This window comes from Labrus bergylta, chromosome 15 (assembly GCF_963930695.1).
Source record: "Labrus bergylta chromosome 15, fLabBer1.1, whole genome shotgun sequence".
Lineage (NCBI taxonomy): Eukaryota > Metazoa > Chordata > Actinopteri > Labriformes > Labridae > Labrus > Labrus bergylta.
In genome coordinates, this window is record NC_089209.1 from 9493783 (window position 1) to 9636234 (window position 142452).

General features: G+C 39.9%; 9 protein-coding genes across 17 annotated transcripts in view; 4 read left to right on the plus strand and 5 right to left on the minus strand.

Annotated features, from left to right (window-relative positions):
* slc35b2 (solute carrier family 35 member B2) overlaps window positions 1-3337 on the minus strand; it is a 5817-nt gene extending 2480 nt beyond the window's left edge. Inside the window, exons 1-3 of the mRNA XM_065963443.1 lie at window positions 3063-3337; window positions 804-991; window positions 526-686 (exon numbers count right to left, since the gene is read on the minus strand). Coding sequence (XP_065819515.1) covers window positions 526-686; window positions 804-991; window positions 3063-3082 — 369 coding nt within the window. The 5' untranslated portion in view covers window positions 3083-3337. The remainder of the gene's footprint in view (window positions 1-525; window positions 687-803; window positions 992-3062) is intronic.
* A 1479-nt stretch (window positions 3338-4816) lies between these two features.
* Window positions 4817-14058, minus strand: nfkbie (nuclear factor of kappa light polypeptide gene enhancer in B-cells inhibitor, epsilon). Its single transcript, XM_020628350.3, has 6 exons — window positions 13358-14058; window positions 9933-10035; window positions 8108-8318; window positions 7716-7804; window positions 6666-6914; window positions 4817-5755 (listed from the first exon to the last, which is right to left on the minus strand). The coding sequence occupies exons 1-6, from the start codon at window positions 13672-13674 to the stop codon at window positions 5687-5689; spliced, it is 1038 nt and encodes a 345-aa protein (XP_020484006.1). The 5' UTR covers window positions 13675-14058; the 3' UTR covers window positions 4817-5686.
* tmem151ba (transmembrane protein 151Ba) lies at window positions 14049-26333 on the plus strand. Its single transcript, XM_020628493.3, has 2 exons — window positions 14049-18458; window positions 21512-26333. The coding sequence occupies exons 1-2, from the start codon at window positions 18372-18374 to the stop codon at window positions 22952-22954; spliced, it is 1530 nt and encodes a 509-aa protein (XP_020484149.2). The 5' UTR covers window positions 14049-18371; the 3' UTR covers window positions 22955-26333.
* Window positions 26334-27412: 1079 nt separating this feature from the next.
* tcte1 (t-complex-associated-testis-expressed 1) lies at window positions 27413-33369 on the minus strand. The gene is made up of 5 exons (XM_065963485.1): window positions 31316-33369; window positions 30784-30960; window positions 30131-30693; window positions 28920-29375; window positions 27413-27583 (listed from the first exon to the last, which is right to left on the minus strand). The coding sequence occupies exons 2-5, from the start codon at window positions 30938-30940 to the stop codon at window positions 27413-27415; spliced, it is 1347 nt and encodes a 448-aa protein (XP_065819557.1). The 5' UTR covers window positions 30941-30960; window positions 31316-33369.
* A 3142-nt stretch (window positions 33370-36511) lies between these two features.
* Window positions 36512-43208, minus strand: rnf8 (ring finger protein 8, E3 ubiquitin protein ligase). Of its 4 annotated transcripts, none has more exons than XM_020628324.3 (9): window positions 42977-43207; window positions 42515-42643; window positions 40862-41310; window positions 39907-40114; window positions 39640-39702; window positions 39385-39474; window positions 39188-39295; window positions 38401-38605; window positions 36512-36941 (listed from the first exon to the last, which is right to left on the minus strand). In XM_020628324.3, the coding sequence occupies exons 1-9, from the start codon at window positions 43097-43099 to the stop codon at window positions 36742-36744; spliced, it is 1575 nt and encodes a 524-aa protein (XP_020483980.1). In that variant the 5' UTR covers window positions 43100-43207; the 3' UTR covers window positions 36512-36741. The 4 variants fall into 4 exon arrangements, with proteins under 4 accessions (XP_020483980.1, XP_020483975.1, XP_020483990.1 ...); XM_020628319.3 differs by having other exon boundaries at window positions 36512-36944; XM_020628334.3 differs by having other exon boundaries at window positions 36804-36941; window positions 38394-38605; window positions 42977-43208.
* Window positions 43209-44679: 1471 nt separating this feature from the next.
* aida (axin interactor, dorsalization associated) lies at window positions 44680-53225 on the plus strand. Its single transcript, XM_020628401.3, has 10 exons — window positions 44680-44999; window positions 45792-45858; window positions 45953-46006; window positions 47362-47416; window positions 47502-47565; window positions 48478-48581; window positions 49151-49273; window positions 49520-49642; window positions 50334-50451; window positions 50549-53225. The coding sequence occupies exons 1-10, from the start codon at window positions 44893-44895 to the stop codon at window positions 50646-50648; spliced, it is 915 nt and encodes a 304-aa protein (XP_020484057.1). The 5' UTR covers window positions 44680-44892; the 3' UTR covers window positions 50649-53225.
* An 894-nt stretch (window positions 53226-54119) lies between these two features.
* Window positions 54120-71049, minus strand: mia3 (MIA SH3 domain ER export factor 3). Of its 5 annotated transcripts, none has more exons than XM_065963410.1 (28): window positions 70889-71048; window positions 69342-69475; window positions 69159-69245; window positions 66166-69004; window positions 65113-65445; window positions 64749-64876; window positions 61567-61698; window positions 61291-61312; window positions 61108-61196; window positions 60948-61025; window positions 60712-60822; window positions 60558-60629; window positions 60368-60472; window positions 60136-60258; window positions 59741-59789; window positions 59442-59494; window positions 59247-59337; window positions 58970-59108; window positions 58612-58774; window positions 58487-58522; window positions 58291-58358; window positions 57829-57914; window positions 57432-57545; window positions 56714-56776; window positions 56580-56626; window positions 56373-56441; window positions 55542-55959; window positions 54120-55203 (listed from the first exon to the last, which is right to left on the minus strand). In XM_065963410.1, exons 1-28 carry the CDS (start codon window positions 71007-71009, stop codon window positions 54944-54946), a joined length of 6030 nt encoding a protein of 2009 aa, XP_065819482.1. In that variant the 5' UTR covers window positions 71010-71048; the 3' UTR covers window positions 54120-54943. The 5 variants fall into 5 exon arrangements, with proteins under 5 accessions (XP_065819482.1, XP_065819481.1, XP_065819484.1 ...); XM_065963409.1 differs by having other exon boundaries at window positions 59702-59789; XM_065963412.1 differs by lacking the exon at window positions 57432-57545 and having other exon boundaries at window positions 59702-59789; window positions 70889-71049.
* A 1710-nt stretch (window positions 71050-72759) lies between these two features.
* taf1a (TATA box binding protein (TBP)-associated factor, RNA polymerase I, A) lies at window positions 72760-78710 on the plus strand. Of its 2 annotated transcripts, none has more exons than XM_065964111.1 (11): window positions 72760-72949; window positions 73378-73598; window positions 73756-73919; window positions 74793-74906; window positions 74993-75191; window positions 75450-75556; window positions 75928-76089; window positions 76265-76331; window positions 76510-76633; window positions 76750-76904; window positions 77768-78710. In XM_065964111.1, exons 2-11 carry the CDS (start codon window positions 73466-73468, stop codon window positions 77800-77802), a joined length of 1260 nt encoding a protein of 419 aa, XP_065820183.1. In that variant the 5' UTR covers window positions 72760-72949; window positions 73378-73465; the 3' UTR covers window positions 77803-78710. The 2 variants fall into 2 exon arrangements, with proteins under 2 accessions (XP_065820183.1, XP_065820184.1); XM_065964112.1 differs by having other exon boundaries at window positions 73400-73598.
* A 21045-nt stretch (window positions 78711-99755) lies between these two features.
* Window positions 99756-112751, plus strand: dusp10 (dual specificity phosphatase 10). The gene is made up of 4 exons (XM_020628289.3): window positions 99756-99966; window positions 101166-101986; window positions 107151-107519; window positions 108050-112751. The coding sequence occupies exons 2-4, from the start codon at window positions 101212-101214 to the stop codon at window positions 108313-108315; spliced, it is 1410 nt and encodes a 469-aa protein (XP_020483945.1). The 5' UTR covers window positions 99756-99966; window positions 101166-101211; the 3' UTR covers window positions 108316-112751.
* The last annotated feature ends 29701 nt before the right edge of the window (window positions 112752-142452 follow it).

A 142452-nucleotide genomic window follows, 5' to 3' on the forward strand; every position in this document is an offset into this window, starting at 1 on the left:
GCCTCAGATGAACTTAAAAAAATATAAAAGTAATCTCAAAAAGTAATGCCATTGCGATGAGTCATTTTTAAGTCAGCAGAAAGCAGGTGAACGATTAAGAGTAAAAACATTTTTTTTGTATGCATGTCATGTGAGTATAGTATTGGTGAACATGATAAACAGTTCAAGAGACACAGAGCAACATTATCATTAATACGGCGGTTGTGTTCCTGCCCCTCCTGACGCCCTGCTATGAGCTTCATCTCTTATCTGTCCCTTTAATGGAGCCGCTAAATGTTCCAAAAAGTGTGTTACTTATTTAAAAGCATTGTGTGTGTTTGTTGCGGGGTATGTATGCAGCACGTCTCTTTAAACAAGCTTTCATTCAATTACTGAACTAATGAGCTAATGGCAGATCAAACTGAGAATAATGGAACTTCCACAAATCAAACACTGTCAGTAAAGCTGTACAAACATTATGGGCGTTGTTATAGAAAGTAGATCCCACATAGCTTTATGTACACTATGTAATGTCTGTGTCCCCACCTGAAGTCCGGCAGCACAGAAGATTAATTTGATGACCTGTCTGACTGACGAGCCTGAATGTCCCTCGTTCCTGGATCCAACTGACACGTCATCCAACAGACCTGACTTGGCCTCACTGCCAAACACACAGGACTTTATGACAGGGAAGCAAATCCCACTGCCTGGAAAGAAAATACAAATATTTAAAAAGTAATGAACTTGATCTGAGAGTTGGTCATGGAAGGACAAAAGCCTTTAACTGGCATGTGTTCCAAATGGTACGTCTCACATGCACAAACCTGTGTCTAGGTAATTGGTACGCTTGAAGTAGCTAATGAGGAAGTAGCCAGGGATGATGATGGTGGAGTATCCCAGGATGTTGACAAGGAAGCGAAAGAACCAGACGTCGTGCCAGCCTTCCAGTAGTGACGACTCGTCGGCAGCCGCTGTCGAAGGAAAGAGGAGCAACACAAGTGCGAGCCAAACCCTGCAATGCAAACAAATGATTAAAAGATCATCCTCCATCCGGCAGCGATATAATTAGGGCAAACAAGTGCATAGTGTGTCTAGTGATAAATACAATGCCAATATTCTAATGCAAACAGAAAAAAAATGGAAAGGTCCGCAAACTGTTCTGCCTCGAATTGGCAATTTTATTTTAAACATGGTTTCTATCTCCAAGATATTCCTTAGGCGACGATCGAAACATGGCCCTGTATAAATAACATTGCCATTGGGGAGCTGAACAGTACAGACCTTTCTCTTTTTTCTGCAGTTAGTACCTTTTTTGTCCTGCACCTGTATACATTTTGTGCTCACACTAGTTATTTTTGATATAATCTAATGCAAATCATACACTGCGCCCGTTGGAAACGACATGCGGGAAAGGAGCAGCAGGACAAATTTGAACACAAGGCCGCCCGTTCTCGAGGACTTAATCCTCAGTACATGGGGCGCGCTCTAACCACTAGGCAAGCGGCGCCCCAACCAACATTTATCTTTATCTAATTATTTAACCAGGAAGACTTCATTGAGATGTTCAAGCATACCTGGCCAAGTCAGACACATCGCAGTTAACGAAGTTTCTGTCAAACAACGAGCGGCCATACAAATATAACACAAGATGCATTACTCTGCTTTTTAGCCTGTTTCTTCGGCTGGGTTGTCACAAACTGAGTCAAAGCTACCCAAACCTAAACACATGGTTTATGCAGGCTACAGTAGAATTTAGAGAAGCATGAAGAACACATCACGCACAAAAACACAACCCGTCGAGAAATGAGAGGCGTATCATTGCCCAACATCCCAAAACCAACACTGATGACAAAAGCACAATTGTGGTGAAACCCTAGCTTCCAATTAAAAAGGTGTGCTGTCTTGCTGTCGTGGCACAGTGTGTATCCATTTCGAAGTGAGTTTGGGCGTTCTCCCAGGGGGCCTGACTCACATAGAGCCTCTTTGTGTGGGACTCCGGCCTTGGCCTGGTCTGCCACTGTAGCCCACTGCAGAGAGAGACCTGGGCTCTGAACAAGCAGTGTATTAAACGCAGGAATGCACTGCACAGGGCAAAGCAGGCAGCCCACACTGAGCTCTACACCAGGCACTGAGAGAAATAACCGTGCCTGAGGAGAGAACGCTTGTAGCTTGTCAAGAGTGTTTTAACACAAATTAAAAAATGAAACTACACAGCATCTCCTGGGTTCTGAAGGGAAATTAGATGGCTAAGTCTCACATCAGAACTTGTTTACTGCTACTCTGTGGTGGAATATGTTATCAAACTCCATTTGATCTGCCCGGTCCCCCCCCCCCCCCACTTAATAAAAAGCTGAAGACCCAGCTCTTTCATTAACACATAAGATGCTGCTGATGATAGTGATGACGATTAATGATGATATATAAAAAATAAAAAAAAGTATTCCATACACTTTGGTCATTGCCTCTGTGCACTGACGTGTTTCCTCCCTTTCTAGATCCGAGTGTGTCTGGTATATACTCTCAGATTAACACAGTAAACACATCAGTGCCAAAGGAAAAAAAAAAAAACCCAGACTGATGACAGATGTGAATTAATGTCAGCCACACTCCCACAGCTGATGGTGTCCTTATGCCTCATCATAATGACTATTTTTAAAGTATTACCAAAATCACAGACGCCCTCTAATTTTCTGTACTTATCTACAGTAATCTAAATGTGTTACTCTTTAGTTATGAAATATCACAAAGATTGCTTTGCAGCTATACGCCTTTTTTTTTTTTTTTTTTTCTTTTGACCCTTCAGGGACACCGTTTCTGTTTTTCAAGCCTGTGAAAACAAGGAAATCGATGCTTAGAATAGCAGCTACGAAAATATGAAAAACGCATTTAAGCAAGCTCAATCTTAGTTGAAAGATTATCCCTAAACCGCAAACAACAACAGACTGACAGTAACCTGTGTAACTGTATACACCTGTCTCCCAAGGTGACGTGTATGAGTCAGACTGTTTGAACACCTCTGTAACTTATCTTTAACATTCATGGATGTTGTTTTTGTTTTTTTTTCCTCTTGGTCTTAAACGTACCTCCATGAAAAAGATGGCATTTTCCCCACACTCAGTATCCCGACACACCTGGCGCAGCACACACGCCGACACACTCAAACGTCGTCGCTGTCACAGATCATAAGGACGCGCGCGCACCGAGCAGGCAGCGATGTTTTTATTTTTTACAAACAAAAGGGAGTGCCTCCTTCTTTTTTTTTTGTACGAGCCGCCTTTAGCTTTGATATCTCCAACTTATCCTCAATGGCCGATGTGTTCACTTGAGCAGGAAAGGCCCCCCTCCCCTCCTCCTCATCCTCATCCTCATCCTCCGCTTCGCTCAGCAAGCACCAAAAGGATGTCGGAGACACAACAGCGCTAATCTGCCGCGCCTGCCCCCTGTCGGTGTGGAAGAGTAACAGCACCGCGTACACACACACACACACACACACAGACGATTCAAAGCGATCACAGGACGTGTCGTAGTACTTGCACGCTGTTAATTAGACATAATTTGTTGCAATTTTTTTTGATTATTTTATCTGTTCAATTATAGTATTTCTGACCTTACCTTGCTGCTTCAGATTTCTAAAATTACCAAAGCATGTAATATATAGTTACAATTTTTGTATTTTTGTCTTCAGTTGTTGGCCAGCTCTCTGATCGCCTCCTCATTGAGTTGCATACCTGCAAAAAGAAAATTCTGACACAGTCGTCTAATTATGTTATATTCAACAATATTAAATTAAGCTTATGATCTTTAATGAAGCACAGAACAGCCATATTTTTTTTTATAGTGCCGTTTCTCAAGCTCATGAGTGAGATATTTGATTATTCATTGAAAAAAAACAACCTTTGTTAACCAAGATTATTTTTTCAAACTGTTATTAGTAGTAATAATAGTCATAATAATGTTGTTTTAACAAAATGGTTGCCAACTTGTGATCCAGGTCCCCCCCCTAGGAGAGTTGCCAAAGATCTCAGAGGGGGTGCAATGCTTTGTCTGTTCTGATGCTGGACTTAGCCTACAATCATAATATACTTACTGCATAGTTGATTCTGTATGGATTCATCAGTGAGAACTATTCTAATTGATGTAAAATGTATAAATCAATTTGTATGGGTCCTGGGTGGATCAGTTTTTCTTTATCAGATACAAGTAGGGTAGAACTTCTTGATAAGTAAAACTGGTTCCTCAACACATCTCTGTTTTTATCATAGCCTGTGGCAACACCAGAATGACCTGCACTTTGTATAACAAAAACAGCTTCATGCTATGGACTCGATGCGGAAGTAAGTCAAGTTTCACAACACCGTGTTCTGGTTTTTGTCCTTAAATGTCTTTTGTGAAAAGATGTTTTCCTCAGAAGTTCTGTCTGAACACATTACTAAGCCCAGAAGAAATATACAAATTTGAGCGTCTCGCTAAAACACTGACGTGATCATATGATGTGAGGGCTTTTTTCTTCCAGTGCATTATTCAATCCGTCTTGCTGCTGTTGGGTTGTGCTTATAAAAGAGAAACAGCTGAGTGGAATTTCCAGCCGCTACACAGTTATTGTTTTATTGGAGCCACCAGGAAGACGCCTTACAGAAAAAACAAAAGATGCACACAAACAGCTGACAGGAAACATAGAGAAGAACTCGTGCTTTGATGAAAGAGCCTTGTTTTTGACTGTAATTTATGATCGGCTGTCTATCCAGTAACTTCTGGCCACTCTTGCATATCTTATTTTTATGCATAATTAAAATGATTTCACTGATTTACCACGAAAAAGAGCACACAATGCAGCATGGTTATTTAATTCCTTTTTAATACAAAATAAACAACTTGCTTCTATTCACTAGAAAAGGCAGTGTAATGAAACACCAAAGAACAGTCAGATATGTCTGCAGATTAAGGAAAAGATTAGATAAATAGAGAATTCCTATTCATGACTTTAAGAAGCAAACAAACAGAAAAAGATCACAAAGATAAAGCTGCAATTATTGAGTTATATATTACATTCTGTTAAGGAAACTAATTTTATAAAACATTTATTTGTCAAAGATTGCAGGTCTCTTTGGGACACAGTAGGTTTGGTTACTAGTAAGTGGCGCTTCAATTTCCTTTTGCTATTGAGTCACTCTTAAAGAGTTTGTCTGTGGCTTCTATAAAAGGCCACCTCTTCAGGAGACATGAACATGTTACAATACAGATGCAAACATTTGCTGATGAAGTTTGAGAAACTGAAACAAAGCAATTTGAATGTTTAAAGGCCATTTGTAGCCATTAAAACAAGGTTAATGAAATGAAGAGGTAGAACTTTTCTTTATGGATCTTTAACATGTTGGTAGAAGATTTGGCACTCACATTGAGGTGGATTTTCTGCTACCCCTTCCTGAGGCAAGCAAAAACATCGACTTAAAAAAAAAAATCATAAACTATTTTTAACAGTGTTCAGTTGAGCAAACATTCTCTCATTGCCAGAGGACAGTAACAAATATATGGGGTGCATCTTTGACTAGATAAAATATAAAGACCATCAAATCAGAATGTACAACAAATAGAGGCACTATTCAAACTTCAGCCCTTTAAGCTTTTTTTTGTTTTTTGCGATCAAAAGTTCCATCTGTTGTGAGGCTCCAGACAATTTCGAGATTGTTTTTTCAGCCCATGAATCAGCTCAAAACTTCACACCGACCACTGACCTTCCAGAAATCTGGATGTCATCAAAAGGAAAGAGAGCCAGGATCTAAAAAGACAAGGACATAAAAGATCAAACTCCAAGTTTTAACACCAAGTTGTTGTAGTAAAAGTCATGGAAAGAAAAGGGACATGAAAAGCCAAAGATCAGAATAACAACTCAAATAGTAAAGCTCATTGTTTTAAAAGCAATTTTTGACAAGTTTTCTTTTGTCCATTAACATCCTCTGCACTGATGAGTTAGAACTACAGCTGTAAAAGGAGAGACTGCAAACTCGAGCTAATATAGTGTAGTTGTGAGGTAACGAGTAACACAATGCTGTGTTAAATGTTACAGTTAGTTAAAGAGGTTCATAAAGAGATGTCAAAACATATTATTTACATTACTCAAACTAATAGGTGTGAAACACTGCTAATGTAAATGATTTCGACATGAAGTGCTTTTATTCTGAAGTCAAAGGAAATGCAAAATGCAATGTTGTTGTTGCTAGCTTGATGTTATGAAGTGGAGACGACATGCAGAAGTCTGTGCAGCTTGTTCTTTTCTTTTGTAAACACTTTTTAAATACATCTGGATCTGCATCATTTGAAGCTTCCACTATACTACAGTAGTTGTCCAAGGCCACCAATTTGTTCAGCCTCGACAGGAAAAACATCAACAACTGCAGGAGTGCATTTTTTTTTTTTTTTACTAAAAAACGTATTTGAGGTAAGTTCTTAAACTAACAAACATTGTTTGAATCTTCATATAAACAAAATGGATCAAAGTATTTGTAAAAGAGCTGTAATATAGGGCAGACAAAATAAGCCTGGCCGTTGTTTATTGAGATAAAGGAACATGTGCTGAGACACAATGGACCTCTGCACGGCAGAATAATAATTTATCACTCATGTATGTTTGTCTTTGTCAGTAGTTTACATTGATTTGGCACCTTTATGTGTCATTTACAACAACTTACATCATCGTTGCCGTCAGCCAGATCTAGCGCCGTCTCATCCTCCATGTTCCGTAGCATTGTGTCAGCGCCAGACTGGCAGAGGAGGTCGGCGATGTCCGCGTCCTGTCTCCCAACGGCGAGATGTAGAGCCGTGCAGCCGTTAAACATTGCTACGTCCACGTTGGCTCCCCTGCTGAGCAGAAGCGTCACTGATTTCATGTCGTGCAGTTCAACAGCGAGATGAAGAGCAGTTTTGCCGCTGGTTCCTTCCTGTGAGGGGTGTAGATTGAAAACAGTATTGAGTAATTTCAGAGCAACACAATGGCCATGCAAAAGTTGATTTAATGTGAATTGTAACATTTTTCTCATGTATGCACATTTCTTTGATGTATCATTTTGCATTATACAAGCCTATAATACTAAAACAATTCAAATGGATGTGAGGCTAAGCTGTATGTTTGGTCGGTGATTTAAACTAAGAGGAATGTCTGGGGTAGTTTCGGGACTCGCTGCCATGATCTCTTCCATCATTAGAAAGTTAAGAGCGGCAGGCGAGGTCGGCCTAATCATATCTCATATCTAATTATGTCTCCCCGCAGAAAGCCCTGGGCTCGGCTCATATCACTATCAGTGTTGCACAGGTGCAGCAGATTTATAGTCAGGAACACAACATAAGGCCAGGCGCCATTAACAAAGTTTAAAAAGGAACAAGTGTGATAATAAATACGTTAACGTCACAGGATACTGAAGAGCAACCGGACTCAGAGAGAAATACATCTTGCTTACATCTAGAAAAGAACTGTGATGTTTTCCCATCCTTTAATCTTTAGTTTGGAAAACACATTGAAAAAGATGATGTTTGACGTGTAGCTCAAATCTTTTGATTGGCAGCTGGGAGTCAGGGTGATATGGCTGCAGGTAGAAATCTGGGAGATTTTAAAAATTACATAAGACTAAAAATCTTCTCCTTTTATCCCCTGAGATGACAGATCCAGTATACATTTTCTTTTTAAGTAGAATCTAAAAACTCACACTGAAGTGGAAAACTAAGGTTTCATTTCAGAGACTGACCTGTATGTTTAAATCTGCTCCCTTTTTCATCAGGAGATTCATTATGTGATGTTGTCTGTTCAGTGCAGCCAGGTGGAGACAGGCAAGACCTGCAAGGACACATCTTGTTTGTTTGTTTCATCAAAAACTGCATTGACTAAAAGTGTTTTTTCCAAATGACAAAATCAAACAAGGAAACAGATCAACAACAGATTGGTTTTGTGAACCCACCACATCTGTGCTACCTTTGCAAATGTAGACATTTGTAAACAAAGCTGTGGAACCAGAAAACAAAAACTTGATTCAACTGCTGAAACACGACACACAGATGATGTAGACATCCAGTTATGCTTCTAATCAACAAAGCATTGTTAGCTGGCGAGGCTGTACAGAAGTTAGTCTTTTGTCCTCACCTCTCCAGTTCTGGACTTCAAGGACCGGTGCCAATTTGCTCGAGGAAACCTCTCGGGTCATTTCAGTGACACACTCTGTCTGCCCGTGCTGGCAGGCCACATGGAGCGCCGTGTTCCCATCCTGGTCCTGTAGCTCCAGACTGGCCCCTTTCTCCAGCAGGCCCTTCACCACCTTGGTAAGGTTCAGGTATGTGGCCAGGTGCAGAGGGCTCTGAGGAACACCAAAGACAAAGATTTGTGATGCAATTAAATCATTATTTCCCTGGTTTAATCAAGCATCAATCCTTTAACTTATTAGTTAACTGGAACATTTTGAAATATATAATCGAAAACTCATCTATGATGCAAAACAAACACGTTTAAAAGCGCCTCTTAAAGCTCATCTAACTTTGCATCAACATGGCGTCCCTTGTGGACAAAGCATGATGATATCTTTGTGGATCAGGTCGTCGACATGCATAAGTAGTGTTGTTTATTGTAGAAAACTCTCCTCCTGTTGTGAACTGTATCATAAACTGTGAATCTTTACTGTGGTAAATGTCAACTAATACTGTTTCTGCAGCGTGCTGTCAATCGCCTCGTCTGACACCTGTGGCAGAGGTGTTAGGTTATTCAAATAAAATGTAGAATTTATCAATCTCGCTGTTGATAATCTTGCATACTTTTGAGGATCATATAAAGGCACAATTGTTCATTTCAGTCTGTTTCATAGCCAGCTAAAAGCTCCTCACTGGAGCATTAAATGTGAATATGCAGTTATCTTTTGATGTATTATATTCTAAACTGAATACTCCACATCTGACATGACTTTTCAAGTCTCTGGTTGTTTTAGAAATTACACACTCAATAAATATTCCTTACTCCCCCTAGGAAAGTCACTGTAGTGTGGACTTTATAGTGCACTCATTCAGCACAAAAAAACACAAACATGATGCATTCCCTATATAGTGAGTACTGTGTGATTTTGGACACAGCCTCTGTATTTCTACATTTCCCAGAATGCCTCACGTCACCCCCCTATGACAGTGTACCTGTGGCACTCAGCTGTCGGTTACTTGCATGAATAAAGACACTTACAGAGAACCAGTTGATAAAGTGAAAGTTTCCCTTTTTATCCAAAACAAGTCTTGTGGTTTCATAGCATTCTGATCTAATGAGGTCGATGTGGGTGCAGACTTCGAAACCTCTCCTTCTTTCTATGAAGGCATTCATTTTAAGATTTTATTCATCATAAGTCAGACTGCACTGACTCTCTGGAACACCATAACCCTGCAACATTGTCTACTTTTTGTAGAAGTGTGCAAATCTCCAAAATCTCCATAATTTTTCTTTGTAATTTATCCAAATGCGAGGTCTCAGAATGACTACGAAACGGAAATTAGGCAAATAAAGTGGTCGTAGGGTTAGCTGAGCTGAAGTGCTGAATCTTAACATCAATGTTGCATTTTGACAGATCTGACAGTTTTGTCTGTCTTTGCTCTAGTTTCTTGCACTAACAAGACTCTGGTCTGAAATTCTTGGAGCTCTGGATTGCTGCCTCCACCCACATCCACACAAGGATATACACACAGCTCCCTGTGGTTCTATTTCTACAGGAGGTAGAGGAGGGGAGTTTCCATTCAAAGTCCCTTGTGAGCTAACACTAGAACCACCCACAGTGACGTCCCTGAGATAGGACGGACTGCAAATAAAGAGGAACAACAGTTCTCTGGAAGAACAGAAATAAAATTAAAGCAGCAGTTTCCACAACAGAGACACAGATCAGGAGGAAGTCACTTAGGATAGAAAATTCCCCATACAAGCTGAAATGTGTTTGTGTACTCACCTGGTACAAGTTGTTTTGGATGTCGAGCACGTCTCTTGGGAATATTTCTATCAACTTTTGAGCAATGAATTCCTCTTCATGGATGATTGCTAAGTGCAGGATTCTACAGGAGTGGCAAAGAGAAATCAAAACGTGTATCCATTATTTCTTGCAAAAACTTGCAGGCTTACTTTATCTGCCATTGAGCAATCAACACCCAAAGAAAAAAAAAAAGGCAGCATTTCAACAAGAGAAGGAAAAAGTTGCATCACATTTTTTCTGGGTATTCATCTCAAGAGACTACCTAGTAATGTAACACTCAGTGGGCTGAAATGGCCAGATTTTGTGGTATTGTTATTGATCTTTCTAACATTTCTTGAGCGGATAGCTTTCTGAGATTTCTAAGTAAAATTAAAGCGGCCTTTTAAAAAAGCACACCCCCTCAGGCTTTAGTTTAAACCCATTGACAACACAAACCTCAAAACCTTAGTAGAACAATGTTGTAGCAAAGAAATGTGTGCAACAAGCAGGAAATGGAAGTGAGTATTTGTGCTTTATTTAGAGTAACCTGGAGCAACACAGACACGGCCTTATCTGAAAAATTGATTTAAACCGATTTAAAATAGCTTAGCATCACATTTCCAAGATGTCATAGTTTATACTGAAAGCTGTAACAGTTTTCTGGTTACAAAACAGCAGCATAGGAGTGTTTCATAAAATGTTTGTCGCTGTGGTTAGTTTGCGCTCTTAAAGACCAATGAGTGATTCGTCTTTCAGAATAAAGGTCAGTGAACTATTCAGAGACAGACAGAGTGGGATCAAAAGTTCCCACAAAATCTCCCTGCACAGACATTTGATTCAGCTTTGTGCTGTGAGTGAGTGAACTCCAAGTGTCAGCCTAACGATTAAACACTTTGATTAGGTCTGAAGATAATAAACACTTATTGTGTTATCTATTCATTGTGGTTGTCACTTGTGTTGGTATTCAAGTCTGCAGAAATTAATAGAGAAGTTATCGTTCACGTAATCATTTATAATGAACTGTGTGATTGATTTTACGGAGGCCTGTCTGCAGATAGAGATGTTACTGCCTTTTCAGTAACTGAATAGATTCAATATTTCATAAAGGTTACTCTTTAGAAAACACTGCAAATGTTAAACTTTTAAAGATGAACTTCTTGGGATTCAAATAGACTTTTTTATTAACAGTTTTTAGTCTCATCTTGACTGCGGTTTTGTTTGAAACATCTTATTCAGAGCTGTTGGGCAAAAGTTAACACAAACCAAAAGCTGAATATGAATATGAATGAATTCTTGGGAGCCTTAAGATTGTAGTGTCATTTTCTGGTGACACTTCTGGCAAAAAGCTGTAAATGCAGGATTGTAATAAGGATTCTGTGGGTTTTTCAAAGAAAATATGTCTCTATTGCCAGTTAGTAATACGATTTGTCATGACATTTTAATAAACTGGATTTTTGTTTGGGTTTTGTATAACTTTAGGACAACACAAACTAAACAAAGTGCTACTTTGACCTTGTGAAAAATGTTAGGGTTTTTTTTTTTTTTTACTGATATAATCAAACAATTGAGATGAAACAAGAAACGTATTCATCGAAAGTTGCAGCACTAAAAATAACTGAATAAGTGTGTGACCAAATAGGGGCATCACTTTTTAAATGAAAACATGTTTAAGGAGATTTATCCATCAATAACTGTCCTGACACAGTTATGAGTGTTCTCACAAGACACTTTAATGGTTTGCAACAGAAACAGTTTTAAGTCCTCCCAAAAATGTCATCACTGACTTAAGTGCCTGTGTATTAAACCCTTTGAGGAAATGTTTTGGTGTGAAAGGGACTTCCTGGTTTGAGTAAGACTTGAATGAACAAGAATTAAAAAATCCCACAAGGGGGGGGGGGGGGGGGAATTATGTTTGAATGACTCCCCTCTCACATGTTTCAGGTGTCTTTTCCTCCTCCCTGGGACCTTTTAGTTAAGGTGTGAGAATAAAACCATGTGGCCCCGACAACCAGCAAGCGGAAGTGAAAAGAGGTCATAGAAGCGGCAACACCTCTACAATGGAGTCTACAGAAATTGTTGGATCACTGTAGTAGTCATTAGCATGCCTGTTTTTCACGTCAAAACAGTTTTGATGACAGAGCAAGACCAGATGAGTGGATCACAAGAAGGTCTGCATGGGTTGCTCATGCTGTGTGTGCGTGTGTGTGGAGGTTGAGGTGTTTGTATTGTGCGCCAAAAGCAGCAGTTTCATTTAGTCAAACTGAGAACTGAACTGCAGAAAAACAGCCACCGTGGTAGAAAAAGAAGAAACGGACATTTTCAGAGTTAATGTCTTGTGAAAAAGAAAAGAACAGCAGCTCATGCATACTGGGATCCAACAACATAAATATGCACACACAGACACAAACTGACTGTACCATCCTGATCAACAAGTTTCTTGGATCAAAAGGCGTCCACAGTACTGCCTCACAGCATGTGCTTTGTCTATGCAGCATGGGGAAGTCCAAGCCTCTCTGTTTCACTTCTGTTTTCTGACTGAGAGACGACTCACAGAAGTCAGTGCGCATTAATGACAAGGACAAAGTTCATTTAAAAAAAAAAAAAGGAGCTGTAGTATCGCAACCCAATGAAATCCCCTTCAAAACCCAGCATCATGGGAATAACTGGGCCTCACGTTGAGCTCATTTACAGACTCTATATGCTGCCATTTATGGATGTTTTTTTGCAACAGAAACCTCCGAGTGAAACAACTCGGGAGGAAATAAAGTTAAGCTTGTGTTGCTTGCAAGGGTGTGAGTACTTAAACAGTGGATTAATCAATTATCAATGTGAGAGAAACAGCAACAGTGGTTTTCAATTACTCAGGGCTCATTTTTTAAAGCAATAAAAAGGCATATAAAAGGTCGATTATTCTCTTATTCAAGCTTTTCATATGTGAAGTTTTGCTGTGTTTTTTTTTTTTTTCCTTTCATGTTATTTTAATACCTTTTGGTTTTCGACTGCTGGTAGGACGAAAAAAATGGATTTGAAGGGTTTACTGTGATGGGCCTTTTTAAATATTGTATTACATAAACCAGGAATAAAATGATCATTACTTTAAAATAATTACAGGTAGAAGCTTTAGTCGCCAGTGAGATGTGAGATGGCGCTCGTTTTAATCAGCATACTTATCTATGCAAGGTAATAAGGGGATTTCAAGATAAATAGATTGTGAAAGATGTTAAACAGATGCAAACTGCCTCTCTGTCTGACGTGGTTCTGTGTGGGAATATTTTTGAAGCAAACCTTTTGAGTGAAAAAGTTAAAAAATTTTGACAAACATGCAAGTCAACGAGCTTGAACTTCACCAACCAGCATGCAACAGAAACGACAAATCAATAAAGCAAACTTTTGTTTAAATCTGATTAAATGAGCGAATCACGTACGTGTCTCCATCTTCAGTGATAGTTGTGAGCAGGTTCTCCTCCTGCTCAGACAGTTCAGAGATCTGTGCTTGATCCTTGGCGCTGGAAAGCGTGCAGTCCCCGACTATTTCCGTCAGACTCTCGACCGTGATGGACGAGGAGCCGTAGGCCGAATCCAGCCGCTCTTCTCCGGTGGAAAACTTGTCCCTCGGCCCGCTGAAGTCGCCGCTCGGCTCTCTGGGCTCCTCTGACTTCAGCATGGAGCGGTACGAGTCGATGCCGGAGTCCGTGCGGTTCTCCTCCAGCGAGTCTTCTTTCCTGCAGTCGCCGCTCGCCATCGTGGTGGTGGTGGTGGTGGACTCGCTGGATTTCCCCTCCCTCCCCTCCCCGCCTTCCCAGAGGAATTAACAGCTACTTACGGGTGTTGACGCCACCCGGTGCTCGGTGATGTGACCGGACTCCCGAGTCTAGCCGACGACAAGACACCTGAAGAAACCACCGCTCCTTTGTGAAACCGGAGGAGTGAGCCGCCGCGTTTCATGCCACAAACCCGACACACATAAAAAAAAAAAAAAAAACGTGACCTCACAGCGACAAGTCCGGCGGCGCCTTTGATCGAAAATGTGAAGCTTTTAAAAGTTTCAGAAATATTCTTCGAGACTTTTAAATTTAGTTACAAACTTGGGGGGGAGGGGGGGGGAAACAGGCGGAGTGTCGTCGTCTACATATCCGGTAACAACATGAGCTCCGGGCGTAGAGCTTGTGAGCAGTGAAATGCGATAAGGCCGGAGGAGAGCTGACATATGAAAGGCGAAGCTGTTGTTGTCACGAGGGGAATCCCCAGTGCGCGTGCACAAACACACACGCGCGCGCACACGAACCAGACTACGTGAGGAACGTTGCCCCAGTAACAGAGCACTGGGTTGCCCCAGTAACAGAGCACAGAGACAGTTAAACGATATTAAAAATAAAAACGGAATAAAATTACAATAACTGAAATTCGTTTCTATTATAGCTGTGAGCTTTTTGGGATATTTACATTAAAAAAAAAATGCTCATTTTATTCACACTTAACCATTTTACAATACATTTTGCAGCCATTCATTTCAACAATTTGGGTTATGTTTTCCATCATAATCCTTTTTTGAAAACCTTTTTTTTACGAAACTTTTAATGCAAAAAAAATAAATAAAAAAATAGAAGTGTTGTCATTGCATAGTTTCTCCAGTAGAGTGGGTTTTCTGACTGCATTGTTTACAATATGCCTGCAAAACACGAGTATCAAAGCAGACCAATAATAGGTATTAAATAGCCAAGGTAACAAAACGTAATAATTCTTATTATCAGATTGTTCACTTGATAAAACATTTCACCAAGTGTTTTTACAATGACCAGCCCAAGTAATTTTGATACACTTGCTTTACAATTAAAAAAAATCTACCTGTGAAGCCATGCAAACACTTTTTAATTTTGTTTCAATCTTTGTGAGATTCGAAAGAAAACTTGAGGCATGCTGTCAAGTCTCAAACATTAGTTTTTCCTTGCCAAATAACGCATCAAGTTTCTCTTTTATTTTCCCCCCCCAGTAAACACTTTTCGAAAACAACATTAATCAGTTTTTAAAGTCATAACAGGAAGTCCTTACTGTTATTGTTAAAGGTTTGACAAGCAGGAAACTAAAATGATCTTTCCCGACAAGCTGCCAAACCTGAACATGGTTCACGTAAATCTTGTTCAGTTTAATTTGACAGTGACTGAATACTAATTAGAGCAGGCTACAATGCTTGTTATGTCATGTCTGGAACAACTGAAATGTCAGTTTGCATTTTGACATACAGCATTACATAACAACACGCATATTGTTTTCCATACTGGTGCGGATGCTAGACTATTGATTGAGGCATTTACTATGATTTATCTCAGTCACCAGCAACAAGATTGCCTCTACTCTACTTTTCCTGCATTTTCAGTTTCAACAGTGATATTAAAGTCTGTTTGTTTTTTCTCCCATAAAATAAAGAATAAAGCCTCCAAAAAACAGCTAGTTTTACCACAAATAATGTTTTCAAGCAACAGTAACTGCAGCTGTCAAGCCACTTTTTGTGTATTCATGTAATCTACTGTCAACATACTACAGCACTGCTTTAATCCAGCAGTCCAGTCCAATGTCCATTCAGTGGGATGTAAACAAGGCCTTGCATGCCAGGATTTTTTTTAAGGAAAAGCTTCCTGATGTTTGGGAAGAAAGTGATCTGGAAAGGTCATCAGATCTACCCTTTAACTCTATTTTGGGGAGTCAGCTGCATTAAAATGAATATACCCCCAAGGACAATGCACCTATTTCAATTGTTCCCTATTTGTCCTCCATCTGTTTAAACCCTCAATAAAACATTTAGTAAAAGTACCAAGGTTTTTCATCTTTATGTGATTGTAACTTTGCCCCCTCCTGGACACAAATTGAAATGCATGACCTTGATGAAGAGGTGTGAAATGATTTCATTCATAAATGGAATCTAGAAATTATTTTAAGAAAAACCAAACATCCTTTCCCTGTCCATCTTATATGGCATGAGATTCAAACAATTACTGGAGTGAATAATAACCTATCACCTAAAACACCACACCATGATAGAGGAATATGGCTCCTTGAGAATTGTCCTTTGAGTAGTTTAAAGTGTTCAATCAAAAGTCTCCACTCAACCTGCATCACTATACCCGACCTTGCCACACCTGGTTAAGCCACAACCCCAACATTTCAAAAGCCATGCCTTCCGATCTGTCATTTCCTCTTCTCCATCCAAAACCGAGGCTAACCTGCTACTGCGGGTATATGGATCATTGAATATAACACTTGTTTAATATTCACTTTGTTAGATTCCCTTCCTATTTAGAGTCAAGTTAGTGGATTCATTAATGATGTATGCCTAAACACATAATATAGAAACTAACTTGACATTATTCTGATTTGTTTAATATTGTTTATTAAGATAAGATTTCAATTTTATTCATTGTTTGTACACACATAAAATCATCCACACCGTCTGAAAGAAGAAGAAAAAACACTGACACTCATCTGCATTGGATCCTGTGTTATGTGCACTCAACATATGATGTTCTATGAATTGGCAGCAATCGCATCTTATTTTTAAAGATAAATACTCATCAAATAAACATGTCTTTTGTCATCTGCCACTAAGAGCTTTTTTGAAAGAAAAAAGGAGGAAAGAATGAAATAACCTGAACTGACAAAGGTTGAAAAAGTCCTTTAAACGATCAAGACAGTTTATTGGCTGGATATAGTCATTTCTGATTAATACATATCCAAAACAAAATATACATCATTTGTGTATTTCTTTAGACGAAGACTTATGGTCTGATTTATGTCAAAACAGTAGGCTATGTCTACTATTGTAAATGCTATATGTTCAAACTACTTTTCTTCATCAGCTCTATCTTACCCCTCAGAAATTACACCGACATAATTCAAGAATCTTAAATCTGTGCTGATCATCTAGGAAGTAATGACTAAAATAATAGAAAACACTAATACCACCAGATCCAAAAATCTGCCTTTTTGGAAATATGAAGTCTGAATCTGAACAAAAGTTCTGAAAAATGCATTGATATAGCTCTCCCCCCCTCTCTATTTTAAAATAGGTATCAGAGATGACAAACTGAATGCCATTAGACAACAAACATGATGTATTATCTGGCAACCTTTTATTGATGACATGGAAACATTACCTGTACCCCACCTGGACCCTCTGTAACCCGCTTTGTTATAGATAAATACTCAATGCACTTTATGAATGAAAAAAAAGCATCTCTTTGGGGGTATTTTATGATATACTTGTGGGGCTTCCTTCTGATCAGAATTGAACTTCCCTTTCATTCCCTTACTATTTATTATAAGTTTTTGTTCACCTTTTTCTTTCCTGATTTATTTTGAACAGCTCTGTTAGGAAAGATACTGGTACAGTGAAGTTTGGAAGAGGACCAAATGGTAGAGGGGCAGTTAGGCAACAAACCACACAAACTCATTCTTTAAATGATTTCACTTCGCTATAATTCATGTCAACAAAACAAATGCTCGTAAAGGGATGTGCAGGGTCTGTTATTTCCTGTGCATTTCACTATCTGTGATTAATGATGTGCAATGTGAGGTAATGAAATACCTCAATGCTGTTTTGCACAAAAATACATAATTATGGTTTCAAAGGTTTAAATCTCCCAAAGCTTTGTTAAAACAGTCTCAGCGTAAACATGATCATCACATATTTCACACGTTTGAAATCTTGTGATTTCATCTGTAATTGAATTTTTTTTTAATGCATATTTAGCTGTATAGTTCTGGTGTAACCAACACTTAAAAAAAACTTCTACAGTTTTATGGTTGAGTGGATATTAACAACGTTATCATAATTGGTCCATGCAGGAAAGGTCCTGCATCTAATGGGATGCAGAGGGGTTGGTTCCTCTGTGCAGCCCCGCCTCTGTGTCCTGTTGGGATTTACTCGAACAGGGATGCGTGTGTGTGTGTGTGTGTGTGTGTGTGAGTGTGTGTGCGTGCGTGTGCGGGTTTGTGTGTGTTATTTACATTGTGGTGTCGGTGCTGGCTGCTCACACGTGCCGCTGTCCGTCGTCTTTGTCCTGCTTCACAGCTTCACTGGCTGCCATGAGCGCTGCCTAGGGAGAGGAGCTGACTGACTGACGCCTTTGCCTTTTCCTTATGAGTACTACAGCTCCCCTGCGGCTCTCCTCACCAACATCCTGTCATTGCATCGCGGGAGGAGTCCTATCTATTTTTTTCCGAGGCTCAGTGACTGGATTACTCTGAGCGATACCCAGCGACGTCTGCCCACCTGGAGGACCCGGGATGAAGGATCTCTTCAGGGCTTTAATTCGGGCTCCGGCCGGGCTGCTTTGTTTTGGATGACGCGCAGAGGGTTCCTCTTTGTCTTTATGTTGCGCCCTGATTTGGAAAACCCCCATCCCATCCTGAGATCCATGCCCCGGTTCCTGAACCGTTGTCATCATGTCCCCAGCATCGGCTGCCACCGCCAGTGAAAGCAGCACCACCACCGTGCCCGAGGAAGAGGAGCCGAGCAGCCCCAGGGAGGAGGTGAGGACACATTGTTTACAAGCTAATTTTCTGCATCCCTCTTTAATTGGTTGTGCCATATTTCACAGCGGAATCCTGATAATCTCACAGTAATAATCCGATTTTAGAGATTGGAGTTGGGAGAAAAAGGGTGGGAATTATTCTGGATTTGGACGAGATTACACCTGTGTTTATGGTCCCAATATGCAGAATAAATAAATGAAAGTGTGCGTCCAAGCGCGCACTCGAGAGTGTGAACGAGCATGGGTCTATTCCTGTTTGTCTCCCCTGTAGACAAGTGGTTCCCAAAATGGGGTTCAGGGACCTTTTGTGTGTCCGGGAGAGGTTCTTAACAGGTCCCAAGGATAAATTCAACTGTCTAATATTACTGTTACTGTAACAGTGAGAGCGTATGACAATAACAAGGCGATCTCTATATATGTGGCTTTGTTGCTCCAGACAGTGAATTCATCAGGGATCTTTTGTCTGAGTAAATTATGATAATTCATGATATGTTTTTTGTTCTCTTCTCTTCTACAAACATGTTGGACAAGTGGAATATCCATTACACAAGAGGGTTTTTATATAATCTTGCTGGTCTTATTATGTCAAGAGAAAGTGTCCTTGAGTGGCACTTAGTTCAAGGCGCCACATTTGTCTCATGAATTGTAAAGCTTCTCCAGCACTGGGGCTTCTGACTCAATCGTTTATTCAGTCAGTTTATTTTTCTCCTTCGTGAATAAAAAAAAATACTTTTCTTCCATTCTGTTTTTGTCCAGTAGTGATACAAGTCCATAAAGGTATAATGTAAAATCTCATTATAAACATGCAGGTTGGTATCCTGAAAATCCTAAATTTGATATAGAGATTTGTTCTCTTCTGATTTAGTTGACTTTGATTTTTTGGCATGCATAGAAACTGCTTGCACTTCTGTGTGAAGAGGCAGTATAATACAATAAGCACTGCTGCAACCAAGTATCAGAAATGGTAACGGAGACTCCAGGTGACTAATCCTCAGAAACCTCAGCCATCATTTTACACCACATGACGTGTCGAATGCAAATAAGAAAAGGGCCAAGTTAGATACAGTTTTTAAGTTAACAGCATGTACTGATTATAATTGTTTCTTCAACACTGCAACCAAAGACTTGGTTTGGTATAATGTTAGAGGAGCAGGGAATCATGGGATGTGTTGTCTTTCTAGTTATTATCATTATCAACATTCATTATGGCTGTTAGATATCTACATCTATATATTTGGTCACAAGGCAATCGAACAAACTGCACGACTAGCTTAAAAAGTATTTTTCATAACACTGTTGGAATCATTTGGGATACTATAGGTAAACAACGCAACAAAATATAAAACCTAGGTCAGGCCATTTTAGAGATTTAAATGCTACAATGTTAAATATTGTACTTTTATTCCACCATTTGACAAAACATGTTTTAGAACTAAAAGCTCAGTTAATATTTGTGTAACCTCTCGAACTTTTTTACATTCTTTTATTTTCTACTTGTTAACACGTTTTTTATTTTTTATTCTCTTACTTGTGATTCGGGTGTCCCTGCATGACAAATACATGAGGTGTTTTTTGCCCTGTATGCTTAATGAGAGCGAGGTCTTTTATGCCTATCAACACCGCCAGATACATTTCTTTTCTAATGAATCAAAGATGTGATCAAAACCACCTCTGTGTTCATGGTGAGTCACTTCCTCCTTCTTCTGCTGTGCTTAAACTGAATGAGCCGCTCAGTTTTCATCTCAAGATGGATTTTTATAAATTAAAATGCCACGTGTGTTGATGAAATAACTTTTCAGAAACACCATTTTATTTGCTCTGGATAAAAATGCAATTTTTAATAAACTGGATTTCAGCTATTTTTTTTTTCTACCTCTACCCAAATACTCAGATTTTGTTCCTACTGCTTTGACCAAAGCTGTAAAATGTAACATGTGGCACAAAGTATGTCATGTGGTATTGATTATAGTGGTAGTGCGTGTACAGGATGCATCTGAGTAAATAGTCCTTCTGCAGTGGGTTCACCTCAATGGAGAATTTCAATGTTAATCCCTTTTATCCCCCGCAGGGTGTAGTCTTGGGTTGGTGAGGGACTTGGGGACCATGTGACCAAGGTGCTGCAGATAATTATGGAGAGAAAACATCTATTATTTATGCTCATGTGTCAGTGGAGAAGCAGGGCTGACATATTGAAGTCAATACATCAATGCAGTGATGCTGGTGGTTTGAATGTTGTGGTCACTATGGAGGACTTATGGGCGGTGATGTAAGAGATAAACAGGAACACTATTTTTTTTTTTTAACTGAATCAGTGCTGCTAAATTACAATCTCAAATGTTTTATGTCTGTACACTGACAGCTCTACCCTGGTGCGATGTCTCATATGCTAATTTTTGAATGAATTTTGTTATAAGAAATGGTTTCGGGGGCTTTTGGATGTGTGCCAGGTTTGTGTGGCAGTGTTCCCAAAAGGCGTGACTTGCTTTTGATGCAGTCGCTCAGGCTCACTGTAGCCCATGGTGACAAAAGATGGCCCCATCTTTACGCTTGCCAGAGTCAAACGACTGCTTTTCTCTGGCTGGATTGACATTAAATGGGAAACCTAGCCCAAGCCATTGTGGACACCTACACAAACAGTCACACAGTCAGCTCTCAATGCTTCAATATGTGTGTGTATATAATCCCTCACCTTTGGTTTCAGTTGATCATTTACTGCATTTTGGTCACAACAGTGGCTGAGTCTTTTGATTATAACACGAACAGACCAGGACACATGAAATTGGCTCACAGCTCATGCATAAAGTATTCAAAAGCACTTACAACGCAGAAAATTTCCCTAAATATTTTATATGCATGAGCAAGTACTTTTTAAGTTTCTAACTTCAGAGATTTAGGTCAGACGTGCGTTCATCAATAAATCCTAGTTTTCTATTTTAGTTTGGTAATATAACACATTATATTTCCAGATTGTTCAAGGATTATGATTGAAATGTAAATTGAATGTACAGTATTATTTGCATTTTTTTGATTTCTGTATTCTCATCTTTGCAGCAGCGACCTCAGAAACAGTCCCTGACTAAATCCCTCTGTCAGGAGACTCACTGGAAATGTCTGCTGCTGACCCTGCTGATGTACGGCTGTGTTGGGGTGATGGCCTGGTGCCAGGTGACCAAGGTCACGCGCCTCTCCTTCGACAGCGCCTACAAGGGGAAGTCTATGATGTACCATGACAGCCCCTGCTCCAACGGCTACATCTACATCCCCTTGGCCTTCCTGGTCATGCTCTACGTGGTTTACCTGGTGGAGTGCTGGCACTGCTACACCAGGAACGAGCTGCAGTACAAGGTTGATGTGGAAAGTGTGGCAGAGCGAATCCAGCGCATGCAACAGGCTACACCCTGCATCTGGTGGAAGGCCATCAGCTACCATTATGTCAGGAGGACAAGGCAGGTGACGCGCTACCGTAATGGAGACGCCTACACTACCACGCAGGTGTACCACGAGCGAGTCAACACCCACGTGGCTGAGGCGGAGTTTGACTATGGGAACTGTGGGGCTAAAGACATCTCGAAGAGCTTGCAGGGCCTTGAGTGCTTCCCAATCACCCGGCTGAGGTTCACCAAGTGCTTTAGCTTTGCCAACATTGAGTCAGAGAACTCCTACCTGACGCAGAGAGCTCGGTTCTTCACGGAGAACGAGGGCCTGGATGACTACATGGAGGCTCGAGAGGGGATGCACCTAAAGAATGTGGACTTTAAGGAGCATATGATTGCCTTTTCTGACCCTGATCACCTCCCCTGGTATGGATTAAACTCCACTTTCTGGGCCGCAGCAGCTTTCACCATCTCCTGGCCTCTGCGTGTGCTGACGGAGTATCGCACTGCATGTGTTCACTTTCATGTGGAGAAGCTGTTCGGCTTCGATTATGTGCCAGCAACACCCTCCGAGGAGCGGCCATATTGCAGACACATCCCTCGAGTCAACACCATCGACAGCACAGAGCTGGAGTGGCACATTCGCTCCAACCAGCAGCTGGTGCCCAGCTACTCTGAGGCAGTGCTCATGGACCTGGCTCAGCTCTCTGGGAGCTGTAACAGCTACTCTGTTTGTGGAGGCTACGGAAGCTACAGGCAGAACTGTGAGCGCTGCCACCGTGCCATCAGCAGCTCCTCCATCTTCTCCCGTAGCGCCCTGAGCATCTGCAACACAGGGAGCCCTCGCATCCCCTTTAGTGCAAGCCGCTTCTCACTGAGTCGGCTGTACGGCTCCAGGCGGAGCTGCCTGTGGCGGAGCAGCGGGAGTTTGAACGAGCAGTCCTGCCCAACAGAGAGCACGCGCTGTCTGTCAGGAAATCCGAACAGTGAGGAGAACCCCCCGGCCTATCAGGACGCTCTGTACTTCCCTGTGCTCATTGTACACCGCAACGAAGGCTGCCTCAACCACGACCACCGCTCCCTGCACAGAAACGGCTCCTGTGTAGAGACCTCTCTATGACCCACAGCCGTACAGACTTATCGGAGCGAGGAGTAGAATGATACAGGGACAGATTGACCAGGGTTGGGCTGACCTTGACCTCTCCTTCCCCCTTTTTTCAACAGAAGTAACTCAGTCTCCAACCACAACCAGGACTGGATCATATCCCAGCATGTTGTTTAAAATATAATGCGCCTTTAAAGGAATAAATGACCAAAAACACATGCACTGTCGTGCAACATTCATAAGGACAAAGGTCACATAACTTAGATGAATCACATCCTACTGTAAAAGCCAGATTTGTAGATCTTAGTCACAGACCATTTACGAGGATATGAGTAACATTTTATAGTGTCTGATAGGGGGTTTGAATCAGCAGTAGTCCAAACGGAGAGTGAGTCATGTGAATTATGAGGGACAGCCTCCTTTTTGAAAGTATATATTTCACAAGACGTAGTTGTTTTTTGGGGTTTTTTTGGATCTTATGGCTCTAAGTGAAGAAGACGTAACAAACAATCAAAAACATCTGCATGAAAAAAAAAGACCGGCTGATTCACGTCCGTGTGTACAAAGTCAAAGCTCCTGGAAATTCATAAAAAAGGAATACAGTTCTATGGTTTAAAAATAAATGTCGGATGCAGACGCTGAAATATCAACTTAGTAGATATCGGTTTGGTTGCCGTGACATTATACTTCCTGGCTTACTAAAAATAGCTACACAGTTGATGAATAATTTAGTACCTGATGGGCTAAAGGACAGGAGAACTTCCAACTGAATCAACAATGAAGACCATGCATTTTGTATAATTGGCTTAAAAATAATAAACCTCACAGTTACTAGAACATTCAGTTTATATCTTGAGATGCATTTAACTTCATATTTGGCAATATTTGTAAGCAGCCTACCTCGTTATTGAAGTGCCTAGTGTTTTACTGTTACAGAAAAACATAAGCTATTTCTCACTGAAGTCATCTCGTCTCCCCATTAAAACAACGTTTATTTACACTTCCACTAGCCCGTGGTATACATAGGAAAATGATCTGATCCCATCATTGTTTAAAATACACATGGTTTAATGAATCAGGCCCCTTACTTTTTCTTCCTCATATTATAACACAGCTCATAAGTATAGCCGACTGAAGCGGCTGCTGATGCATATCAGAGAGACAGCCAGAGCTCGCCGTCCACGATGCTACAAATAGGCAGAGGCCTGGATTCACTACTGATAGTGTCACATTTAATAATATGTCAGGGTTACTTTAAAGAAGTTAAAAAAAAAAAAAGTACTTCCTCTCAAATCAGAACATGCAGTGTCTGTGGTGAATTTTATATAACAGTCAAGCCATGCGGGACAATACGGAGGCAGTGATGAGAATTAGGGTATGCAAGAAGTTTAAAAAAACATGATAGGCATTAACTTTTCTTATTAACTTACTAATGTGACTAATAGGCTATTTTAAGCTGTAAAATCTCACAACCCAACTTGTCACTTCACTAATGTGGATGGACTAAGACTTGACTGAATAAAACTCAGACTCAATTCAAGAAGGGTTACTCACGTACAAATCAGCCTTCATACATTAACGAAAGCTAAACTGGCATAGATAGTTTTTCCCACCATGAAACCATTCTGATGTGTTAGATTTGTGTCTGTTTCCACACTTTGTCTTTACAATAATGAGCCTTGTCCAGTACAATGGGACCGGTAAGCCATACTCATCACACTCCATTTATAGTGTTAAGTTTGGTGTTACAATGTCTTCACAGCAATACCAGAGAAATCACAGGTAATTGTCAAAGGGAGCATGATGAAAAACACAGATTCTATGAAACCTCAAATTTGATTTGAACTGTTTTTACAACACCTAGGTCGTCTATGCAAGCCGCCAGAACTCAGGATGGTATCCAGGAAGGATTGTAACAACAGACATGCAGACGTTTTGATTTACTGCTCAAAGGCTTCACCTGTTCATAACTTGTTTTAGAAAGAAAAACAAAGGCTGTTGAACCAAACTGACGTGACACCATTATTCACATTCCAGGTAACAAAGCAAGGCTAGGTATTTAACACTTGGCAGTAAGCTAATGATAATAATGTGATGATGAATAAACTCTACTTAGGTTCTTGTTTAGGGATGCAACCCATTTCTGTGTGCTATTTGTAGATCTGTATTTAGCAAACAAACCAACTGAGATCTCTCTATAAAGGTTAAATACATGGTTTACCTGTGATAAAAAAAACTCTTATTTGCGTTCCTCTCAAGAGTTTGAAGAGCTTTAAATCACTCAGATGTATGTGCAGTTATAAAGAAGCTACTGACAGCAGTGAACTGCAACAGGCTAGCTTGGCTTCATCTCTCGTTTATTAAAACATCTTTGGTTATTTGGAACAAAAGCAGAACAGTAAAAATGATGTATGGTCATACAGCTAATATGTTCCGCACGTATAAGTGCTCAGATAAAAGCTTTAATGGTAGGTGTACTTTCTTAAATCGTGTCTTACCATAGCCAACTAACAGCTGCTGGGTGTATGAGCTCTACATTTACTGGACGGTAACAGCCGGATGTTGGGCAAGAAGAACAATTGATTTCTTAGTAAGAAAACAAACAGGTGTACTTCCAATAACGTCAAAATATTTCTTTAATGGTTTACTGGTTGTGAACAACAAAACCTTTTTTTAACATAAGGGGTTTTCTTTTGTTTCCAAATGTATGAAACGAAATGAAACACAGGGATTTAAATGTTATGATTCATCTGATAGAGGCTGGATCATTTCCCAGCATGCATTAGTCAGAGGAAGAGCAAACTAGCGAGTAAATATCTACTTAAATGGCTATCTAGTGGGGAAAAAAAGTAAATTTTGCTCTCAGATTTTCACTGAAGTCGTCACATTCATTCATTCAATATAAGCCAACTGGCCTCTTAGATGGCTACACTGTGATATTCACAAATATTCATGTGTAGTAACAAATCAAAAAATGTGTTTACCAGTGCAATGTTTACGTAGCAGCAGCAGTGGCAAAAAAAAAAAAAAAAAAAAAAAGAAACCAATTTGTGTTAATCAAATCCAAATGATGACTGTTAGTGTAAAGGCTTTTGTCATGCAAAGCACTGAACCCTTTATTCATGTGTAGGACGTAGATTAGGATGTTATACTACGTACTCTTTCACGCTCTGGGGCTCGTCTTTTTGTATTCAGAGGATTTTGTTGATTTAAAGACTGTAGGGCAGAACAGGGTTTTTACTGTAAATAAAATAGAGATGAGAGGTTAGAATGACTGTCGCAGTGAGTCTTGTGCTTAGCTGAATATGTCACGCATACTTTAGAGGTAACTCATGCAGGGACGTTTTTTTTGATGTGAAGATGTTAAATGGTGAGTTTGTTAAGTCGGAAATGGCAATACAATCACAGCAGACAGCCTATTTGTGCTGCTTTTTATTTACTAGATTAAATTATTTTTTATTTCCCTAAAAGCCATTTTTACATTTTTTAAATACATTTTTGATATTTCACTAAAATCAGACTCTTGCCAACATGATTTGACTGATTTAGCATGGGGGTTAAACACATTCCCATCTTCTTTTTAAGGAAAAGAGTTGCTGGATTATTGCAAATTATTAAAGAATCTCTATATTTGATCAAATGTACACTACTTTTTTGTACTAGTTCACCATCCCTTTAAGAAAAACTCCTTCTCCTCTTAATGATTCTGGCAATCAACTCCTGAATTTGCAGGTTTTAAAATGTTGAAAATATAAGTTATTACATTCAAAAGGTTTTGTTACTGCACAGTGAAGGTATGACTGCTTTAACATTGGACTGTAGAAAGAGGTTAAAAAAATGCAAGTCTGTATGTATTCCAACACCACCACAACGTTGCCTTGATGTAACATAAGGACTTTAAACCAAATCTGTGTCTGGTGTAAACATGGAAAACGACTCCTCAATAAACTGAAATGCTCACTAAAATATGTGTGGATGGATAACTACTTTAAGACACATGTTCTCCTATCAAAGAAGTCATCATTTCATACTTCACATCATGGAAACTGGACGTATGGAGGACTACGTCTTAATTTGTGATAAATATGCTGGTGAGCGATACTGCACAATCTGCTTTTGTAGTTTTCTAACATTTTCATTTGAAAAGTGCAAAAACACAGGACTTCCTTATGTGAAATGATCTCATTAACTTTTTTTTGTGAACATCCGAAATTGACATCAAAAGTCAAAATAAGAATTACAATGGAAAGGTGACAAATGGAACGTTTTCAACGCATTTTCTGTCTTTTTAGGGCTACCATTTTTTCTTCTTTTTCCCGCTGTGAGATCAAATCTTAAATTTAATCTACTTTAGTTTGAAATGCAGAGCAAAGCATGTGCACTTTAAGACAGGATAATGCAGGGCGAGGAACGGGAATCCTCAATCAAACTTGATTAAGTTGGGTTTTTATTCAAAAATAAAGCTGTTTAGGTCTATTTGGATTTATTCTCTTGAGTTTTTTTCTTTTTTTCTGAACTCTTGTTTTTCCAAACCACCTGGTTTATGAAGGAAACACTCTGCTCATCCACCTCTGTCTGACGGATATCACACTCTGTTATATTGGTGTTGTAAGACATCGCCTCCTCCAGAGCTTTTCCTCCAGCCTACACACACCCACACACACACACCCACACAGGGAGAGAGAGAGAGAGAGAGAGGCACTGATGATGCATACATCCATGATGAACACTTCACAGAATGCTGTTCTAGGAAAGTCATGACAACCTTGGAAAAATCAGCGCTCTGCAACCTTTACTGTCAGGAACTGCCTACACTTTGTAAACTGCTCACTGTGAGTGTCAACAGTGTTACACTGTTGTGTCTATATATTTTTGTGAGGCGTACACCGAGGTCACAGATATTGACGGTACAGCACGTTGCATTTCTGCTATGTGGGTGATTTTTGATCCTCCACAGTTTATTCCGGTCAGACACAAACTGAACAACGAGAGAGGAAAAATCGGATACAGCTCTCACGGGGGAAACAAAACTCACTTACAATAGCTTTCCATTATTGCATGTTTTCCACATGCTGTATATCTATGAATAATTGAAAACCTGTGCACTTTCAAGCTTTTCTGTCTGCTACATTCACTGTACGCTGTGTACAGAGGCAGTAGCTTTGAGTGGTAGTAGTTCAGCGAAAGGAAATCCAGCGAATCAACGGAACTAACTTGATAAGATTTTCAACAGAGAAGTAACTGTCACATTTTTATGAAAAGCAAAAGTAGGTTGCTTCCATCCGACAGGGCCTTCATTCCTATAGTATTTACATAGGTTGGATTTCAGTGACTTTTTGGGGACCTTTTTTTCTTGGCAGTATTTCATAGCACTATTTGATTGTTGCACTATGACGCCAATACATTTTTAAAAAGAGTTTGGTTGTCTGTTTGCATTCTTTGTAAGATGCAATAGCCAATAAGTCTTATATTCAGTCTCTGGTTATTTACAGGTTTATGTGTTTTTTTGTGTTGTGTAATAAATGGTTTTACAGATTTTGTGGAGAGGTCAATGTCCTTTTTGTTAATGGATAGGGACACAGCTCCTGGGATTGCAATATCAGTGTAGTGTAGCGAGTGAGAGTGAAATATGTGGACATCTTTTGAATGTACAGGGCTTCTTTGACTGTTCGGTAATCTGACATTCTTTTTCTCATGAATTGCTTGGTCAATAAAGGTGAGAAGGTTTAGAGCTGATTTCACATCATGACAGGGTGTGTATGAAAAGGTTTCCTTCAGCTGCTGTTATACTGTAAGATTGAACACAGAGCCCAATTGCAATTGATTTAACGTTTAAACTTGTCACTCTCAGTCTCCAATGTTCTCAGCTCTTGCACAGCAACTTCTGGAATTTTTTTTAGCACACCACCCTCAGATAAAACTTTATAACGGAAAATATATCCCCACCCTGGTAGTCAGCACTGTGATAAGCACTACTTACCACACCCAGGTTGTTGCAGGAGAGATTGATGCCCTTTAAGGTTTTATTCTGAGCAATCACTTTGGCAAGTGCGATGGCAGTTGGTGCCGTCAACGTATTGCCTCCCAGGTGCAGGTGAAGAAGGGTGTTGTTGTCGTTGTTCAGCAAGGCCTTCCCAATAGCCTGACCCCCCTCGTCCCCCAAACGGTTCAGACGCAGGTTAAGAGACAAAAGGGTGGAGTTGTTGGACAAGGCATGAGCTATAGCTTTGGCTCCATGTTCTCTGATTTCATTGCAGCACATGTTCAGGGTCTCCAGTTTACTCCTGGCGAGTAGTTTAGCGACGGCTCTGGTTCCTCTGTCTCCGATCAGGTTGTAAGAAAAGTCCAGCTTCCTCAGGGACGGATGGTCCAAAAGGTGTTTCACCAGCAGGCGGCACTTTTTATCATCAATGTGACTTTCATGGAGCCTGAGAAGCTGCGGAAACAGTAGACAGAAAGGTGCGATAGAGAATATGGTGAGAAGCACATTGAAAGTTATTTAACACAAAGGGCAAACAAATGCCTTTGTTTAGAGATAGAATAGTGGATAGAGTCAGAAATTTGGGACGAGAGAGAGTGGGGAATGACATGCGGTAAAGGAGCTTCGGACTCGAACCAGGGCTGCTTGCCCAAAGGACCAAAGCCTCCATGCAACCACAAGGCCGACAACACACCAAACCTCGACTGTTTTTAGCATCTCAAATTTGCTTTTTGTCAGATTAATATAATTCTAAATCAAAAATATTTTGGTTTCAATAAGTTGCATTTGTTAACTGGGAAACCCAATTCGGTATATTTAATCATTTTCAGATATAATAAAAAATACACATATTGTTGCAGCCCTACTTTCAAATCCAATAATCTCTGGTATGGTTCCCATATCATGCACAGCGTCTGGCAGATACATTCAACGTTCTCATGCTGTAATAAATTAATATGACAAAAATGTTGTGTCATATAGTGACTTATTCAGGCTGCAGCCAGAGGCTCTGCTGTCTGTTCTGAGATCTAAATAGAGCATGAATTTTATGCTTGGGTAAAGTCAACAACAATTTCCTTGTTTCATGACATATGGGACTGTAAAACATCTGTAAGGGATGTTTCATAACTGGCAAGAAAGCCAGAATGGTTGAATCACAACAAAGAAAATTCTATTGTTGTTACAAACAGCTGGAAGTAATCGATATTCACCTTAAGAGTCATGCAGGACTTAAGGGCTGTTGCAAGGGACTCACAATCTCGGTCAGTCATCTCAAACATCTGCCATTCAAAGTTCATTCCACATTGCTTGACCCGATAAACCAAATGGAGCTCTTCCAGGTTTGTCAGCTTACTGAGCAGGATGTTAAAGTTAAAGTGGTCAATGGATGGTCCTTCATTATTGCCTAACAACTCCAAGCCATCTTCCTCTTCCTCTGTCTGTGGCTCCTTGATAGGTGGTAGGAGCTGGGTAATGTCGAGCCTTTTGACATAATTCTTACAAATTGGCACCAAATCCAGAACTTTATTTGTCTCTGTTACCTCTGGAATAAAAAGCTCAATAATGTTCTCCATGTGCCTCTCAAAAAACATTCGCTTCCAGCTGTTTCCATAATGGGAGACATCACAAAGGTCCCACCGCCCCTCACAGCATCGCTTCCAGTAAACTCCATCTGTGATCCAGTTGGCGGTCACATCCAGGGGCAGGGAAGTAGACAGTCCTTCTTGCACAAACTCTTTCTCGCTGGGTTTAAGCTCTTCGAACATCTGCCTCACTGTAACAGGTTCAAATTTTGCATTAAGCTGAATTCACAGTATAACTAATCATGCAAAAATGATGGCAGAAAAAAAACGAACTAGCAAACCTTCAAAGTTTTTAATGATGCTTTGCAGACACAGTTTTGATAAGCGAGGCACTAAAGTCAGGTACCAGTCTGGATCTTCAGCAATGATCCTTCTCCCCCTTCTGTAGTCCTTGGCTGGGTTTAGGTTAGCTCCTGGATGATAAGAAGACCTCGACATTTCTGCAGGGGTTTTGTGTTCTGCTTAAAGAAAAGACTCATTACTTATAAATGAAAAGTGTAACTAATTTCACTGTTGATGCATTCTTCATTATTTTCTTGTGTATTTACATTAGTTTGTTTTCATGACCTGTGATTCCTGAAATTGGCCCTACAGCCTCAAATAGGCCTACCTGCTGCAGAAAGACTCTCTGCGCTAGTGTTTGCTTCCAACTTGTATTTTTGAATTGTCCGAAAAACATCGTCTCTTGATAAAAACAATGGAAACTAATACCTTCATATATTCTTTCTGTAATTTAGATAGTTACATACCCTTAATTATAGTGTTAACCATTCATATTTAACGATTTAATTCAATTCATACATAAACGATTACCTGAGGAGTACTGGTCTCGACCTCGTCTGTCTCCTTGGTAACAGAATGCCCGTAGATCAGTTTCTGCCGCAACCTGGGAAATTTCAGAACCAAACGTTACCGTACGGTACCGCGCGGACTTCTAGTAGGCCTATAAACATTATTCTGCTTTCTAATGTTTTATTGATTTGCACTAGTTTCTGCTATATTGATAAGACATGACATTATGGAACGTTTTAAAATACAGAGATGAGATATCGTGAGTTTTATTTTCAAAATTGCGTGTCGATAGTATCAACGGCTGGAATATCCAACTTTCAGTGAATGCAACATAAGACTGAGGACGCATACCTGTGGTTGATGAAGTATTTGGTTTTTTTTATTCGAAAATAGGAACTAATACCTAATTCTAAAAATATATTAATGCAAGTAGAATTTTGCATTTCAAATGATATTTCATAAAACAATGATGACAGCAATATCGTGAAAATGGACCTAAACTACAAAAAATTGACTACAGACTGTAATAGTCTATTATCGTTTATCATATCATTAGGTTTAGGCCTATATTCATCACACAATCTGTGGCTTGCAGTGAGATAAGGCGGATTTCGTAGCCAATATGTAAATCTAATTTTTGTTTACTTGAACTCTGCAAATCATCAATTCTGTTACAATAAAAAACAAGAATAAAGAATAATACTTTACGCTATTTATGATTCAGTGCAGGCATTTAAAGAGTAGCCTGGGGAAAGCCACAAAGTAAAGACTTTTGTAAACAGCTGGACATGAGATAAATGCGTTATAGGCTGTTATTGAATGAGTGTCCCAGGTCTGTGACACCAGTGTTGCAGGAGGCTGTGTGCTAGGATCTGCTGCAGGGTTTGGCCTGATCATGCTGGGAAAAAATTGGATCTAAAGAGCCGACAGATGGACCAGGAATATGGACCATGAGCTTTTTGGATTGGAGTATGTTGGAGTGTATCCATCTTTCTTGCAAACAACAACACAAAGCAGGTGCACAGCTAAGGTAGATGAGGGAAGAAATTAGAAAAGAAAGAGAAATAATTATGGCTGTTAAATAGAAAAGTAGTTACAGTTAAAAACAATGTTTTCTACATCCTTGATGCACACATACATCCAATTTGCTTTACTGTAGATGGAAGCATTCGTTTGTTCTTAATTTTTCACGTCAAGTCTTTGCCGTGCTTGAATTTGAGCCACATTGTGGGAGTCTTATCATCACCTGCAGATAAAGATATACTGTATAAGTGGAGTGAGGTTGCTGTCGTTTTTTTCTTTTAATCCATCTTTCCTGGGATATAACGGCATCACACAGCTCTGAGTAATTTTCAACTTTCAATGTGACACAGTGAGGGGTGTGGTGGAATTTCTGTAGTTATTTAGATTATAATGTACAAATGTAATTAGGATTATTCACTGTTCTCTAATGTCAGTCAGACCTGACAGAGTTCAGTTGTTATTAGAACACCAAGTACAGCTTAGAGAGTGTCAACTGTTCTTCCTGATATCTGTAAGGATGTTTGGTAGACGTATTGTCTGCTCCAGTGTTATAGACATCACAGTTTAGTCTAGGTGGGTCAATGTGACACGACCCTGATAATGATAATGTCTTTTAGGATAAATGCGATGCCTTTCGAGAAGTTCGGCAGATGTGATTGAGCAAGACACGAGTACAGAAGTGTGATGCTGAATCATGTCTCCTCATGAGTATTCATCTGAATGAATAAACTGAGTCAACGTAAGCCATCTGAGTCAACTGAGTCTTATTGTATGGAGTCAAGTCTTAGTAATTTCTTCAACAAGGGGCACAACTATACTCAAGTTGATCTTTTTTTTATAAACGTATGAGCTGTTTAGAGAGGGAAGATATGACATTTTATTCTGACTCCTGGAGGAAGTATCTGTTCAGATTTTTTGATTAGTGTGCAAAGATATTACATTTTTAAAGATAGTGTACCACACCACAAAGGGCAGAGATTTATACCCCTGTTACTTTAGTTCAAGGCACTCAAGAACTGTTTCATCTGTGTGGATGTAGGAGGATAAACTTAAATGATATGATCAAAGACTTGATGACATAATTGAATAAAAATAATTTATGTAAAACACATTTTAGATTAAAAATAAATATCAGAAAATGATCAAGAATGTTAAAGTATTGTAATCAAGTTGCTCATTTTGACTTAAACCAATTTGGTTAACTATAATGTGACCAAAAAAAGCATAAAGTCAGCACTTTTTAAAAACCTAAATCTGATTCTACTTTTGGAATATTCGCAGTGACATAAAAAAAAAAAAACCTGGACAAAAACAATTAATTGATTTTTTGTTCAGTCATTAAGTTTTCATAAAGGTCAAGCGTGTCTTAAGAGCACACCAGAGCTGTGCGTTTAAATTCAGTGAATCTATACTTGAACTACTTTAAGAAATGTTATCAGGCGAGAACTTTGTGTTTTCTATGCAAGGCTGGAGAGAGAAGGCAAGAAAGAGAGAGGTAAGGTTGCTCCAAGTGAGGGGTGGAGGGTTGGATGGAGCAACGAGAGGCTCCAACTGTAGCCCCCGAGGGCAGTCCATCAGTGTCGTCCTCACGTAATACGGCCTGACAAACACACGCTTCCCTCGTACTCTGGCTTTAATGGACCGGCTTGACATCGGCACAGGAGGCAAACTCGCCTTGTGAGCTGCTTTCCCATGGCACTCTGGGTAGAGTCAGCATGGGATGAATCATGGGGGATTTTGGGGAGTCCCTGAATCTGCAACAAACAACAACCGCAGACATCCACTGATTGGGCTGAAAATCATCGTCTTGACATTAGGCAGTGTGATTCAGCTGTCTGACGCTATTAAGGACTGATGCATGTATGCAAAGGTAAATTCAAGAGGAGCTTCTTGAGCGAGACATCATCTTAAAAAAGACCATTGCCAAAATTGAAGAGTATTTTTTCACATAATATGTACATTCTCTTTTAACTCCATGTGAATAAACCCCAGTAGCATAAAAAGGTTGATAGCCTCATCAATTACTGGGGGTGAATCTTGGACTTCATTCATATTGACAGCATTAGAGTAGTCAAACTTGAATATATATATATATTGTTAGCACTGATAACACTACCAATTTTTATAATTGTATAACACCCTTAAGATAATCAGGAAAAAAATAAGTACATGAGCAATATGCCTCTAATATCTCCAGCTCACGGTATATGGATATCTAATTATGTATTACAGTAAAAACACCTGTTCCTGTGAATATCAACAGCTGCTAATTAACACAGCTAACGAGCAGGGGTGGGCGCTTCCTACAGGCGAGGTAGGTGGCTGACTAGGGTGCCAAAGAGGGGGGGGTTTTATGCAAAAAGAGCACTCCAAAATACTGCATTCTAATTAGCTTATATTTATCATATTTTGACAATAAGCTCTTTGTAAAGTTGCTCATATCTTTACAAAAAAATCCAAAAAGGAAAGGTGAGTGTGCGGAGCGGGCACCCACCTCTCGTCTGCCTGAAAAATATTTTTTTGTTGAAGTAAATTTGCACAAAGACTTTTATTAATGAAGTTGTTCATTTATGTTGTAAAAACCTGTAAAAATGTATGTTTGTAAAAGATATATTTGCACCACTCTCACAGTTGCCCTACGTTTCATTTTATAACTAACGTCATTTCTCTGGAAGGGGAGGCTGGTCGGCAACAAATGCCTGATGGATGATGACAAACGCCTATGGAGCTGTTGTACTAGTTGCTAAGCAAATACAGAACACATGTTATGACCAAAATGGAAATCTGTTTTTAAATTTCACATAAATTACAGTATTTCATAACCGTTTTCTTATTTTTTAAAGCAGCCATGACATTGACTTGACAGGCTACAATTAACAGGTATTTTAGAGCAGTGGCATGAATGAAAAACTGTATTGAGGAGGAGTACTTTATGGAACTGAATTTTGTCCTGCACAAAAAGTATTAAAGCTCCTGTGTAGAACCTGTACATCTTTCTACAGTGATCTTGTACTTTAAATTAATAGTGTTTGATTTTTCATACATAAAAAAAACTCTCATCCTGCTGTCTTAGACACTCAAATGCATCAGGAATAGAGAAATCTGCTGTGGAAATGTAAACAAAGGCTGATTCTGCGCTACGCTGTTAAAGACCTCATCTGAAGCCTATCCGGCAGCGGAGGTAACAGACATTAAAAAAAAAAAAGTATACAGAAATAACACATTTTCTCACTTATGGACTGGTTAGTTTTTATATTACAAGACAGGTATCAGTATTAACTTCAGTACATTATGTTAACTTCCAAAATAAGAAAGTTTAAGCACAGAATTTGCTCAGCTTTATTATCTCGCCGAGAATAATAAAAAGTTGGATGAAAACACGCCTGGTTCTGATTTTGTTTTGTAAAAAAAAAAATGTAACAATGACTGCATTAAGTCTCCTTTTTCTTCAAAAGCCACTGATCTTCCTCACCATTAGCTGCCTCAAAGTCATGTGCTGATAGACTTTAAAATGTCCCAAAATGTAGGTTGTATTAAAAAAAATTATAATTAAGCTTTTACTTATCAGTGATTTCCTGAGATGAAAACATTCAGTGGTTTATGTTAGTCAGGACGAGGGAGAGGAGATGTAAACTCTGAAGTGTTGCCAGAGGGAGTGTTTAATTCCAGGCTGGGTAACTCCCAAGAGGTCGTGAGGATGGATGAAAAGAAATCAGGCCATCGCTGAATGGAACGCAAACGATTACAATAAGTGTCAGGACGTGATGTCCCATTGTGGCTCGTTTTTCACCTACAGCTGGCTTAAATCATTGTTTCTATGCGATTGGAAGATGTTTTAACATCAGGAGGTTAACACACAAATGTTCGGCCTGCTTTAGTTCCTTTGTTTTACAGGTGATGACTTAATAGGCTCGCTTTCTTTTCTCTCGTTACTAGCTTTACTGATGTTAATGCTGTTGGATTCAGTTCATGTCATTTTAATGTTTGTCGTTTTTTATTTACTTTTTTAAGGATTAATCTGTAATCATTGCACTCAAGTTATAATAATGTGATGATAAATGCGCAAGTTGAGCTATGTTACTGTTGTGTGGTAACTGAGATGCAAATGAAGATCCCTTTTAGAAGTATGCGCTCCATGAAATAATCAGCACACTTGAATACAAAAATGGTGTTATTGACAGTCAGGAGTGTCTGTGAGAATGCTACCGAAGAAACTTTATTCTTTTTGATGTAAATAAAGACAATAAGACAACGTATATTTTAACAAAAAGAAAAACAAACCTCAAATGAATCTAGTAACTGGACTCTTCATGAGACCAAACTTTGTGCACCAGCTTTAATGTCCCGCTGTAATATTCTTCGGAAAACGCAAAACAACGGCGCCTGAGAGTCCGATTCACATTACCGCCCGCTGGCCACAGGAGCTAGTCCTCAGACTGATCGACACTATCATCAGAGTACCCGCTGTAAGGAGAACTGGAGTCCAAGTGGATGCTGCTGTCTGTGTCCACAGAGACCACAGAGCTCAGGATGCTGTCTATGGACACCATGCTGCCGCTGTCACTGTCGCTGCTCCTACTGCTGTCGTCGTCATGGATCACCTGAATCAGCTGAGCCGACTCAGCTGCTGGACAAAAAAAAAGAGAAAAGAATACAGTTAAAGTGTCTCTTAACACAAATTTGAAAGAGCAGCATCTTCCCTCTGTGTCACAATCAGGACACCAAGAGCTGCTGTGAGGAACCTTTGATGTTAGGGGATTTTGGCGCCCCCCTGTGGACATAGCAAAACCTTTATCTCTTTGATGTGTTTGTCCTGCTCATGTTCACTTGTTTGATACCTTGCAAAAAAAAACTCTTTAAAGAAGCTTTAGCATTCCATTAAAGAAACATACATTTTTCTAGATGTATCTTCTAGTCAAAAAAATAGTTTATACGACAAAAGACGAAGCAGCGGAGGCAACCTGGGATTAAGTGTCTAGCCCAAGGACACATCGGACATGTAGCTGCAGGAGCTGTGGATCAAACCCTTAACCTTGCGGTTGAGACACGACTGAATTTACTAACTGAGCCACAGTTGCCCCGTCACTTTTTGACTGTTTGTATCTCTATTACGATCATAAACGGTTGATATATTCCCCAGGTGCAGCAAATGCAAAGTGTTTCCACTTATGCAAACACAATTTTATCACCATGCCACCTGATAGTCATAATAAATATTTTTTATGCAACATCATACTGTTTTCAGTTTCACGATTGACAAGACATGAATTAGCCTGATTGTGCTGCCCCCTTGTGATCAAAATGTTAACTGTATTCCATCAGCTCCACACTGTACAAACATTTCTTCTCCTGCCTGAGAGCCTCTGAGCAGCTTCATCACACCAGCTGAAGGTCAAGCACTTTGCTCGAGGTCACCAGAAGAGTTTTGTTTACTGGGTTCGCCCCGAGGTGTCGAGGCTCTCCAGTTATTTGATGTCATGAAAAGTGACATCGCTAATCATTGCTAGTAAGTGCACTGTCGGGCAGATATTCATGCTGTACATGTGATCTATGTGAGAACTTGTGAATGAATGTGATCCTGACAGAAAAAGCTACATCAGTGTCACATAGTGCAGTTTGTTGTGTGATGGAGAATGAGAGGCAGGGGACTCCAGTAAACATATAATGGACTAAAGTCACTGCTGCAGGTATGTGTGTAGGTTAGGGTTAAAGATGTTGATCCAGTATACTTCAAATACTTCACTTTGACACAAGAAATGTAAACCAAGGTTAAATATATTATACAATATATAACTCTATGATCAGGTGATAAATAAACAAAGGGCATATGCAATAATTTTCCGTTTGAAGTACAAGAATGAGCCACAAGATCTGCGTTTGGATAAAACACCAGGCACCCAAAACATAGATGATGTGTTACAGATCTTCTTTTCTGTTACATGTTTGTAATTGTATCATTTCTCCCTCCTAAAGATGAAGTCTATTTTCTGCCTTTTAATAGATCATCATCTGTTCATGAAGCTCTTTCATCAAAAGGGTTTACTGTGGGATCCATTTGACACTGCTGATAACGCACCTCTCACCTTTCCTCTCAGAGACAAGGGTCTGCCGCCTGGCCTTCATGTCCAGGCTCAAGTTTTCAACCATGCTGTTGATGCAGTTGTCCAGGGCCAGACAGCGGGTCTGGGACTGGATGGCCTGTCTGCAGATCGGACACTCGTCTTTCTTTTTGCGCCACTGTTTGATGCAGAAACAACAGAAGCTGTGCGCGCAGTTCAGGATGACGGCCTGCAAAATGATAATACAAATTGAAACGTTTAAATTATCATGGAAGAGTTTTTGATTTCTATCTCTACTAAAGCACCTCAAACAGACAATACACATTTCAGACATCTGTATTATCTATCTTTTACATGTATTGAGCCTTTTTTTTTTACTCTTTGTACTCCTATGTAATGGCTTTCCTCTCTGTGTCAATAATTTGTATTTACAGAAGTCGAGAATAACTCTTAAAATCAACCCTGAAATGCAAGCTGTTCAAGTGCAAAAAAAAAAAGAAAAATAAAGTTCCTTGAGTGTCCACTTGAGGCTTGCTCAAAAAACCCCAGTAGTCACATTAACACCCATGTTAAAATACTAATTTTTACAGAAGAAATACAATTATTGACAGCCTGAAGGATAAGATCAGTCCCGCCTCAGCTCCACCTCTATGCTTGTTACAAGGTTGACTGAAGTTCATTTGAGACAGATTTTTGATATTGTTGGGCTTGAAAACTCCCCTTGAGTAACCCTTGGCTGACATCACTGAGACTACGTCCATGTTTTCTACAGTATCTGCCTAAACCGTGTTAAACGGACTCTTCCTCCTACCTCTATGAAGAGTTCAGAGCAGATGATGCACTGAAGCTCGTTCTCCAGAACTTCAGTCACTTGTGTAACTACTTCTTCCTTCTGGGCCCTCGCCTTTTCTTTCTCCTCCTGCAAAAAGAATTAAAAAAACTTTTGCTGATGTCTTGCTAAACCATTCAGAAAGTATTACAGATAGAATTACTTTGAAGTCACCGTACCTTTGTCACTTCCAGTTCTTTGTTTTTGGCCAAGAGAATCTCTTCAAAGCCTCGTCGAGAAAGGGCAAGTTCATCTATAACTTTTCTTTGCTGAGGATGATAAAAACAGAGTGACAATTAAAATAAAAACTACTTCAATGATGATTTAATTTTATGCAAAAAGAGCACTCCAAAATACTACATTCTAATTAGCTTATATTCATCATATTTTGACAATAAGCTGTTTGTAAAGTTGCTCATATTGATGCTACTCGCCTCTTGTAAGGCCTCTTCCAGCTGCTTCTTCATGAGCTCCTCTTGTTGCTGCGTTTTCTGAGCCTTAAAACATTTGAAATATAACATGGTTATAGAAAGTATGTTGAGTTTATGACTCAAGTACATAAAAAAGTATTTAACACAAACATAAAAGTATTTAAAAGTATTTAATCATTGTTATTGTGTTATTGTCAGGGTGATAACATACCGTTCTATAATATTTAACTTTTAAACAGAAACACAGAACGTTTTTGTAAAACCTCTCACCTCTAGCTGCCTCTTTGTCTCACTGAAGGACTTCTCTAACGTCTCCATGCAGTGCATCTTGGTTCGGAGCGTCTCCAGCTGACCCTGCAGCTCCTTCACCTGCTCCTCTCTCAGCGGATCAGTCTGCTGAGGCTCGCCACCCAGATAGGCGACCTGCCTCTCCGTGTCATCCACCTTCTCTTTCAGCAGCAGGATGTTCTGGCTGTACCTGCAACGAGAAATAAATGCAAAAATCAACGAAGGTAAATGAAGTTTAAAATGTCAAACTTCTTTCGCTTAGTGATTCAAAACGGTGAGGATTTTCTGTTTGTGTCTCTGGAATTTGCATCTGATTGTGTTTTTGATGTTCAGATAAAAAAGAAGCAGGTACTAAGGGTGGTTTCACACTATGGACCCGGGCCTGGATTTGAGTGACTGCTTGAACCGAACTTAATTTTAAACGGCTCCTGTCGCTTCAAAACCGTCATATTTGCGCAGCACAGGCCCGTTTAGTCCTCTGAGCTGCATGATAGATGTGTGTGTGTACAAAGAGTGTAGTTGTTAGCATCTTAGAAACAACAACATCCACATTAGGCAGGATGGACTCAGTTGCTTCTTCTTTTTTCTGCTTTTTGGCAGATTTGCAAACCAACTACAGCCACCTGCAGACCAGCGGGGGAGAGTGGAGGGGGGAGCAATCATAAATCAGGCAAGGTACGAAACTATCGTGCCTAATGTGAAAATGTCCTGACTTGTTTTGGGGCTTTCAGAACCTGTGTTGAACATTCTTTGTTACTATTTTCTGATATTTTTAGTCTAAATAAATATCATATAATGTAATGCAGAGCTCATTTAACAATGGTGAATGAATGAATATACTTGTTAGCCATAGCCGAGAAAGACTTTGCTATCCTGGCGAACAGAGAAGTGAGAAAAAAATATAAAAAGACCATAAGAGGCTCCAACTGGGGCTTACATTTGCAAGTTGTCCTGATCACAGGTGGAGCTGAAGTCATCTGAGGGCCTGTCTGTTTCCTGGACTTGTCCGCTGGTTCCGGTTTCCTCTGGCTGGGTGTGACTGAGCCTTCGGAGGGGGATCACTGGTGTTAGAGGGCACGGCTTTGCAAAGGACTTGTCCGAAGACGAGCAGCGGTACAGTTTTGGTTTGGAGGTAGATGGCTCAACTTCTTCCACAGCCAGCTTCCTTTTGGTCTTCTTTGTAACATGAGCTGCTTTGGCACCGTCTTTTTGTCCTTTTATCAGGTTGAGTTTGATGTCTTTGAGGGGCCGCTGGACGAGGATGTAGTCGAACTCCGCTGTGTTTCCAATTACAGGAACCCCAAGTTGAATGGAGTCGCCGAGCCTCAGCTGATGGGATTCTTCAGAAGGTATGCGGTTTCCATTCACCCACACACCATTGAGGCTCTAAAGGAAAAAAAAAAAAAGCAACAGCAACAAGTTTTTAATGACATTGACAAAAATGTATTTATCCATATATTTATTATTGAAATAATAGATAGCAGTTGTCCTGAGCTGGACACCATTAAAAATGTTTCAAATGAAAAGAAGAACTTTTGACATTAGTTTAAACTGTGTGGCAGCTAATAGAGAGGCAGACGAGGCTTTGGATGAAAATGAGGCTTAATGCAGTCATGATTGTGATATACAGTAATAAAAAAAAACAAAGAATTTTACAAATTCATGTGTATGTGATGTCTGGACGCCCTGTTTTCTTTTTTTCTTTTGTTTGTCTCGTCTCCCTTTTTGTTGGTATTTGTTGTTTTTGTACTGTCTGGCTAGAGTGGGTGTGTAATTGGTTGACCGGGAACTTATTGGGGAAGGTTTTGTTGTTGTTGTTTGAGATTCAAGATTCTGTTTATTTGTTGTTAAGGGAAAACAGGGAAAAATAAATCTGCAGACTGGGAGAAGAAACTCTTTGTGTCATGAATACATGCATGTTTTATATATAAAATTTTGCACGGACATGCTCCTCCTCCTTTGAAGGACTGTATAAAGCTGAAGTCTGCCAGTGGGATCGGCACCGGGGCCCGAGGAGACTGTGAGGTCCCACACAGACGCACCACATTCGGACAAACCGTTCTGTCAGTCAAAGGAACTAAAATACTGGAAAATTCTCCCACTCACAATAAAAGAGACTCAAACACGTGCAACCTTCAAAACACACCTCAAACAGCGGCCAAAAGAAAACCAAGTCTGTGACCACCTTTAACCTTTATTATTGTCTTGTGTCACTCGTGCTTTTGTATTTGCATTTTATTTGTCTTTCTGTTACCTGCCCAGGGACAACAGATGGAAACTAGCACTTCTGCTACAATCTGGCATTTTTACAGCTGTAATTGTTGCAGCTGTTCATTAATATGCACTGTCCCTAACAAACAAATAAACAAATAAATAAATACAACAACTGCTGTGATGTAACTACTGTTTGCATTTAAATGTGAGATATAAAATATGACAGAAATTAAAGGTTTGGGGTCTCTGTAATGCTATGTGTATGTACTATCAACATTTTTTTATGGAGAATATTTATAGGCTAAAATAAAACACCAACAATCATAAAATAAAAAGGCAAATGTTCCTTACTGCTAAAAATCAAAAACTTTGTTACCTTTCTATCTGTCACAGTCCACTGGCCATCATCCCTTTGTTTGAAAGTGCAGTGAAGTCTGGAGATCATCAGAGGACAGCTTGAAGACAGCAGCTGGTAGGTCACATCCACACCACGTCCGATGGAGATCTGCAGAGTCACAACACAACACAAACATCAACACCAGCCAGGTAAACACAACACAAACATCAACACCAGCCAGGTAAACACAACACAAACATCAACACCAGCCAGGTAAACACAACACAAACATCAACACCAGCCAGGTCGCTTCAAAGCTCCTGTGCAGCTCGTTTAGCTAATTAAACAGGTGTGTGCTCTTCGGTAACAACTTCCTGAAGAAAAACAGAAACGAGTTACGGTCGAAAAAATGTTTTTATGTGTAAAAATACAACTCCAGCGAGAACTTGAGAAAGTTAAAGGGTTTAATTAGCCACTTAGCTAGAACTAGCAAAACTGCACCTCAGTGTTTTCGAACAAGCGAAGCCAGTCTGAGTTTCTCCCGACTCTCATCAAACATAAGACCTCTGAGTCCGAGCACTCGTCCTCCTCGGCCGCACAAGAGTCCGTCGTGACGGTGTCCATCTTATCTCAATCTGTTGACGGCTAACACAACATGAAACATAGCTGAATATGTGGCTCCTCCGTCCATAGAAAAGACGGAGATAGCAACGGAGCGTCAAGCTCGCGACTGACAGGACGAGACCGGAAAGAGGCTGATTGAGTTTCAAAATAAAAGTAGTCAGAAACGCGGCTTTACTGTTGAAGAGAGCTTGATTTTAGTTATCTTTTCAGAAATGTATCCTGCGTTTTTGTAGTCCTTTCTACATAAAAATAATGTAAGTTTAATATTTAGTTGAGGGACATTGTTTTTACACGTAGTTTACTAATAGATAAGAATCATAATATCATAATGTTTTTAAGCAGTGGTGGTTTTAGTCCACTTTTACTGAGGGGGGCCAAACGGGGGCCAGTTGTTTTGTCAGAGGGGAACATTAAACCCAGGTGAAAAATAGACAAAGATGATTGCTTTAAAAAAATATATAAATATTATGACAAATAAAAGCACACATCATTAAATACCATGATTTATATTTGTTTCAGTAACAGTATTTAATACTAGATTGTGAGTCCGGTTGTTGAGTCAAATACTGTTGTAGTCGCAATCTAACAATAAAAAGTGCCACTGGAGGGAATTTCAAGTCATTTCCAACTCATGGTGGGTAAAAAAGGAAAAAAGGGAATGTTAATTACGTTATGTTAATTACGTTTGCAGTATTTATTTATCAACAATCTTAAAAAACACCAACAAAAAGACAGGTGTAGGCCTATTCTGCATCAGACGAAACTAGCTCGTAAACACAGATAAAGTCTAAACGCGCCGGACAACATCTTCACACACTTATGGTTGAAAAACTGTGTGGCTTCCACTAATTCCCTCTCCCCATTCACCTGTGTCTCCCCTTTCTACCTACCTGTAATTGCCAACTATGCTCAGATGCGCAGGTGATGTTTGCAGCAGAAAACGTCCACACAACCAACCACACACACAAACCACAACAACAAGCAACAACAACTGTGTATGTGTTATTAGGGGTGGCCACAGGGGGGGGACCAAGCTCAGTGTTACAGGGGCACTGGACCCCTGTTGGCCCCTGCCTAGAACCGCCCATGTTTTTGGGAACCAATAAAGCCTTACACGTGGGAAGGCTTTAAGTTTACACTTTGCCCATTTTATCCTCCCCCTTTCAAAGACACACTCCCAAATTTAAAGAGCAAGAGTATAGAAAAGAAATAGGCTACAAAAATTAATACAATTAACCGATTTTTTTGTACACTAAACCTGTTGAATATATATATTTTAAATGTCTTGCACAGAATCAAGTTTGTGCTTTTTTTTCAATTCCATGTTTTAAATGTTTCACAAATCCACCACACAGATTGTTACACAGGTCATTATCAGTCAAACACAGAGCTTGTTATATGTTATGATGGGCTATTTCTTAAGTTTGAAGATATATATTTTTTTTTTCAATGAAAAAAGTATTTAATAAAAAACAAAACATGATTAATCCCAACATTTACACTTTTACAATTCAACACTTCCGGTTGCCGCTCACTCGTGCGACTCCGCATCTCACATCGCGCGCTCCCCCCTGAGCTCCAGGCGGGACTTCCTCTGTGGTGCGGATGCGAAATACAGAGTGAGCAGGCAGAAAGGGCTTGGTCGGGGTGTCACTAGTGTATGTGCGGCTCTGGATAGCAGAAAACCGGGCTGACGAAGCCGCCGCCGCCGCTCCTGTTGCTGAAGCCCCGTAGATGAATCTCCAAGTCGGCTATGCTGCCCTGAGAGCTCCGCGTGTACCCGCCCTGCCAACATGTCTGATGTCAACAAGACTATTCAGAAATGGCACGCCAGTTTTAGGAAAGGCACGGACTTTGACTCGTGGGGACAATTAGTGGAGGCTATAGATGAGTACCATATGTAAGTTGCGTTCAACATGTGTGTCATTACATCTTTTTCACAAACACGGTTTTAATCCTGTGAGCAGCGAGTGGATCCTCTTCTCATTTTAAACCCATCTCTGCGTAAAGTCTGCAGGGCGCCTCTGTAGCGTACAGAGGCTGCACGGGGTGGGGGGTTGGGGGGGTTGGGGGGGCTTCACAAGAAGTTCACAGCCTGCCGAGCTGTCAGTCAGCTCCCACAGCAGTAAACAAACCCTACCCATCCATGACGTGATGTGGCAGTGGTTTGCAGAAGGGACCAGGCAGGCAGGCAGGCAAGGCTGCTGTGTGCATGTTTGCATCCCTGCTTCATCCAACAGGCATTTCGAGTTCAGGGAGAGTCAGTCATTTCATGTGTCATTTAAAAAATCCTCAGGAAATACGCGCAGTTTGTTTCATTATGTGTCATGCAGTGCAGAAACGGGCCAATATTCCTGGGAGTATTGAGAAATAGTCAGCCACACCCTCTCATTGTTATGGGTGGGTTTTCATCTGTGCACTGAGGAATGTTTCCTGCTTTCTCATAAAATCACTTACTTTGCACATTGTTTAGGATGTCATCTGCTTCTCAACTAATTCATTTAAAAAAAAAAAAAATCTGGAATTGCACTTATAATGTCAGATCTATACCGCGACAAGCTATTTTGTTGACCACAAGAGGGCGCTGAAATGCACAATTAGGCACTAATGTAATCCATACATAACAAGTGGTGCTGCAGAGCCTTAACGCACGTTGTTGTTGTTGTTGTTTTTTGTTGTTGTTGTTGTGTAGTTTAGCAAGACATCTGCAAAAAGAGGTCCAGTCACCAAATTCACCTGACTTCACAGAGGAGCAGAAGGTAATCATTACATCTCTGTTTAACCTTCTGGACTGAAAAGTTAATTATTCAGCATTAAACAACAAGTTTTTCTCTTCCTCTTCTTTTCTGTTAGAAAACGTTGGGAAAGATTGCAACATGCCTGGAGATGAGATGTGCCAGTTTGCAGGTTTGTGTCATATTGTACAATGTATTAAATGTTCACACGATTTGTGATCATTGCTATCATCTTTATTTTAAATAGTCAAAAGCTAACACATGAAAGGAATTTAATATCCATATTTTTCATGACTCTTAAGTCTAATTACACAAAAGTGGACATGACTACAAGGCAGAACATATAACAGGAAATGACCCGATGTTTACATCTTAAACAGGATGGTAAATTGGAGACTAAAAAAAGTATTATCTTAAATAAAATCAGAGGAATTTTTGGGAATAGTTTTTTGAATGATGATGATGTAATGAGTCCAAACCCCCTTAAATGTTTTGACTGTCCGCTGAAATAGCGATTTATCCCAAATTTTTAAAACATACTCTCCTGTACTCAAGTTTTTTTGTTTTGCTTAGTTTTTGTCTCGTTCCTTGATAGAGGCAGGGTGGGTTAAAAAAACAAACAAAGGAATCTGAAATGCTGTGTACATGTGAAGTGTTCCTTAACTTAAAGGTCCTTAAAGGGTGTTCATTTTCTTTTAAATGTTTCTATATTGATAGTTGTTATTAGTTTCTTCATGTTTTCTTTAAAGAAGAAACTCTTCCCTGTGTGATGGTTTAAATTGTAATCATCTTTTGATTAAGATTAAGATTTAAGATTTACTTTATTGATCCCTGCAAGGGGAAATTTCAGTTTTTACACTCTGTAAGTCATGAACACACACATGCAGAAACAGGATCCTATGGACATGCACTAAAAGGTGTGGAGATGCCGGGGGAATCAGACAACTGTAAGTAAAGAAGATATCATCAAACGGCTAAAAAATCTGGACTATATTTCTTATAAGTTCACTTTGATAAATAGGGGGGGAATAAAATATCAACAGGGCAATACATCGTTGTGTGATGTTGGATCGCTGGGGCCAAATATCGATATTTTAATACAAACATAAGTCGCTCTAGACTGATTTCCCTGGCAGTTTGATGAACCATGTCACCCATTACATGTATGAGGGCAGCGTGAAAGTTAGCTAATTGGTTAAAGAAGAGGCTGACAGGCAAATAAAGGGAGCAGAAGAAGACAGCAGGAAAAAGAAGTTAAAAGATGAAGCGTGATAAGAAGTGAAACTGAATTGAAGTTGCAGTGAATAAATACTTGAATCCTGCACTTGTGCGTTTAGTATTCTTGGGTTGATCAGATCATGTGATGTATCATTATGGGATCGTCTTACAGTACTTAAATGATCACAGAATCACTGCGTCCTGATATTATCGTTATTGTTGGACCATCTTGTGAGTGACCAAGCGATCCTCACTCCTATTTCTAGATGTGTAAAACGTTAACTGTGTCATGTTTCTGTCCCTCTGCAGTGCACACAGTCAACAGAGGAGTTCAAGTTAGAGGAACTGAAGAGACTGGAAACCAGTAAGTGGAGTGAATTGGGGGTTAAAGTGTAATCCTGTTGTCATGACGGCACAATCTCATTTGAACTTGCTCTTTTTGTCAACAGTAATTCAAAATACTCTGACCTACAACAAAGAATTCCCCTTTGACGTGCAGCCTGTGCCCTTAAGGTAAACATCCATCATGAAACATCTCACTGTTTGAAGGATGTGGTTTACACTGTTTCCTGCTTCTGCTTTAAAGTTCATTTATTAACTTTGGATTAATGTGACAGAAACATCTCGGGGCAAAGTTCTCTAACTACCTTTCATGAAACTAGTAACTGTTTGAAATCGTCTTGTCATACCATTTATCCTCCTTTTTTGGAGTTAAAACTGAAAGGGTGTGTATTTTTTTTTAACGCATATCTTTTCTTCCTCTGTACGCTTGGAAAGTTTACACTGAACCTTTTTTTGTTTTAGCAGATATTTGACATTTCTTGTCATGTGAAAAGCTAATCGTGTTTGATCTTTTTACTCTGTCTATCCTCTTAGTATACAGAAGATAAATAACATGATGCCACACGAGGAGACATCGGACAGTCAAACAATGATGAACACCTAACGACACATTGGGCACATATTGTCAAAGAGGAGAATCTGTAGAATAATAAACCAACAGCACAAGTGACATAAAGAAAGTTAGCAATGTTTCCTAAATGAAACGTCTTTCTTTGTTTACATTGCTTTCAAACATAATAAGATTGACTGTGATTGATATAAATGTTATGAGACGCTAGTGAAGAAGAATACATTCTACTGCATGGATGGACTTTTAATTACATATTCAATATTTCTTTTTTGGATTTATTTTGGGGCTCGATTTTGACTGTAATTTATTATTTGATTTAAACCCTCGTGGTTAAAATACATATTAACAAGGACTTCAATCTAAAGCGAGCACAAGCTAAAAGAAGGTTAACTCTCTCTTGCTCTCTCGTGTCATGTGGATTAATTTCACATTTATATTATTTTCATTTTTATTCTTCTCCAAATAAGAAGTGACTAAAGAAGCTGTTTTTTTTTTTTCTTTCTCCGTGTCAGGAAAATTCTAGCTCCAGGTGAGGAGGAGAACCTGGAGCTGGAGGAGGAGGACGATGCTGCAGCAGGAGCAGGTTCTACAGAAGCGTTCCCCCCGCGAGCCCCCGGTAACGTTCAACAACTAAATCTCAGGCGAACTAATGCCGTTTTGGTTTGTGATGTTGTGCGTCCTGTTTCTGTTGTGGAGGGCTGTTTGATTGTGTGTCTCATTGTGTTCTCTCTGTCGGTGCCGTGCATGGCTTCATCCGCTCATTCCTGCTTCATTTGCAGCTTCACAAGGTACGGCTTTTATCACCTGACGGCGTCTCAACCTGTTCTCTGCTGCATGACAGGCGTGTGTTTTTTTTTTGTGTGTTTTTTTTCACATGCACTGTATTTAGCTAACAGGTTTGACTTCACCCATTTAAGGCTATTTTATGTCGATCTTGTGACTTGGAAAAAAAATAATACTGCTTCAATTTAAAGATAAGACGCCTAAATGTTAAAAGTCATCAATAGTTGAAAGCTACCTAAACAGAAGCTCAAACCATCAATAGTTACTTCACACTAAATACTGGATTGAGATGGTAAAAAAAAATATTCTACTTAAATTGTTTTCTGCCTCTGGTTTATGTTGAGCCATCGTGATGTCACCACCTATCGTTATGGTTACTGATTAAACCTTTGTCCCCTCCAGGTACCTTGTTGCCACGGTTACCCTCAGAGCCAGGGATGACACTACTTACACTAAAGATTGAAAAGATTGGGTTGAAGGATGCCGGGCAGTGCATCGATCCTTACATGACCATCAGTGTCAAAGGTAATGATCCCATCTCATTGTGCATATTTCATAAGATATGATGTCAGGCTTAAAGTGGTGAGACCAGCGCAGCTCTCAGATCACAGCCTCACCCTTTGTCGCTACCCTCCTGTCTTCTTTTAAATAAAACCACTTGAGTGCTTTAGAAAGGTTGTTGAAAGGCAGAAGAATATCTGCCAGAGCAGTCCTTACAGAGTTTGTCTGTCAGCTGTTATGAGATAATACTGTTCTGTGTTTATCCTGCAGATGTGAACGGTGTAGACCTGAACCCGGTGCAGGACACCCCTGTGGCCTCCAGGAAGGAAGACACCTACATCCACTTCTCTGTGGACGTGGAGATCCAGAGACATGTGGAGAAAATACCGAAAGGTAACACACGGACAATTCATCTAAAGTGACATACTGTTAATATAATAACATCATTTTTTTTTTTTTTACATTTTCCACAGAGAGAGATTCACAATTAGTGACATGTTTCACTGTAGAATGACAACAGTATGAGATTTTTCATCAGAAGGCTCTACCTTAGAACAGAACTGGTCAGCAAAAATAAAGGATGCACCACTTTGTCCACAGGGGGCGCCAAAATCGACATGTTCTGGAAGTTTCTCAGGCAGGTTCAATATCATTGGTTAAAACTGAAATGCACTCAAATGTAAGGAAAGTACGACTTAAGATCCATTCATCCATCCATTATCTATACCACTTTTTCCCATTCTGGGTCACAGGGGTGGTGGGGGGTGGGGGGGTGCACACTGAATATACAAACTCTACACAGAGAGGTACTGATTTAAACCAGGAGCCTCGTCTCTGTGAGGCAACAGCCCACCACCAGAAGTTGATTTTTTTTTCTTTCTGGGATGAGCAAACACATTTCTGTGGGATTTGTTTGAGCTTAAGAAAATGTACGATAAGGCCGATGTTATCCTTTGAAGCTGTGAGGATCTTGACGTGCATGTGTGCAGAATTTTTTTTCCTCAACAAAGAGCACTCTGTAGTTTCAAAGAGATAACACCACTGATGATGTTATGCCTTCTTGTCATGCTTCACATTCCTCCAGGAGCAGCTATCTTCTTTGAGTTCAAGCACTACAAACCTAAAAAGAGGTTCACCAGCACTAAATGCTTTGCCTTCATGGAAATGGACGAGATCAAGCCGGGCCCCATCGTAATCGAACTGTAAGTCAACCAAAACTACTACTTCTTTTTTTTTTTAATTCAAGGATTCCTTTTTACATCTTTTTACACATTAAATATACAAATTCTTCAACTGCAGGTATAAGAAGCCCACGGACTACAAGAGGAAGAAACTGCAGCTCTTAACAAAGAAACAACTCTATCTTCATCTTCACCAGACGTTACACAAAGACAGTTAAGTCCCAGCACGTCTGGATTTTTGAACCACGTCTGTAAGTCTCTCTCTTACATCCACACGGTGCAAAATGTGGTGGTCCGCCTCCTCACATCCAGCAATACTAAATCAACCTCATAGTCTCTCTTTTTTTTTTTTAACAAGTATATGAAGAAAGCAAAGGGAGATGAGCTCAGACCACCATATTACTTTAGCTTTTTTATTCTCTTGTTACTTTTTCATATCCCTCCTGTTGTTAGAAAACTGTCTTCATAAACAAAAAATAAAACAAAACTGACTCTAAAGCAGGTTTATGTTCGAACAGCCAAAACCACATCTTCACCAGTCTTCCTCAACTCGCAGCTTTTTTTTTTTTTTTAGGAAACAGGACAAAAAGTGAGTTATTGCAGGTGCTTCACCCGAGTGTGTTTTCAATTTGACTTACTCACTCGGTGTTGGTGCTGTTGGACTCTTGACTCTTAAGTTTTTTTTTTAGTTTTTTTTTTTAAAGCAAAACATTAAAATACAACTAATATGTGGACTTGTCTGGGAAGTCATGGGAGAGTTTGCAAAGAAACACTGAATGATATCTCGTCAGAGCAACATGGAGTGCTCTGTGGAGCCCCAAGAAGAAAAAGAATCCTGTCAAAATCCACTCATGGCTTCAAGAGTTTGAACGTGCCATAATTAAAGACTTTCATGGTGTGCTATTATTATTATTATTATTATTAATGAGATCAATTTAACAAACTGACCCACAAAATGAGTCATAAGAATCTATGTAAAAGAAGAAAATTGTATTCAATAACCATATTCATCTTCTTGCTTAACTGACTGATTTAAATTTTAACATTTTATAACAAAGTTCATTTTTAAAGTGTTAAATAAAACGTGTTAATCCATTTACTGCTGTCTGACTTCCATGAGCAGAGTATTTTTTAAACATTTAGTCTCCGTTTTGTGCTTTCTGTTGTAAACTCCAAATCAACACGTTTTTTTTTACCACAGTAGTGCAGAAAATCGTTACTTTTAAAGATAGTCATGAGCATCGTGTTTAAACATCCAGCAGACATGGAGCAACATCAGCGAGGCGTTTTTTTGTGTGTGTGCCAATTTTCACTCTTTTTGTTCTACTTTGGTCTCCACCACCGTTTTGAAGGAATTATCTGGCTTGTTGCTGACCAACTAGCTGCGAGCTTTTTGTGGATGCTGTGGCAGGAAAGTGTGCAGCGATCCACTAAACTACGGTGGCCAATGAGGGCAAACAATTAGCAACAGCTACAACGATTTGACATGAGAAAAGACTTGCAGCAAACTCGTCCACCATCTCGGTGGCCTGGAGCACTTCCGTTGACGACTCAGCGGATATCGTTTTTTACTTTGCAACTATGGTGCAGTTTCAGCTTATGGCAGCATGTTTTTTTTTTTCATTTGCGGCACCTTTACATACCGGTAGTTGGATTTTGTGGACTTGAGCACGTTTATGAATTTGTATCGTTGTATCGAATTTGCTGCATGATTTTCATAATGTAAGTCGACTCGGCCACTGCAGATCGTTTGTCCTCGTCAGCTAAGTTCTTAACATGAATTCTGATCATATATAAAAATAATATTCAACATTAAAAGTCAGATTATTCCTGTTGGCACACACAGACTGCATAGTGGGCTTTTGTTTAGTCACAGACTGTATTTAATTCAGCATTAACTTTTTGAAATGTTAGAAATGAAAATACATGTTTGTCTGTTTCGTTTATGGTTTTAAAAAGTTTTGTTTACTTTGTCATAATAATAGATCACAAAAATGATAAAAGGCCAGAGTTACGCACTCAGCGACCCTGTAGCTTTTAAAGCATAAATAATTAAAGTCCCCATGTCAGTGTGTTATTACATCATAGTTTAAGAGTGTTTGAATTCTGATTTTTTTTTTTTCCATTCTTTTGTTTAAATGAATTCAGAGTACATTAGATGTGGCATGATGTGGATGTGTCTGCATTCAGTGTGAGGATTTAGTTATTTGTTTTTATTCGGGTTTTTCCTAAACAAACAGAAATGAAGTGATCAACTGAAGATTATTCAGGTGTTTTTTTTTGTTACTTTGCAGTTCAGTTGTGTTATGTCGTTTGATTCAACCAGTTCATGTGTTTAGTTTTTGAAGGGACAAGAATTTTGCACTCTGACATCTTTCTCTCAAGTTGCAGATCAGAAAAAAAAAAAAAGCCTCGAACATTTTGACTTTTACATGCCACCCTTTTATAAAGCGCTTAAGAAAAAGAAAAGAGAAAGAAGTGTTACTTTCTGTTTCCATTCCGACTTTGCAGACGTTCTCCCTCACTGAAACGTCTCCATTGTGGTATTTGTTTTTCAGATTTTATTTTTGTAACGTCACACTTTTCAGGACTGTAAATTAACTCGGATACACTAACTGATGAATATAACAAGTGTATGTATGAAGCGCTATGATTTGGTTGGACTGAGATCTGTGGAGTGTTTTGAGTTCGGTTGAAACTGACGGGAATTGTATCAAAACATTTACAATGCTTTTCATTTTTAATAAACTACAACTGAAGCCGTTTGGTGGATGATTTCATTCAGAAAACCAAAACATGTTTCTCATTTATTTGGCGGAAAGTATCTGTTAGAGCCGGACCGATTCATCGCCCAGCCGATAATATCGGCTGATATTAGCATATCAAGTGACTCTATCGGCTAATTTTATCTCAGATATGTGACGATATTACTAGATTTATTCACCAGTTAATTAGCATTTGATTTGAGTATAGTTAAATAACACTAGCAGTCCCCTTCTGGCTGTCACCAGCAGTGTGCTTTAGGCATTATCACTCTTCAGAGTGTCAAGCGGTGATGCACGTACATTTCCTGTTGAGTTACCTTCTGGTCTACGTTCTATCTTTTTGACCAGTGTGTGATAACTGCATTTGAGAAATCGACACAATAAATGTTTATATCTATATCGATCCATCTCTCCAGATCAAAACAGAGCGAAGAAAGGTATCGGTATCACATTTTCTTTCCTCACCAATATCGATATCGGCCCCTAAAAACTCATATCAGTTGGGCCCTAGGAACAATGGAGGCAATAGTTTCCTGTGTTTTAGTCAAAGCTGGGAAGGACTGAATCTGCCAAAATAAAGAAATGAAGTACTCTCGTAAGTATCATATCAACCAAAAAGAATGTTTTCAATGTAAGAGGGAAAATTTGATTTTTTTGGCAAGAGGTCCACGGGTTGGTGGGGGTTGTGAAGAGTTGGGGTGGGATGTGATTTCAGTATAAAAAGGGGCACATGGTTAAAATGTTTGTAAAAGGAAAACACTGACTACATCTCGTGTAATGTATACCATGGACTTGCATCAATAAAAATGAAGAGTCATTTAATAAAAAGTAAACAAAATGGATTTTTGCTGAAATCGACTTCATCTCCATGAATTTCTGTATTTATACCCACTCCTATCAATATCAACATTTAATGTTTGGTGGTTCAGTCAAAGGCATTTTAATTTATTTATCAAGTTGTAGTTTTGCAGAAATCGTTCCCAATAAAAAGTGAACACACAAAACCAAAAAGTCAAACAGATGGACAGAAGTGATTGATGTCTGTAGATATTTCTGAGAAGCTAAGCAGCATGCAGGTTTTGGATGAATTAACAAATCAACTTTGAATAACAGAACTGATTGTTAAGGTTTCAGCTAGGGAGCAGATGTATGCCTTATTTTTTTCCAAGTAAAGCAAAGGCGTTTAGACATATTGGAAAGTACACAGAGCTTTTGTGTAACCAGCTGATAATATAACACTGACATTTTTTACATTCTTTATTATTAAAATTTCTACCAACATAGTAAAATAAGTTATACATCTGGCCATCAAATCACACATTTGCTTTACAGTCTGTTCAAAAAGCAACCGCTTTGGGAAAATGATGGTATTCCTGAAATGCTAGAAGCTCCTTCCTTTTTTTAAATAATTTCCACAGGAAATGACATTTAAAAAATTGCCCCTTAAAAATCATTGCTATATATTCTTTTAAGATCAACAAAACAGAAATTCCTCTGGCGTAAAATTAATTATTATTGCACAATAAGCTGTTTAAAAAAGTGGCAACCCTTTTAAATTCACATCGATTTCCGACACATAATGATTGATGATGCTTTAATTGAAGGACCATGTTTCTTTTTCAACAAACATCATTGCAGTTTTATTTTTAGAACTGAATCATGATCTACGTGTTTGGACTGGATCTGGGTTGTTAATGAGTTTGGGGGTAAATTCAAGTTCAAGTCCTCTGCCGCAGCTGGTGGCATTTTTAAGGCTTGACCATTGCTGGCCTCCCTGAGTCCTGAGGGGCCTCCTGCCTCCCATGTTGGCCCTGTCCGGGGCCACTGTGGGCTAGCGCTGAGTTCTGGAGGGCATCGGGTGGAGCCTGACCGTAGGCGTCACCAGGATGTGCAGGATGGGGAGGGACACCTGGAGGGAGGTTCATTGGTGGGCTGGTGTGGTCACGCAGGCCTGGGAAGCGCATGTCTGGAGGCATGGGTAGACGCGGTCCCATGGGTCCACGGATACCTAGACAAGAGGGTTAAATATGAATGATAACGTAGAGATAGAAAGGCTGAAAAACATCCTAATACTCAAGAAAACAACCAACAAACTGAAGCACCTCATGGCTTTGTTTCAATAATGTTCAGCTACTTGCTGCTGATGCTGTGCTGAACTCATATTCCCTACAATTTAACATTTTGCTAAAATAACGACTATTTCTTAACTTCCAATCACACCCAGTAAGTAAGCTCTGCCCTCAAAAAGGTACAAAAGAATCCCTGAAACTCAATCATCCCCAAACACTAAAGTTCAATGTGTTTCTTAAAACCACGTTGAAAATAACTCCAACAGGCTGAACGCACCATGAGGAGGCATCGGTCCAAAGTGATGAGATGGTGGGGGACGGAAGTGTGGGGGAGGTGGACCCCGAGGATCAATGACATGTCCAGGGCCCGGCCTGGGTAGGAATGTGTGTCCATTGGCGGGCCAAGGTCCAAACTCTCCTCCCATTGGTCCAGACAAAGGCATGCCTGGGTGCCCATTGGCTGGTAGTGAAGGTCCATGAAGAGGAGGAGGTGCATTAGGAGGAAGAGGACCATGAGGTCCTGGTGGGAGGTGGTAGGGTCCCGATCTTGGAGGTCTGTAAGCCCCAGGAGGAGGCAGTCGCCCATGGGGTCCAGGAGGGAGGATCTGGTCATGGGGTCCAGGGCCAGGAGGAGGTCCCTGACCCATTGGGCCTGGCGAGTCCCTGATCGGAGATGCTAAGAAGGATCCAGGGCCCTGAAGAACAGACAGATTGTGAGAACGAGTCCTGTGCTGGATTTTCAAATACAACACCTAGAATGAGTCTGTCCTGACACCAAGAAGAGATGGAAACTCGTTAGTCATGCTGTAAGAAATCCACAAACCACAATTTCAATCCCAACAAAAAGTGCTCAATCACATGACCAGTAACCACACACTTTGATTATTTGGATGAAAAAAAAAAAAAAACAACCCAAGTATCCAACAAACTTTTAATCTAATGTTTCAATAGTTGCTGCGTCTGATGAAACCACACACATAGCCAAAAAGTTTAAGTCAGCCCCAGTGTTACAAAATGCCAGGAATCTCTCTTCACAACTCCAGATCCAGCTTTAGAGAAAAAGGGGTTGGACACCGTCACACCTGGACTGAACAGCCTCTATACTCACAGGCTCTGGACTGTCTGTGGAGGCATCAGTCACTGTCTCGGCTTTTATTTGTGGATCTACTTCCTGTGTCTGTTTTAGAGCAAGGACAGACACAACGGACACTTGTATAGGAGGGTCTATGCCTTCACAATATGGAGGGGAGGAGGGTAACATCAAAAAAAAAAAAAAAAGACGAAAGAAAAGTGTTCTGATTTGAAAAAGACTTACAGATCCGTCCATGTTGGCAGGCGAGGAGCTTCGGGGGCCCATCATGTCTGAATGAGGAGACACAGCACAGTGTTACAGGAAGGTTTTCAAAGTGAAGGTGAACTCTTGAAATTCAGAGACTGAGGACGACATACCCATCCCAGAGATGTGTCTGTTTTCAGCGTAGCGACCGTGTGGGTCTGATGGAGGTCGTGGACCTGAGGGGGGGGGAAGAAAACGAGACCAATCTAAGAATGAAATCCATCAAGACTCTGCCGTCCACTTACCGAGGGGATGAAGAGAAAACCAACTTTTAACAAGTGTAAAGATTGGTCATCTTAGTCTGTGAGACAAAAGACAGAGGGACAACGTATTCTGGATGACTTAAAAGCCCCTGAAAACTTGGTTTCAAATTGAATTCCTTTTTTCTCTTATACATTACTAAATACAAACCAATTATTAAATCATGAGGGAAAATTGTTTGGTATTATTCATGAATACATTCTAATGATCACGCTTTACACGACTGCGTGGATTTATAGATGGACGCTGTTTTAGAAAACATGTTTTTAGGGGCTTTGAGGAACAAAAGGTGAAGAAAATTCAACAGAAACACAAAACTTCAAAATAAAGGAAATGTCTTAATGATTCGATTAAACAAAACAAGAGCATGAAAAGGGAGTTGAAGGCAGAGGACCAGAAGGTTGCAGGATGTAATACAGACTGAGAAGCAATAAAAAGAAGAACACAAGCAGGTGAAGGAGCTGAAAAGAATAGTGAAGTCAGGTGCACAGGAAGGTGAAGATTTCAGAAGACGGTAAAAGAGGGATGATGCCCAGCTGTAGAAGTGGACAGTAATCCATCAGAACTCACCATACGGGTCAATCCTTCGCCCCACTGGGGCTGAGGGAGGGCGCCTGGGGCCCTCTATCATTATCGGAGGGGACGGTGCACCCCCACTCACAGGAGAGGGGCCATATGAATCACCTGTTTTGATCAAACCATCCGTTTACCAAAAGGAAAAGAAAGCACTAAGAATACCCAACAGTCTTTGCAAAGATGTAGTCCTCGCTCCAGGCTCAGAGAAAGTCAACATGTACAACCACACAAAAGAACTGGAATCCTTTTACCCATTCAGCATAAAATAAGGCATAAAAGGGCATGCAGGATTTCATCAGAGAAGAGCCTCCTCCGTCTTCTCAAAGCTACGTAGGACGATGAATATACCAGTGGAGAAAAAAACAACAGTCAAGCTGTGAGGACTGCTTACCTTGGCGAGGGCCTGCAGGCTGTCCAGAGTTTGGTCTGAAGAGAGGAGCACGGCGCTCATTCAGCTGCGAGGTCAAGACAGCAAGTCTGCAAATGGGGGAAAAAAACGATGTAAATGTTTACCATGGGTGGGCAAGCTTTTATTTTTATTATTGAGTAATCAGCTCAGTATATCGGAAGATCTCCCAGGGGGCTTCAGCAAGTTGTTCCTACTGTCCAACCAACAATCTCCAAGAAAATACTTATATATGTATATAAAATTGACGACTATATTAAACAGAGAAGAATAGCAAAGTGTTACGATTGAGGAGATGAACTAAGTGTATTTTTTGTCATTTTAGCTTTAAAAAATAATTTTCTAATAAATGTTTCCACGCTGGACACTAAGAATTTAGACTTGCCTCCAGAAATGTAACACACCAAACAAACAAACAATATCTAAACTAAGTTTGCAAACACTTACTTTTCCCGGAGCTTTGAAGTTTCAAGCTTCTCTTGATTCAGAGCTCGCTCTGCGTTACGAGCATTTACCTGCAAACCGGACGGGAGAATTAGAGTTCTGACACAACTTGAATGTCTCAACAAATTGTTAATAATATAAAAACCCTTATAGTTCATTTTTATGATGTTTGTATATAGAAGTAAATTGTGCAACCTACCCAGTTGGAATGAGTTTTGTTTTCCTGTTCTTTAATCTAGAAAAGAAAGAAATAGACATTCAGTCAGGGGGTCGGGTGTCAGGAAATTGTTTTCCCTGTACTTGCTCATTTCACAAGAAGTCTACCTGATCTTTATAAACTTCCTCCGTCTTCTTCATCTGCTCCTCCATCTCATTAATGCGCTGCCGTAAGACTTTAACCTGCTCTTCAGCCTCCACGGCTTTTCCTCCCACCTCGGACAGCATGCTCTCTTTGCTGCGTCGCTCCAGCTCCTCCTTCGTCAATCTCCTGTGAAACCACAAAAACACACTTCTTCCAATAACAGTCACACAGCTTTTTACACTGGAGGCACTGTCGTCATACTTTTGACTGGGTTATGATGACAACGGAATAACGTACTCATAGTTAGGATAAAATGTGCAGATTTGAATGTGTAACAGCAGCTAATAAAAGCTGCTGATTGATGGTCACGGCTTCACTTACTGCTGCAAAGCGTTTTCCTTCTGCTGATACATTTCCACCATGATTTCATTTTTCTGCTGCAGGATCTTGAACTGGTTTTCCACATGGCTCTTCTCACTTTTTAGGGATGCAATTGCGTGCTCCAGCTCCTGGTGTTGTTCTGTTTGCCAAAAACAACAAGAGCGTGTTTGTTTAGAGGGAGGCAGAAAGAAAGATGTATTCAAAGGTTAAATGTTTATGCAATTTTTCTTTTACCGCTTTTTTTTTTTTTTTTAATCAAAACAAACACGACACTCACCTTCCATTGACTTTCTACTCTTTTCTTCATTGAGTAGTTTGTTCATGAAGCGATCACGCTCTTCTTCAACTACAGAGAGGGTGGTCTGGACCTGGAATCAAACATGTGGAAAACAAAAAAAAAAACCCCACATTTAGAAACTGGAATATGTGTTTACAAGTATGGTGAGCTTTAATTAACATCTTGACATCTTACCCGAGAAACGTCCATCATCTGTTTGATCCTGTTCTTTATGGCTGTCTGCTTGTCTGAAAAGGTCAATAAACGACTTTGCATAAATCTGAACACATCAGCATTTCTTCTGCGACTGACAAACAGAATGTGTGATGTCTTACTGGTCTTATTTTAGATTATACACTTTAAAAATAGTAAACTACCAAAATCTATGTACACATGCTCAATCTATGTCAGAGCTTTACTCATTTCCGTAAATCAGAGAAAAATTTCCGACTGACCAGGTGCAACTTCTCCATTGGCTAAAGCTTTGGTGTCACCTTTTTGTGAATCACAAGCCTCCAGGTCTGCCAGAAGATCAGACAGCACCTGCAAAGAGACAATTTGATGTGGAGAGAGTTAATGTCAAGTAAGTTAAGAAGTAGAGTTAATGTGTAAAGCTGATATCTAAGACAAATTATAACAGCATTAAAAACACAATTCTGTCAGAGCCAGTAGCCTAGCAGTTAGTGCCTACGCATCATGTACAGAGGCCAAAGTCCTTGAGAGCAAGTGGCCAGGGTTCAAATCACACTTGCGGCTCCTTTCCGCCTGTCGATCCCCACTCTCTCTCTCTCTCCCCCCGGTTTCTGACTCTATCCACTGTCCTGTCTCTAAAATATAGGCATAAAAAGCCCAAAAATAAATCTTAAAAATAAATAAATACAATTCTGACCTCAACGTTGTGATCTTTCAGCACCACAGAGTCCTCCAGCTCTTTCTGGGACTTTTGGTAGACTTTAATTTTCTCATTCAGCTCCTTGTGTTTTTCCTCCCAGACCTTAATGTTCGCCTTGAGCTGTAGGAATAGAAGAGTGCGTCAGTAAAACAATATCTATCGATGTAGGCATCGCTTAACAGACTTCAGTGACGGCAGTGAAAACATACAAGTTTGCATGTTGTCTCACCGTTTTATTTTCTTCTTTTAGTGCTGCAAAATCTTTCTCCAGACATTTTTGATGAACGCTTCGGGCATCTTCGCGGATCTTGGCCTCGTCCAGGAGCACAGTGGTCTGTTGCAAACACACAGGTTAACACACACGCGGTTGAACTTCATGCAATATTGCAATGTGTAGAAAATGATGTGAGGACAGGTACCTTAGAGAGCGCATCCTGAACCTTTTTCCTGCTGAGCTGCAGCTTCTCGTTTGACTTTTCTAGTTTTTCAATCTGTTAAAGAAATGATTAAGCATCACATATCTGAGATGACGGGCAGAGATTTAAAGCGGAGGTCAAATCGTGAAGCACTTACCCTTGTTTCATTCTGCAGAGATTTTGCCCTCTCGTCTTGGAGGAGTTTGGTGTATTTATTCTTTTCCTCTGCTATTTTTCTATTTCTTGTTTCGGCCTCCATAGCCTTACTCTGCACAAAGGTAACGACGGAAGCATCACTGAATGTTCATTTACAAAAAAGGAGCACACTCAACTCAAATACACCGGAATGAAAACAATTAACACAGAACAATCAAAACATTTCTATGTTCTTACCTCCAGGTCTTGCATTCTTTTCACTGTACAACTAACTGCTTCCTTGGACTGTTTTTCTTTTTCTTTAAGCTGTTCCGTCTTCAGAAGAAAGACAACACTTTAGAGAAAGTTTCAAAAGTAGCTTGAAGATTTTTCGTTCACGTTTCATTTTGTGGCTCACCTGCTTCTGGAGCTCAGACATCTTTGCGAGGGCATCTTCCCGCTCTTTTCTGAGTGCATGCATTTGCTCTGATAGCTTCTTTTCATCCACTGTATGCAACAAATATGATGCAAGGAGTTAAATTTTGCACTTTAACATTTTGTAAAGCAATGTGGTATGCAATATATATATGTGAAGACTTACCAAGGTATTGTCTCTTCTTCACCTGAGAAAGGGTTTAGAAAAGTTACAAGGTTAAGATCACTTCGATATAATTTGCAGTGACTCAGATAAAAACACTACATTGATCGTGAACTATTGGTAGGTTATTTTCCTCTTACGTAAGCAGATCAAAAGCAGCGCGCATGTACAGAGTCAATAAATGGAAGCGTACACAAAACCAATATTTTCCCTGTGCTGTTGTCAAATCCTGACACACAATTGAAGCAGAGATGAGAGAAACTGTAGTACAACACTTACTGCCAACACAGTCCTCCAGAAGAAGAGGGTGAAGGTCACGACTCCAATCAATGCAGTGATGACAACAGCTTGCCAAGGACAGCCATACAAAGTGTCGCCTGGCTTCCACTCTTCTGGTAGTAGTGAAATCATCTAAAAAAGGTCACATAAACACAAGCACAGTATTGAAGAATGATCGTAGACTACACTCAGGAATTATGCAATTCAGTTGGTTATCTATAACTCTATAAGTATAAATAATAAATAAAGGCTGTTAATTAAGTTGTCATTCCTATTGTGATTTGACTGTAAGTAACAGCTTGACTGAAAGAAGATACAATCCAGTAAGTAACAAACCATCTTCTTACACTAATTGACACATCTGATGAAGAAAAGTGTGAGTAATCTGTTACTCTATTCCCACCCCTGAGACAAAAGCTAATCAGCACATTACCATACAATAATAGTAGCAAGAGAGTAAGAGTAACACAGGCATACAGCTGCAAACCTCGTCAGCTCTTTCACATATCACCTGCTGCTAACACATTCAATCGGACATCAATATCCTGTCCTAGCGTCCCTCCATTGGCTCCCAATAAGATTCAGAATCGATTTTAAGACTGTGTTGTTTGTTTTTAAAAGCCCTGAATGGCCTGGCCCCTCTTTTTATTACCCTACACCTCATCTAGGCGCCTGAGATCATCAGGCATGGGGCCTCCTGGCTGTTCCCCCGCTCACGGCTCAAGCTAAAAGGGAGATCGGGCCTTTTCAGTAATCAGTAAAGACTCTTTTAAGTCCCGTCTCAAGACATACTTTTATATTTCAGCATTTGAGTCCCCTGGTCCTGAATAGACCGTTTCTTTCAGGTTCCTTTGTTGCTTTCTTCATATGTGTACATGTATATATTTCTCTCTTGTGGACGTTGTGATCTGAAGTTGTTTTTTTCTTTTTTAATGTATTGCACAGCACTTTGGTCAGCTGTAGCTGTTTTTAAATGTCTTGACTTAACCAATAAGGACATAACTAAGCATTGCTTTATACAACTGAATTATTACATTGCAATAGGGTTACTACATTTATGTGTGCATTTAAATCAATCAAGGATTACATGTTGCCAAAAGGCTGCAGCAAATAAGCATCACGACAACAAATAGACGACAACACTACCGCGGCTTAAATGTCCAGTCATGCCAGAGTAACCTTTGACCTGGCCATGAGGCGATTCAGACAGGAGCACACACACTCTTATGTTCAATTAAATACGGGGATTTAAAATTATTAACACCTCAAGTCTGGAAGGATTAACACGCTTTATTCAGCCTCTATTTCAAAAACTGTACTTTAAAAAAGGCCCACATTAAAAACATGTTTCAGGACTTTTGAATGCTATGTTTATGGATAATCAAACTATAATCAACAAGGAAACACAATATAGATAAACACCCATGTAACATATCTTCAGTGAACATGTAAGAAGCAGAATGATCTTCATCAATAAAAGACACACAGGTGAGTATCCTGAGGAGAAGTGTGTCTGCTTATTAACACGTCAGCAGGCCACGATAGCATAACAAATACGAGACGTGAGACAGGATCTGCTGTGCTGGACTCCAAAAATGTACACTCACATGCTGCAGCTGCTTCAGAAACAACAAGTAAACATGTTCCGGTTCCATTACAGGTCGGGGTAACGTGTCGGTCTCCATGCCTTAAGTCTTTTTGAAACAAAAGCGGAACTAGTCTGAGGGATGCTGGTTTGACAGATATTAGCTTTGTTAGCACGTCCGCGTTAGAAACCGAGCAAGTAAACGCTGATACGTTAGGCGAGCTAGACGTACACAGATGGGTGAAAATGTTACTACAAAAAAAAAAAAAGGCGTTTTGGAAGGTAAGTTGGCTTGACAGCAGGTTACAACTCCGTCTTGCGATATTTATCTGCCTTTTCCATGCCAAAAATGAGGCCCACTGCTTGAGCGAGTAGACAGCTCAACACCGGCTGTGCTGAACTTCAGCCTTCACCGCGACAGTCAACAAGACAGGGGGGAGGGCCGAGGTACGTTCAGGGAAAATCGGACATTTGAATACTGTCACTCATACAGAGGTTCCCCATGTGAAACTTGACAACTCATATTCAAATTGACGAGCACTTGAGGTGTGCTGTGTGTTCAAGAGTGCTACAAATACTCACTGAACAATTTTGGGGGATAATGTTACCTGTTAAAAGTGTATAACAGAGATGTGACATGTTGTGTCAATGGGAATCAAAACTTTCTATTTTTTTTTCTTCTCTCCATCATACCTTTGCATAATAAACAAATATCCCATGTGGTCAAATCTTTGAGGGAGTACATTGAGACTGGTCCAGATTTTTTTTTCAGTGTAGTATAGATTCTGTAACATTGTCTTTCTGTGGGGATTGTTTTATTTTAGGCATCGTAAGTAGTCTTAGGTATTTGTGTTGTGGACCTGTCAGAATATAAATGGGCAAAGAGTTAGGGAAAAATCGGAAATTTGAGTACTGTCACTCATACAGAGGTTCCCCATGTGAAACTTGACAACTCATATTCAAATGGACAAGCACTTGCGTGTGCTGTGTGTTCAAGAGTGCTACAAATACTCACTGAACAATGTTGGGGAATAATGTTTCCTGTTAAAAGTGTATAACAGAGGCAGAATATATTTGCATGACATGTTGTGTCAATGGGAATCAAAACTTTCTCTTTTCTTCTCTCCATCATACCTTTGCATAATAAACAAATATCCCATGTGGCCAAATCTTTGAGGGACTACATTGAGACTGGTCCAGATTTTTTTCAGTGTAGTATAGATTCTGTAACATTGTCTTTCTGTGGGGATTATTTTTATTTCAGGTATTGCAAATATTCTAATGTATTTGTGTTGTGGACCTGTCAGAATATAATGGGCAAAGAGTTTATTGCATAACTGGCCCTTGGTGTGCAAATTACGGTATCATCCTATCTTTCATAAAATCGCATTGTTTGCTTATGCCATTGATAGCAAATTCAAGTCCTGGGTGTGTTTCACAGCCTAGTGCTCTAGGTAACAGTTCAAGTCTGAGTAAAGTCAAATGAAGTAACATAAAATTTGCATTACGATTTAATAGAATCAAACGATTCACTTGTGACATGCACAGCTTGGATAGCAAACTAAGCGAACAAAGCTTGTGTAGACAGTAGACTTACCACTGAAGTCCACTCTGTCATTTTGGTCTTCATCAATGAAAGGATGAAGCCCATGTAAACCATTCCAGTTGAGAATAATCCCACTTCTTCATCAGTATCAGAAACTGGGTCCATGGAGTCCAAAGATCCTAGTGGAAGAAAACATACCAGTTAGTCAGTTTATGTGTGTTATGGTAAAATGAAGTTAGCCAAGACAAAACAAAACAAAACTTCTCAATAACTTTAAAATAATAAAGTTTCAGGGAACTTAACATGTTATGGACTATGCTGTTTATCACAAGTACCACTTGAATACTGACGATAATTGAACAGAAATTTAAAATTTAGTGTGAGGGCTTGGCAATGATCTCTGGCATTGTATTACCTGAGGAACCAGAGGATGAGTGTTCAACCTCTACACCAAGGCCCATGTCTAGGGGATTTTCCAGGGTGTCTTGAGGGACTCTCTGCATCTCTTCCGATGCACTGAAGCTCGGCAGATTGTCTTTGTTTTTATTAAAGTGTCCACCATCTTCCTGCATGTTGACATCTCGCCCGTTGTGGCGCTCATCCCAAACTGCCTGCTCTACTTTCGTTTCAGCTGGCCTTTTGTCATGGTCGGTTACTGTGAGGTTGTTATCGCTCTCAACCACAGGGACGCTGCTTGTCCTGTCTTCTTCAACAGTATGGGGCACGACGTGGTTTACGTCAGGTTCACCTGGAACACAAACATTGAAGTCCAAAACAAATGAGGTCAGTTTCCAGATTCATGCAAAAAAGAAAGTTAAAAATGATTATAGTTGTCATTAGCAGGGGTCTCCAACCACCACTGATTAGGTCATGTGGGAGCGTTCACTTTCAGTCTGTAAGCTAGTGAAGAAAGCATGAAGAAACAGGCGGCATGAACACGTTTTTTTTCTGGGGCTGCTAAATAAAGGCTCATGGACAGAGAGGATAGTGGAAACACTATCCATTCATTCAGCTGTTGACTGCCACCAAACAAAGCTCTGCATCAGACTGGATGTTAGAAACACGCTGTGCCTGTCACATAGCGCCACTGAGTTAAGTTTGAATTTTTAAAGTGTTTTCTACAGTAGTTGGGGTTGCATTATGCCTTTACTGTACTTCATATATACCGTATTAGCATGACATTAGTAGAGGATTACCATGAGGTGATTGACATGAGGTGGACCAGTGCCTAAAAGGACAATTCAAGGCTTCATGTCTGCAGTGTTGAATATCGAAATCTGCTTTCACTTTATCTGAAGATTTTTAAGCAAATGGACTAAACCAGTCTTTTCTGTGATGGCCCTATCTCAGTGGTTAAAACAAAAAATGAAGTGGTATGCGGAAGTGACTCTACCAATCGAGGAGCCATCCTACAACCATTATTAAAACAGAAAAGTCCAATTGACAGTAAGAGGAAAATAAATCTTACCTTGGACAGATTCTGATGCTTTTTCTTTTGCTAAGGGAGTGCTGTCACTGGCTGTCGAATACTTCTGGCGAAGGCTGAATGCAAGTTCCTGGAAGTCATCAAGTATTTCCGTCCCTTCATCTGAACTACTTGTATCTTTATGTTGCTCATAGTTCTGTTTTGTCTCCCAACTATCCAGCATCTTCTCGACCTCATCCAGGATGGTGTTCTCAGAGGCTTCCAGGATGCCCTCAAGTGAACTCTCGATATCTTGCATAGTTCCAGTGGTTGAGAGGCGCGTCGCCTTCATCTCTGTGTCCAAGTCGGAGAACATGGCCTCCATTTTGAAGAGATTCTTGAGACCCAGAAGCTTTTGGATCTTCTCCATTTTCTCCTCCGTGAAGTGGTTTCGAATTAGAGTCAGTCTCATCACGCTATCGCTGTACTCTGGCTCTGAAGCAGACGCACTGGGATCAGCTTCTTCAGGTGAAAGTTTGTCAGATTGTGAAAAAGAAAGTGCATTTTCATCGTCAAGTAATTCTTCTTTCACCCCTGCTATCTCTGTGTTGTGCTCTTCTTCCAACTTCTCTTGGAGTGGTTCCTCTTGAATCTCTGGTTGTAAAAAAGGCCAAAACTCTGCTTGGCTGTTATTACTCTCTAAATCTGTCCCCAAATGTTTGCGTTTCTGATTACGTGTGCTGTCATATACTTTATTTTCATCATCTTTGATGTCAGAATTCTTTGAGTGAATTTCTTCTATGGCTGGTTGCAGATTCCTTCCAGTTTCAGTACTGGCTAGTTCCTCATCTGCCATTATTTTGTTTTCAGTCAATCCCTTTTCCAAATCTTCACTTCTCTCTGTTGGAACATGATCCTGTACACCCGCATTCTCATTATTGACCTCCTCTTGCTCTGTGGCTTCAAAGATGTGCTGTTCATCTATTGTTCTAATATCCAATTCCTGAGCCTTAGGAATGGCATCTTGAGGTTCCAGATCATCTGACGTCATACTTTTCTCTGCTTGATGGTGTATTTGCTCATCGGTTGGTTGAAAGGTTTCCTCTGGTCCTACCACTTCTTCTTCATCATCATCATCATCATCATCATTTGACTGTACAGCATCTGTATTAGAAGGATCTGCAAAAACCTCATCTTCGTCCTCTGGGTCCTTTGATGCTTCTTCTGATGGTGGTTCTTTAATGTTTTCCTTTGCTTCTTTAAACATCGTAGGGGGTTCTGAAGCAGCTTCTTCTATCTCATCTTCATCATCATCATCATCATCATCGTCTTCCTCTGAACCAAAATCTTGAGCCGTCCTTTCTCCCCCAGTGACAACTGAAAAAACAGCATCTCCAAATGTTGTCCATATGTTCTTCTCCTCTTTGGGGGAATCCGATGATGGAGTGTCCAAGGCTTCCTCAGAGAAAGACAGCAGTGGAGTTTCTTCTTTAACTTCTACGTTATCCATTTGAGGACTATCTACATTCTCGCTTTCCTCTTCTTCATAAGGAGTAGTTTTCTTGGTTGTTTCCACGTTAGAAACTATGGCATCAAAAGTTGTTCCAATGCTCGTTTTTAACTTGGGGATTTGCACTCCTTCAGAAATGTTGTCTGTATAAGGTGGAGGGTCTTCTGTTTCTTCAGTGAAAGAGATCAAAGGAGTATCTTCTTGAACATTAAAGTCATCTTTAGGAGGCCTTTCTGTGCCTTTAATTTCCTCCTCTTCATATGGGGTAACTCTCTTTGTGATTTCATCATCAGAGATGACGGCATCAAAAGTTGCTCCCAAGGTAGTTTTTAAATCAGGGATTTGAACTCCTTCAGATATTTTGTCTGAATAAGGTTCTGGAGTTTCTTCAGAAAAAGACAGAAGTGGAGTTTCTTCTTTAACATCAATGTCCTCTTCTGATGGGTGTGCTACTGTTTCGCTTTCCTCCTCCTCAAAGGGAGAAACTCTCCTAGTGATTTCTTCGTTAGAGACGACAGCATCAAAAGTTGTTCCAATTGTAGTTTTTAATTTGGGGATTTGCTTGCCTTCAGATATTTTCGCTGACTCAGATGCTGCAGTGTTTACTTCCTCTTCAGAGTAAGACAACAGCGGAGTTTCTTCATTCAGCTTGATATCATCTTTTGGTGGTATCTCTTCATCTTCACTTTCCTCATATGGGGTGACTTTTTTGGTGATTTCTTCATCAGAGACGACAGCATCAAAAGTTGTTCCAAGGGTAGTTTTTAATGGAGGGATTTGCACACCTTTAGAAACTTCCACTAAATGATCTGCTGGAGTGTTTTTAGTCTCTTCAGAATAAGACAAAAGTGGAGTTTCTTCGATTAGAGCAAAGTCATCATCTGGAGCACTTTCCACATCTGGGCTTTCCTCCTTGTCATCATATGGTGTAACTTTCTTGGTAACTTCTTCATCAGAGATGACAGCATCAAATGTAGTTCCAAGTGTGGTTTTTAACTCAGGGATCTGACTTCCTTCTGATATCGAGACTTTTTCTGTAACAACCACTACAGTTTCTGTAGCTGTGTCTTTGGTGTCACTCATTTTTGGGACTTCAGTTTCAAGAGCCCCGTTCTCTTCTGTGCTATCTTCACCTCTTTCAGTAGCATGCGGTGTATCCGTCGGTTCTACTTCTGTAGGTGATTCAGATGTCCTGTCAAGTTTGTGTGAAGAGGCACTTTCATCATCTGGGACTTCATCATGGAGGTGCCCAGGGTTATCACGATGCTCTGTTTGGTCTGACGATCCCTTATTATCACCATCATCCTCCGCCACTGAAGATCCTAACAGTAAATCTACGTCATAACTATTAAACTTATCAAATCCAGTGTCAAAACAGACAAAATCTGTTTCCTGCAAAAAAAAGAACAAAAAAAACAAAACATTCAGGCACGGTAATTGCAGAAGAATTTGTAAGTGCTGCAGTGATGATATTTGAAAGCTGCATTTTATTTCAGATGCATTTTTACTCAATCAACAATGTATTTATTTATTTATTTTTCTTTACCTCTGCTGGAATTTCAATTTCTTTGTCAGTATAAATGTGGTTTACTGCAAGAAGACCCATCGGGAAATAGCCAAAGCTACTTCCGACCTATTGATAAAAAGAAAAACAAGAAAGTTTTGAGGATTATACCTACATAGAAAAAGCTCAATATTAATGGAGTTTTATTTGACATATTGCACTTACACTTCCTGCCCATAAGTCAGCCCTTCTTCCGGATAATTTATAGTAAACATAGATCGTTTCTGAAGTCTTAACTGTCAGGAACCGACAGTCTGGTCCAGAGAAGTCCTGTACAGCTTTCCCTCGAACCAGGAGCACTGTGAAAGCAAAATATGAAGCATTATCAAAAAGATATGGTTTAACAATCTTTTTTCAAAGCTCATTCCAAGAACGCAAAAGACCGGCTGCCAAGTGGCCTAGGGGCTAAAATCTGCACCCCACGTACAGAGGCTTTAGTCCTAGAAGCCGTTGGCCCAAGCAGGGTTCGACTCCAACCCACAGCTCTTTGCCACATGTCATTCCCCACTCTTTCATCCCAGTTTTAATAATCCATCCACTGTCCTCTCCTCTGGATGAAGGCATACAATGGCATACCGGATGGGCCGGCTGTACCTCAGTTGGTAGAGTTGTTTGGTGTTCTTGGTTCGATCCCCAGCTGAGCAACATGTCCGATGCGTCCTTGGGCAAGACACGTAACCCCGCATTGCTCCCGCTTCTTCAGTGGCGGTGTATGAATGTACTTAGTGTTGTACTTACTCTCCGATGTACGTTGCTTTGGATAAAAGCGTCTGCTAAGTGAATTGTAAGACCCCAAAAACAAATTTAAAAAGCCGAAACTGAATGATCTTTTAAACAGATGTACTCAATCAACAATGAAGTCATCCAGCAGAACAGGGTCAGCTCTGCAATATTGCCCCCCCCCCCTTTTTTTTAACAAAACATGCAACATGAAATGAAAGTGAAACTGTTTAATTCCAGAGATCTGCAGTTATCTTTACAGTTATGACTCCCATCTTACTTTCTCTGATTATATCTGTGGCCAGTTAAACGATTTCTCTCACCTACAGTAAACCTTTGGGTGCGTTTACAGGTGAACATTATCTATGACAACAGCTGTGACAATCCCATGAGACTGAATCAAGCAATAAAGTAAATAAAGTAAAAAGAGGGGGTGAACTGGGTCATTATTCTGAATTACTCCCTGGATATAATAAAGGTAGGAGCTTGTTGCTGAAGCTAAGTAAACAACAGTAACCTTGGTCTATGTTTAGTAGCGTTATCAACAAGGTGAAAATATAAACAACAGCTAATATTCCCTCAAAATCAAGCAATCAAACGAGCTTTTTACTTCATGTCTATTGTTAACAAGTATTTGTTGAGGTGAAACAATAGCTTGCCGGTGGCTAACTAGCTGCTAACATTAGCTACCAGTCCAGACTGTAGGACAGGCCGGAGATGCAACGCAAAGCGAAACCTTTCCAATCTAATGACGGCTGTAAGTATTAGCTCGGGTTTGGTAGGTCACACAGCATCAAAACAACTGCATGAGGTTATCCAGGTCGCACATATCGACCGGCAACAAGTCGAGAGATAAGGCGCAGTTTATGGTTTTATCGGGATGCGTGTGTGTGTGTGTGTGTGTGTGTGTGTGTGTGTGTGTGGAGATGCATCCTGCAAAGTCCTGATGAGCTAAGTTACAACAAGGAAGAAAAAAAACAAAAACAACTTACTGCTGCACTCTTCATCCGCGCATCTCTTTAAGTCGGAGAACCTTTTCTCCAAGGCTGCGGTGGATATAAAATTAAATAAAAGTAATAAAAAGCCCTGTCGGTAGAAGTGTTTTGCTGCCATGCTGGCAGTTTTTGTTTGACTGGCTTGAATCTGCAGCTTGAGCAGTGAAGGAGCCGACACGTCAGCAGATCAGATCCGGCTGGGTGTGTAGGCTCGGGGAGCTTTTCACAGGATATTAGGTTTTGGATCAGACTTGTCGAGCAGAGACAGTGATAAAAAAACAAAAAAAAAAACATGTAGCCTCATCGTTTAGTGTGCACAGTTTCTTCCAGGATCATTTAGAAGATTGTGAATAAGACCTTCTTCATTATGCACAATTTAATCCCCCCCCCCCAGAGCCCCAGTAGTAAGGGACAATTGAAGTGAAAATCTGGGAATAAATTCCTTACCAACCAATTTCTACACTGATGTGTTTCTAAAGGTGTTTTAGTTACACATACAAAAAGATTTAAATTCAACTCCTGTAGGAAAATCCGTGAGAGCTGCTGAAACTTCGGGTACCTGGAAGCTTATTGGTTGAAAACTTGATTTTTTTGATTGATTTATTTTTTTTACGTGTGCCTTAAAGAGCATATAGGGGTCAAATTAGGGGTTATTTGGGAGGCTGAATCCATTGCAATCATTTATTGTGCACCGAAACCACATCTTTACACAATCACAATGACAGATAAAAAAAATAATAATAAAAAAGGAGGTGGTCAAGGTTGTTAAGGTGGTGAACAGTGGTGGTTCTAGTCCACTTTTACTGAGGGGGGCCAAACTGGGGGCCAGTTGTTTTGTCAGAGGGGAATGTTAAACCCAGGTAGAAAATAGACAAAGATGATTGCTTTAAAAAAATAAATATTATGCCAAATAATAGCGCACATCATTAAATACCTCAACATTAAATACCATGATTTATATTTGTTTCAGTAACAGTATTTCATACTAGATTGTGAGTCCGGTTTTTGAGTCAAATATTGAGTATAGTGTTATTAGGGGGGGGCTCTTCCTTTTGGAGGGGGGACCAAGCTCAGTGTTACAGGGGCACTGGACCCCGTTGGCCCCTGCCTAGAACCGCCCGTGGTGGTGAATAGGCTTAAAAATTAAAACAAAAACGGTTACAAATGTGTGTACAATGTGTGTTGCAAATCCTAAGAGAAGTGGAGAAATATCTTATTGCCAAATATCCTGTTTCAAAACGCATAACCCAAAGCAAAACCATACGGCAGAGTAAGAGTTACAGAGAACCCCAGAATAGTTCTATAATGTGATTTTATTGTGTGATTTCACACCTTTTTATACAGGTGCTCCTAACTGAAAGCAAAAAACACAATAAATGTAAATAAAAAAAATAATGGAGATGCAATCACTGATAGTTAAAAAAACAGAGTGGAAAAGTATACTCCTGGAAACAACTGGAAAAAAAACATTAAATAACATATTAAAATACACTGAAAAAACAACACTGGGTGCCTTTGATTTATTATAATGAAGCTGTGATTGCCAGAGCATTTTGCAACATGTTAAACTTAATATTTAGAGATAAAACTCAACAAGAGAAGCAGGAATACGTCTGCTTCTAAAGTGTTTTTTGTTTGTTTGTTTATTTACGGGAGGTTGGCATCTATGATTGTTGCATTGCAGCAGGAACACTTTCTGAAACGAGAATCTTTTTGCTGATACAGATTCTCGCCTCGGGTCAAACGAGGGTGGAAGAGTACGAGCACGAAAAGAAAGCAGCAGAAAAAGTCACAAGCGAAGAAGAAAAAAAAAACTCGTTGCCCCGCCTTTTTCGACCGTAGCGACCAATGAGCGTTGAGCTTTTTTTCATCTCTACTTCCTCTCAGCTACCTACTGCAAACATGATGGTCAACAGTTCACATGTGGAAATCAAATAAAGCGACTGAACAAACCACCACAAGATATCTTTAAAAATAAAAGCTACTATTATTTAGACTTGAACATTTAGGAATTTACCTTCGGGGGAAAAAAAAACGAATCAGGTTGCAGCCCTGCAGGTAGGAACTGAACTTTGTTTTGATAGAAAACAAGATTGTTTTTCGATCTTTAGAGGTCTCAGGGTAATAAAGTCAATAGTATATGTCAGTAGCTCTTCTGGTGCTTGACATTTCTCGTCAAATGATATCTCAAAGATCCCATAACAATGCTGTATAAGCGCATTCATAATGATTTGCTGTAAACTATAAGTACTATTAGTCGATCAAGCATTGAAATTATCTAAAGTAATCAACCAATCGCCTTTTATAATTAAATAAAAGCTGATTTTTTTTCAAGCAGAAACGTCAAAGCAAAAAAAAAAAACTACATGTGTAAAAAAAAAAAAAAGTTCAGTAATTTAATCAGACGTCAAAACATGGTTCAGAAACAACTTACGTCACCTACAGTAAAGATATAGTAAAAGTGTAAAAACTGTTGCCTGCTGTAGGCAATTATCTTTTCCCCTGCAGGTGAGAATCCTCCACTGAGCATCTGCACAGGTGATAAAAGGCAGCAGTGTTATCTGAGTCCTGACAATGGATGACATTGAAAGAGAGATAGCGCCTCTTGAAGACCCAGATGATGATGATGACGACGACGACGATGACTTCTCAGAAGACAATTCCTCAAAGAAATCAAAGCTCCCTCTGGTTAATCCCACGTGTGTCGGTGAGTTACAGGACATGATCAAACGTATTGTCGTGTGTGAAACCTACCGGAGCTAGACAGCTACGTTCCTCTGGCTGTGTATTCATATTGTTTTGAATGTTTATGACTATTGCATTCATGTCGTCTAACTAACAGAAACGTTTGTATTCTATTTAAGAGTCACCCAAGGAAACTGGTTTTCATCAGAGTACCAGAACGTGTCTGGAGCGGATTAGAGAAGCGCTGCTGCATCATAGGTGGCAAGAGGCCTCTGAATATATGGCGTGTTACCCACAGATGTTAGAAGACCCGACCAATGGGACAGCTCAGCACTATAAAGAGGTGGGTTTGGGTTTGTCTTTGTTATTGTCCTTTACTGTCAACCAGAAATGGCTTGTGGCAAAACTATTTTAAAATGTCAAGTGTGGAACCAAATTTCCTCAGTAGGAACATCAGTAACGGCTATTGTTCTGTGAAACATTAATTTAACTGCACTCTCAAGTTTGGGTGGCTGTGGCTCAGTCGTAGAAAAGGGGTCGTCTTTCAAACGGCAGGCCGGCGGTTCGATCCCTGCTTTCCACATGTCGACGTGTCCTCGGGCGAGACACTGAGTTTATTTAACCAGGTAATGAAGCCGTCTTTCACAGCAGTGCAGCAGCACACGTCATGATAAACGTCACACGATCAAGAAACGACAACAACTCAAATGTGCAAATTGGTTCACAGATAAAGTGCAGAAGTTGTGATCAAAGATTACAATTCAAAAAACACCGGCTATGTCCGATGGTCTCGCGTTTTTCGTCATTTAGGATTCGAGCGAAACGACATCTGCCAGTTTCAAGTCATTCTGGAAAAATGACATGCAGAGGAAACCAGCGAAACTAAACGCTCTTCCAGGGAACAGGAACCCCAAAAAGTGGAATTAGCAAAGTTGTGTTGATGTGTATGTATTGGATTGATTATTACTAGTGGGCATTGTACAAAGGATCCTCTGCCATGTGTGTGTGGATGGGTAAATGACTAGAGAAGCGCTTTATACTCTAGGTACAATCCATTTACTGTTTCTTTACCAAGTCGCCACAAAAGCTTTGTTTCTGAATGGGCAATTCAATTATTTTATAAACGTTCTTGTTTGACTAAATAGAGTAAAAGCTATGAAGACTTGTTTCTGCATCCGTGATATTAACGCTCTCTTCTTTGCACCTTCTGACCCAGCTTATTTGGAGGCTCAGCACTGAGATCCTTCAGCATCACCCCAACTCAAAGATGGAAGACTACAACAACATCTACGAACGCATGAAGAACTCGGGAGTTAGACATTATCTGATGGTACGTAACGTTAGCTAGTAGACCCGAGTATGTCATGTTGATATTTCTGTGTTTTTATTCAAGACCTGTTCTCTCCGCTGCTCTAGATCTGCCTGGAACATTCCTTCCACTTGATGCTTAATGGTCACATCGAGGATGCGAAGCGTCAGCTGTCTGTTGCTGAAAGTTGGAGGCACGGGAAAGAGTCGGCCTCTCAACTTCAGACGACTAAACTGATCCAGGCCTACAGGAGTTTACTGGATTACATCATCTGGTGTGACAAAAAGTCTACACTCTCTGACGGTGGTAAATTGATACAAAGCTTCACACCCAAAGCATTTATTATTTACTGATGTCAGTGACACAGCCAGGCTGTGTTCATATGATGTTACACCGCCACTTACAGGCCAGAACAGGTAACTACAATAAGAGCTAAAGACGATGAGGCTGACAGACCTTTACTTGGGTATACACGTTTCACTAAATGCTGTTTGTTTGATACTTTGTGGGAATTTTTTCATTGTTTGTGTCCAATGTTTTGTCCAACTGGCTCTACTGTTTCAGACCACAACCAAGACATGCACAACTACTTCAGACAGGCGTCGGTGAATCTTAAGGAGATTTTGAGAAATCCTGGAGTTTGGGATCCCTTCATACTGAGTTACGTTGAGGTCTGAACTCATTCCCAACTGCTTGAATTTATAAAAAAAAACAAAACATATTGTTCAGCATATCAGAAACCATCTTGATGATTGATTCATCCCATTCATCGTTTCCTTTTGGCATCTTTCATCAAGATATTCTTAAATCTAAAAGTCAATGAAATGTAGGACACCTCTATTGTGTGATGTTGCGCGGTAGGAATTATTTGCCAATTGAACATTTTTTTAAATACCTGCAAAAAGAAAATAGAGACAGATGAGACATTCACGTGATGGAAAAACATCTTGTCTTCCACCTTATCACACTTGTTATTCAATTTCAGGCCAGACTCGAGTGAAATGTTTCCACTTGTTTCACATCTGTAATTTTATTTTCACAGATGTTGGAATTCTACGAGGATCACTCGCAAGCTTTACAAATCCTGAACGACTACGCGTATGACAGCAATTTCCCCCCCAATCCAAATGCACATGTCTATCTGTACCAGTACTTAAAGAGGCATGATTGCCCAGACAAGAAGATGAGCAAGGGAGCATTAAAGGTATCAGACAAGAAGACAACATGCTTTATATTCCCTCTGTTATTGAACATGCCACACACACATACACAAGAATTACTGGATAGTAAAAGCTCTGTTAACACAATATATCACTCAATGTGACTGTACTCTTGTGTTTATCTGGAACTTGTGCTTCCTTCTCTCCCTCACGCCATAGATGCTCCATTTATTAGTCCCAAGCCATGAGCTGATGTTGGAGTACAGTTCTTTTCTGCTTCAGTCAGGTAAGAGCAAATGAAATATCCATCACTTGGCAAAAAAAAAGTTTGGTCTTAAAAAGTGACAAGAGATAAATCATGTGAAGAAAACTTGAACTTATCATGTGATAACTGGTTCGGGTTCAGGAGATATCTTCATTTGAAATGCTTCATTAGGAATAATTTCCTCCTCTGTCGTTTCCAGAGAAAAACCGGGACATCCAGAAAGCTTTCGGTGTCATTCTGGAAATGTTGGACTTTGCCTGCTGGAGGGATAACCTGGACGTTTGGAAGCATTTAAAAACCATTATTCAAAAACTACAGCTACAGTAGGTAGAACATATGTGGGACGTTCTAGTTTGATTGACTTGAAAAGAATCCTTCCTTTCTTGTAAGCCACACTGAAGCCTGTTATAATGCATAACCTGTGTGTGTATTAAAACAGAGAAGACTGGAAGAACGCTGTCTCTGAACTCATGGCTGTGAGAAAAGACTGGTGGCCTGCGCTGCACTTCACAACCTTCCACGCCAGCAGAGACTCTGCGGAGAATCCAGAGCTCATGGAAGTGAAGGCATCACTGACAAAGATCCTTTGTCCTGGTAGGTAGATTTAGATGAAGGTATTGTTAACGGCAACTATCTTTATAAAGATTATAAATCATAGATAGAGAATGAGAATGCCCACAGCCCTACACTGTTGTGCGAGTGCGTGTGTGCGTGTTCCTGAAGCAAATACAGATAATGTCTCAATACCCTCTTAAAGGTACAGTGTATCTGATTGTAGTACTAACACAGCTGTAAACTATTTGAATAAAAAAAGGGCACTGTAGCAGACAAATATGCACCTGAATAACTTACTATATTACTAAAACAACAATATTTTAAATAATCCTCTTTGGTATAAATTTGTTTCTAAATGAATAAAAAAATCAAATTTATTGAGATTTGAAAAACAGCTTTTGAGGCTTCTTGCAGAAAACTTGACTTTGCATTTTGTTGTCGATGTTGTAATATCAGGGTTGCTGGAAGCTTAATGGTAAGTGGGTGCGCCCTGTGTACAGAGGCTATATTCCTCCAGGCGGCCAGCCCGGGTTCGAATCCGACCTGTGGCTCCTTTCCCGCACGTCATCCCCTACTCTCTCTCTCTCTCTCTCTCTCCCCGATTTCTGACTCTGCATTTCTGACTTTCTGTCTAAAAAGAGAACTTTTTAGGGGGGGGGATTTTCTTTCTTAACCTATAATAATAAATCCACTTTGGTCTTTGGTCTGTTTTTCCTGAAATAGTCCCAAAAAAAGTCCACCTGTTTTAGCAGCAAACAGGATTTTCTTGCCTCCACGACACCATCGAAGGCTTTCAGTTGTTCCAGAAAGAGTTGAAGTTAATTCAGAGTTTGTACATTTATTGTAGATCTTTATGTTATGTCGTTTTAAATGAATTAATCATCCATGCCTTTTTCTTACAGACCTTAATCTGAAGTATGCAGCTGGGACAAGTTGAGAGCCGACATAAGAAAAGGATTCAAACTGAATATCAAACAATGTCTCTACAATTCACAATCGGGAAATGGTGCTGAGACGTTGTTGGAAAACAAATGAAGAACACCAGCAGAGGCATCTTAATGAAGCAGTCTCCACGAAGGCACTTTTTAATGTTCATCTTTCTGATTTACTCTTAATGGTCATGCAGACACAGATGTGATACCAACTCAAAAACAAAATCTCAACATTTTTCCCATTAATTTGGATAATTGTGCCTTGAGCGTTATTACCAAGTCACAAACTACATTGTCCACTATGTGGAGCTCTTGTTCTGTTGTGTTACAGTCTGTTGCTGTAGGGTATGACCAACACATTTGGACAGAGTGTTGCTCTAAATGTCAGCTTTCATGTTGGCTTCATGGTTTCTATAAACATTTTAATGGGAGCAGAGTCTCTTCTGCCCTGAGCTGACCTTTTACCCCTCCACGGAGGGTTTTTTAAGGGCACAGGCTTGTGTACACAACACACAGCCTGAGGATTTCCTCCATTGTCATATCAGAAAAATCAACTAAGACCTTTCAGCAACGAGATCTGTTGAAGTTTAAGCGAGTGGGACAAACCGTGGACAAGAAGATGCTGCAAATATCTTTGAACTATTCCATTTCTACGGGTTGTTTTCTTTCCCTCTAATGTTTGAGTAGCCATCAATGGATGGATTTGTTGTTAGTTTTTATGTTGCTGATATTATTATTCGTTTTCATAAAGCTCTGACATTACGAGGTGCCTTGTTGTAAATATTTTTGTAAATTTGAATACAATCTGTCTGTTTTATATTCACATTTTGTTTCTAATAAGATGAGGGGATTCCGGCCTCTCATCACTGTGCTTTGCTCTCCTTTGAACCAGAAAATAAAGTCTTGCATCCAGTAGCATGTCAAGTTAATAAGTGAAAGTGTTCATAATGATTCTGTTTCTGCTGCCACAATGTTTGCCATGCAGCGACCCACTCAGCCGTATGTATGCGTGTGTGTCTGTGTGTGAGTGTGCGTGTGGCTTTGCAGACATTACATAAACCAAAGCCTAAAGCACTTGCCTGACCAGAGGAGCAGCTGCAGAGGGAATCTGGGAATACAGAACACATGTCGCTTGAAAATTCAAAACTCGGGGAGCAGTGAAGAGTATCAAGTTTAGAAGCTGGTCACCGCTCTGGATCTGTCCTGGACGTGACCTTTTGAAAGCATTTGTTTTTTATTTATTGGGGATTTGATTTTTTTTTTTTTTTTTAATCACACAAATGTTCAGTGTTTGCACTGTACTTGGAGTGGCTCTGTGGGGAGTTGTCTTTTTATCCTCAGGGCACCTTGACAGTTTAGTTTTAAAGGTCATTTTTTTGTCCAGGGATACAAAGTGGAGGCTCTCTTGTCCATCTTACTCATGCAGTGGTCACTCCACTGAAGTGCTTCTTGGGTAACTGCAATTTTCAGCCATTGTATTCTTGTCATCTTTTCTCAACAGTTCTGTCCATAAGGGTCTGGGTTTGGGGTGTAATATCTCCCTGGTCATGGTAGCGTTCACACAAACAGGAGAACAGTCTGACCTGTGAGGTAGTTTGTAACCATCTATTAGGGATTATGAGGAGTTGCACTCTACAAAACATGTTGCTAATACAGCTATAAGCTTATAGTTGTATGCTGAAGCAGAAGACTGGGGCAGGGTGTCCTCACTGTTAAAAGGACTAACTGAAGTGTGTAACTTTGTTCCCTGGTGTCATTTAGCTGGTAAAGATTTGAGGTAGGAGAGGGCAGAATAAACAGGACGGATAAAATCTGCAATCACAGGACACAGAGATTTATATCACAACACTTTGACAAAAATAAAGATATGGTACTTAAAAAAAAATAGATACTTACAATGTTCACAGAAAATTGTTTGCATAATCAGAAACAGATTCATTGCCATGTAGGTAATCATAAAAAGAATGTGTCTTGGTGTTATATTTGAAAGATTACCGAAGCCGTGAGCATGCATCCATACAATTTCTCTGTGGTTATGAGTAATTTCCAGTTGTTTTCTTGAGATCTTGACTTGTTTATTTCCTAACCCCAGAGTAACATAAGCACAAAGCAAACAGAAACAGGTGTGGGGCAATGGTAGCATGGCATGCTGTGGTCTGGCTTATGGCAATGAAGAGCCAAATGTTTTGTTTTATAGTTTCCAGAAAAACTATCCCACTATCACCAGAAAAAAAAGCTTTTTTATCGAGAGATAATGACAAAAAATACCAGAAATTACTCTTTATCTAAGGAAAATAGAAGTTTATGGATAGCTCACATGTCTGCTTAGGGTTTCCATACATGAATACTAAGATACAAAACAAAAAGTAGTCTCAAAACCATTAGGCCTACATTATAAATTTGCTAAAATGCAACATTTCTACAGCTCTGAATTATTCATTGCAACATTTTAATGGGCCAACACAACCAGAGAAATATAAATAGGATAGTAGAAAAAAGATTATTTAAACTTTGTTTCCATTTCATATTTTGTATAACAGTCATGTATGCTAACTTTCTTCTCAGATGCAAAGCGCATAAAAAACATTAAGTAGGCTAACCTGTAAGCTATGGTTAGACTAGCTGACATTAGCATTCCACTGCTTCCAAACTAACATTAACTTTGATAGCATGGCACAAAACTATTACAGGAAAGGTTTACATTAATTGTGAAATATCAACATGCTTTTTTTTTTACATCATGTAAACTAACAGTATTTGAATATATCCATCTTAAAGAACAAAGAGCTGTTTTTACATTTCTGTTTGAGGGATCCAAAAAGGGCTCTAGTGGTCAGCTGTTTGTTTTTATTTCCTCTAGTCTTGCTAACTAGCCTACCTCCTGACTTTTCACTCATTGCAAACTTGATATATGAATAACTCTATGTAGCTGTATGTTCAGTTTTCTGTAAGAAGACACGATTGAAACTGATCCAATGTCTGTATATGAATTTTGATCTAAAGTCTGTGGTTAGATTTAACATAGAGGCTAAATGATGAAGGATGGGCTCTGGCTTTAAAGGTAACAAACTCAAATTATTAGAGCATCTAAAGCAGGGGTCTCCAACCTTTTTTCATCTGAGAGCTACTTTCATCAAATCGCTTGCATTTATTTACATAGCTCAGCTGAATTAAGCCACTGTTTGCACATGTGTGAAAGCCAATGCTTATCAATAATCTTAATTTCACATCAATGTCCAAGAAAACATTAGTACTTCATACTTGTTTTTATGGGCCAAATATATGAATAGTGGGAAGAGGTGCATTTACCGTCGTCAGATTTTTATTTTTATTTTTAACACAGACCTATAGGCGAGCTACTGAAAACCTACCAGTAGCTCCCGAGCTACCTGTTGGAGACCCCTGATCTAAAGCTTTCTTAGGAACATTTTTTACAGTCTATAGTACAGCAGCCTAAAAGTAAAAAACAGAGATGTAAGCGTTCACCTGGGAATGCACCCAAAGGTGGATAAGTACACACTGTACTTCAGGTACAGTAAAGAAAAAAAAAACACCTCCCTCTATGTGCTTATCTGATGACACTAACAGGCCTTTTATACCTCCTCTAGCTCAGGGAACATTTTCTGACTTCTTTAGCCTAACCCCACTGTGAACTGACAGCCATAATAACTATTCTGTAATTAATCATTAGCTCAGGTTGCAGACTGAATCTAAAAACAAACATTGCACAGGGAGCGATGTTTTTATTTTATGCCTGGCATACAACAGAGCTGCATGTTGCCTTGTGTGAGGCATTCCTTAGGAGCTTCCAGTCTGTTTTTTTACAGTGCTCCATTCTGAAACACACACACACACACACACACACACACACACACACACACACACACACACACACACACACACACACACACACACACAGGCACATGCACAGGCGCACACACACACACACACACACACACACACACACACACAAACACAGCACAGTTGGTGACTCAGGGTCTCGCTTGGTTGCTCTGCAGGGCTCTGAGGATTTGTAACCTAAAGTCCGGACTGTGACAGTGTAACATCTCAGTAACTCTGCACAACATTTGAAGTCTGGTGTGCTTTAAGAGGAGGGTGGGAAGGAAAGATTGTGATAATTCAGCCATGCAGTTTTGGGACCTGACATCCTGATGTGTCTGGTAAGTGCTGCATGCCTCACACAGGAAGGAGGTAAAACAAGAAAACATGAAGCTGAAGTCTGAATCAACTGAAAAGAGCAACTCAAGATCAAACTAAAGACATGAAAGTAAAAAAAAGCTCATGAATGAAATTCTTATATAACAAAAACATTTACTTTGGTGAAAAATGGCCTGCAAAGAGAATTGGGTGTATTCCAAACCTACGAAGACCCTTTTGAACAACAGATAATGGAAAAAAAAAACCCCTCTCATCACACACATGATTCTGGCAGACAAGAACTGCTTCAGGGGAGGCAAGTCTTGGAGAACTTCGGTGCGAGGGAGAAAGAATGAAGAATACAACTCCCAAAATATCCTCCCTGTTATGTCTGTGAAGTTGAAAGTGACAACCGCAGTACCTTTGTTCTTGGAGTGCAGCTGCAAAAAATAGCTTTCAATAATGTATTAGGAGAATAAAGACTGAGCTGATTTCTGGGGACCGGCTTTCTTTATGTGCTGTGCAGCGACTCAGGCTGCTGAACCCAAACTGATCCTCTTGACTCTTTAAGATTGCTCCAGTTATCCAGCCTGGAAGAAAATCCATGGCCTAGGAAATAAACAACTAATCTCTCTCTACAAATATTAAAGTCTGGGGACTGGACAATCACTGAAACTCGATAATTACTCAGGACTTGATCCTGAAAGGTTGCTCATGCAACACAGTTGCAGAAGACAAGCAGTGCAGCACAGCAAAGTAATGACTCTGAAATGCAAAGTGCCCCTGACCAGCAGAGCATTCACCAGAGGCTATGGAGGTTTAATTTTCTGGCATGCCCGAGTGCGATAAGTGGTAATCCAAATGTTGTGACTTTGCTTCAAGCTCTGTGGAGACAAAGTAACTGCAAGTGGATCAAAAAGACCCCTAAATGATTTGAAAACTACAACTGAATTCCAGGCATGCATCAATTATTAAGAAACATGACACAGTAAGAAGGCGATCCAGAGACAAGGATTTTTATTTTCTTTGAGTGTGCTTCACTTAGAATGATATCTACAAGTGAATATTTTAACAAGCAAGTGACTTGAATACTTTTGTTTCTGACTTCTGATTCCCTTTTTGTGCTTTTCTTGCTTTGCTCGAGGATAAATATTATTAATATATATTGGATTCATATATTGTTGTATTCTTATTTTACCTCCATGGCTTTAGACTGTGAACACTTGAGTAACTAAGGTGAAAAAGTGCAATTGAAAACGAGTGCAAGTCATATGTTATTGAGTTATTATAGCCCTTACCAGCAGGGGGCACTCCAACCTCCTGCAACAACTGTGTATTTCAAAGACTTAAATCTCAGCCCTGACAGGTGAGGATATGTGAATGGAGCCTCTGAAAGAACAAACCTGCTTTCATACAACATGTTGTCATCTTTTATGGGGATTCACATGATGTCATCTTTTACTTTATGTAATTTTCTCGTCTTTATGTCGAGTGTTATGACTCAACAGAGGAGGATAATGTTTCTAGTTTTCAGTAAACATGTAATCTTAGATTTTCAAACAGAAAGATTGAATAATGGGTATTTATACCCTTTCAGAGGTGATGTCATCATGGTGAAAACATCCACAAACACACCCTCACACTCACTAATCTAACCTGCAATCAAACATTTCACACTTGATGCAATCCTCTGAAAGTCTACAGGTGTAAAAAAACAAAACAAAACAAGAAGGAAGGACTGATTCTGTGAGACGCTTTTCCTCAAACCAACCTGTTTACTAACTCCACAGTGACTCATGTAAGCTTATATGTGCCCACTGACTCATGTTGTTCCTACCTATCTGAATTTCTGAGTAAGTTCAGAGAGCAATGAAAACAAGGAAACTCACCTGACCTTATAGAAGCTGTTTGCTGTCCATTTGTTGGCTGGAAAATATAACAAAGCCTGTTGAAATTTGAATAACGTGGGAGCTGTCTGTCTCTCTGTCTAGCAGTCATGTCTGCTCATCCTTCTCTCTGTCAGTCCTTCTTCTCGCCCCCTGTTTGGTTGACTGTCAGTGGAGATAATGTGGTTGAACTTCACAGTATTGTGTGGCTCTGACATCAGCTAAAAGTATCATTTTGATGTTTACGGCTAAAAAGGTTTCAGGGCATTTTATACATTAGTGATAAAAGCTTTCAACCATCTATAGAGACGAAGCCCAATTAATTCCCACCCCAATCGGCTGGGAACCCTATCCATCGACTTTGTAGTGCATGAGGGGGCCTCTTTGTTTCTTTTGTACGCTAGCAACAACAGAAAGAACATATTGTATGCTGGGATGCACTTACAACTTAGTAAAGGGCCTATAATTACTTTATTTTTTAAAGCATCCAAACAAAAGTACTGGGCCTTTAAAAAACACAGGTGGATATTATCGATAAGATGTGAAGTATCTGCAGGAAGAATGAACTGTCTGATTCGGACTCTTATTTGAGCAGAGAAACTGTAGAGGATGACGCTAAGCTATAAAGCTTGATTCTGGTCCTTTTTTTTTTTTTTTTTTTTTTTTTTACCTAAAATGATGGTGTCTTGCTGCTTTGATTAAAAAGCAGTAAAAATCATAATCCCTTTCCAGACTGCTTTTTTCCCCGCAAAGTTCTGTAACTTAGCACAGCTGTCGTCACGTCTTTGTATATTCATATCAATTCAACAACAGGGGTATATTGGTGCCCCAGTCAAGGGAATTTAAATTTTGTTTCGGCATTGGGGAAGCATGGCACAGTGGGAGCTCCACATAAACATGCTCCCCTAAAACCATCTCGCCTCTGTAACACCTCTGTTATTACCTCCCAAGACTGTACAGAGGGGGGATCACTTCGTCCCCTCATTACTACAATTTTTTTTTGCATGCTAAAATTGTTTGTGTCTTACTGAAGAAGTATTAAAGCTCCTGTGAGGAACTCACATTTTGTGTGGATTTTGGCGCCCCCTGTTGACAAAGCTCTCTCTTCTTCTCGTCATCCGTCCTCCTAGCCTCAGCCATTATCCTGCTTTCTTTAAGTATTTATACAAATCTCTCACTGGCTTCTTTTTATAACTTAAGGCTTGTGTGTGAACTAGTGCTGTATAGCTGTGCGCGTCTCTCGTGAAATGACCTCGGCCGGCTGCCAAAGTTACATAGTGCAGTAAACATTCCTGCTGTGGTCGTGGTAGAAATTCCGTTCTCCCTGTTTATAGTTATTGTGCTATTAAATCGACCTTTGAAACAACTGTTTAGAGGTGGAAGAGTTATATGTTGTTGCTATAAGGAACAAGTCAACAGTTCAACTCTTCCTTTAATAAATGCTCAGTAGCTTTAAACCCACCTGGGCTGTAGGTTTCAGATAATGTAGCACAACTATGAGAAGTGAGTTCATAGAGAACTATTTTTAGTTGTGGTTTAAACACATTTTGAGCACTACTGAGAAGGTTAATGAATTCTAGATATACTCTGAGTTAAGTGCGGTGCCTGTATTCATAAAAGTAAAGGACAAGTAACCTTATGTGAAAGTCTTGATTACAGATATCAGACTTTTAATAGTTTTTTGTACAAGACTAATAAGATTAATCAAACGGAGACAATACTTGAAATGAGGATAAATGCACTGTTGGCTTTGATGTTTTCATTCACAATCAGACTGATCTTCTAATAAATGTTTATATCCAAATAGAGTTCATACTAAACCCTAGTCTTAATTTACAGCAAACTAACACTGGTCTAATGAGTTCAATCGCTGTTTATGTGTCTGCTGTTTAATGTTCACATCCTGACCTCGCTCAAACTGTGCTCTTCTTCTTTTCTTTTCAAAAAGCCGTGATGCTGTATTATACTGCTGGCCTTTAAAGTTTTCTGTTTGTGTCTTTGTGCCGTGATTAAAAACTGTGTGTTAGGTCAGATTAACAAATAGTAAGGCCGGTGGCAGGCCTGAATGACAGCATTAACCGGAGAACAATGGGAGTGTGGCACTAAGCCCTTTCACGACCTGTCTGACAGCTCGTACAGCGTTGATGTCACCCTCTGACTCAGGCCGTTACTGCCGCCGCTGTCACTCCTGGACGTTTGGACGCATGACATCACCAAATGACATTTATCACTCTGCTTTTATTTCTCTTCTTTTCTTTTTTCTTGTCTCTCTCTTTCTCTAGCATTTGCATGCTCATCAGCTTTCCTACTTTGTTGGCTTCCACTCTGCCAGTGTGTGTGGACAAGCAGGAGCAGAGCATGAAAAGACATCATCAGTTTCCCAAGTAGATTCAGAACAAAGAGAGAAATCAGAGAAAAAAAGAAGTTTGGGTCATGTGATGAGCTCTTGAGAAAACACTCTTTATAGAGTAGAAGATTTTTTTTAGTGATAGTTATAGATGTTAGCCGTAGATACTTCACAGCTCATGTGTCACTAATGTTGTTTTCTTGTTAGTCTGACTATGAGGTTTTCTTTTACCGCAGTTTTAATATAAAAGGGCATTTTATGACTCAGGTGATAAGACCAACACATAGTGGCTGTTCAGTGAAAGCCAGGTTTTTCAGCATGCTGTGATTCTGAAACTAGAGATGTTTATCAAGTCGAGATATTAAAACACTGCAAGTCCATCTGAAAAGTACATCGAGAAGGAGATAAAAAAAACAGAGCTGTGTTTCTTTTATGAAACAGGGATGTGTGTGAGACAGTGCAACAAGTGTATAACTCAACAAAAGGGTTGACAGAATTATTTACACTGCTGGATTGAGTCCTTACCTGATCTTGAGTTTGAATTAGCCCTATATTCACCTCAGGCTGTGTTGCTAAGAAGTTACTTTTCTTTCCAGCACGTTGATACTCAAATACAGCAGTTCGGTCAGTGTCTCAAAGCTTAAAAATAAGACACCGTAAGAAACCCCAAAGTGTCATTTATGGAAACTGTCCTTTAAGTAAGATGGTGAGGAATGAAAAGCACAACTGTCTGCCTTTGGTGGATGTCAGGGGTGATGAAGGCTTAAAGAGACACAGGACTCGAGTTTGGTTCCGTTAGGAATAAAGAAAAATGTCATTGTTAACTTTTTCATGTATCATAACCCCCCCCCCCCCCCCCCCCCCCCTTGTTATATTGCTGTCTCTGTACAGGGACAGTATGTTTCTGTGTTCTGCTAAAGGTTTTTAACGGTCAACAATATCACATGGGGAAAATGAGACACAAAGAGTAAGGAGGCTTGATTGTCCTAAGCTCTCAAACAGTCTTCATCAGTTTGCTCAGTGGTATGGAAGATTAATTATATCATATTATATACTGTATGTATGAGGGACACATGCAGTGATTAACTCCATTTGTTTCTGAAGACCGTCAAATGCAGGTTGAAAACTCTGGAAAAAGCCACAGATGTGACCTTGAGGAGAGTCAAGACAATAATGGAACCTTTACCACATTCTTAACAGACTGTGTGCCAATTTTGGCAAATTAAAACCTTTTTGTCCTTTTGATTTAAAAAGTTTTTAAAATCTGAACTTCAAAACCACGAGTCCTGAAACATATATACATTTTTTGTATGTCACACCAAACCTAAATCAGCTTCACCAATCTTTAAACCTTTATACAAACCCAAGGTACCAGAGATAAACCAGTCAGAAGTTTGTGAGTTTGGTGGTTGTCAGTTTCTATTTGTCTCCTCGTCTCGGTTTCATTCCCCGTCACATCCTGTTCATCACTTCCTGCTTGCATATCAACGTTGCATAACTGACATTCAAACTTAATTTAGACAAATACAACGAACCCACGCCATGTCACAATCTGTAAAGCTGATATGAAAAGTTTACTTTCACGCCATCCTAACTGGTGTTACTACTGGTCATACTGACGATAATCAGTGTCATGTGATCGTGATGAGCTGCAGACCAAATGAATTTGATGAATGAATTGCATGTGGAATTGATTTAGCCTGCTCTAACACTGGATTACTTTGCACATTTGTTTTATGTTTTACATCTTGCACGTTGCTATCACTACATGTTTGACTTCCTGAAGTAACTGACGGTTTGTTTTCGTGTTAGGAGATAACTGAAAATGGTCTTGAAGTCTCAGTAAGTTTTCCTTAAAAATTCTTTATTAAGATGTTTGCATCAAGTAATGCTGACGGGAAATAGCTAGCCTGTAATTTCTTTTATTAAAGCTCCAGTGAGAGATTTTCAATGCCCATCAATTTTGTCTCCCCTGTGGACCATAGGTCATCTTATTTCTCTACATTTTGTCTTGTAAATGTTAAAGTACTGTGTTTTAAAAATAAAACGTTTGTTTAAGTCAAATAAATCACACATTGAGAATCTTTGTCACGGACGATTTAAAAAATGGCTGTTCGTGCAGCGTGCAGTTCATCATCTATCTAAAACTCACCCCACAGTGCAGTTACAGGCGCAGTTACAGAAATAATCCATTTTGTGTCTGAGGGTCTGCCTTCCTTTTGTTGATCATATAGAGCAGTGACTCTCAACTGGTCTAGCCTCATGACCCACCACCAACTCCATGAAAAATCGCGACTCGAATTTCAGATATTTTTTAACCAATCAGATTTGTTCAATGGAAAATGATGCAGAGTGGACCTCAGATGGTGCAAAACGTGACAGATCAAAGAAACACAACGAAACACACATGTTTAAAAAGCACTTCATAGACTTTTTTTGACACAATATTCTTGTCCAGTCACATTTACAACCCATTGAAAATGGCTTCCTGATCCAATTTTGGGTTCCGACCCTCCAGTTGAGAAACAATCATAGAGACATCATTATTAATTTCACTCTGTTTTATAACCAGCAAAAAATCCTCACAGGACAAAGACAAATATCTGCTATAGTTTCACTAAATAACACATCTTTATGCAAACTCAAAAAATCACAGAAAAAGAGGCATTATCATTGCTATTCTAAACACCTGGTGTCTGGTACGGTTTTTTTCTCTCTTAAGTCATCTGCTGTCAATCAGGAAGTGAAGCGTTTTACATTTCTGACAGCCCAGCAGCCTTTGTAGAATAATGTTGGGGAAATATGAGGAGTAAGCACTAACATACAGAAAAGAACATCAGCTAAAATCACTCCTTGGAAAATCTTCTGCAAAAAAGACACAAAGTCTCAAAAATTCATTTTGCAACAAAGCAGGGTGACCGTGAACTTCACGACTTTCTAAACATTGTGCCTCTTTGTTAATTTACGGAGGGGTTTTTTTCCCAGCTAAAGCCCAGAGCAGCTGCTAACAGAAGCTAAACGTTAGCCCCCTCTGGGAGCCGCTAAAAGGCCCCCTGGCTCACACACAGCCATGCAGCAGGTGACCCGCTGTCCTAGAAACAGTTGCTATTTAGATGTGATTAACAGCCTTGGCAGAGCGAGTCATTGTTATTTATATTGTGTTTGTTTGAGAGGACGAACACGGCGAGTTTTTCCTGATAACTAGCAGCGCTCAAGGGTCAAACGGCTGAAAGAGTTTGTGTTACAACCTGCGAGAAGACGCAAATGTTTAATAAACAGACCCTCAGTGTGGGTATAAATATCAGGGGACATCATGTAATACACCCAGTCGTCTAAATCCATCCATGTGTGTGATATGCTTCCATTCTTGGAGAAGGTCAGGATTAAATCGGGCTCTACACTGCAGGGAGAATGACAGTATTTGCTATTTTTGAGCTCATTATCTCAGATTTCATCAAAGCATGAGGTCAAAGAGCACAAACAGAAAACAGACGTTCAAATCTCGACAGAGTTGATGTTTTAGAAAAGATTTATGTCAGACCTTATTACCTATCAACGCAAACCTATAGTATAGGTTAAGAAGATAGGCTAACGTTTACATTAGATTTTTTTTTAACCGTTAATGAGACAATATTTGGTTGTTGCTAAGTGACCGTGGGGATGATTCACCCCTCCTCAGGCGGAGGGACATGCCGACCTGAATGAATAATACTGAGCAGACGAGTCCACCTCAGAGAAAACAAGGTTGTTATGAATTCACTGATGTAGATGTTATTGTTCGGTGTAAACTATACTGCTACCGGTGGTATGTCACAGCTAAGGGCTTCCTCACACAGCAGACACCTGAAGGAGACGCTGGTTCTTGACGTAAAGCACTTTTTATGCCTTTAATCTTGAGTTCATTTTTTTGTAGTCCTCAGTTTTCATTTGGAATCCCCCTCAGGGTTGCAGTGGTTTTAGAGGAGGCAGGGGAACACAAGAATTATGAAATGTGTTGCTATAAATAAAGTTAGTCCTGAGCAATTGATTTAATGTTACAATACACTTGGTTGTGTTTTTTATTATCTGAGGTACAATTAAGTTTATGATCAATGAAGTTCTTGTTTCTTGTCTCTGCACCTCTGTGAATAATAGCATGCACCCTCACTCTCGCCTGTATGAGCTCTTTTTGTCTCTCAGAAGTTCTCCTTAAGTTGTTAAAAGAATAATAGACTAAAACTGCTAAATCTAGGGTAACATCTATTTGTGCTGCTCCGTCTGACAGGATAACACATCTTAGATTTCTCTCATTAAGTGGAAAACCTCTGAAACACCTCGAGCTTTGTGCAACGATGGAAAAGCTCCAACCTGCTGTGAGTTGGATCCCTGTGCAGCCAGGATAAATATTATTACTGAGGTACAGGCTACTATAGTAAACGGACCAAAAAGCATCACTCACATTGATTCACTTGATCTGCATATCCCATAAAACATGGTAAACTTAAGTTTAAACCTTTGCATAAGATGATTAATTGTGCCCGATTTTAAAGGGTGCTGTACAGCAGCACCCTCAGCACCCCTTCCTCCTGCATAAGCGGCTCAGATTATGAATTGATGGAGGTCTGACTGAAATTCAAATGTCATTCAAAGCATGGAGAATACATTTAGAACGTTTCATTCAGAGTTTAAAGTTGAAACAGAAACACCACAGCATGAGAAGTAGTCGAGTGAGGTGTGAAAAAGTGACAGCAGCGGTGTGTATAGTGTAAACGGTTAAGGTGAGGCAACGACTAAGATTTGAGAGGATCTGAAATGTTAGAAAATCAGAAGTAGTTAAAAGGTTTTAAGCAGACGTGACAGCAGAAACACTAACAGCCTAATAGAGGTGGTTTTGGCTGTTGACCTCTTAAAGGAGAAGGTGTTGAAATGTCAGATGAAGAGTCCATAACAGATGCGTCAGTTAAAGAGGAAGTTATCAAATACATGATGACTAAAGGGTTATGAGGCTCCAAGTATCAACATTTAAGGCATTTACGAGTAAACTGTGTTTGAACACTGAAATTTAGAGGAGGGGAAGATGTTTTTATTCCGCTTTAAGGGTGAAAATATTAAACCGGAGAGAGATCAGTTTGAAGCCCCAGTACCATTGTTTCTGTAGAATTTATAAGTAGAAGAGTCTAATCAAATGTTTGTCTTCTTTTCTGTTGATTTCTGATTGAGCAGCACATTACAGACTTATCTGGTTTGTGATCTTGAAAAATGTATCTTTGAAATCTGAGAAGCTTTCCTTGGAAAGTAGAGTTGAAGAATATTCATGCAGCCTTCAATCTGTTCAATAATATTTTTTTAAGTAGTTATATTTGTTGCTCAAAGCTCTGCAGTCTCGCACCCAAAGATGAAACACAACTTTAAAACTAAGCTCTGTTTTGCTTAAAATGTTAATTTAATAAATCCTAATCCATTTATTTTTGGACTTCTGAAGTGTTTTAACATCCTTCTTCACTGGATTCTCTTATGATGGGTTGATTCTGACTCATAATATCTTCTCAGTCTGGAGATGAAATCGAAGATGTGTCACGCATGTTGTACATATTAAAGCGGCCGTTGTGTTGTGAGTGTAATGTTTGCGATCTAAACGGCTCAAACTCTTAAACTCCTGTTTGTCGCTCGCTGTCAGTGCTTACAAAAGTTTAGACAGGAAATCCAGTTCCCCTCCAACAAATCAAGAAACAAACAAAGACATGCAGCCCTGCTGTGACAGTTTTTCAGAGGGAGGCAACATAATGCAGCGACAGACTGGGCCGACTTTTTTTTTTTTATATTTTATTTTGGGCTCTCGGAGCTCACAGACAGTTTGCAGAGCGATGGTCACACAGCTTGAGCACTAATGATGAACAGCATCGGATTTTGGAAAGCCTCGGCGGCGGTCCTCCGATAAGGTCTTGCTCGTTCATTTATATTATGTAATCAAGCTGAAAAAATAGATTTCAAATGACGGTCAGAAAGAGAAAGCATTTTCAGAGGGGAGATACGATCGAGATCAGTTGTTTGGTTTCTTTACTTCTTTTTTTTTCAAATATGTCACTCGTCATTCACTTTGGTGTAATCTTATTTTCTGACTACCACCATGGTTATTCTGCTATGCAAGAGGTCCACGGGTAAGGTAGGGATGGGATGAGTTGGAAGGGGTGTTTGTTAAATGGTAAAATGGACTTTTCTAGCCTTCTGACTGCAGGTCACACCTACACATTCACACATTGATGGCAGGGGTTGATATATAAAGAGACCATCAGAAGTAACTAATCCCATTCATACACATTCATACACTGCTGACCAAGCAGCGGGAGCTACTTTGGGTTAAGGACACATCAGATATGTGGCTGAAGGAGCTGGGGAGCAAACACCTGACCTTCTGGTTGAGAGACAAACGATTCTACCAACTGAGCCACAGCCGCCCAAAATAAGGGAATTGGGTTAAGAATATTTGTGGATCAAATACGATGAGCGTGTTTTAATAATAATAATTATATTAGAGATACAAACTGTCTTGTGTTACTGGATGCAGTTGGATATACAGAAAGCTAAGAGTTAAAGGTCAAAAAGGCTGTTGCATCTCTGGCATCGTCCCTGCTTGCCATCTCTGGACATGTTCCTTTTCAAGCTGTTAAGCCTGCAGTCGTCCCATCTGTGCTGCTCCCTCTTAGAAACCATCCGCAGCAACGTTTTATTTTTTTTTCCATCTCTTAAATCCTAAGCGCTGAAACAGAAGTGAAGTCAACAGCCAGATGGGAGCAACAGGGCAGTGTGCATATTCAAGACTAAAGAACATCAGTTAGTAAACCGACTGATCTGTAATTCAAACTCTGTCTCCTGGGGGCCGTCTCTGGATGAATGTCGATGACGAGTGGTTTTTTTAAGGCTATGTGAGGTTAAGCTCTTCCTGTGCTGCTGTGAATGTGAGATTCAGTGTGCACCTATATGAAGACAGGAAGTGGTTTAGATCTTTAATCAGGGCTGGCAAACAATGCACCACGATCACTCATGTTTTCCATGCCGAGTGACTCAAAAAGATTTAACCACCTTGAATGTGTTTAACATCAAAGTGTGACATTATCTCATATCATGTGTGGGATCTTTGCAGCGATACACAAAGCCACACGCTGTCATGTTTTCCATCAGCTGACATTTCTAAAGGCAGATACTCGTCTCGAATTTAAGATCTCACGAAAGGAAGAGAGAAGGTTGTAAAATCAAATTTCTCATCCTTTAAAGGCTTTATATGTAATTTTTCACACTTAAATATAATAGAAATCAAGTATATCCTCTGAAAATAACTCTGTGAGTAATGACTGCCTACAATGGGTGTAACACCCGAGTCCCACTGTTTGTGATGTTTTCCGAGTTTTCAGAGTCCTATCTTCAGTTTGTTGACATCGCCGGGACTGCGGCTGACTCCTCCCCTCGCGATTAAAAGTTGTTTAATTGAGGGGCTAGAGAAAACAAGAATAACATACTGTACTCACTGCTTAATTGCGTTTCTAGATCACGCTCATTTCGGGTAAATTGACATGCAGTGTGAAGATACGAACATAATAAAGATCGCTAGCATTAGCATGCTAACACAGCAATGCACCGCGAGTTGTTTTGGTTTCATGCTGGTGCTCAAGGGCGACATCTGCTGGATCAAAAAATCGCACATAAAGCCTTTAAGGCATGCAAAATAAAAACAAAAAAAGCTTTTCTCATATTTAAACCTCTCACAATCTAAATCATTGTTTTAATGTCCACCTGCTCCAGGTGTTAGAATAGAAAGAGGACAGGTGTTAAAGTCCTGTGAGGAGTTTTGAGGTGTTTACAACAGACTGCGATTAATACTGATGCCTTAATATAATGTTAATGAGAAATCAGAGAGGAAGATTGATCATTTCTATATCATCAATTTTAGCTCTGCCACAGGGTAGATGTCAGATGAAGTGAGTTACAGCACGCTGCTGTTACTCAGGATCTGCCTTTTGGAATCTTTCCACGTCAAAGATTTAGAGTGACAGAGAGAGAAAACACTTTTTACACATGTACAGGACAAGATCAGCAAAAAAAACACAAGTTGTTGAGCTTTGTCTACAGGGGGCGCCAAAATCAACGTTAACCAAAAGTTCCTCATCGGAGCTTGAATGTCAATTAAATATTTTTTCAAGACTATTAGACGATTAGATGTCTAATAAAGATAGACAAACAAGTTATGTTATTTTTCTATAGACAATCCTATAAAAAGTCTGAAGCTACATTGAAGGAAAACTTGTGACCTCAATTTTACTCGAAAAAAGAAAAAAAGGAGAAAAAAAGTGTTAACACTGACTCAATAAAAGACGGTTAATGTAGGGAGTCATTAAACTAAAGTCAGTGAAGTGAAGTGACGTAAAGGGGACAAAAATCCACTTTTACAGTGAACATATATTTGGGTAACCTGAGTGTCTACTGACCCACAACATGTGAAATAAACTCATCCAGTCCTTTGTTTGTGGTCCGCACAAGTCTTACAGAGAAAAGTGCTCCGTTTCAAATGTGCTCTCCTTGTGATGTCACAAGTTGGATTCAGGTAAAATAATCCCCTCCCCTCCCCTGTTATCTCCACCCATGGACTCCACCCCAGCCTAGGAGAAAAACTTTTTTAATCTTGCTACAGAGGATTGATGTCTATCGGGAAAACTCGGTGGGGGGGGGGGGGGCTCATTGCATTTAAAGAGACACACACCAAAACAGAGCATTCTGAGAGAGCTGGTTTATACAGAGTCACAAACCTCCTCTGGTGCTTGATTCATGTTATATTTTGACCAAAGCACAGCACAGAAGTTTAATTTAGACCTCAGGAGACTGTTTTAAAAAAATTGGAAAAGGTGGATAATATGTCCTCTTAAACTTATTTATTTCTAACAACAATGAGGGGGCGACTCCGATGGTTGCAACAAAAAAAAAGAAAAGAAAATGGTTTATAGATTACATTAGAATTAGATTGGACCAGTTCCTTGTAAGATGTAGCAGTCTATGAGAAATGACCCTATTTCTCACTTGATTAATTACCTCAATAAACATTTCTCCAATGTCTCACCGTCTCAAACGCTACAGTTTCAAGTCCACACTGCACACTCATGTCCATTTTGTTGGTATTCACGTTTCAAGTCATATTACTGGACTGTAGTATTTCTGCTTCTGTATACTTCAATTTCACTAAATCAATTTGACAGCTTTACATCGCAGACTAACAATATAAAATAACACACAAAGGTGATTTAGTTACAGGGGTGTAGATTAAAAAAAAATAAAAGAGCTCCACATTTTCACGCTGACACATTGAAGTGATGAACACATTCATGACTCAATATTTATATATTTTTTAAAGTTTATATTGAGGCTTTTTGTGCCTTTAGTTTAGAGATAGCAAAGTGGATAGAGTTGGAAATCAGAGAGAGAGAGAGAGAGAGAGAGGGGGATGACATGGAGGAAAGGAGCCAAAGGTCTAATTTGAACCAAGGCCGCCCACTTTGAGGACTACAGCCTCTGTACATTAGGTTACCGGCTCCCCTAATGACTTAATATTTATATTAAATCAATATACTCTATATTAATCAGCATTTATATTTAATTTAGTACATTACATATAATTTGATGCGCATATCTCCCTAGATTTTCTGAAATAACATTTTCAATGCAGGATGTTTCACTGTAACAGAGGATTTCTTTTTTCTTTCTTTCTTTCTTTTTTTAAATAATTATTTTTGCCTTTATTTGCTGGACAGTGGATAGATTGGGAAATCAGAAAGAGAGTGGGGAATGACATGCAGGAAAGGAGCCACAGGTCAGACTTAAACCCGGGCCGTCTGCTTGGAGAGCCTTTACCTCTGTACATGGGGCGCAAGCGAACCGCTAGGCCATCTTCATCCCTGTGACATCCTATACAGTTCTAACACTTAAATTAAAGATGTGAGTACTTCTTTAAACACTGACTTTATCCAAAGTGTTTTTTGGGCCTAAACCTTACCACACATTTTGTACACCCACCTTTTCTTGAACCTGATCCAAAAACTTACTGGGCTGAATATAAATTTAGCACTTCCTACACGTATCAAACAATGTATCCACACTGTGAAAATAATTCAGGCAGTCGTTTCATTTCACAAAAAACAGGTACAGAAAAGTTAATGACAATAATTCGGACATACTGTCTAGAATATGAAGTTGGAATTAGGATGTTCTTCTTCAGAAATGTTTTCTTTACAGTTGAGTTAGCACCGAGTGCTTCAAGGAAGCAGCATTACTTCCAGGTAACGTGTTAGCATCTTAATACATTTCATCATCACTAACATGTCACATCCCTGATCAGAACATCTGATCTGATTGTCCACACAGAGCAGACTTAGTTCTTGGTAATCGTTCTGTGGTAAGCCACATGTGGATCTTATAATTCTGACACCAGAAGGAGAAATCATTATGATGTCAGCTTGACAAACATTTGGCCAAATGAAAACGAGACACACAGGGAGAACTGGTTGAATTTACATAACTGGTCGGGTCACGCTGCATCCAGTGTTTAAACTGCCAACAGGTCTGTTAGAAAAACACCTGCTTCTTATTTAAAAAGTATTTCACCCATAACGACAAACTGTAAAACAACACCTAAACTATCACTCAAGTTATTACTGTCCTTTCCTCTCTATTGCTGTACCTGATGCCTCTCTTATGCCAGATGACACTTCTAACAATGTCAACATCTCTGTTACCAAATCTTATAGCTCACAGTCATCGCTGTTCTGTGAAAAGGATTCCCCTCGAACTTGAAGTGCCCTTCTCTTGTGTGACAAAACATTTTATAAGCATTTATCAGATAATCAAACGGACGTTGAATGGTGAAAGAAGATTGTTGTAAGTAAAGATTCAACAATCTAATTTTTTTTAATAATAATAATTTTTACAATGTATTATTTTATGGATCACTGACATGCGGAAGTGTAAGAAAAGGGGAAACAGAGCAAAAGATCAGGTAAGAGATAGGAGGTGTCGCTTTGTCCACAGCGGGCGCCAAAAATGACATAAACCAAAAGTCCCTCACAGGAGCTTTAACCCCAGAAGGATTCAGTGACATTTTTTAGTCCTCTAAATGTGACGGAGAATAAGTGCAAAGAAGCATAATGTTAAAAATAAATAATTTTAGTGAATAAATTAGCTTGTTTGATTTTAACCACTTTTTCCACCGACAATGTATTACCTCCTTATTTGTTTACTGTACATGTTTTCACTGCAGAGTGGTGACCTGCTTTACACAGGACAAAACCTGCCTATTCAAATGTATAATTTAGTTGTTTTTTTAAAGAAAAATAAATCTGCATACATTTGCATAATCTGGACAAAACTTCTAAAAGCGCCTTCGAACAGCACTGACCTCAGCCGAGGCCACAGCACCGGTGATACAATTGGGTTAATGTCGTTTGTGAGTCTCAAATCTATACCAACGTCCACCAACGTTCATCAAAACATTGGGTCTTTGATTTTTCTGAAATCTCACTGACAGACAAACGATTGGCACTAAAAAGCATAACCTCATTTGCAAATGTAATAAGGCTTCAACAAAACACACAAAAACAGTGCATTAAAGATATATTTCGATTTTGTAGTCTTGGATTATGAACAAACAAACTTGTTTAAAGCACAGTGTTCTCGTTCACCTTTATCACAAGTGAAACAGGAGTCGCTCTGAATCTGATCTGAATAGGCTTTGATCAGCTGTGTCCATTTATAAATAACTGTACAGTGGGCTAATAATAGCAGCAATAATACATGCCCTGCATTGTTTCAGGCTGCCAGTGAGGATAGAGAGCTCCGATTATATTTGGGGGTTTGAAGCCAGCGAGACCTTTTCACCGCAACATGGCTGCTGTCATATGGGAACAGCCAGCCAACTTGGCACTCGATTAATGGTGACTCCTGCCAAAGACACCCACTTATTACCACAAATGATGTTACCTTTCTGTCTCACACCCAGGTCAATGTTGCTGTCTAACACAAACAGGACACCATGTTCACTATGAGGTCTGTAGTCTTTCATTATGTTGCCTTTACAATTAGTTATAATTGGTCAAAAGGTTAATTGTTGTTCTTTAAATAAGTAAGGAAGGATATGATGCCACAACCTCCTGCAGTCTGTCAGACACGTGTGACTCAGGTCAAATAAAACAAATCCAAACATTGGTCTGAGTGAGTTCAGCAGATTCTTTAGTTATCAAACTTAATCACATGAACACAGCCGCCACACTGGGTATTTTTCCTTTTTAAAATAGTTGAGTGATTTTATTTGGATTAATAACATTAACTGGTTTTGTTGGGTGTATTTCATACATCACAGGTTTGAAAAGCCTAATATTACAGCAGTATAATATTTAGGCTGGAATGAATCATATGCTGCCTTAACAATTTACTGAGACTGCCTTCAGGTGGAATGGGTCATATCAGGGTCATGTTAACAAAGACAAGATTGACCAAACATAGATGAATACAATGGCCATCCTCTTACCCATGACTGGAGCTGTGACTGTCACCTGATGAATGACCAAATCCTAGAGCAACAATACCGGGAGACATGCCGCTGTAGAGGTTGTTTGTTTACTCCAAAAAAATGGATGCAATCGCACATCAAGATCAGCAGGCCTTCCAAAAAATCACCAGTCAAACTTAACCAGAAACATTAAATAAGAAATCTAAAAATAAAGGAAGTAAAATACATCAAAATGAAGAAACAGGTGTGTGCATACAGACTAGTGTGTTAAACTTTTGCTTTCAATTGTTTGCCTGTTTCTTTTATTCTAGTATTCTTTCTTTTTCAGGATATTCAGGTGTTTTTCGTACTTTGACATACTTTATAAATGAATATCCTATAAACACCAATAACCAGTGTGTAGTTTAATCAGACCATCTTGTTGGTATATGATGTTTTACGTGTTTGCATCTTCTTTGAGAGTGAATAAGTTCTAATAACACACCTCATAAAATAAAATAATGTCTGATTCCTCTCTGCTGAAGCTGTCCGCTCTGTAAAGTCAATTCATTTCCAGGCTGGTATCTTAGATTATGTGAAGTTTCTCTTTTGACAGAATCTGGAAAAGATATCTGGAGTTTCAGAATAGAGACAAACACAGTAAAAGTTAATAGGCCTTCATAGTTCAACACATGAATTATGTCTCTCTTTTGATCTATCTCGTTAAAACTGTAGAGAAAAAAAAAAATTATGTTCCTGGTCTTATTGGCATCTCTGTTTTACTGTACGTTACGAGTTTACGAGCAACACGTGAACGCACCGTGTCTTCTTCCTCCAGCCTCCTTGAGAGACTCTTCATTGGTTGCCAGTGACATCATCCCTGCTCGTACGTGGGACTGAAGGCAGTTCAAGCGACAGCCCTCCCCCCTCCTCCCCCCCCGCTCCCCCCCTCTAAAAACCTCCCTCCTCGCTAGCAATAGAGGCGTACGGCTCTACAGTGGGAGGCGTAAACCCCTCCCACCAGCAGGGCCGGACCTCACTGTACAAAAAGGACCAACTCTAATATTAATGAAGTCGCGTATTGGCTCGCGCTCGCGTCAATCCCGCTGCGCAACTTCAGTAGGCTGGCAGACTTCCTTCAATATTATTTCTGGGGAGCAGGGTAAAAGTACTAAAAATGTTGCCGCTCCACAACACTGGGACGGACTGAATGGAGGCAACGCTGCCCGCGAGCGGAGATTAATAAACCACTCTGAGGTGCACGCGACACACACCGGTAAGCAGAAATTAAAAAAAAAAAAAAAAAAAAAAAAGGCAAGTTTGGGAATTAGTGCCCAAAGCATGAGTTGTTTTAAATGCAGTCAGTGAGCAGTCATGCTATTCTAAAATTATAGTTATAACTGCAACCATTTGAAGCCGGTGAGATGTTATTTTATCCGATAGGCTTTTATTCTTTGACTGTGCGGAATAAATCATTTTAATTTTAACACAGCAGTAAATTGTAGCCTATATCCCCCCGCTGCGACAAAGTTACAAACCCTACATTTTTAATTAATTAATTCTTTATTTTTTTTAATTTATTCGCCGGTGTGAAATTGAAATTTTCAGCTCATCAGATCAGTTAGTCTCATCCTGAAAGCTATATCACATTCACGGCACGTTCCCATGCCGGTTTCTTCAATGAATTTGGCCATGAATGATTCCTGCTGAACCTGCACCGTGCTCAAAAGGATTGGCGATGGCCGGGACAGGCAATGCTCGGCGGGTGTCTTTACATAACATGCCAGCATGACATGCTTTCAAAAATGCTCAGAATGCGGATCAAAAGATATTGCCACCCTTCTGTTGGTTTATTTATTTATTTATTTTTATTTTTGGACCCCGACTTTCCATCTGGGGGAGAGACCAAACTGCGGCGCTGATGCAGTATTTTATCATTTTTTTTCTTCTCTCTCCCTTGTTATAAAAGCTTTGGATCAGAGAGACCACAGTTGGGATGAAAAATTCAACAGCACACACACACACACACACACACACACACACACACACACACACACACACACACAAACACACACAAACACTAAAATACACACATAGCCTTGACACACATACACTCAGACATAAAAGTGTACAGTATGTGGAGGATGATTCATATTGATTACACTTCAAGTGATTCTGTTACACCAGACTGTGATGATTTCACTGTTTATTATTAGTGGCCTGTCTGTCACGCCTTTATTTTCTCACCATGTTGGGTGTAGCCCCTCAGGTGTTGACACTACTAATATTTGGCTTCAGCAGCCGTTTTCTAGTTTGCATGTTGATCAAACAGACAGGAGGTCGCTCTTTGTCCTCTCTGCTCTTTCATTCACAGCCTTGATCTGAATCACTTGAAGCAAACCTCACTGAATATAACTGTTTTGAAGCAAAGATTTCCTCCTCGCCTCATGCTTTTTCTCGTCTCCGTCCCCACAGAGCGGCTTGTTGAGTTCTCCGTAAACGTCCAGCCCTCGGCCTCCCCATGCCTCCATCTCCTCTTGACGACAGAATTGTGGTGGCGCTGCCAAGGCCGATCCGACCTCAGGAACTCCAACTGCGCCTGGACACCAGCTACCTGGACTCCATCTCCAGCAGCAACAGCGACACAGTCATCAGCACCACCGTGGTGAAGATTCGGGCGACGGCCAATCTTGTGACGTATATGCCCTCATCCAAGGGCTCCACGCGCTCGTTGTCGTGTGGATGCAGCAGTGCCAGCTGCTGCTCTGTGACCACCTATGAGAAGGACAGCCCGAGCCTCAGCCACAGCCAGGTGAGTGCCAGCAGCCCAAACCTCAGCTATGCCGGCGCCCCCACCCCAATGGTCAGCAACCATGAAGCGTTAAGCGCCCCCAGTCTCGCCCCAGGCACTCCAAAGGCATCCGTTAGGGTCATCCACCCCAATGAGCTGGCTAAACGGATGACCTGTTGCCCCATGGGACACCCCATAGGACCCGTGCCGGTCATTATCGACTGCCGGCCCTTCATGGAGTACAATAAGAGACACATTCGGGGGGCCGTGCACATCAACTGCTCCGACAAGATCAGCCGGCGGCGGCTGCAGCAAGGCAAGATCACTGTGCTGGACCTCATCTCCTGCCGCGAGGGCAAGGACTCTTATAAGGGCATCTTCTCCAAAGAGATTGTGGTTTATGATGAGAGCACCACGGACCCCAACCGCCTCACATTTTCTCAGCCGCTGCATGTGATTCTGGAGTCCCTGAGGAGGGAGGGCAAAGACCCCATCATCCTTAAAGGTAACATCCAAGTGGGTTCGTTCAATCTTTGAAGGATTGAGAAAAACCAGGCCTTTAAGGGGATAGGAACTTCAATTTCATGGTTTTTAGTTTGATTTCAGAAAGAGTTAAACAGTTTGGATGTTCACCAATGAGTCTGGTTCTGCCCAAGATTTCTGCATGTGACAGTACAAGGAAATTTCCCGTTGCTACTGTTGCCAATGAAAGTGTTCTCTGTTAAAAAAAAAGAAAAAGAAGTGAAGTAAGGTTGGCTCATTATATGAAATGCCATGGGATAACTTTTGTTGTGATTTGTACCTTTAAAAACAAAAAGGATGAACTTTTTGAAGAAAGAGGAATTCCAGTTCTGTTGTGTAAAAGGTGGATAAAAAAAAAACCATTTAATTGTTAAATGGACCTCACTCTGATGCCAGACGGAGTAAATCAGTTAGGACATGTGAAATGTAAATGTCACTCTGTTCGTCTTTTCTCCTTTTCATTTAAATTCTCAATTTAGTGGCAGATGGTTGTCCACCAATGAGTCTGGTTCTGCTCGAGGTCTCTGCCTGTTAATTGGAAGTCCTTCCTTGCCACATAGAACTGTATAATTATAAGAGTCTCAAAATTTGAACAAGCAGTCGGTGTAGTCAGTCAAAGTAATGGTAGTCAGATTTAGTAATGGTAGAAGCTTATGCCAATAAAACAGATTTGGTGGTGTTATGATGATGTAGTGTGCGTTTAAAGCTGGTTAAACGTAACACTTTATTGTCATGGTCAGCTGATTTTGCCCGTAAACACAGCAACTGTTGTTTCCCCCCCCCCCCCCCCCCCTTGAGCTTTGTACTAAAGACTCACAGCAGTAACATCACCCCACACACAACAGCTTTTACTCAAGTCATTTAGAAAGTGCCAAACCACAACGAAACATAACTCATTGCACTTTTCTTTACAGAGCAGGATTAGGCTGTACACTCATAACCGTATTATCATTTATCAGAGTCCCAAAAATGTATCCACCAATGAGGAAGCTCTCTGCCACAGTGGCAAGGAAGTACCTCATTGGTGGAGAGCCGTCTACCACAACTGGACGAGCAGAGAAAGTTGGAGAGAAGCGACAGAAACAGAAATAGATTAAAAAAAACAAACAAAAAAAAAAACTAACAGACTATTAGATGTACAATTAGCAACGGAAAACATATGCGCCCACACACTCCACACCCGCTCTGTACGGGACACATTTCAAGTATTTTGCAGAAGCAGCTGTTAGTAAATAAGACAGCCTTTAGAGATGGCAGTCCTTGGGTCGCTGCCATGTTTGCTATCTTTGGTGTATGTGTTTGAAGCTGGAGCAGCAGCAGCGTGTCCTGTGTGTATATGTGTGTGTGTGTGTGTGTGTGGGGAGGGGCTCGGCTGCGAGTGTTTCATGAATGCCTGCGAGTCGACGTCTAGCCGTAAGATCACAGCTCCTTGATCTCTTCTCCGCTCTCGGTCCTCTAGTCCTCCTGGGTGCTTTGATGGACGAGGCTGCTCATCCTGCAGCGTTTCGTGTGTGTTTGTGTGTACGACGCTCGCCTCAGCGGGAGGAATACACACAGCGTCTCACTCATTCTGGCATGCAAAATGCAAGACATGCATCTCGCTCATTGCAAGAATGGCTTGTATGTCCCGTGTGTCCCCTTTTACATGTTTGATTGCAGCCTATATTCCATCTTACTTAATCCGATTCTTCGGGTTTAATAAAACATGAACTAAAGCAGCCCTAAGCACAAACTAGAAGAGCCCTGGTTATGTAATAATTCATTATTCTCATTCACTTTTCATTTTTGGGGGGAAATTTAGTGTTGATTATTGTTCATTGTTTGATAAAAATGACAGATTTTGAAGTATGTGTGGGAATAGTGACAGATTTTGATCATTCCTGTATGGCTGCTGATTAATTTACCAGCATGTCTTAGTCATGATTTATCGAAATGTGCTCGTTGCTTCAGTGGAAACACACAATGTTTCTTTCCCTGCCCCTGCTGCAGCTCAGAGAGGTAACTTGTTAACATTTAAAACGTCAGAACTGCCATAAACAAGGTGTCAGCAGCGGTGTTGGAAACAGCGGGTCTGTGGTGCGAGAGGCTGGGAGCTGAGGCAGAAGCTGTCGTTTCAAAGCAGGAACTCGGCCCCGTGGCTCACAGACGTGATGGTTTTCCTTTGTGTTCAGCTTTCAGATCATGACGGTCACACTTGACAGATTTCATCTCACAGCAATGTGCTTCTTTTTTTTCTTCTGGAGACTCTGTTATTCTCAGTTTACTATCAAATGTGTTAACAGCTGAGACTTGGAAAGACAGACTCTGGTTTCAGTTTAAGAAAAAACAGTGAGGCTAGTTTAGCAATTTAACAGTCTGTGTTGATTGTAGCTAAAAAAATAATAATAATTTAAGCGTCCAACAAACAGGTAGATGTTAACTTCAGTTTTTTAAGCAATACTTTCTCACTAGGCGTGTGTGAAGCTAAAGCTATCCACTACCCTTAGATTTTTCTTTTTTTTCCCGAGCAGTCCGCCTTTTTTTGTGCGGCCTCTCTGAGCGCTTAAGTTTACAATCTTTTCAACTTTTCAGAAAGATGCTGTTGACGTCACCAGCGCTCTTAACATCATGTATAATATTCCTTGAAGTTTTGCCGCCTACGGATCATGTCTTGTACCCACATCATCTTTACGCCACGTCTGGGAAATAAACTAAACTATAAAACACGGTAAAAAAGTAGCGGAGCAGTGTCGCTCATACAGCGGCCGTTGTCAACAGCCTGTTGTCATAGAGACAGGAGGGACATGCAGCGTTTTTCTTCTTCTTCACTTAGAGTAGAGGTCAATAAAATGATAGTGAAATTAAAATGCAGATTTTAGAAATACAGTATGAGAGGAGGTGGGTACAGATCATCAAAAATTAAACTCAGTTAACCATTAATCCGGTTTAAAACAACAAAACAATTTCAGCTTTTCGCTGGAGACAGGAGATTGGAATTCTTAAAAAGCCATGATGGGGGCGCTGGTGGCGCAGTGGTTAGTGCGCGCGCCCCATGTATGGAGGCTGTAGTCCTCTAAGCGGGCGGCCCGGGTTCACATCAAACCTGTGGCTACTTTCCCGCATGTCATTCCCCGCTCTCTCGCTCCCTGATTTCTAACTCTCTCCACTGTCCTATCTCTCCAATAAAGGCACAAAAAGCCCAAAAATAAACCTTGAAAAAAAACCAACAAAAAAAAAAACCATGATGACTAAAATTAAATGATACACCTGTCTGCTGAAAATCTACTAATAAAAACTTTTTTGATTTATCATCTCCCCTGACAGACCCACAGGCCGTAAGTGTGTTTTCTGGGCATCACCGTCATCAATACCGCTGCTGTGTTCAACTGTCACTCATGCTATGGATCACTAGAACGCTATGATTCTTGTGATCACGACCACGTGAACCAACCAACACAGCAGCCACAGTCTTTTCATTGGTCAGACTACAGACAAACGAACACGTCTTACTGATTATTATTATTATTTTTTTTACATCTGAAGGTCAACTGTACTCTTCCAGTCATAATATTCAAACAAAAACAGTAATGTGCACGGGCGAGAGTTTAATCCAAACACATTACATCCGCAAAAATCCATGGATCGCTTCAAAATGTATGCCCCCTGTTCCCAATTTTCCCACCTCGCAACCCCTCATTCCACCTTTTGAGACGGTCCATGAACTCTTCCTAGGCTACTTTAGCCAATGAGAGCTTGAGTAGAAACGGGTCTTTCTTTATCTCCCCTAATGAACGGCAGTAGACATGACACAGAAGTTAACATCAGGGTCTGCAGTCTCATCTCTTTGGAGATTCAAGAGTAATTCAGTTTAGTGGACTTAAAGTTGGTGAATTCACGTTAACGGAAACCACATTTACTGGAACTTAGATATTTAGATGAGATTTTCTAAGTACAGTTATCTCTGAGAACCAAGGCTTATGTGTGATATTGATACTTATTTAGACCGGGAAGAAGGTGGTTTTGGATGTTTAAACTATAGAGTTTTTAGATGTCTATCAAAAAGACTTAATTGACTCAGCTTTGTCTTCAGAGCTCAGAATATCAAAAACATTTAAACTACCCAAATGCCACTGGAATTCCCCCGAACATTTACTTGACTTTTGTGTGTCAGAAAGCTTATAAAGACTTCCCTTTTTGGGTTTGTGTAATTATTACCATGACACCCACTATACCCACTAAAGTGAGGGTGGAGCCAGTATGTGTTCATGGAGAACGATCTGTTTTATGGTGGAACTGTCTGACAGTCGATCCCCACCTGTCTGTCTGCTCACAAAGGGGGAAGTTGAGCGATGACCTCACATAGCATGATGTCAACTGTTGCAAAGTGAACAATACATGAACATGAACTGATACTGTGTGTGTGTATGTGTGTGTGTGTGTGTGTGTGTGTGTGTGTGTGTGTGTGTGTGTGTGTGTGTGTGTGTGTGTGTGTGTGTGTGTCTGACTCTCTCCACCCCTCCCCACCAACCACTCTGCTAAAGGGAAACTTTGGCATTAACAGCGACAGGTGCAAACCAGTTTATTTGGAGAAGTGCAGATGTCCAGTGAGAAGTACATCAAAAGCTTAATACATCTATATACCTGCGTTTTAAAAGAGGGGATTTCCCAGTCAGTTAGCCAGTGGAAACTGACTTAAGAGTTATTTTTACATTTAAAAGGAGTCGACTGTCAATTGTCGCAAATGGAAACACTTCCAATCCCTTTATATTGATTTTATATTCAAAAGGACACATTATAATCACTACCAAATCTAAAAGTTTGGTCATCTGATTGGGTATTGCTGTCGCGTTTTAGCACCTCAAAGCACTTAAAAGCAAGTTGTTGTTACTCTAATAAGGTGTACGTACAAAGTGAACTTGTCCTAGTAAGCAGTGAGTTTGCCGTGTGGCTGACAGAAGCGTGAGTGAAGTATGTTTAGTAAGGTGGTCTCCAGTGTGAATTGAACTTTTAACCCAAGAAACCTTAGCTACATGCCCTATCAAAGGAGATCAACAGGGTCTAAAATGCATCGACGGATGGGAATGGGGAAAAAACGCACATTTTAAAAAACGTTGTTTGTCACTTTTTTACTTCAAGCTTCAATCATAATCTGTGTTTTGTGTTCACAGGCGGCCTTAGCTGCTTCAGGCAGAGCCATGAAAACCTGTGCGAGCACTCGCTGCACCTTCACGAGGGCTTGGACTCCGGTGCGGCTGCCGGCCTGTCAGGGACGCTACCTCACTCCCTGCCCTCCACCCCGGACATAGAGAACGCAGACCTGACACCCATCCTGCCCTTCCTTTATCTGGGGAACGAGCACGACGCTCAGGACATCAACATGCTGCAGCGCTGCAACATCGGCTACATCCTCAATGTGACCACCCACCTGCCGCTTTACCACTACGACACGGGCCTCTTCATCTACAAACGCCTCCCCGCCACAGACAGCAACAAGCAGAACCTGCGGCAGTACTTCGAGGAGGCGTTTGAATTCATCGGTATGAAAACGGTCACTTGTAACAGTGATAGTTGATACTTCTCACAGCAGAAGGCTTACATGGTGGCGCCCAAACTCGATGTATTTTGACCCTTTAAGACAACGCAATACCTTCTTATGAGGTTCAAGCACTGTACCAAAATCTCAGGTTGTTCATTGTTACTACAAATTTAAAGTTTACAGTAAATGCTTTTTGATTCCATCTTTTTTTTGTGTCTTTTTATCTGTAATTTAAAAATGATGCCCGTGGTCAGAATGTTAGAGATACCGTGATAACAACTTTGTTTTCTCCTAACACAACAACGGCGTCTCTATTTCTCATTTGTGATATAAAATAAAAGAAGCTTGTTAATATTAACGTCCCAACACAAATAAGTATAATCAGGCAAAATGTTCTGTTTGGCTAGACGTAGACAGACGCCTGGTAACCACTAATCTTTTACGTTTGAGTATCTATGACTGAACTTCCTCTGTGGGAACTTAACATTCACTTTACTGCGTTCTGACTGTTTCCTTGTTTCCTCTCTGCAGAGGAAGCACATCAAGCGGGTATGGGCCTTCTGATCCACTGCCAGGCGGGCGTGTCCCGATCAGCCACCATTGTGATCGCTTACCTGATGAAGCACACCTGGATGACCATGACGGACGCCTACAAGTTCGTCAAAACCAGGAGGCCGATCATCTCCCCAAACCTCAACTTCATGGGCCAGCTGCTGGAGTTCGAGGAAGACCTCAACAACGGAATAACGCCACGAATCCTCACGCCAAAGCTGATCGGTGTGGAAACAGTCGTCTAAAGTGAAACCCTTCAAATCGACACTCACATTTTGACTTACTCTCACTGCTTTTTTGAGAGAGGTTCGACTGCTCTTTTGAGCTGGTTTGGGCGTGATGGAGAATATTCTTCTTGAATCTCCTCGCGCTCATCTTGGGCTCCCTGGAGAAGCAAAGCTCTGGGTCAGTGGTGATAAGAAATGCCAAAAAAATCTCCGCTCTTTGGACCTGGCTGTAGTCCCGGAGGAGAGGATGAGTTAGAGCGATGGAGAGAGGGGAGGCGGTCAGTTGGAAGCTTTCCACTTGTGACCGCAGAGGGAAAGAAAATTCAGTTTGGAAAAGATACTCTATGTGCTTAGAGGCAATTACTGAGAGGAGAAACTCTTAAAGCTCACACTGTGGCACACTGTTTCTGTTTGCAGACTCAGGCGGGGTTGGCCATGGCAGTGCCTGTCAAAAAAAAAAAAAAGAAAAAAGAAAAGAAAAGATGAAGACATGTTTGGTGTGTTTATGTTGTTGTTCTATTTTTATACAGGGGTATATGGGGATGACCATGACAAGCCCGCTGCGGCTTACTGTGCAATAATTTGACTGAAATGCAACTGAGACCTTGATCTTATGTGTATATATCGGTAATGATTACAAAACATTTCCAGCTTTTCGCTGAGATGCCATTCTGATGTTAGCGTGATACTGTTGTTCAGTTCTATATGTTCATGTTATGCTGTGTCATACTTGGCACAGATGTGTACAAGACAGAAAAATAATGGGGTTTCATTTTTTTTTTTTTTTGAGTGCAGCTTTTTTGGCTTTGTGTCAGTCAGAATCACACATTTTATATTTTATGTGTTTGCTCCGGTGTCTTTGTTTTGCCATTCCTGCATCAACATATACATCAATATTAGCAATATACTGTATGTGTGTAACGAGACAACCATGAGCTCTCTTTTTTTTAATTTTTTTTTTATGCATGGCTGCTATCAGAGGAAAAAAACACGTTAAAATAATCAGTGAATATTATAAAAACAGGGCTAAAGCTGATTTTTGATGTTGCTGAATGGAGGAATTTCACTGCCTGTTTGTTTTTTTTTGCAGCATTTGTTCTTTTTGACCCAATTCCCCCCCCCCCCCCTCCATTCATCCACGACACAGCTTCATTGTAATGTACTTTGCTGTGTCCCTATGTAGCTACATGTTTGTATCAATGCCCTTCATTTCCAGCTTTAATTTAATCCATCAAAGGGTAGCAGAGTGGAGGTACAGACTTCAAACATTCAGCTCGTCCCGTGCGTCACAGTGCAGTGTGACACAGGGTGGTACAGTAGAGCAGTGTGACCCCTTGTCTAATCTTTTGCCAGTCCCTGTCGCTGACACTAAGCTACAGTTTAGTGAGCTCCTCTGCCTCGCTAAGGCAAGCGCTGCTGTCACGTGCTGCTCCAGTGCCTCTATCAATGCCTTAATTCATGTGTCACCACTGGGCCTGCGCATGCTACAACATCACGTGCAGACGGATGCAGAATGAGGTCAAATTTTTAACTCCCAGACAGAAGCAACCTGCTCCTTTTGTTCCAGATTTCACGTTTCAAAGACTATTTCTGCTGTTTCCCGTTCACACGCAGACTTGCAGAAGATTGCATTCAGAGAGGCTAACAAGCTCTGAGGTGAAACACACTCATTATGTAACTCTGATCTCGTGGTGGCAGGAAGGAGACTCCGAATACCACCGTGAACTGTACAATAACACTGCACTCAATAGTAGTGTAAAGAGAGAATAAAGAGTGTATGTTTGTCCACACAGTTTCCCCTCATCCTGTTGCATCTGACTCACTTGACTCATTACAACAAACACATGTAGATTGATATCAAGAGAAGACATTTGCTTGTGCTGCTCATTTACGCCTTCATTCTCATGGACTTCACTGAACTAAATCTAAACTGAAACTAAATCTATTTTGCATGGTCATTTCACCTAAAACATACAGATGTGTGTGCTCTCCCGAAGCCTTAAATCCAATTATTACTGTAGTTGTCCTTTTAGACAAAGTTGAATGCACCGCACATGCTCAATTAGATAATTTTCCCAATTCATGAGCTGTCGTTTTATTGTGGAAAAGCTAGCATTCTACAGGAGCATTTTTAAAAAAAAGCTCCAGCACTTTCCACTTAAATCCTGCTTTACCCGAGTTTCTTTATCAGGGTAGTAAAAAAAAAAAAAAATCTTTTACAGCTAGATGGATCTAGAGTTTTCTACCTTGACAGTAACTGGAATAATGTGAACTACAAAAATATATACAATTTAATAATAATAATAATAATAATAATAAAAGGTTTTTCAGCACCACTGTAGATAAATATTGACATCCTGTCTCCATTTCATTCCACTGAGACAAATTGAAGCCAAAATATCCCAGTAACGGGCGCTATTTTGCGCTAGTGATGTCATTTGGAGCCAAGACTTGCGGAGAAAGGATCTAGTGGAATTGACACCAAGCTCCTTCTGCCGACCAAAGTGCACATTTAACTTACCAAGAAAACCACAGAGTTACCTTGGGCCAGTATCCAGTCCTCAGCAGCACAGATATGTGTCGGTTATGAAGCATATAAAATAAGCATAATGTGAACTAACTTTAAAGACTGATTGAGACAAATTGATTTCACATGTATCCAAATGGTTTGGCTTCACTTCTCTGGAGCTCTTGTGCTGTCCATTCTTTATACAGTTCTTGGCAGCAACCTAAACTTTACTTTTGCCCGCTGTGTTTCAACTCAGCAAATGCAGAAACAAAGTGTCGTCGACTTTTACAAAAAAAAATAATTCTTGAAGCAGCTTCAAGAGAATTTTCACCGTTGGGAAATATATTTTACAATTCTTTGGAAGCTCCGTAATTGCTGAGTTATTGTAGCCCACACAACACACACGTTACTTTTCATTTGTGGAACCAAAGGACTGCTTGACTTTCAAACATATGCAGCCATCCTTTAACTGGAGGTATAGCAGCATGACGTTCAGATCTGAAATGAGCAGAAACATCTCTTCATCCAGTATTCTTTAATTATTTTGATGCTAACTTTAATTAGCTTCCTCACAAGTAACACTTCCTCTTCGGATTATCAAAGCTTCATATCATCTGTTCAGTTCTCCATTGTTTGCATGAAAAAAAAAAGCAGAAAAGGAAGCACAGGGCTAAAATCATTAAATGTCAATGCTCCCAAAAAGAAAACCCTCTGAATGCACCATCTGTGAGCTGTCGTATTCTACAGTTGAACGCGTGAGAAGGACGGAGGATGTGACACGCTTTCATAAAATAATGGATCCAGAACTCAAAGGAAGGCTTTACAACACCAACATTTATGATAATAAGCTTCTGAAAATCCCTCATGTGAAGATTCATGCTATGCAAATAACAATGAAACAGGTTGCATCTTAAACAAACTGTCGTGAAACTGTTGGACGAGGCGTTTTTTGCAAACATTTTGAGCATGACTAACAGATCGAACGGACAAAGACGTTATATAAAAACAAAAAAAAGTTTGTGGGGCAAAAAGTCCTCACTTGTTTGTTTTTTTTGTTAGTGTCGTCATTGGTGTCTACTGGTGCTCCACGATAGATTTTAAATATTATCAAAAGGTATATTTAAAAAAAAAAGAAAAAGAAAAGATTTACCACACGTTTGTAGCTTGTGCATTTATATTTGCTAAAAGAAATCAAGAGTGCTAACCATTTGAGCCAATGTTCCAAACAAATGATGTACCATTTTCATCCCATCTGCTGGTTTCTATTACATCAGCAGCACATTGCTTTTGTATGTATCTTAACAATGTAATAATCGTAGTACTGTACATTATGCTCTCTGGTTGAAAAACGAAGCATGCTGTGTGCTCCTGGCCCTCAAAGGGGATGGGGGGGTGGTGGGGGGGGGAACTATTGGCCATTATGGTGCTGTCTGTCTTTCCCACACTGCTCTTTCTGTAGAGGTCATAGCCTAACCGACAGCTCCAACAGGCGTCCGTTCTGTATTTGAACATTATCAAACTGTCATATTTGATGTGCACTTTTTACAACCAGACTTGTTGAAGAGTCTCTGCTCTGAGACTCCGGTGAAAATGGGCTTCGCTCTACAAGTCTCTGTATCTTTCTCTGTGTCTGTAATCAAAGTCAAGTATATATACAGTATATAAATATATATATCTATTTTCTTTGTATGCATATATTCATTACTATTTTTGCACTGACCTACGGACATATGGATTTATTTTTCTTCCACAAAGGGTGCTATAATAACGGAGGCCTTCTCCCACACCTTTTTTGCATGACTTGCTAAAAAGAATTCCTCAACTGGTCTGTCATCTCTCCTACTCTTCTCCTACTACTCCCCGAAACTGTTGCAAATTGAAGCACTGTCATTTTTGTAATCCTCTACTTGTGAGCTTTGAAATAAACAGGGAGGCTTCAAGTTTATGTTGGCGTCTCTGAGGTTTCTTTTCTTGCGAATCTGACACGGTAAAAATTGCCTTTTTAAAAATATTTGTAATGAATTGAATTCAACATTTTGCAGCTGCTATAATCACTATTTTGAAATTGGCAATGGACTTGTGAAATACAATGAAATCAGAAAGTGTCCACTTGTAGTTATGTACGCACAGATCTCAGCAGTTCTTCTCAGCGATATCTTTTTTATTTTTGTTCATCATTGTGGTATAATGGAGAAAACCTTCACTGCTCTGATTCACCTTTACAGCGCTTGTCGACTGGTTTCCCGCTCTCTGCAACAAAGAAGTATTGGTTTATAACCTGAGCGACAAACTTAGCAACTAGTCAAGTGTGTGAAACAAATATTCCCCTTTGAAGTCGAGAGTGACCAGAAACAGAGCATAAGGACAGGACGTATTGCACAACAACTCGGCTATGAAGGAATTATAGTCATGCTCTATTGATTTGTTTATTTGTTAGGATCCCCATTAGCTGTACCCGAGAGCTCAGCTATTTTTCCTGGGGTCTACTGGTAAAGTTTTTAGCACAAAAAAAGTCCTGCCTTAAAGAAGGTCAGAATTCTTAGCGTGAGACAAAAGCTCCAACTCACTATGCTTGTCATAACTGAATATTTATCTGTTATTGTTTTAATCTCATCAATCATTTTGTCAATACATTTCTCTTTTTAAGAAGGTGTACGCACATCCAACTCTCTCATAAAGTCGGTGCGAAGGGCGACAAACTATTACTCGAAAATAAGTATCACCCTCTGAACCTTTGTCAAGTGTGTCAAGTTGTCAATAAATGTGCCAAAATGGTAAAAAAATAGATACACCATGATATATGAAAATAAAAAAAAACAAGAAAATATGCCTCATGAAAAGCTGCCTCAGCTATAAAGGATAATGGAGTATAGAAAAACATGTGTGAAAACTTCCTGATAATAAAATGGAAGAAACAGACTGAGGGATAAAAAAAAAAAAAAGGTGGGTGGGTGTGTGTGGGGGGTATCACAGGATAATTGTCATGGGATTTAATGGCAGCCAGGAAACAACAGAAGCTCAGAGACTCTCTAACCATCAGGATCAATAACAACAAAACAACCCTAACAGTGGGAAATTTGAACGGACAGCCTCTCTCAGCCTCTTGACATTTTAGCATCCAGTGGAGCACACAGCCAGAGCTGTGAATTATCTGCGCTCCCCTCTATTGAACCATGTGTCACATAGCTGCAGGAGTTATGGGCCTATATTTACTCCTCTTCACAGGCATCTCCCACCTCATGGCTGGCAGCGAAGGGGTGTGTAGGGGTCAAGATCTCTCCATAGGAACAGGAACAAAAATAGTTTTTAGCGTTGTTTCTAATTACAAGTGATGAGTGCCCCGCCTCATTAATCCTTTCCTATCAGCACTGGGCCGGCTGGCGGCACAAGAATAGCCCTGATCTCTGTGCTGCTGAACGCCACTCTCATGTCGGCCCTTCATGGACGTATTAGGCAAAGCAGGAGAGGAGAGGAGGAGGATCTAACTTTTCCACACACACATTGACTTAGAATCAAGTGTGTGCGTGCGTGTGTGTGTGTGTGTGTGCATGTGTGTGTGTGTGTGTGTGTGTGTGTGTGTGTTTGTGTGTGTGTGTGTACACTTCCCAGTCGGAAGAGGTGGTGAAATAAAGCAGAGAGGATCTGAGATCCTAAAGACGGCTGCACTGGTTACCATCAAAGCTGCTGCTTTTGTCACTGGAAGACGCACTCGCACGTCATCCCACCAAACGACATCATAGCAGCACTGTGCAGCTCATGCATAAAATGATTCCTGTCATATTTAGCAAACATCAAAACAAAAATATGCAGAAAGACACACAGATTCAGGGTAATCTGAAAAAAAAGAGAAGGGACGGCTTTTCTCAGAATCATTAATCTGTTGGTTTCAGTGTGAGAGTACGTTTCCTGTATGACCTTTCATCATTTCATTACGTGCAGGAATAATGTTGAGCGTGTTGTGGCCCAGTGGTTAGTGCACACGCCCCATGTACGGAGGCTATAGTCCTCTAAGCGGGCGGCCCAGGTTCAACTCGGACCTGTCGCTCCTTTTCCTCATCTCATTCCAGACTCTCTCTCTCTCTCTCTCTCTCGCTCTCTCCCTGATTTCCAACTCTTTCCACTGTCCTGTCTCTTCAGTGGAGGAACAAAAAGCCCCAAAAGAAATCTTTAAACTTTTCTTCGTGTGTTGTTTATAGGGGTGGAACAAAATATAGATCGTAACATCGTCTGATAATCAAACAGCTTGAATCAAATATCAACATTTAAGAAATATATAGGGAGCTCTTAAAGAGTTCACTGCCAATTCCACTCATCATGTCTTCACTATAAGACTCCTTACTGTGGAGCTCATCACATGGATTAGGGAAACATGAACAGACGTTTAAGCAACATAATGGAGGAATTTGGTGTAAAAATGTGATAAATCAACATTTACAATTGAAATACAGGTAATAATCACAACTTATTGTTATTGTTTTAAATCCCTCATGTTTACAAAACAGACATGATGGTATCAATCGTCTCATGTAACTCCCTCAAAAACAACAATCATTGTAGATTTTTACTTCCAATTTGGAGGAATTTTACACCTTAGCCAAAGTATTACATGGTTCAGCTGAAGAGAGACATTAAATATTGGGAGGAGAGAATGGGGGGGGTTCTAATTTGAACCCACAGCCACTGCGACGTGGACTATAGTCTCTGTACCTGGGGCGCGGGACATAACCACTAGGCTATTAGTGCTACCAGTTTCTATGTGGGAGAACTTTGTGAAGAACTTTGGGCTGCATGTTCGTATGAAATATGTCATATGAATTAAGTTGAATGATTTACAAAATGTTGAACTACTCCTTTAAAACGCCTGACTAAATTAAAGCATTTAATAGTTCTGTTCTATTTGGAACCTTTCTGTCACATATTTAGTGTACACCTTTGATGTTATATGAGAACATAGCTCTAACACACCTCCTCATACTTCTAGTTAATTTCTGCATGCAGCTATCTCTGATCCAATGGGATGCAATTTGCAAGTAGATTTTTGAAAAATGTTTGGTGGTCCTTGTACAATTGGACACGTACTGTTTACTCCTGCCATGCGGATCAGTGCTGATGCTCTCTATCTAATGTCTATCTCCCTGTAATGTATTCTTGCTGTAAATGAGTTCTGGCCCATGATTCTGTTCAGTCAGCTCTTTGTTGGTGAGTATGAATTATCCTCCTGCATCACACACAGAGACAGGAAGGATAGGACGGTGGAGCAAGCGGAGGAATGAGAGATGCAGCGAGACAGACAAAAAGGAAGAGAGAGAGAGAGAGAGAAGAGGAGGTCATGGTCCATTTCAAAAAGCAGAAAAAAGGAGCTTACAGGAGGTCTCAATGCATGACACAGGCCGTCTCTGCATATCAGCTGATGCAAATATACCACCTGCCGAAGAGCTGTGGACAGGGAAGGACGAGGAGCACAGAGAGAGGACGCAAACCAAGAAATGTTTTATTCTGCAAGATTTAAAATGATACCAGAGGACGACGCTGGCTCGGCAAAGGAGGCAAGATAAAAAACGCTGTCATCCGGAGCTGCTGAGTCTGCGAGCTTGCAGAGTGAACGTTGCGGCAGTTTGTTATCGCTCGTGGCACACGTTGGACTTTTGAAGTGTCACTGCTTGTTACATGTACTCCACACGCTGACCGCTGCACAACAGACAGGCCGGGGCTCGGCGTGGTGACGCCACACCATTTGTCAGAAAGTCTCTCATGGAGCTGCACTGGCTCTGTTTGGGACATGGTGGCTCGTGGTTAAGCCTCTCCTCCACCAGAAAGAGATTTTTTTCAAAATATAACACGTTGAAAATGCCTATACTGAATGAGCAACATGCTGTATTTGGTTTTATTTGTATATATAAAGACTCTAAACTAGAAAATAAAGACGATAAGCTCATGAGGAAACTCTTCACAAAGTAAATAATAAGACTTGGAGACTCTTTGTATCCGGTTGGATAGAATAAGATCTCTATTGCGACCTGTTCAGTCGCCCCCTGCTGGTAATTTGAAATATTACAGATTTAAAGCACATTACGTTAGCTTCACTTTTAAAACAAAGAGGCTATCTCGACTGCTCATGTAAAGTCTATAGTAGAGGTGTGAGTGCACAGCTGTGTCATCGCTCTAACTTGCTTTATGATTCATATAGAGTGATGGTACAATGTATTCATGGACACTTGAATCATCAGGGCAAACATACAGTGAGCTTTGATTTAAATTACAGCTTACCAATGTGCTTAGCGGCATAATGAAATGAGCTAAGCTAAAACACAGTTACACCCTAAATACATTCAGATACGACTGATGTAAGGGAATTTAAAAATACTGAAAGTGTCGAGTGAGCATGAGTTCATGATGAGGGATATTTCTGTCAGCCTACTGACCTAATGGGTTTCTGTCCTGCTTTTTTTCCGCCCCGGAATATGAAGGGAGATATTCAGACATGTCAAAACAGGATGGCGGTATTTAAAATAAAACCATTAACTATGGCTCAGTTCCATTAAGTGTTGACGTCAGATATTCCAGTGAGCAGCAGACAGAAACAAGGACATCCCTGAAATGGAATGCAGCCGTCTTAACTGTGCTTTATCTGCTGTGACGTGTAGCAATGTCTGCTGTTAAAGAAGTCCCGCTAAGACCCACCGAGCGGTCAGGTTTTGTTCAGTACAGTTTGGTACAGTAAACCCTGATCTTGCGTGCGTTTCCACAACCGACCGTACAAATACATATCACTAAATCACAGCGGCGCGACATAGCGTAGACAACAAATAAATTCAAGACAGAAGAAGAACGCAACACAGTAAACAAAGATCAGTGATTCCTAGGAAGGTCTGCACCTCCGAGGTTTTCCATGGGGCGGTGCTATACGCTGACAATAGAAGCAAAAAAACATAAACAGCCTTGAAATGACTACAGGATATTTAAACATGGTGCGTTTTGTGTTTGTCCTTTATTACCGCTGTCACACTAGAAGTGAAAATTATTTTGACCAATTATCGGACTGCAGTGTGTCTAGAGCCACCCTTTAGGGTCGGATTGGTACGTCTGGCACCCTAACAGAAGGATACCAAAAAAGTAGTCGGTACCCTTCCCAACTTTTGACAGTGAAAACACCAATTAATGGGAACTGTACTGAACTGAATGGAACCGGACCACTAGGTGGAAACATGTCTTAAGACTTAAAACATGTATAAATGATTATTCCTATGAATATAAGTAAGTTTATTAAAACATTCCCAACTAAAAATAAATAATTATTTAATTGACTTAGAACTTTAGGAAGGTGAGAAAATGATGAATACTTTATTCTGTTACCTTCAAATTAGAAATTCCAATATCTAAATCCAACTCAGGGCCAAAAACAATCTGCCTTCAGCCTTTTAGCATCCTCAACGGTAGCCTGTATTCACTTCTTTTGCAATAAAAGCTCTGAGTGAAACTGCGTTTGGTTTTTGAAATATTGATATTGCTTCTCAAAGCACAAGCAGAGCGTGTCCCAAGATCTGAAGACACACCAAAGAATTTGAGCGATGTGTGTGTAGCTGAGCCGCCCTTTTATTTTCCACGCTGCTTTCTGCTTCTTCTGCTCCAGATAAGTTTTTTTTAATTACTGCCCTCGTTTTTAGACATATCCACCCCCCCCCCCACCCCCCTCCCAAAAAAAGAAAATAAAAAAAAGAAATCACACACAAAGAATGGTGGCTTAGCAGGTCACACCAGCACCTGGGGGGAAAACTCTTGAAGGTTTCAGGTTGAATCATCTCACCACATTACAAATGGAACATAAAGGGCACAGTCTGTAACACTTTCATTTTAATTATTCTGTTTTAAGATCAGACCTTCTAGTTTGATATTTACGCCTTTTGGGGGAATCTTTGAAGCAACTTCCTTCATTACAGGAGCAGCTATTTTCAAGTATCTATAAACGACTCCTGCGAGGAGTTTTTATCTGGTTATGAAACAGAATATTGATGCCTCTGTGACCTACAAAAGAAAAAAAAACCCATCAGTGACCAGATCTATTTCTGTTTGGTAATTTTTAATGCCCTAATCTGCTGCCAAGAAGTAGGTGCAGGGAAAGTCTGTTTTACAAATATTTTGCACCGAAAATATTCCCAGTGAGTGATAGGTTTGATAAAAGACAGCAGGATAAGATGTCTAAAGAATAAGATCAGCAAAGAGATAAGAGGTATTGTTTTGTCCATGGGGGCGCCAAAATCGAAACCTAAACAAGCCAACAGTTCCTAACAGAAGATCTATAGTTATTTCTATTCTATTTTACAACTAAATGTCAATAATGACACTGAACATGTATGATTTTGCACTGTTTGAATAAAATTGATTATTTGGTCTTTTTTGTGTGTCTTTTTTTAACCAGGTGGGACCGTCACCACCTGTTGGTTTTATAAACACTACATGATCTTTCTTGCCCGACCCCCTCTTCCTCTTCCTCTTCCCACCTCATCTTTGGATGAGCTTTTTTTTACCCTGGGAAACCCCCCCGACACAGTCTACATGACACATTCAACCCACCTATTATATTTCTCTGTCGGGGGCTGGGAGCCAAAACTATAATTTAGACCCCATTTTACTGTAGCACTTATCTTTCTGAGTGCACACACAAGAAGAAAAAGTCCCCAAAGGTTTTTAATGTTGAGGGAGTTTGATGGATGATCAAGTCAGATTGAGTTTTTTTTAACCATATTGAGATGTACATAGAACTGATTCTGGGGAAAGTGAATAATTGAGTAGTAGCACAAGCCTTTGGGAGATGGGAGATACAGAACTGTTCATCATCTTTTTTCTGAAGTCTGAGTGAAATCTTTTAAGCTTCTGCACGCTCATTCAGTGAGTGTTACAGCTCCAAAAGCTTGCCAACGGTCCACAGTTCAGGTCAATGGGGACACTGCATGTAGTCTGCTTGTTTAGAGACTGTTGGACGTATTTTGAATCTTTTATGACAAAAGCAGATATACTGTTAACAGTACCTATAGGAAGATAAGAATCCTGTAAGTATAGGGAGGTTTCTTGCGACTAATTTCTAAGTCAATTAATTGTAAATTAAAATCTAGACTAAGTGACTCGTCTACAGGTAAGAAAACACTCAGACAACAGACAAAAATTGAACTCAATTTATTAAAAATCGTCTGTGAGTAAATGATGTCATTGGGTTTGCTGAGTGTGGCTAATGTTATTAGTGCCAGCAATGGCAGCATTCGGTCCTCCTTCTTTTATCTAACCTTTATATAACCAGGTAATTCTACCATTGAGATCAAGATCTCTTTCACAAGGGTTAGCTGGCCAAGAGAGCAGTCCATGTTTGATACAGTATATGTCTCAGGCAACCTCATTCTTTTTGAAAGCAGACTGCTCCAATTTAACGAGCCTAAAGTCAAATAAAGGGGCTTTGAAATAGTACTTTTTGTCTTGTTATGTGTCAGATTGCTAAATGGTGTTATTTTTAACACATCCTAACAGTGAACTAATGTCTTCTAGCTAACAGTCAAATATGTTATCCTCTTGTGTTATTATTGCAGTGAGAAAATTCACGTTTGTTAATGTCCTACTGCTGCACTACTAATAGAGTCTGACCTTTCAGTCAGACAGGCACCAAAGTATATGTGTGCATGTATGTATGTATGTATGTATGTATGTATGTATGTATGTGCGGTACACACATGCAACTCAAAACTCATAACAGGGCGTAGTAACTCAGCTTGTCAATAACGGTTTTGTGTGTACACAGCGAGCTGAGGTGCAAAGTTGAACTCGTATTAGTATCCTTGACTTTCACAGACATGGAGGTTTCATATGCACCGAGTGTAACTCAATAGGTCCATCAATTACCTCTGTTTCCTAGGTGCGTTCACAAACAACAGCTGCAGAGTTTAATAAACGAGCCATGCAACACAATCGCACGGCTAAAATATCATGTAGTCTGAAAACCAACAGGATGAGGAGAGAAGGATTCCTTTGTTGTCATCTGTAAATCTCTACAATATTAAAACCCTTTAAAACGTGTACTGGAAGAAATAGTGGCCAAGGTATTTATTTTTTTGTGACCTTTTTTAGAGACCAATGACATTCCCTAATGTTGCATGTCTCGAGGCATGAAGGCATGCTGTCACTGTATTAAGTTGCTACAGGCTTCATTTTTGGTTGTGGGACAGAGGTAAATTTTTTCCATGGTAACTGGAACCTCATACAAAACCCCGGCCTTGAATAGATATGAGAACGACTCTCTTCTTTTAGACTGAATTTGAGTCACTGCTGCAACACAAGTGTACCAGCTCAGGTCTTCATTTACTTTATTTATCTGCATGGAAAAAGGTATAAAAAGAAAAGATTAGACAGCTGTTGCAGGTCAAAAGATTTGTAGATCATATCAGGCTTGCATTCACATGTTATACTTTCTCCAAACAGAGACTGTCTATACTGGAACTAACTTTACTCTGCATAAAATATAAAGTGTGGAGCAGCAAAAGAGCAGCCAAACTTTCCAAGAGTGTAATATTCTTTGATATGTGTGAAAAGTGGAAACCTCCAGTGTTAAAAAAGATGAAGCCAATGTTTGAAGCCAAACTGCGGTTTGAGGAGAGACCACTCAAGGCTGGCTGCTAAGCACCAGAAGTCACATACAAACCCATAAAAAAAGCATCTTTTTAGAGCAGAAATAAACATGTGCATAGCCTGGATGGTTTTGATTTTATGAAGGATAAGAGTTATTCATTATTTGGGACGTGGCTGATCTGACTGACACGGGGAGCGTTGAAGCTGTTTGTCAGAAGGCTTAAGGCCTGTCTCACTTCCAGCTATTTGCTTGTTTCTAGGTTGACCATTATTTAGTTTGAGACAGCATTTCCAATATGGCGACCGTCACCAATGGGCTTCAAAAGTCCACTTCAGAAACCAATGGGTGGCATCACTGCGTCCATATTTATTTACAATCCAGGGCTTTAGAGTCTAAGGCTACCAATGAAACAATACAGAATTCAAATATAAACATGAAGAAGAAAACACAGCATGAAAAACAACAACATTAAAGAGGAAGGACAAACAACTGAAAATAAGGACTTCATGACAAAGTTTGCCCTTTAAAGAGATAATTATGAAACCCTGATTTTTTGTTTTTGTTTTTGCCATAGTTAAATAGGTGACCAGTATGATCCAAAAGGATTGAATAGATTGAATGTATTGTTTTATCTAAATTTTTTGAATATTAGTTACTTGTGTGATGCTTTAAAATGAAACTTTCCTGAAACCTACTACGGTAACTTTTGGCATCAGTTTCCCCAACATTTGAACTTTTCAACATGAAAATCAAAGGCAGAAGATACATTTATCTTTTGAGGCATTGTCACCTCTCTGAGTCATCAGCAGAGCAGGAACAGAGTCATAACTAAAGCAGTGCAAAGGCCGAATACAAGCCACACATACAGCACACTGCACTCTAAAAAACAGATATTAAATAAGATATAGATTGTGTTTCGATAACCTTTAACCGTCATTAGTGCTGCTGCAATAATTTCCTTCTAGATGATCATCCATGTATATATGTGCAACTCTGTAAGAACGATTCTAATCTGGTATCTGCTCCAGGAGTGACTTTGAGCGTGCTTTGTTCCTTTAGGTTCTCTCTCTATTTTTCACAATGGAAACATGAGTGCAGCTGAATCAGGACTTTTATAAATAGCTCAGACTGTGATAACAGAACAGAGGAGCTCAGAGGGGATGCTGAAGCTCCCTGCAGATTCACACTCAATGCTGGAGAGAAAAGATGACATCTGAATGGATGCTGCCATCTGCTGGACAGAAAAATAATATATCACAAGGTGTCTTTCCCACTTAAAGATGTGTGTAATTTAGTTCAAGGGAGAAATTTCACATTTTTAATCTCACACTGTTGCTTGAATACAGATGTAATTCTATGAAAAACCTCCAAAGGGGTTGGATATCTTTCTTTACATGACGGGTCAAAATTGTGGATTAAAAAGTACTTTGCAATATTTAAGTGCTTTCCACGTATCCAAAAAATTAAAATGATATTTAAATTCCCCTTTGGAGACAGAACATTAGTGTTTGATCGAGGTTTCTCAGTTTCGCGTGATAAATAGACTCATTTTGTGGTATGTTATTGTGACCAACACAGGGCCCACCTTGATAATAATGACCCATTTTGTCTTTGTCATGGGGCTCCGGATATTGATATTTAAAACACGAGAGAAAGATCCATTTGTATGCATAGGGAAATGTATTGGATATTTCAATCCAGTTTATGAAAAATGGGAGCAAAAAACTAAAAGTGTTGCAAAAATCTTTTTTGGTCAACACAGGTCTATAATTCTTTTAAAATGTGGACTCCAATACTTACACATGAGTATTGTACAATATCAAATACTGCCTGCCAGCGAACATTAATTTCTGACATTTTCCTAGTTTTGACTTAACTTGTTGAAGTCTTCTTTTGACTTGTTTTAGTCTTGATGTACCTGACTATAGTTCTTACTTCTCAGCTTAAAAAAACACATTGCTACTAGCAGCCTTACCATGCATTATAACCATGTTTCCACGGATTTGGAGAAAAGAAAAAAGTTTGACTGTTGGGAGGCTAATAAATGAAAGGGTTCTGCTGACACCTGATTTTGCATTTGAGGCTAAAGATATTTTCAAGGATGGTATTGAAACATCTCAAATTTTTGTAGTAGAACTCTATCTGACGCCAGCAAGAATTAATCAAGTCGGTCTGAAAACAATCATTGTAATTGGTACAAATTCTTATATTTCAGAGATAACAGAACTTAGATGCACTATCAATAAGATGAAGATTGGTTCTATATTTCACTAAAATGTGTAAACTCCTCAGAAACTCCTTGTCATAACCACGATGCCAGTATTGCATGCTGCTGCTGCTGCCATGGTGAGCTGGTTTGTGGAAACCTCACAAGCTGACCCTGAAGAAAGCACAACTTCACCTGAGCACAAAGTGTGACTCATCCTCCCACCAGCACTCTGTCTCTCCCTCTCTGTGTCTTTATTTGTCTTCCACAGCAGCTCTCCCAGCCCTCTGCTCTGATTAATGAATGTTTATGCAATCCCGTGTTAAAGCTGTCATTGTCCAGATCGGCCCTCTCTCCCTCCCTTCTCTGTTGTGTGTGTATACTCCTCTTTCTCTCTCCGTCTCCTTGTCGACTTATTTTCTCCCAGAAGTACTCCATTTATTTGACAGGAGCAGGTAGGACAGAGCGGGGGGAGGAGGGGGGGAGGAGATGCAGGACAGACTGCTGCAGTTACAGGCAATAAAAGTGTCATTTTTCACTTGCATTATAAACAGCTCGTAATGTTGAGATGAGCCATTGCCTATTATGGGCTGCGTCCAGCCTGTGACATCAGCAAACAGAGCGGGACAGCTTTCTGTGGACCAATGAGGAGTGTGTTTTAACAAGCAGAGTGGGGTGGACGGGGGTCTGGATTAGCTCGACTCGTGGTTACCAGGTAGACAGTGTCCCTGTTATGGTTTAGCCTGGGAACAGACGGCAACCACTTGGACTCTGAGGCACAAATTTTGCATCATGAATATTACAGAGGTTATGGGGTTATGGGACAGCTTTATTACTCTGACAAACACCAGGAGGGCTGAGGGAGGAGGACAGGACGGCCATATGTCTGCCTCTTTAGCTTTGCAAAGTATCCTGTTGAACTTTTTAACTCCTCCACTTGACTTTTCATTCACCTTCGTTTTGCAGACCTTGACCACTGCTATTGTGGCAATTAAGCATCTGCCTTTAAAGAGATGTTCTGATACTAATACAGCCAGATACAATACATGATGTAATATACCATTCAATGTAAAACACAATGTGATATGAAATACTTTTTAAAGATTTATTTTGGGGCTTTTCTGGGCTTTTATTGTAGAGATAGGACAGTGGATAGATTCAGAAATCAGGGAGAGAGAGAGAGAGAGAGAGAGAGCGGGTCGGATTCAAACCCGGGCCGCCCTCTTGGAGGACTACAGCCTCCATACATGGGGCACGTGCTCTAACCGCTAGGCTACCACCGCCCAACCATCCATGTTTTTAATGGCACTACTACAGCATAAGAAGAGCTCTGTATCAGCCAATAGGTACTAGAATACTGGGAATGAAAACATGGCATTTGAACTTCTTGACTATCTTTACACACAATGTTTGTCTCAGATCCTGACGGGAGACAGACTGTTCTAACACAAACTTCCTGTTTTTAGATGTTTTTTTGTTTTTTTTACACTAACTAATAACAACCAAAGTTCACCTCAGGTATAAGAAGAGCCTGCCTTTAGTCAGGGATGAAGATTTTTGTCATACGCCTCTACTCCATATGTATGCAGCTCACAGGGGAACACATATTGATCTTTATTCTTTCTTCATTCATCTCCTGCAAAGAGAAATGAGATTAAAAACAGTCCAGTGACTGAACGCTTTGCAATGATGATAAAGTAAGGAAGGAAGATCATGCCCTCTTGTGTGCAAAGGAGGCACTGCACAGATCCTCCAGTATCTTGTTCTCCATTTTTCAGGTTTCATGGGTGTCATGTTGTTGGATCATTTAGATTGCACCTAAAAATAAACAAAGGCAACCAGAGTCCCCATAGTGAGCAGGCATAAGTAGCTTACAACACATCATGGTGATTCATGTCTTATTTTAGCTTCTTTTTTGTCCAGTAACATACAAGTGCTGGACATCGTCGACCTTTTCAAGAAGCTTTGTCTGAATTTTCCTCTGCTAGTACAGACTGAAAATCCAATATCAGAGGACTCTTTGAAACAGTGATTTAGTTCCACACAAATTGGACTGTCACTAAATGGATCTGTAAGACCCGGACATTTCAGTGAACTGGCATTGACACACACTTTCCCAAACTCCCTCACACTCATTAAACTCTGCTTTGTTCCTGCTGTCTCACTTTCTTTATTCTTTTATTTCAGGTCTCTCCGTAGACCACTCTCTCTCTCTCTCTCTCTCTCTCTCTCTCTCTCTCTCTCTCTCTCTCTCTCTCTCTCTCTGACTCTCTACCTCTCCGGGAGTCTCGGTGGGCTTGTAAAGGAGTTTTAATAGGGAGGAATATAAATCTGAAAGTGACAAACTCCAGTCCTGGCAGAGCAGGGGCCGTGTGTGTACGTGGCGAACTGCTGCGTTGTAAAACCAGGACCTCCGAGGCTCCTGTGCCCCCCAGCAACTCCCGCTGGCACTGCCGTGAGACCCCACAACCTCTCAGCCCAAACCACAGGCAGGACGCTCCATGGGTTTTTGGAGTCTGGACTGAAGGGTATAAGATCAGGCTGCCTGGATTAACTTCTGAAGGCCAAACACAAGGATTCACCACTTATTCCGTCAACATATACTTTCATTTGCCTTGTATTTATCAGAATTTATACAATTATTTTAGTAAAGATATCTGAATCATTGTTTGCTAATCTCACTCAAGGTCTGAAATAGCAATTACAAAAGCCTGAGACGAATAAAATAAACATCTTTTGTCTGTTAAGTATGCTTCACAAGCAAGCATGTACACACATTCAGTTTGACTCTATATGGATACAAAGCACTTAAGACAAACATGCAGCATGAAAAACTATACTTCTGCATATCTGGGGCATCATACATGAGCGTTTTCTTTTGATTCGGGTAGGTGTTCTGTAATCTTGATTGATTTTGATTTTTTGACATGATTTTATAAAGTAATTAAAATGAGCTCAACCTCCTCTAGGTCGTTTATTCAGTTTCATTTAGGTTAAAAAAAAAAAAAAACAGCTCATGTAGCTGACCCAACCATTCAAAATGCAGATGAAGAAAAAGAGGAAGGAAAAAAGTGGAATGCGTAGAGTGCATATTATTTGGATGATGATGATGACGTTAGATACTTAAAAATATTGTGATATGCAGAGCTTTGACATTGTGTCCATTGGGTGGCACTGCACAGTCTCCACCTGAACAAGACTCTGTCGAGTATGGTTTAAGTTCTTGTTTTAAAATGGAAGAGAAGCCGAGTTCCAACTGTAAAAACAACAGTTGGCGCTCACTGGCAGATAACCTGCGGAGGCTGAAACGTCTTTCAGATCCCCGTTAGAATAATGGACTGATAGATTTAACAGGCCCAGTCCACAAATTAATAATTCTGTCCCCACATTGCAGAGCATATCGAATCTGTCAGATCGTTTTAACAGCTTTTTTTGACCCCACCCTTTTCCATTCTGGTCCAGTTGAATTTGGCTCGACGTCCCCAGCAGCTGTGTTTTGAGTCATTTACAGCTCAGCTGACATCGCTGCTCCAGATAATGGATTAGAGGACAATGAAATCATTTTTTTGTAGAGAAGTCTGTGGGGAAATGAGGGATTCTTTGGATACAACAGCTGATCAAATGTGACTTTATATTGTGTTGAAAATCCAGACAGAGACTGGATGGAACGGATGATCACATCTTTATTAATCAATTAAGTGTCATGGCATTAAAAGAAAGTGTTAGAATTCTGTACACTGATTTTTTTTTTTGTTGCTATTATCAAAGTTCTAAGGAATGGCGACCAGGCTGCGTTTTCCCAAGTCTATAAGTCATTTCTAGTGACGCATATAAACAATGACATCATCTTTTTGCATAATGATAAATTTCCAAAATCAGCCATTTAGTCTTTGTCTTCATGATGATCAACTTTAACTATGCATTGGTTCCATTACAAACGCTAAACATATGGCATTTTATTGTTTTGATTTATTCTTTGAGCGTTCAAGTCTTATATACCGAATTTTATTCGACATAATTGTGCATATTTAACCATTTATAGTTTTTTTGGGCCATTTTTTACTTTACTGGAAAAGACAGCTGAAGAGAGACAGGAAATGTTGGGGCGGAGAGAGAAGGGGATGATACGCTGCAAAGGGCCAAGGTCAGATTCAAACCCATGGCCGCTGCAGGAGGACAACAGCCTCTGTACATGAGGTGGGCTACATAACCATTAGGCTATACTGCACCCCCATCTTTTGTTTTTTATGTAGCCCATTCAAATCTTATAACAATGTCAGAGAGTTGGGGACAAAACATAGTCTGAGTGTTTTATTGTAAAGCTTACATTACACCTGTGTCTGATTTAACGGTAGCCATATTTACTATAGAAGTGTCAAAAATGTGGTAAGAATGTTTTTACATTTGTAACCAACTTATTCATATTTTTTGGACTCCAACAGTAAAGTTTAAGTTTTGAGCAAACAAGCACCTGCAGTAATTGTGCATAGTTTAAGATTTAGGAATGGACTGTGTGTAAGAGTTGGATGTAGCCACTGTGATGTCACCCTTTTTTAAAAAAAAAAAAGCGTTGAATGTGATATTTTGACTGTTTCTTTGTTGTTGTTGGAGTCAGAGTTTATTAGATTTTGATAATGTGGATACACATCACTGTGTTTCCCAGCCTAGTGGACATGTTGATCAACCAGGCAACTTGTCCATGCCATGGAGCGCACTTTGCTACTTTGTCAATTCTACTCTAAATGGGACCCTTTATCACATAATTAGATAATTAGCATTATGCTATAATGAAGAAAATTCAAAACTACCAACTGAATTCACGAAACCTGCTTGGAAATGCCCATACATGTAACAAATAAAGTATGTTATATTTTCAGCTCGTCGCAAATAATTTGACCTTTTTTTCCCCCCCAACCATTAATTCCCCACCCTGCTGGCCATAAAACAGAATGCAGGTTTTTGGTATTTAAGATTAAGATTAACTTTATTGTCCCAGTGGAAATTTGTCTTCACAGAGCTCTGATGCAGGAGCAAAATAACAAAATACATTAATTCGTCGGTAAAACATGTCAGTTAAATAATCATTAAATTCCAATGGATTACTAAAACCATAAATATGTAATAGATTCATTTACATCGCTTTCTCAACGAGAGACTACATCCACTACCTAAAAACAGGACGTGTTTTTTCCTAATGAAAGTTATCTTGATACCCAGTGTCGGTTGTTTACTGGTATTACATCAAAAGCAAGAGCTTTCATTAGATTTAGTCAACATTGTCCAAATGTACTCTGCAACACAAAGTTTCTTAAAAGACATTTATCTGAGTAAAAAGCTACAAGATTATAACTTAAAAAAAAGCCCCATTTACCCTCTAAATGTATTATTAGTACTCACTTAAGGAGCAATCTAATGCAGGAAAAATCTGATAATAGAATTATTTATTGATTAAAATTTCACGTTAAATGAATATAGTTTTATATCATGTTGTCAGCAGCCTCAGTGTAAAACTTCCAGGAAATATTCACCCACTGTGAAATGACTGGCTCGCCCTGCGCTTGATCACACTGGGTGGCAGAGCTGGCACTGCACTGGAAAGCATTACTTCTGCATAGTGTTAATGGACTTACTTAACTCCTGGGTCCTGACTAGTGTTTTCCAATGAATTAAAGTGTCAGGAGCCACAAATCAGCGTCTGGGATCGGTCATGTGGGTACTGGTGGTGGGGGAGTGTGGGCTCGGTGGGCTCGGGGCTCTTTCTTAATGGTTTGTTCCCTGGACGCATGAAACCGGAGCCCTAAAACCCGACCTGGTGTTACTGAGGCCCGTTTTGATTCTGTTTCGCTCCTTACACACACACACACACACACACAAGCTTACACACTCAGTACACACCATCCCTCCCTAAATCAGATGTACTCCCACTCACACACACTATCCCCCCCCCCCCCCCCCCCCCCCCCCCGTGCTGTGGCAGATCAGAAACATTTACTCAGCTAAATGAATTAAGTAATCGCACAATCCCGCAGCCCCTGCATTATAGAGGAATTTCCATATTACAGCATCCGATACTCCCTGTTCACAGCTCTCCTACGCCACTAATGCAAGGGCCTGAGCAGGCGGCCTGAAACTGGATCTCTGAGGGGATTCTACTGCAGCAGATGCAGTGAATAAAGTACGTGTATGTGTGTACGTATGCTGAACAAGTTCTGCTTTTTTTTTTATTGGAGCTCATTAGGACAGCAAATAACTCCCCATTAAGTTTTCATCCAAGCAACAAGCCACTTGAGGATGTGGTTTGCAGTGATTTAGAATAGATGTGTGCTATATGTGCTCTAGTTACTGTAATCGATCCAGGTTTTCCTTCTTTAAAACATTAACATTATAATCCTTTAAAAAAAAAAAAAAAGACTCTACAGATTTCACTATGAACTCCTTTCACAAAGTTCCACTCTTGTGGACAATGAAAAAAATAGGATAAAAAATAAGCAGCTGAATCAGGGAGAGGCAATTTTATTCCACGATGTTTGTCTGTAAATCTGTATAATGCAGATTTAACTGCCGACAGTTTAGCTGAAATGACGCTACGCTAGGAGCTATCATAGCCTCGAGCAACTCGTCTTATTAAGCAGAGAGGAAGAGATTTAAATAGATCTGGTTAAGCTCACTTCATTTAACTCCACTCACAGGCATTTTTTGTTTACACTTAAACTTGCAGTCTTCAGCACTATTCAGTTCCACCTCATTTGACATCCCTTAGTTTTTTTTTTTAAGACTTATATTTGGGCTTTCATGCCTTTATTCCAAAGAACAGTGGAAATAATAGGAACTCAAGGATAGAGAGTATGGAAAGAAGTGGGAGAAGAGCTGCAGGTCGGACTCTAACTTGGGCCGTCTGCTTTCAGGACTACATCTGTACATGAGGCATGCTATACAACACGACAAGACACAGTACAATATGTTACCATACCATTCACTTTAGTTTCCCTCAGGGATATTCTGTCTTGGACTCAGATGCTGCTGAGCTGCTTCAACAGTTAAACCAGCCAATAAAATCAACAGAAACAAACAATCAGCATATAACCAATGGAAACCACATTATTCAACTGATTTAACAAAAAAAATATATATATATATATTTGTATTCCAGAGGTCAAACGGCCAAATAATTAGTATCAAACCTTTTTGCTTTGTTTCATGTTATATGTTGAGTAATAAATCAAATCCTTATTTTTTTTCTCAAAAAATCTTCAGTGTATTGATGTCCTCAAAATGTGTCACTGGATCTTGATAAGGTAAAAGAATTATACAACAACATCCTCCTAAACGTAGGCCTGATTTATGTTGTTTTTATATCAGATATATTCAGATATCTATTTTGAATTGCAACCAATAGCTAACCCAACCCTCTCCTTCAATAATCCTCTGCCTGCCAACCTCCTACCCCATATGGGAGGATCATTAACCAGCAGGTAGCCCCCGCACGGATCCAGGGCCACACACAGCTGCAGAGTCGGGGGGGGGGGGGGGGGGGGGGGGGGGCTTGGCGGTGGTACGAGCACATTTGAACAAGCTCAGCGAGGAGAGAGAGGTGGAAAGTTTGAGTCTGAGAGAAGCTGGCTGCAGTTAAACTGTCAAAATGAAGCTTTTGGAAAACAAAAGAACATGCATATGCAGAAATATGCTTTATTATTCAAAAATCTGAAATCCCTCGATGTCTCCGATGTACTTCTGATATTCTTAAACTGAATGTAAAACCACGTTAGAGCAACCATGGGATGTAAAAGTGAACAAACAAAATGCAAAGTGTTTTCTATGAAGCGAGGTTTAAAATTCACATCAGAGCTGGAGGTTTTTTTTTTGTTGTTGTTGATGTTCATGATTAGGCAGGGAGAGAGCAACAAAGTCATCCAGTCAGCACACACATCAAATCTTTCAAACTTTAAATCTCTCTCTTAACCTCTACATCACTCCCATATTTCAGGTTCAGATGTCTCTGTGGTTACAATACAAATACAAAAAGTGCTATTCAATTTCTAAATTAATTTAATCCAAAACTGGCCCTGAACTCTGCTTACAGATGTGTCACATCCTAAAACACCACAACTATGTATGCAGCTATTCAAACAGTGTTTTTTTTTTTACTCGCTCTCATTGGAGAATAGTGAGAGCAGTTAGTATTAAATAAATGTAGAGGTGGATATAATTTTCAGATCTTTCATCAGATTTTGATACAAGTGGTAAGTGTACAAAGAGGAAATACTCTGCTTTAAAATTCTGCTGTGTTATAATACAGCAGAAGAAGAAGTATAAAAAACCAAACGTCCTTAGACCGACCCCTTTGGAACAACATTTTTCCCCCATTAAATTGTACTTCAGTGCAGTGATTGAGGACATTTAGTTACCTACAAACTGTGTGTAAAGTGTGTAAGTAAATATCTTATTAATGAGACTGTGTTGTGTAAATAATCCCCACTACACTGTCCACATGTCTCTAATTTATGTTCATTTTATGGATGTACGGCTTTCAAACCCTTTACATTATGTTATACAAATCCTCCGCTGCAGTACGTCTGTGCTAACTTGGACTTTTCATTCCAACACATTACACAGATACAGTCTCTCAGGTGCAGATGCTTTCTGGATCCACTAGGAGTCAGTTTTTCTTATCAAATGTTTTAATACATGACAGTAGTGTATAAGTTAAAGAGCTGCACTGATGACTTTTTATTGACCTCTGCACGGTCTCTGTATGTGATGAAAGTTATGGTGCTATAAAGAAGCAGGCTCCTAACGATTCTTCTTTCACACACACTTAAAAAGCTTCCCCTAAATGAGACTGAAACTGAATTTGGTGTTTGATAAATTCAGTCGTTTAAAAAGGAGAAGTGGTCCTTTTGCTTTCACACAGTGCTGGACTTCCTGTGTCTCACTATTGATCATCCTACAGAGTTAATAATCACTCAGTCTTCATTATCTCAGCATCAGTGTAATCACAGGCTGAACAAACAAGGTAATAATCAGGAGAAGTAAACAACGTGCTGTCTTCCTGTTTGAGGACGCAGCGTGACTGCTCAAAGAGAAAAAAACAAAACAATCCAGCACATCAGCACAGACAGATTACTGTAAATGAACAGGCTTCTTAATAAGTCTTATTTCACTTGATGATGAGTTTCATTTGTAACTACGCGTTTGCTGCTGTGAAACATCACTTGCTGTCTCGATGGGTTGTGATAAAAACCATTTTGTTCTATTTTGTATCCGACACATCATTTGAGGGTTTCTTCATTTGTGCATTGAAGCAGTTTAAATTAGGAGGAAGAGCTCAGGGAGTTCACAAAGCTTATTTTCACTTCAGTGTGCCCAGAATAAGAACAAAGCAGGCTGAGGCAGATTTTGGTTTCTGTATTGTTCCCCCCCCCACCTCTTGTAGAAACACTGTTCCTTTTTTCAGCAAAAACTTTTTTTTTTTTTTTTACTGTTTTCTTTTAATCCATGACTATTTAATCAACCTATTTGTACCTCAATCTTCTTGTTACCTACTGTTTTACCTCTTCTTATATTGCCTTCTTAGGACGTGTTAGTATTTTATTATTATTTTGTGAAATGTTTGAAATGCTTTTTGTGCCAGTGTGAAGCCCTTTGGATTGCCCGGTGTCTGAAAGTTGTTACAGTATATAAAAAACATAAAAACTTGCCTCGCCTTTCAGTTAAGCTTAAGATTCAGTACATGTTGGAAGGACTTAACTTGGTTATGAATGCTTAAAGGTAATGAATGCACTTTTATGATTAAGCATATTAGCGTATTGATTGATTGGATCAGTGATGTACAGTAATGTTCTTTTCTTTAACTCATTAACAGTAACAGTGTTGAAGCTTTACACCATCTTGTGAAAAAAACAGAATTGGGGTTTTAGGAAACTTTCATGAACATTTTACAACATTTTCTAACAGTTATTTTTCATTAATCACCACAGAAAACAAGTGTTGTATTTTACACTCCACACCGAATTTGTTTCAAACCGTCGTCACTCGTTAGTTTGAGAATCATATTGATCATATATACCCATTTAAAAAATATATATATTTTACAGAAACGTTGCACATTCTTTAAGCATTTTCAAATTAAGGTCATTTGGTACTTTTATTTTGAGTGAAGAATCGGAATCAGGAAATATGGAAATCCTTTCATAATGAAATAGAAATGAAATATGGACAAATGTCTTTTCTATGTTTTAGATCAGGCTGCTATTGCAACTTTTCTTCAACTGAACTTTATTTAACGCAAAACAACAACAAATTGGCACGAGGAGAAGCTCACGTCTCTTCGCCTCATTTTATGACACATCTCACACACACAGAGGCTATTTTGATCTACTGAAGTGAAAGGAAACAAATAACAGTGCATTAGCTCAGGCTGCACCCACGCACACAAACACTTCCACACACACAAAAGTGCACGGATGATTTTGGCAGGCTGGGAGTTTATTATTTTCTTTTATGGGGCTGGGGAGGTTGTTTTGCGGCGCTGCCTGTGATACGGCGGCTCTGTTTGTGCGCTTGTGAGAAAGGAAGCGGCAGTAAGATCAATACATCCTCTGCGTAGATTTCCAGCAGAGTGTGACGTGCGTGTGGGGAAATGAGCAGGGCCGAGGATACTCTGCTTGTTATGGATTTGACATGAACTTGGCCCCCAGCCTCTCCGAATGTGATGAATGTATTATTTAATCTTCCTGTCTTTGTTAACCTCGCTCTGGCTGAAGGCTCTGTGATTCTCTATTTGTGTGTGTGTGAGTGTGTGTGTGTGTGAGGGGATGAAACAACATCTCCAGTTTGGCCTTTGGATTTTATGAACTATAATGATGGCTGTAATAGTAGAGTCTATGTTCTAGGACTTTTCCCACCACAGACACGCTGATGGGAGCTGAGCTGTATTTTAAGCACTCACGAGTCAACTAAGCAACATTGATATTAACACATGAGGAGACATTAACAGCTGCTTTCACACTTTATCAGTGTCGTTGTTAAAGGCTAATGACCCAACTGAAGAAAGCGTCGCCACTTAAGACTATATTACCTTACCTTATAATATGACCTCAGACTAAATTTAACCTGATCAGGGAAAAGTGGAAGTTGAAAGGGTTGAACTTCTACACATAAACAGTTTTTATAAGAGCAAAGTTTCTAAAGCTTAAGAATGAAATATATAAAGAAAATTCTAAACATATACCTGTAGATTTATAAATAAAAAGTAAGGGCCTGACCTTTAAGGGATTTTTGGGGCCGATATCAGGGAGTAAAAAAAATCTTTTACCGATATATCGGGCGATATCTTTGTTAGATCTATTTTCGATCTGTAGATATGAAATGCAAATGAAATGCTATTTCACTGGTGAATAAATTACATTACATATCTGAGATAAAATTTGCCGGTACTGATAGTCAATGGATATGTTAATATCGGCGGATATTATCGGCTTGCAGATGAATTGGTCGGGCACTAATAAATTAAAATTACATGCAATACTGCTAACATTCCCCTCCATCACTATTTGTTGTTGCATTTTAACATCTAAGCCTTTATTTCATGTCTTCAAAAAGTTTGCAGATAATAAAAGTTTGTTAAATGTAGTTTGTCATTTTGGACAATCTTAACTCCATGCAGGTTTCATGGGGTCAGATGGAGCTTCTGGAAGTATATAGCATTTGTTTAAAAAGAAACAGTATTTAGGGCTTGGGCATTATTTCCATGTAGTTGATGCTCTTTACAAACGGCTGCAGTAAAGATAAGTTCTATGTCTGACAATCACATTTATGGTTAAAAATATTGATTGTTTGGTCAACAGGTGTCAGAAAAGTGTGCAAAAAACACAGATTTACTGATCTAAACATCACTTCTAACTGACAGGTGAAACACAAGAAAATTTAATAACAGAAATAAGATCAGACACAGATCAGAGCAGCAGTTCCTGACTAGTTAAGAAACACATTATACAATAATAATTGTTTAAATATCACGATCGTGATGATTTTTACACACGTCACAGGGGGAAATCTCTTTGAAGTGTATGATTAATAAAGTAGCGACTTGATGGCCCTCACAGACACAGATGTTCTTACTTGTGTGTTTATGTGGGTGTGTGTGCGTAGAGAAAGAAGTGTGCTAAAAATAAACATCTCTGCCAGGAGCCTCAGACAATGACAGGGCAATATTCTTGAGAGGGTGAAGACGTCAGAGCGTTTGGACAGGAATCAGACACAAAGACAAAGAGACTAATTTAGACCTGCGACCGGCTGTGTGAGTGGGAATCTCCTTCGTCACCTTTGGGTCAGAAATATATTTCAGTCCACACGGACACATACTGAGAAAGGTAACGAACTTACGGAGAAGGCGGTGTTTTCTTACATCTCTGCTCAAAATATGGAGGCAGCAAAGATTCCACACCAGAGGGTTTGTGGGAAAAAAATGTACTCTATGTGAAAGGCTGAGGTTGACACGTCATCAAAAGTTTAATGTGCGCAGAGTTAATATCAACATGATGATGTAAAAAAGGCTCAACAAAAAAAAGACATTTATGCTTCATGCGAAGATTTAAAACGTCTTTATTGACTCGGTAGATTCAATTGTGTAGAAATTGTTTCCTCTTAGTGTTCCTGGACTACATGTTTTAAATTAATCAGTGTGTTGCATTGATAATCACCTTTAAGCAAATATGTTTACTAGGAAAAAAAATCATTAAATTAAATATGTTTGCTCATGATATTAAGCTTAAACACTGAGAATAACTACACATATCTGAACCTTTTATGTTTTCTTCTCTCACACAGACAAACAAACAGTCCCTGAGATGTTCAAATACAACATCTGGTCACCACAAGGGAGTCACTTTTAATTTGGTTTTGAAAAAAGGAAGTACTGTACATTTATAAATAAATAATTAGTAAATCTGTACTGATCTGATGGTTTCCTCCAGCAGGGGGCGTTCATAAAATGCAGCGTAAAAGACTCTGTCACACCAGAGCGAGGCACTGAGACGTCAACCTGCACACATTATCTCCTCACAGGACTTCTGGTTGAACTACTGTGGCAGGCGAGCTAACTGCTAACAAGCTAACCTGTAAGGATCATTCACTAATATAATGTATCTACACAGCGGCTATTTATTGTGTATCATTTTATTCTGTAATGATGCATTTTGTGATTAAAGGGAAATTAAGTTAAAGCTCTCTGAGGACTCTTGTCTCTAAGTAATACAGACTGTACATTTTTTCTTCTTTTTGCCGTTGTTCATATTGAACCAGAGGAGGTTAAATGAAAGATCATGCAGGACAGCCAGCCAAGCACAGCCTGCTATAAATCTAAACTAATCAAACTTTAAACGCTGCTCTCCTGACCTTTGAACAAACCGTGTACTCAAGTGAAGTAAACTCTGCAAATAATCATTTTCTTTTCTTAACACACAAATAAGAAATTAAGGACCTGTGCATGATGGGTAATCAAAACTCAAAACCATCTGAGAGTGATTGTGCTGCAGGATTTTTACTTTTAAGAAGAGCTGTCGCAATCAGTTGACGAGTTAGTTTATTGACAGAAGATTAATTTAGCAGACATTTAAAAGTGGAAATGTTTTCATGTCTATGTGTTAAAGGAGGTGTTCACACATTCAAAAGGAGGTGTTCACACATTCAACTAAAGTAGGTGCATATAGGACATCAAACTATTAAATACAAAATACAAAAAATAACAAATCCTGCACGACACTCATGCTCGGCATCACCAATTTATTATAAAAAATCAAAATGTTTTGGTCCCTCTGAACCTTTGTCAAGTATGTTCCCAAACAAATTTCCCACCATGATCTTAAGTAGAAGACAACATTTTTGCTGGCTCTACATTCTTAAACAATGTTTTTTTTTCCTTCTCTTTCGTTATAATCAATAACAGCGAATATGTCTGGGTTTCATCACTGGACAGAAATAATGAGAAACTGAAATAGGTCACTTTAGACTGCAGGGAGTTATGACTGCATTGTTCACTATTTTGTGACACTTCATCTACAAACTCATTATGTGATCAGTATCAGGTTATTCAGTGATAAGGGGGTTTTGGGGAAAGGTGTGTGTGTTGTTTTACATTACAATTAACTACGTTGTAAAGTTAAACTACTGCAAAGTATCTGTTAGCATGTGATGCAGCGAATAAACAGGTAAAGAACAAAATAATCTAAAATTCTGCAACATAATTTACCCTTTCAGCATCAGTGGTTGTATTCAAATTTCAACAAATTTAAATATGCAGCTTCTAATGAATTACAATTTGACTTTCAGAGCAAATTACTGTGAGAGTGAGGATTCTTTACACTGAAATATAGCTCTTATTCAAACTTTAAAAATGCTCATAAACTAAAAGTAAAAGCAGCAAGGGAACATTTTCCAGTTAGCCTGAAAAAAAAAAAACCAATAAAATGAGTATTGTGTAATACAGCTAGTTCTTTGCTTCACTGCGTCTTACACAAAAGGCCTCACTGTGATACCAGAGTCTGTTTGCACCACTTAGGCTCAATGCTTCAAAACACAAATGTTAGATATGACGCTCGATGTGCAGTTCAATGGAGCTTCACGGCAGCTCCGTTACGGCTGCTGTGACCTGCAGCCGCTGAACCCACTCTGCTGTGACAAAACAAGCCAAGATCCTTTCAGAAAGCAGAGCACATGAAGGAAAATGTCTTCTGGAGAAGCTATGAGGTGAGAGAAATGTTCTGTGAACGTCTCCAGCACGACACTAAAAATACTGAACACAGTCTTTGGCTATTAAAGAGCTCCTCCGTCAGGTTGTCTCTACAGAGCAGGATGAGCTGCTGTCAGCTGTGGCCAGCCATCAAACAAACATAGATGATAAGGTTCGAGTGTTACGAGTAGGAGATGTGTCCACTGTTACGGTCTCCAGAGAGCTTTTCTGACCTTTGGCTGCAGGTCCTTAAAACCATTTATCACTCAGTTTTTAGATTTCAGCTCATGGTAATTCCTAAAAAAAAAATACCAAATCCTCACCACCAGTAGGCGGAGTGACCCAAGGGTCTGAGGACACCATGTCAGGCAACCCAGAGAAAGCCCAACTCCCCCACAAAACACCCTAAAACGCTTTTCACTTGGCAGTGCCAAACCACAAAGAATAAAAAGAGACAGCCATATCTTTGAGAATTTTCACCATAAAAGATGTTTTTTCAGCTCTATTTAAAGCCAGGGTTAGACCTTAAGCTTCTGATGAGAGTAAGATGAGGGTTTGAGCTCAGGGTAAACTTGCAAGGTGAAAATTATAACAAAATCAAGCGGTGTAGTCTGGCCAGAAAGGATCAAGCTCCTAAATCTGGAGCCTCGCCTCCACAATCGGTTGGACACAAACGACCGCAAGAGCTGAGAGGATGTTTCACTGAATGCTCACCTCGGTCACAGAAGAGACTTGCGACAAGTCGAAGATCCGCAGAGAAATCAAGAGGAATAAAATCAAACAATTCTGCTCAACAGGCTTTGAAAATTAAAAAGTCATTTGTCAGAGAAAATGAGGTTTGTCCGCTGGAACCAAATCTCTTCCACACATTTGTGGGGAGGTAGTAAATTCTGATACAAGCATCATTTTTTCTGCTTCTTTTTTGCCCCAAATGATCCATTATATGACAGTGAATCAGGGGCCTGGAGTTGAGTGGTCTCCAATGCCTCTTCACATGCATACCTCAATAGCAGAAGCCCCCCCTCCCCCCCCCTGCACAGGATACAGGAGATTTGGATGTGCAGAGCTTAGCTCAGCTCCTGATGTCACAGATGACTCAATCCAGAGGCTTGTAACTCCAAGAAACACATCTCCGAGATCCTGAAAGGGGAGTAAAGGAGTAGAAGGGTTTAGTTTCCATGCCTCCATAAACATGTTTTCTCTATTAGATAAAAGTATTCTCAGTCATGAAGTAGAATAAAAGACCAGGCTGTTCCAAAGACTACATGAGGAAGAAAAAATGTAAACATTTAACAACACTGTGTCTCTGTTTAAGAGGAAGGTCAACTTTCTTTTGCATCACTCTAAAACCCCACTTGAGTTAAACACATCGCTGTGTTTGGTTTTACCCTCTGCGAGCCTGGCCTGCAGTGCAGGGTCCCAGGGGAGGTTGAGATTAGCTAGAATGTGATGAGATGGTGACAAATATCCAACACTCCCCTGCATCAACAATCCTAAACGAAAAAACCACAATGGAAGAGGGGGAAGGCGGCTGCGATCGGACCGGAAAACAAAACAAAACAAAAAAAGGAGACGCGGCCAGGAAACGAAGGATCCATTTCATGCCCCCCTGTCTGTTTGCCTGCCACCTGTTAGACATGATCATTACCACCAAGCAAGGCATAGGGGGACTAAGCCGGCCACATTTATATCAACAAGCTGGGATAAAACTGTCTAATTATCCCCCACGGCCTCTGGCCTGGCCCCCCGGCTCTCCTCGCCCAGGCGGCCCCATTTGCCAGCCTGGCCCACAGCCAAACTATGTGAAAGCACATCCTAATGACAGCTCTCTTTCAATCCCAAGTCTTTGTAATTGCCCTGGGTAGCTTATACACATAATGTGGCACTGCTCCAGCTCAATAGTTAGAAGGTCAAGGGGAGGTTTAATGGAATAAGTATGTAGATTTATTATTGCTGTGCCTGGTACTAATAAAATAACAACATGTGAAAGTGCTGAGGTTCGTGATGACAACACGGCTCCATTTTAAGAGAAAATATAGGTTTGTTTAAAAATCTTATTGAATAAGGATGGAGGTGCTGAAGACTGCAAAAAATGACCATAGTCACTCAGCAGAAATATTCATCTGGCATTGAGCTAAAGGGTGGGCAATAATGTTACAATGTTAAAGTGCTCTGTTGTTTTAGTGAAGAAAATCACTCTATCTTTTAAATGTGTCATTAAGGATCAGCAACTTAAAAGACAACAAACAGTAAAAACCTGGAGGGAATGCTGGCCGTATTTCAAGTTAAAACAAGATATTTGAAAAACCTATTAGCTACAGTTAGAAAACAGCTAATCAGCATAAACACTCAGCCACATTCTAGCTTATATCACCTTGAGCTAATAAGTGGCTAAATGCTAAAATTACCCTTTGGAAGTATTCAAAAAATAGCTTAAAAATGTCAAAAGGCTGAACTCTGTAAAATCAATGTACATGATTATCCGTTCGCTAACTCCAGAGTGCAGCTAACATTATCATTCAGTTTTTTACTCACTAACAAAACTATTAGCAAGGAAGTGGCTACTGTTGTCATTTCCTTTTACAAGTGAAATATAAAATATAAAAACACACAAATGGCTCCATCTTCGCTTAAAAAAAATACATATTTGATGACCTATCAGCTATCATAAGACAACAGTTGATTTTAGCATTGAACCGTTTCCTTGCTAACATTACCGTTAGCAAGTTACATGTTTCCTAATAAAGTCTACAACAAATTCACAAGATAACCTTAGTATTCAGCCACTTCCTAGCAAACTGCACAACTAGCCAAGAAGATGTTGAATGCTTACATTACCTTTTTTATTAATATTATGATAAATTAGAAAAATAAATAAATCCCCTTAAAAACACCTTTGAGAATCTATCTGTCAAAATCAGACAACAGCTGATGTTAGCTTTCAAAATCTTCATTGCTAAACTTGCTGTAAACTATTTTACCTTGGATTATTCATTGCGTTTAACAACACTATCAAAAGGTTCAGTTACCATTCAGCTATTTCCAAGCTAACTATTCAATAAGCTAAGAAATGGCTGAAGCAAACTTGAAATACGGCCGGATGTCACTCTGCGTTTCCACTGTCCATCGTGTTAGCAGATGCTAATCATAGAGGACATGGTGATCAAAACAATGTTTGTCTGATTCTGAGCGTCACAGCATCTTAACTTCCAAGCCTAAGCGTTATTTCAAAGGAGAATGGCTGCTGTCTGAACATGATGAATGGAGATTTGTGTGCAGTTCTTCTAAGCATGGATTTAAGTTTAATTTTCTGCTTTAAACAAGAATAACCTCTAACTAACACTGAGACAATCTGCCAATTGTGAGCAAATGCTGAGTTAAGCTTTGATGATCATCCGTGATTGAGAGCAAACGTAGCCTCAATGCAAGCAATTTGCACCTGTGCAAAGCTGACTATTATCATAACAGTTTTGATGGCTACAGGGGGAATGTGTTGGGTGGGAGTGGGGGCATGCAGCTCCCCTGTGGGAGGTAGCATTAAGGTCTTAATTAGGACGCAGGGGGAAAGATTCAAAGTACTCCGAGATGACGAAGGACGCAGCGATGGGAAACCGGAGCGGATCGTCTTTCCTAGTTCAAGGCTAATTGCTGAAAGGGATCTGACATGGATGTGCAGGGAAACACGGACAGTATGTAATAAGACCATGTGAGGTCATCGCTAAAAGCTGTTGGACTAATTCAACACATCTTTGGAAGCTTGTAGAGCTACTTTATTAAGATCACAGAAAATATAAGGCAAAACACTTCAATTGAATATCACTATTTTAAAATATCACTAATATAATATTAACCAAAAAACTGTGTTATTCTTAATGTAAAAGCTTAAAAGTGAACTACATATACTCCTTTTTGTTGTTTTGTGCAGGCACTCATTCAAAAACCTGTGAGTAAAAAAGGCCATAAAGATTTTCTTGATACCCCGGGTGACAAAATTGTCACTCATCGAAAGCTGCCACAGCAGTTGTTTACTTCCTGGAATCTATTTCTCCACAAGATCTCTGATAAAGCAGCAGCTGCGGCAGATATGATTACTACAACTGTGC

Excerpts from the sequence above, each read along its gene's own strand:
- nfkbie (XM_020628350.3), bottom strand. The coding sequence starts at position 13,674 with ATGGCGAGCGGCGACTGCAGGAAAGAAGACTCGCTGGAGGAGAACCGC. Across the intron at positions 8,319-9,932 it reads TCCAAAACAACTTGTACCAG|AGCCCTCTGCACCTGGCCAC; the intron begins GTGAGTACACAA and ends GGTGTTCCTCAG. Across the intron at positions 7,805-8,107 it reads TGAAGTCCAGAACTGGAGAG|GTCTTGCCTGTCTCCACCTG; the intron begins GTGAGGACAAAA and ends GTGTCCTTGCAG.
- tmem151ba (XM_020628493.3), top strand. The coding sequence starts at position 18,372 with ATGTCCCCAGCATCGGCTGCCACCGCCAGTGAAAGCAGCACCACCACC. Across the intron at positions 18,459-21,511 it reads CGAGCAGCCCCAGGGAGGAG|CAGCGACCTCAGAAACAGTC; the intron begins GTGAGGACACAT and ends TCATCTTTGCAG.
- tcte1 (XM_065963485.1), bottom strand. The coding sequence starts at position 30,940 with ATGTCGAGGTCTTCTTATCATCCAGGAGCTAACCTAAACCCAGCCAAG. Across the intron at positions 30,694-30,783 it reads CATCATTAAAAACTTTGAAG|TGAGGCAGATGTTCGAAGAG; the intron begins GTTTGCTAGTTC and ends AACCTGTTACAG. Across the intron at positions 27,584-28,919 it reads CCTGCAACAACCTGGGTGTG|GCTGGAGGAAAAGCTCTGGA; the intron begins GTAAGTAGTGCT and ends GGGTGTGTGTAG.
- rnf8 (XM_020628319.3), bottom strand. The coding sequence starts at position 43,099 with ATGGACACCGTCACGACGGACTCTTGTGCGGCCGAGGAGGACGAGTGC. Across the intron at positions 41,311-42,514 it reads GGACTGTGACAGATAGAAAG|AGCCTCAATGGTGTGTGGGT; the intron begins GTAACAAAGTTT and ends TTTTTCCTTTAG. Across the intron at positions 39,475-39,639 it reads TGGAAGAGGCCTTACAAGAG|CAAAGAAAAGTTATAGATGA; the intron begins GCGAGTAGCATC and ends TATCATCCTCAG.
- aida (XM_020628401.3), top strand. The coding sequence starts at position 44,893 with ATGTCTGATGTCAACAAGACTATTCAGAAATGGCACGCCAGTTTTAGG. Across the intron at positions 48,582-49,150 it reads GTTCCCCCCGCGAGCCCCCG|GTACCTTGTTGCCACGGTTA; the intron begins GTAACGTTCAAC and ends TGTCCCCTCCAG. Across the intron at positions 50,452-50,548 it reads GGCCCCATCGTAATCGAACT|GTATAAGAAGCCCACGGACT; the intron begins GTAAGTCAACCA and ends CTTCAACTGCAG.
- mia3 (XM_065963409.1), bottom strand. The coding sequence starts at position 71,009 with ATGGCAGCAAAACACTTCTACCGACAGGGCTTTTTATTACTTTTATTT. Across the intron at positions 61,026-61,107 it reads TGTCTGAGCTCCAGAAGCAG|ACGGAACAGCTTAAAGAAAA; the intron begins GTGAGCCACAAA and ends TTTCTTCTGAAG. Across the intron at positions 59,109-59,246 it reads GAGTAGAAAGTCAATGGAAG|AACAACACCAGGAGCTGGAG; the intron begins GTGAGTGTCGTG and ends TTTGGCAAACAG.
- taf1a (XM_065964111.1), top strand. The coding sequence starts at position 73,466 with ATGGATGACATTGAAAGAGAGATAGCGCCTCTTGAAGACCCAGATGAT. Across the intron at positions 73,599-73,755 it reads GGTTAATCCCACGTGTGTCG|AGTCACCCAAGGAAACTGGT; the intron begins GTGAGTTACAGG and ends ATTCTATTTAAG. Across the intron at positions 76,090-76,264 it reads TGAGCAAGGGAGCATTAAAG|ATGCTCCATTTATTAGTCCC; the intron begins GTATCAGACAAG and ends CTCACGCCATAG.
- dusp10 (XM_020628289.3), top strand. The coding sequence starts at position 101,212 with ATGCCTCCATCTCCTCTTGACGACAGAATTGTGGTGGCGCTGCCAAGG. Across the intron at positions 101,987-107,150 it reads AGACCCCATCATCCTTAAAG|GCGGCCTTAGCTGCTTCAGG; the intron begins GTAACATCCAAG and ends TTGTGTTCACAG. Across the intron at positions 107,520-108,049 it reads GGAGGCGTTTGAATTCATCG|AGGAAGCACATCAAGCGGGT; the intron begins GTATGAAAACGG and ends TCCTCTCTGCAG.